The sequence below is a fragment of the Centroberyx gerrardi genome, chromosome 3 (genome assembly GCF_048128805.1).
Source record: "Centroberyx gerrardi isolate f3 chromosome 3, fCenGer3.hap1.cur.20231027, whole genome shotgun sequence".
Classification (NCBI taxonomy): domain Eukaryota; kingdom Metazoa; phylum Chordata; class Actinopteri; order Beryciformes; family Berycidae; genus Centroberyx; species Centroberyx gerrardi.
The window spans coordinates 17,131,611-17,253,689 of record NC_135999.1 but is presented as its reverse complement, the minus strand read 5'-3'; the positions used below and the strand labels follow the sequence as shown (position 1 = coordinate 17,253,689).

Genomic DNA, 122,079 nt, shown 5'->3' with positions numbered 1-122,079 from the left:
TTTCTCTTTCTGAACCTCTTTACCACTGTCTCCTCCTTTCCTAAACACCACAGGCCCGTGAGAGAGATTGAGATAGAAAGGGAGAGAAAGAGAGAGATAGGAGAGCGAAAGAAAGAATCAACTTTTCCGTTGACCTTTTCTTGGGTTCATCCATCAGCGGGCCCTGGGTGAAGCCTTGGGTTTGATTTCCTCTCTCTGTCCTAGATGAGCCATCAATAACTGGGCTGTTAATGTCAAGCAGCTACTGACTCTTGTACAGCGATGAGAGGAGGGGAGGGGAGAGGAGAGGTCTCTCTCTCCATCCCTATCTCTGTTCACACACCTGCCAACTTTCCAAAACCTTCTTCCCCGAAGTCTCCTCCCACAAACAGGTGTGTATTTCCCACCATGACTGGATTTGTCTTGATCGCCTGACCTGGGACAGTCAGAATAACTCCGCAGTACCTGAAACCTCTCTCTACATGATGCAGGTAAGCTCCACCGCTGACACAAGGCTGGTACAATAATTGTAATATTTAGCTAAACTCAAATTATTTTACTTTATTTTTTAATTTACTTTATTATTTTATAATGGCAAACACTGTAGCACTTATTTGGTTGATAAGAGACAACATTTTTGCTCATATTCATGACTTTCATAATATAATATTGTGAATATACTTGCTGTGGTTACTGCAGTCCTGGAATAATCAGGATTACCAAATCATTCACCGATGTATTGTCAACAAGAAGAGATCCACATTAGCTCAGTCTAGTTTTGGCAAAAATATTCACCAACAAAAATAACTTTTGTCAGCATAAATTAGCCTCTGCAGACAATGCACACATTGTGATATGAACACTGGACGAGCAAGGTTCACTCAATACAGGTGAGAGACTGCCATTTTGTTAGCAAACTTAATAAATTCCAAACTTGTTATGCAAAAAGCAGCTCTGCTAGCTCAGTCTAGAAGGAAGAAGGCGATAAAACAAAGTGAGATTCCATTCTAAAATATATGCCATCCTAACAAATATCCCTCAGTCCCTTCGCCTGGTGTCCAGCCCACATGAATCACAGTCTTTAGCAGTTTTGCAAATTCAAAAAGTGCTAAAGACTGCGATTCATGTGGGCTGGACACCAGGCGATCAATCCCTCGCATTTCCTGCCGTCAGTGAAGGGAACAAAATGTAACCTTCCAACATGAAGTGTATCTCACAATCCAATGCTTCATGTGACAAAAACACAAAATAATACAATTTCAGAGAAAAATCATATGGAAAAGTAATTATATTATATTATAATTAGATAGATTATATTAGATAGATGCCTTTTCTTATTTCACTTGGTTAGTTGCAGGGTGGGATGGTTGAAAAAAAGGATATAAAAACATTTTAAAAAATAGATAAATAATATATTATAAAAGGAGTAAAAATATAATTCACAGGGACATGCAGTCTGAATTCTGCTGTTGCTCAGTTGCTATAATAAGGGAAGGAGAGATTGCCAAGATGAGAGGGCCGCTCAGTTTGGAAAGGCCGTCTTCCTTTACCTCGACCACTTGCCCTTGCACAGAGGAGCAGAAGAGCATCAACAAAAGGCTCACTTAAGGGAAGAGAAGGACGGATGATGTGTAAAACTGGAACTGATTCAGCTATGGAGTACTTTAGAGTCAGGTTTTTGTTTTGCTGTTTCTCCCCAGAAATCAATAGTAAAATAATAAGGAGAAATCTTACTCTCAAATGTACCACATCTATTTTGTTGTAAGGTGATATTAAAGTTGTGGTTTCAGGCAAATATACTGCACTCTTCTCACGTCTCAATAGTTTGATATAGTATTAGTTAACCATGTTATCCACAGTACACCAGAGAGAATAATAGCTAAATCTGATGATGCCAGAAAAACCCACTGAGATTTATTCAAATGCAGACCGGGCAATTGAGGATGAAGAAATGCACCATGAGTCTAGTGGCCATAATTAAAACAGTTAGTGTGCACCAAATCATGGACAACTCTAGCTGGCTTTTCAACAAAGTGTGATAATAATCAACAGTTGCCTTTTTTACACAACGAATAAGCTAATAGAAAACCTTTTACTTTTTACTTTCTCTATTTACTTAGTGCAGCCTCTTTTGGCTCATTTCTAACCAATAATTACTGTGGAGGGCCTTGTAGGTATTATTAATCTCTCTCCCTCTCTCTCTCTCTCTCTCTCTCTCTCTCTCTCTCTTCCTCTCTCGCTCTCTCTCCCCCTCTCTCTCTCTCTCTCTCTCTCTTTCTCTCCCCCTCTCTCTCTCTCCCTCTCTCTCTCTCTCCCCCTCTCTCTCGCTCTCTCTCCCCCTCTCTCTCTCTCTCTCTCCCTCTCTCTCTCTCTCTCCCCCCTCTCTCTCTCTCTCTCTCTCTCTCCCTCTCTCTCTCTCTCTCTCTCTCTGTCTCTCCCCCTCTCCCCCCCCCCCCCCCCCTCCCCCCAGGTAATATTCTTCTTGCCTCTACTGGTTGCAGTGGCCTCGGCCCAGTCCCAGTTCTACTTGCCTATCGACTGCGATGACATCTATCGCCATGACAACACCAGTCCCAGTGGGGTGTACACCATCTTCCCCGGGGGTCCCACCACCCCCCTGCATGCCTACTGTGACATGGACACCGATGGAGGGAGGTGGACTGTCAGTACACCTCATTTACACCTTGTAAAGCTTCGTATAGCAAGACATGACAACAGATCTCTCACACTGATTATCACTGACACACTTTTATGACTGTCACACTTAACATAATAGTAAAAAAAAAAGATACCTGAGATATCTCCTAGAGAGTTTTGGTTATTTAAAGTCATCTGAATCATGCTAATTGACTTGAGTGAGATTGTAGTGTATCTTTTTTTTTTTATTATTAAACCTTTATTTAACCAGGTGAGTCCCATTGAGATTACAAGATCTCTTTTTCGAGGGAGCCCTGGCCAGTATCTAATTGTAGTAAACTTGGCACACCTCTCTCTTACACATGCTTTTTGAAAAGTATGTGTTCCTGATGTGTTCATACTTGGTACAGGAGAGAAGGAAGTGTTCTTCACTTTCTATTTCTCCTGAGTCGCAGTGCACACACACTCTTTCTTCTCTTGGCAGCCAGGTTCTTCTGTGCCTGCCCGTCTCTACAGCTAGCTGCTGGTCTCTCCTGCCTGTCTCTATAGCTAGCTGCTGGTCTCTCCTGCCCGTCTCTACAGCTAGCTGCTGGTCTCTCCTGCCCGTCTCTACAGCTAGCTGCTGGTCTCTCCTGCCCGTCTCTACAGCTAGCTGCTGGTCTCTCCTGCCCGTCTCTACAGCGAGCTGCTGGTCTCTCCTGCCTGTCTCTATAGCTAGCTGCTGGTCTCTCCTGCCTGTCTCTATAGCTAGCTGCTGGTCACTGAGTCTGTACATCGTCAGCAGCTTCCTCTGTCTGGGCTGTTTGATTCTGATCAGATACTGGGCCAAATTGTAATTTGTTTTAAGGTTTTGGAAGCATTTAGTTTTGTTTATAAGTTTGATTTCTTTTTGCCAATAGTGATAATATTCTTCTTGTGTTGTTTTTTCTATTTGTTTGAATTTTGTCAATGGTGGTTGTGTGGTTAGGTTTAGTTGGTGCTTTTTGGTCAGGTATTCCAAGGGGTCTCTCTCTGGGTGTCTCCTCCAGTGTGTCAGTGCGGTACTGTGGGGAGACTCTGGGCCGCTGTGTGCCAGGTGGCTCCAGAACTTAGCTGCTCTTTTCTCTATATGTACTAGCAGAGGGAATCTCCCCAGCTCCGCTCTACAAGCCAAGTTTGGACTTTTTCTGTGCACACCTAATATGTTTTTGCAGAATTCCAAATGCAGAATTTCAGTCGGGCTTTTGTCCCAGGCTTCATAGTTGCATTTGAAATGAGGGCCGCAGATTTCACCACCATATAGTGCTATTGGTTTAATAACTGAATCAAAAATTTTCAACCAGATTTTTATAGGAGGATTAAATCTATACAGTGATTTTCTTATTGTATAATATGCTCTGCGTGCCTTGTCTGCCAAGTTTCTTATTGCTAAATCAAACTTCCCAGATGAAGTGATTGTCAGGCCCAGATAATTGTAGCTGGTTACATGATTGAGAGTTGTTCCACCCAGTTTGAATTGGTATTTATTTTCCTGAGAATGTGATTTTTTCTGAAAGATCATGATTTTAGTTTTTTCCAGATTGATCGATAGAGCCCAGTTCCTACAGTGGTTCTCCAGAAGGGTCAGGCTGTGATGCAGTCCTTGTTGGTGTGGAGAGAGGATCAGCAGATCGTCTGCATACAGGAGACATTTAATTTCTCTGCCCTGCAGCATTACTCCAGGAGACGTTGACTGCTCTAGAGTTCTAGCTAATTCATTGATATAGATATTAAATGACTCCCCTAGTTTGTTTGAAGTGTTGTGTTCTCTTTTCATTAACTTTGACACAACATTTGTTTTCGTTATACATCTCCTTAATGATGTCGTAGACCTTTCCCCTGACTCCACTCTGAAGCAGTTTCAGGAAAAGGCCGTCATGCCACACAGAGTCAAAGGCTTTCTTAAAGTCAATGAAGCAGCCAAATATTTTGCCTTTGTTGGTTTGATGGACATGATTTTGGATTAATGTGTGGAGTGTATAAACATGATCGGTTGTTCTGTGCTTGGGGAGGAATCCAATTTGACAATTTGACAGAATTTTGTTTTCTTTTAGGTGGGTCAGTATTCTGGCATTGATAATGCTGCAGAACAACTTCCCAAGGTTGCTGCTTACTGTGATTCCTCTGTAGTTATCTGGGTTGAATTTGTCTTTTAAAGATTGGAGTTACACGTCCTTCTCTCTCTCTCTCTCTCTCTCTCTCTCTCTCTCTCTCTTTCTGTCTTCTCTCTCTCTCTGTCTTCTCTCCCTCTCTCTCTCTCTCTCTCTGTCTTCTCTCTCTCTTTATCTTCTCTCTCTCTCTCTCTCTGTCTTCTCTCTCTCTCTCTCTGTCCTCTCTCTCTCTCTCTCTGTGTGTCTTCTCTCTCTCTGTGTGTCTTCTCTCTCTCTCTCTCTCTCTCTCTGTCTCCCCCCCCCCTCTCTCTATCACTCTCTGTCTTCTCTCTCTCTCTCTCTCTCTCTCTCTCTCTCTCTCTCTCCCTCAGGTGATCCAGAGGAGGATGGATGGGACTGAAAACTTCTACAGACCCTGGGCGCACTATAAGAATGGATTTGGGAACGTGGCTGGAGAGTATTGGCTGGGTGAGTTAATTAGGGTGAAATGCATTAAAATCGTGGCGCCTGTGCTGCATTTTAGTGAAAGAAACATTCAACCTTTCCATCTTCATTTGCAAGGGGCGGGTTGAAGCAAATAGTGAGACTTTAGATCAAGGGATAGCTAATTTGAGAGACGTTAAGAGGGAGGGAGGACAAGTGAGTGCAAACAAGTAGGTTTACAGATAGTCTGGGGGAAAAATTAATAAATGTGGAGAAATAACAGAGGAAGGATAGGGCCTAGGTGCTTGAGGTAAAATGAAACAGACCTTTTGTATGTCTTCTCAGGGCTGGATAACATGTTCCTGCTGACGATGAGGAAGAAGAATGAGCTGCGGGTGGACATGCAGGACTGGGAGGGGGGGAAGGTCTACGCTCAGTACTCCTCCTTCTCAGTCGATCCTGAGAACTACGGCTACCAGCTCCGCCTGGGCAGCTACATTGACGGAGGGGCAGGTGAGCAACATGGGACTCGTGTTCGGCAGCTTAGGTTTGAGGGTCAAGGTATTAGAGTCAGTGTTCTGCAAACAATATAGAAAATAGATTCGATTTTTTTTATTTTATTTAATTTATTTTTTTTAAACTTTGGATGTAAAGGTTCCCTTATCTTTTTTCAGTTTTTTTCAAAGTCTTGAGTGGGATTCAAAGGTGGGCCTCAGGAATATCAAAACGGGTCCCCAAATTATCCAGGAAAAATGGATCTCAAATTGTTTTTGTTGAGTTAAGCCTTCTCAAAGCTAGTGGAAAACTGTGGACTATTAGGTTAGAGAACTAATGACACATTAATCTCCATTAGATAAAACACAGTAGCCTGTAAAATCAGTTTTACTGTAGGCTTTTTTTTCTTCATTGAAAATGTGGGTCCCCAGAGGCAAAGTTTTGTTTGAAACTGCTGTCAGACTAAATTAATGCACCATCAGTAACTGAACAAATGTTTTCAAAAAGAGTGAGTTCATTTCCAAAACACTATGAATGTACAGTAGCCTATTTATTTAGTTATTTATTTATTTATTTATTTATTAAGTGCATGTGTGGTGGAAACCCCTGGATTGAATTGCAAGTATTTCTGAGTTTCAAATAATTACCTGTATTTCAGTTGAGCTCAAATTATCATCCTTTGCCTTCCTAGGGGACAGTTTGTCATATCACAACAACATGAAGTTCAGCACATATGACAGAGACCAGGACCTTTCAGATGTCAGCTGTGCTCAACTTCATCTCGGTGCATTCTGGTTCAATTACTGCTACAACGCAAACCCCAACGGCATGTATGCACCTGGTGGCATCGGATTTGGCAGTGTCTGTGTAAGCTGGGGTCATTGGAAGGGGACGAACTACTCTCTCAAGAGCACAGCCATGAAGATAAGACCAGTGTCTGCCTCTGCAGCTGCTCAGGAGAAGCAGGGAGAGCAGGAGTAGCATGCATACCTCTAGCTACTGTTCCTACTGAACATCCAGTACATGACAATACAACATACAAATAAATAGAAAATATGTAGCTCATGGGCACATTACTCTTAGCACATTTCTCTTGTTCTCTCAATAAGGAGATGAGGAACAGGTGAGTAGAATAGGGGAAATTGCAGAATGCATCTGAGATAGCATGAACAAATGTCTTTTGGAAAGTCAGAAAAGACTGAACTACAGCTGTGTATTCCTGTGATATTCTTATATCAGGGTGCTTGTTGTAGTCGTGTGCGCTTAAGTTGCTACTGTGTCAAATGCCATTGATTGACTCCAGTAATTAAAGCATCCTGACAAAGAAATGTTTTCCTCTTCCTGTTCTACCTCTCTTTCACTTCCTCAGAAATTTCAGAAATAAACATACAGTAGGCCTATTGTAGTGACATTTTCAACAACTTTAAGAATATGCAGGGTGGAAAGATTACAGGAGGAACATGTCGAATACACTGTAAGATGTTAAACCTTCGCAAGAACTCTGAACGCATTTGGTAAAATCATTTCTCGAGTGAACTCTTACCTGCAGGTTACAGTAACAGTAGGCGTCACACGGGTTGAGTGTTTCTCCAAACACATGGTGTCAGCCTTGTGCTGCAGAATCTCACTGACCTGGGAGGGAGGGGCGTCCCGTCTCAACAGGTACACTGACGTCATCTTACACATGCAAATACATCAGTACAATGAGCAGGGCGGTGTTAGTTAAGGAGGAAGAGAAAGAAGAAGAATCCTAATGGGGATCACCATAATATTCCTATAGTATTCCTGTAGGGATTCACAGTGGTACTGAGCAGTGACTTTAAAGTGACCTTATCATACTTTATGGTATCATTAACCTCCTATGGTTTTACTGTAGGACTTTCTATGTTATGGCTTTCTATGATAGTAGCTGCATTCTATTTTAAAGCTTTACTGTGAGAATTGTAAAGTATTCTTCTAAATGTATTATAGGATTACTATAGTTCTTATCTGAGCATATAGCCAGGGCGTTAAATATTGAAATAAAAACTCCTTATAGACCACCTGCCTATATATATATATATGTGTGTGTGTGTGTGTGTGTGTGTGTGTGTGTATGTCTTTGACTACACTACTGCCTGCATGCAAAGTCGATCTTAAATAATATAATTAGATATTGTGGAATCTCCCTTACGAAAAAATGCCAATCCCATAATAACATTTATACGGATTACTATGCAAATCTCACAGCAAAGCTATACACCAAGTGTAATATCCTACAGGAATATTATGGTTCTACATTAAAAAAAATAATAGCCTACCATAAAGTATGATAAGGTCACTATAAACTCACTACTGAGTACAACAGACACACTATAAGTCCCTATAAGAATATTATAGGAATGTTATAGTGATTTTTCGTTAGGGCTCGGCCGATAGCTATAGGCTATATTAGATATTTGATCTCTTGCTACTCATCGTCATCTTGTTAAATATCTCCCCTCGGGTAGTCCGCCTCTTAATTGCTGGGTTTACATTAAAGATTAGACTATGTAGTCCTAACTGAATTATTTTATGGCTGGAGTCTAATGCTAGGCTACTTTCCATACAGTAGGCGCGTGGTGACAGAAAAAAAACGAATTTACCTAACCCTTTACTGAAAAGATCCTCTTTCTGAAACAATTTATGATGAAAATAAACTCAACACTGCTTCTTTAAGATAAAGCAAACACAAATGCTGTTGGAAAGCTTATTCCCACCCTCCTCCCCTCCTTCCCTCCCGCCCCCTCTCTCTCTCTCTCTCTCTCTCTCTCTCTCTCGCTCTCTCTCTGGGACCCAAACTTGTTTCAGGAAAAGCGAGTGAACATATTTTCTCTCGCTGGAAGAAACAGGAGAGCCGTGCCAAGGAGAAGGCGTAGACTTCCTCCACAACATTTCCTCCGCCATCTCCGCTTTCGAGGCTGAAGTTTTTTTTGAGAGGGGGGGGGGGGAAATCTCGTGAAAGTGTTTTTATTTTTGCTGAAGAACAGAGAGAAATCCTTTAGACATCTGAACTTGTCAGACATGGACTGGGGATCAGATCTTTGGGTAAGTTCTTGACAGCTGACACCATATAGAGACGCGGAACCCTCTGGGACATTCACTCCACTGTAGGCTGGTTTCCAAAATACCATCAACATCCCTAAAGAATAGGCCGTCCAGCTATTGTTTTCGTCGGCCGACTCGCCACAGTATGCATGGGACATTGTTTAGTTTTTTCTCTGTAGGCCTAGGTTAAGCAATCTTGACGGGGATACAGGACAACAGCAGGAGTCTATCCGTAAAGCCAGCAGCCAGAGGATTTCGCAACTCCTGCTGCATACCTTATCATAAGAAGAGTAGTTTATTGCTCTTGCTGGGCACAGAAAGCCGTTGCAGTGTTATCTACATAAGGATAAAGGTGTGTGCTGAGCTTCCTTGTCCTTCTCAGTCCAACTCTCAGCCCATGCATACATGCACTTGGCCTTTGTTTTGTGATGATATGCCCCATATAGGGGCTTTGGCGTCTGTTTGTCAGTAATTGTCTGGAGGTAAAGTGTCAGCTGTGAAAGCATGGTGGCTTGTCACTTTGTCTGTTCTGAAGCCTGATCAGGGCTTATTAAATGCAGGATCCGTGAATCACAGTGCGGCCTCTTCGGTGACACTCATCAGTTCAGACAGATGCTCCTCGCTCACACCTCCTCCAGTCAAGCTCTATGGGACAGAGTCATTGAGCATTCAGTCTGAGTAAAACGACTTATTGTTCACTGATCATGATCCGACTGACAGGAGAAGAGGTCTTCAAGGAAATGTTGGTCTTTTATTGAAGGGGAGGGTGCATGTTGTGTTCATTTTATGGCTCAAAAGATTTTGGATTATCTCTTCCAGTGGTTTTGTACCTGGCGTTGTGCACCAAATGCGCTAAATTTCCCCAAATCCCATTGTGATTGGGGTCAGAGTCTCAGCACATGCCTCTGAGATTATTCCCCTGCCCGCACGGTTTTAGACACCATGGGTGAGGCTGTTGTGCTGTTTTTTTCCCCGCTGCTTTTCTATCAGCGTCAAGTAGTTTGATGAGAAGAGCCTGTTGAGTCGAGCTGTTGTTGCACAGCTTGTATCGGCTGCTCTACGAAGCACGTCGCCCGTATACAGGAAGGTAGCAAGAAGTTCAAAATTCTGCCATTCTGCCTCTGCTGCTGGTGTTTGATGGGGCCACAGGGATCCAGTGTGTTCAGATTTAAGCGTGCCAATACCAAAACATTTCTTCCCCTGAGCCTTATGTTAGCTGAGGCTGGGGCTGGCTGTCAGAAACCAATATCTATCAGTGCTGTACTGATTTTTATATGTCACTGTTGATTTTAAGGCATCAAAATGATTCAAAATTGTGGATTTTGATGTTGGTTATGAATGTGTCTTTTCTCTTGCTCCCCTCTATGAGGAGGTCAGAGGTCAGGGTCGGCTACTAACAGCGCCCCTGGTAGGCTGGTAGGGATTCAGGGATGCTTGCTGTCACGGAGGCTTGGACTCAGGTCTTCCAGGTGAAGAACGGTCTCCCTTCTCACTACACCGACCTGCTTGTAAGGAGAACTCAAATGTTCTCCCAGTTTATTGGGGAAATCAACAAGGTGTCATCTGACTCTGTTTAAAAAACAGATGGCATGTACAAATGTTGCACAGAAAAGAATTTACTGTGGTGTATAATGAAATGTGCTTTTATTTAACAAAGAGAGGTGGTGAAAAAGTTAGTACTATCGGTACTGAAAAAAAATCCAAAGATATCTAGCCTTAGTTCAGGATCTTTGTGTTCATTTGATTGTTTAAGATGAACCTGCACTGTACCTATCACCCCTCCCACTTTGTCTATAACATTTGCTTCTTCTTGTTAAAACACACAAACACACGCTGAGAGTGGGCCAGTAGGACAAAGTAGAGTTAATGCTCTAAGGCAGTGGCTCTCCTGTGGGATCAATGTATCTCTGTCCTTTCCTGACTTTCAATATTAGGAGGTAAGCTAGAATCTGACCTCAGATCTGTGTGAATAAGGAAGCGCTTCCTGTCGCCAGTGTTTCGTCACATCGAGGGGTGGGACTTGACAGACTGGTTTCTGGGTTTGGAGAGGCCCTTGGGACCGTCAGTCACAGGGCGGGGGTTCACAGTGAGCTAATGATTATCTCATTCCTGAACTCTCTCTCTCTATCAGTATTTCCTTCTCTCTCACACAAACACACACGCACACAGACTAAGCAATGGGGTGGAGGAGCAGAGCAGAATAGGAGCAGAAGTGGCAAATGTGTGTCAGAAATATAACTTATAAGCTCTTTATCTCTCTTTCTATCAACAATAATCTCACAGTTTCTTTCTCTGCCATCTCATTTCCTTGCTCACTCTCTTTCCTGCTCACTCTCTTTTCCTGGTTCAGGTTATTCCTGCCAAAAGATATTTATTCTGCTCCATCCCCTCCGTCCTTTATGTTCTCTGCTCCTGTCCCATCTTACTTCCCTGCTTCCTTCCAGCTCCCTCTCTTATCCAGGACATGGCTAACTGTGTTAGTGTATGATCTCCATTTAGCTTTCCCTCCTCTGAGGACTGCCTATCTGTGTCTCAGGCTCCAAGAGACCCTGCAGCCTCCACACACACACACACACACACACACACACACAAATGCATGCATGCATGCATACACACACACACCCACACATACAAGCAAAAGGTGGAGTCTTTCTTTGTATTACATACCAAAGGACCGACCAGAACCACCCTTTTTACTTGTGTGTGTGTGTGTGTGTGTGTGTGTGTGTGTGTGTGTGTGTGTGTGTGTGTGTGTGTGTGCATGTGCCCAAGCGTCAGTACTGTTCATGCATGTAGTCAGTTGCATTTTGTGGTATCATTTTTCCTCAGCGAGTCCTTTGTGTTATGACATAGATATAAGCCAGTGTCAAGCACAGAGGACAGAGAGTACCTACCTGTCCAACAGGTTTGAGTGTGTATGTACATGAGTGTGTGTTTGTGTGTGTGCTGAAGGGATGGATGTGCATAAAGAGAGAGAGGAATGTGGAAAGGAGAGTATTGTCGGCATTATCTTTTATTCTCTACACCTTAATGTATTTTTTTTATTCTTGGTGTGCGTGTGAGAAAGAGAACGGGGGATCTATGTGTGTGTGCGTGTGTGTGTGTGTGTAGGCCTATTCTTTACCTTTCAGTTTCCATCTGCCTCAGATTTCTTGGTCTGCAAAATGGTGCAAATGGCAGCAACCCAGTGAGAGGTTATGCTCTATGTCTGTAGATTTCAAATATAGTGTGTAATAATACACGACTGCTGGCAATCATGCACTGTGTTAGAGGTTACTGTGGTCAGAGACTGAATGTACATGTGTATCAGGTGTTACAGGTTTGCAAACAACCTCAACCAACAGATGCTTCCAATATTTGTGCGTCCATGTGTGTGTGTGTCTGTGTGGTTCCTAATCCCATTGCTCTTCCTCTCTTAGGACCAGTATGATGTCATCGATAAGCATACCCAATCAGGTCATGACCTGGTGGAACGTTACATCAAGTTTGTGAAGGAACGCACGGAGATAGAACAAGGCTACGCCAAGCAGCTCAGGTGTGCCTTATTTTTGGGGTTTTTTTCTTTCTAAATGTTGTTTGTTTGGTTTTTACATGGATCAAGGTGGAAAGTATCAATATTTGCCTTGTGCATTTGTGAGTGTGCGTGTGTGTGAGAGAGAGAGAGAGAGAGAGAGAGAATCACACTGCATCTCTGACTCTGTCTCATAGGAATCTGACGAAGAAGTATGCCAAACGAGGGAGCAAGGAGGAGCAAGAGTGCAAGTGAGAGAGCAGCGTCCATTGTTTCTCTGTGACCTCTCCTGTTTTGCATGCTCGTATATGCTGGATTGGATGAATAAGTGAGAGAGACAGAGAGAGAGAATATCAGATTTTTGTCTCTGCACTCATGCTGATCCGCCCGCTTGTTCCTTCCCCATGCAGATTCACCAACCATGCGTCATTCCAGGAGATTCTGAATGAGCTGAACGATTACGCCGGCCAGCGGGAGCTCATCGCCGAAAACATGATGACCGGCATCTGTGTAGAACTCACTAAATATCTGCAGGACCTCAAACAAGAACGAAAAACAGTGAGAGAGCGATGGAGAACAGTAGGGAGGGAGAAAGACGGGGCGGAGTGGGGCGGGGGGGGGGGGGGGTGGGGGGGGGGGGGTGGGGCAGGAATGGGGAAGTAAGGCAGGGTGTAAATTAAGAGGTATGCTGCATCATCTGAAGCTGCCGCCCAGTTACTGACACTCCTCTTTCTTTCCCCAGCACCTGTCTGACGCCAAGAAGGCCCAGCAGAATTTAGAGAGCAGCTTTAAACACCTAGAAAGTGTGAGTGACATTATGTATATTTGGTTGTAGGGCTTTCAAATGTCTACAAGGTGTCTATAAGAAATCTGAAAATATGTTGGATCACATAATTATTATTTAACACAAGAAAACGCGTCAGAACATAACGCATGCCATTTGGTTTATTCAAAGCTCCTCGCACTACCACAAGTGTATACATTTTTAGTTTGAGTGTCTCTAGTGGGACTTGAACCCCTAACCCTAGCAATGTTTATACTATTACTATTACTACTGATGCTCTACTCATTAAGATGTGTGTGTGTGTGTCTACAGACTAAGAAGCGCTTTGCCAAGGAGTGGGCGGAGGCTGAGAAAGCCACACAGCAAGCGGACAAAACAGAGAACGACGTCAATGCCACCAAGCTCGATGTCGAGAAAGTAAACACACACACATACGCTCGCATCAACAATTGAGCGCTGATTTTTTTTTTCCTCTTTGGTTTCTGAGACATTCTTAGTCAAAAACACCCTTGTCCTTTCTACTCCCCCTCCCTCCTTGTCTCTCTCTCTCCCTCCATGACCGCTTCCACCTCCCCCTATCTTCCATCTCTCTCTCCTTTCGCTCCCTCCATCTATTCTTACATTTCTCCCACTTTGCATTTTTTTTTTTTGCATCTTTTCATTTCTCCCTCCCTGCCTACATCCTTTCATCTCTCTCTCTCTCTCTCTCTCTCTCTCTCTCTCTCTCTCTCTCTCTCTCTCTCCCTTGTTCCATTTCTCCTTCCCTCCCAAGGCCAAGCAACATGCCCATGCCCGTACACACACAGCAGAGGAGTGCAGGAATGACTATGCAGCACAACTCCAGAAATACAATAAGGAACAGAACCTCTTCTACTACACAGAGATACCGCAGATCTTCAATGTGAGACGGGCAAACACACACACATACACAAACACACACACAATGACACAATTGCTCAAAACTCCAACCAAACCTGATGTTGCACAATACATAACACAAACACACCTTTATGCTGTCTCTTCCGCTAGCGTGGTGTGTGTGCATGCGTGTACGTGCGTGTGAACACTAATATACAACATATAAACATGTAATATGAGTACATGAAATTTAAAAAAAGACAGCATTTGTGTTTGTGTGCTGACCAGAACCTGCAGGACATGGATGAGCGGAGGATCAGGCGGTTGGCAGAGGGCTACTGCCAGTTTTCAGAGACAGAGAAGAAGGTGATGCCCATCATCTCCAAGTGTCTAGAGGGAATCTCCTCAGCAGGGGGCAATACTAATGAGAAACAGGCAAGTGTGGGCATGTTTGTCTTACTGTGTGTGTGTGTGGCTTATCTCCCATATATCTCAGATACCACTGGTCTGATTTTGCAGAAACTTTGAGGGATGATGCATCTTTGCACGGTGTTCCAGCGTTTCAAAAATCTGTACTGATTGGCCTAAAAAGAGCGCTTCAATTAAAGGTCAAAATTTCAATCTCTGAAAGGCTAAGGCGATTTTGACGAAAACTGCAACTTTGCACTATGTTCCAGAGTTATAATTAAATGGGCGCTATAATTAAAGGTCAAAATTTTTTAACTCAAACGTGATATCTCAGACACCACTGGCCCCATTTTGACAAAAACTTGGAGAACTGATGCACTTTTTGGTGCTCTGTTCTGGTGTTTTTTAAAGGTCCCATATTCTACACTTTCCAGTGTTTTATTTTATGTCTTGAGGTCCATTCAAACCTGTTTGTGTAGTGTCATGTAAAAACACTCAATTTTTACAAGTTCATTCTCCAGCATCTCTCTGAGCCTTACCAAGAACAGGCTGTTTCTGTTGCTGTGGCTTTAAGGCTCATTAATATTAACGATCCCTCTGTTCTGATTGGCTAACCGTTTCGGCAGCTGCAGACAGCGAGAGGCAGGGAAAACTCTCCGGTACTAAACAATGACAACCGCTCAACCGCTTTGAAAAAAACACTTTGTTAGCCTATTATTTCTTACAAAAATAATAATGAGCGAACCTTTGTGACGCCACAAAGTTACGGAAGTCCAAACAGCTCGTTTAGAGGCTCACTTTTCTAATATGGATTGTGTGGATTTAGTTGGTGACCGTGTGTTTTGATACTTTCACAATGTTTAGATAGCACATCCAACTCGTTTATAATCAAAGAGGCAAGGAAAATCCTGTTTTACACAATATGGGACCTTTAACATTACACTGACTGGCCTGATGGAGGCGCTGTAATTTAATTTGAAAGGCCATAACTACTACACCACAGGTCCGATTTTGGTGAAACCTGAAGGGACGATGCAAGTTGTTACTGATTGTTGCAAGGGGGGACGACATGGTTACTTGTTTCAGTTTGATGAAATAGAACGTTGGAGGTTAGCAGGTTTCTCTCGTTGTGTTGCGTTGTGTTACCTGAATTTCCCCAAGGGGATCAATAAAGTGCTATCTTATCTTATCTTATCTTACAGCAATAAATATTGATTTATTGTCTGTATTACACTTTAACACAGTGTTGTGTTACAGAGGAAGGTATGTCACCATAGTGATTGGGTAACTCTGAACCTGTTAATAGAGAGCCAACATCTACTCATAATCAAATGATCATGTCTCATTCCTTGCTGTTACTGTGTGTGTGTGTGTGTGTGTGTGTGTGTGTGTGTGTCCCTGCAGGACTCTATGCTGTTCATAGAGCAGCACAAGTCTGGTTTCGAGCGACCTGGGGATGTGGAGTTTGAAGACTACACCCAGGGAATCAAACCAGCAACCTCCGACTCCAGCCTCAACCCGCCGCGAGTGCGCACCAAGCTCTGGCCTTTTAGCAAGAAGAACAAGGTGAACTAGCGCTCTACGCATTAGAACTGTCCCTCAGTGAGTCTGCATTAAAGCAAGGCGTCTCAAGGACAAGATATTCGCTGCCTCTCCCCTATCTGCTCTTCCTGCTTCTGTGTTTGACAGCCCGAATATCCTTTCTGTCCTACTCTTCTTATCTTGCTCTTATAGGCCAAAGTATAAGTGTACGAGCACGCAGAACGACGCTCACGCGGTTTCATAATAATGCTTTAAAACATGCACACACACCCACACACCCACACACACAAACACACTCACACACACATTCCACTCATGTCTAACCCCCACCCCCTCACTTCCCTGAGGGGCCAATTCCAATTCCAGTCTGCTGCACAGACTTGCCCAAAAACGCCCCATGCTCTCTTTCTGTGTGTGTGCGTGCGTGTGTGTGTGTGTGTGTGTGTGTGTGTGTGTGGGTCCACTTTCTGACAAATATCTCAATATCTCTTTGACTCATTCTCCTCTCTTCCCGTTCTCTTTTCCTCTCTCATCATCATTTTCATTTTCTCAGCCGTTTAACTCCTTTTCCTCCGCTCCCCCCACTCCTCCTCCCTCTGCCTCGTAACAAGCTGTGTCTTTTTTTTTTTCCCTCTTTAGTTTGCCCCTCCCTCTTTCTCTCCCCCCTCCCCTTTCCCACCTGGCAGCCACCCCCTCCCCCTCTCCCTGTCCCTCCCCCTCTCCAAGCTGCAGCGCTCCCCCCTCTCTCTCTGTCTGAGGGAGTTTAATCGTTCAGTCAAACCCAGGATTGCCTCCTTAAAGACGTTACACAAACTGAGCCTGGTGAGTGACGCTCCCGGTCAGGTCTGTCGGCTCCGCCCAGCTGTCGTGTCACGCTCCTCACCTGTCAACGTCTCCTCCCTCCTGTGTTTGTCTCAGTGATAGTATTCACGTATGTTGTTACGCTCGAGCAGCGCATGCTTTGTTGGGTTCGTACCAAGGTTATTCTTCGCAAACTAAAACCAAGACGAAAGCTAAAAGAGTTAAAAAACATTGTCATAAATTGCCATGAAAATAAAGACTAAATAGAAAGAATAAAGATAAAGATAAGAGACTTTGTGAGAAAACTAAAACTGAACTAAAACCATCTTGTCTACTTGTACTAAAAGAGAATGAATTTTAGGTTTTTCTAACGCTAATTGAAAAAATCATGTAAACACATTTTAAATGTATTTCTGACTTATTGTTTGTATTACACAGTACATGTGGCAAACATATATAAAATACTTGTTCTGAACGTCTATCATTATACTTGAAAAAAATCCCACTCTTACCAGAAATACTGAAACTAGAACTGAAACTAGATACAAACTAAACTAAAACTAAACATTTGTAAAAAAAAAAAAAAAAAAAAAAAAAAACTAAACTAAAACTACCAAACCCACACTAAAAACAAATTGAAATTGAAAGAAAATGGATAACTATATCAAAATAAAAGTGAAAAATAAAAGTATAGTAACCCTGGTTTGTACCCCTGCATTTGTAAAAGCAGTCATGTATTAACTTGCATGTTATTGTAAATGTGTGTGTTTCCTGTGTGATGTGTGTGTGTGTGTGTGTGTGTGTTGTGTTTATGTAACTGTATCTGTCTCATACTGAGTCTCCCTCTCTCTCTGTCTAGATGTCACATGCTGAAAAGCACATGGTAACAGTTACTATCGTTACATACAGAGTAGACTTTAAAGATGCTTAGATATTCTGGTGCTATGTCCTTTTTAAAGGAGAATACTACTCAATTTACAATTTATGTGTTTTTCTCATGGCACAGGACAATCTAATCATTATTTAGGGGGCATGATCAACTTTCTCCCAAAACTAGAAACCAGAGAACCAAGACTCTAATCTGTGATGTCATACTGGTATAGAACTTTAAGATAGTAAATAACACACTGATTTTGCGAATGCATACAATGTTGTACATTTTTACATTTACATCCACTCCATCTAATACTTCTTATTATAGTAGAGTCATGAGCTCCGAACTAGAAAATATACACCTATCTCCAGAAAACCATCTTGTTTACTGTCAAAGTCAGCTCCTCCATCTTTTTCATTTTATTCTCTATGGAGATTTACATGGGTGTGACATCACAGGGGAAAGACTCTTCTTTGTGGGTTTCTGGCTATGGGTCATCCATTTAGTATTTTCCAGTCCAACATGACTAACATTTTATTGCTGAAATTCAGTGGTATTCACCTCTTGTTATTATCAAACAGTGGGATGTTACAGGGTTTTTGGTAAATCGCACTTCTCCCTCTGTCTGTCTGTGACTATTTCTCTATTCCTGTTTTCACCACTGACATATCCTGTCTACTTCTTCTTGGCTTCCTTGACACAGAATCATTATGAGACTCTCTCTCTTGTCAGATTTCTTCGACTAAAGAGCTCCATTTACAGTATTAATCTGTCAGTCTGTGTCTAGGAATCCATGTCGGAGTGTGAAACTAAACTATAGTGTCTCACTGCGTCTGGGACAGAGATAGGAAGGAGTGACATCTGGTGGTGAACCTTGATATGGTGTAAGTGAAAGTGTACACGATGCTCAAAACACTCTCATTCTGTGTGTGTGTGTGTGTGTGTGTGTGCGCGTGTAGCCCCCCGCAGCAGAAGACTTCTCTCACCTTCCTCCGGAGCAGAGGAAGAAGAGGCTGCAGGCGAAGATTGATGACATCAGCAAGGACCTGCAGAAGGAGCAGGACCAAAGGTGACAACATCACCGACAGCACCGTCGCCGCCCCTCAGGCCTGAAACACACTTAAAGAAACCCCGAGGCAGTCGCTGCCCCTGCCAAATTTTCAGGACTATCAAAACAGCGGCTGGGAACAGTTTTAATGCATGAGTTTCACTGCGATCAACTCAATTTGTTTTGGAGAGCGTAATTGGGGCTAAATGTGGTCGTAAACCTGTTTTGACCTGATTAGCCGTAATTAGCCCAAACAGAACACATTTAGCCGATGAGGGTGAAAACCTTCCGTCGCGGTTGTTGTCAGGCTTCCTCACAGCACACTGATCTGGAAAGGTTAGCCGGCCACGGAGCTTACATAATATGACATTTCCCTCAGGCGCGTCTCAACTTCTAAAAACTTCTGTCCATCCCTCCGTCCTTGTCACCGCCGCTGTAAAGGAGAGGAGCGTGTTTAATGAGTGCTTACATTGCCAAAAAACTTGAGTGCAAATAAGGATTTACCCCTCTTCTTCCTCCCTTTCCCCCCCCCCCCCCTCTCCCTCTGATGTCAGCGAGGCGCTGGAGAAGATGAAGGGTGTGTATGAGCAGAATCCACAGATGGGAGACCCCTCCAGTCTGGAGCCCCAGATCACACAGACTGCGCAGAACATAGGCCGCCTGAGGGGGGAGCTCACCAAATACGAGGTCACACACACACTCACACACACATAATGTTTGACAGTTAAGATTAACGCATATGTGCATTTATCCGAACTGTCTCACATCTGCTGTCTGTTCATAACAGTCATGGCTGTCGGAGGCAGTGGGAGGAGAAGAATCTTCCAACACCATCAACAATAACACCCAACATGGGTAAGACCTGCTGTGTGTGTGTGTGTGTGTGTGTGTGTGTGTGTGTGTGTGTGTGTGTGTGTGTGTGTGTGTGTGTGTGTGTGTGTGTGTGTGTGTAGCAGAATACACAGCAAAGAGAGAGGGAATTATATGTGTGGTTTATGTGTTTGTGTTGGACTTGTGTGTTTGTCTCTCCAGTGTTGTAGCAGCCGATCCATCTCAGAACATCTACACAGAGTTTGATGATGAGTTCGATGACGTGGAAACCCCTATCGGCCAGTGCACCGCCCTCTACACCTTTGAAGGTAAACTTAAATATTCACACTGAAGTTCTTTATAAATGGGTCTCTTAGCTTTCCAGCGCTCACTTTCCAACGCTCTCTTTTATATGCCTCTCCACTGTGTGTGTGTATGTGTGTGTGTGTGCGTGTGCGTGTGTATGTGTGCAGGCAGCAGCGAGGGCACCATCTCCATTACGGAGGGAGAGCTGTTGAGTATAATGGAGGAGGATAAAGGAGACGGCTGGATGAGAGTCCTTAGAGCCAATGGAGACGAGGGCTATATACCTTCAGCCTATGTCAAACTCGGCCCATAACACACACACGCACACACCTACACACACACACACACACACACACACACAACTTACACAGCTTGTAATGGCAAACAAGTTTAGAGCCAAAGGTGAATACAAAGTCAACCAGGGATATCAGAGCTGTTCTTCTATATCACTTCTTTTATCTCAGCCGGTGACCTGTATGGCATTATGAAAGTGATTGATTATAAAGCTTATTATCAAGGATAATTGCATTATCATACACTCCCCATCTCTGCTCCACTCCCTCTGTCCGACAGCACAGTCGTTAGCGTGCATTCAAGAGGGTTTGCAAGAGAAGCCGTCTTTGAACACAGACTGTCGGTTCTGTCAGATCTGTGTGGATTTCAGTGCTTTAACCACCTCAGTTTTGAATGTATACCTGAGCTTATTGTCACACTGTTAAGTGACTATTCATGCAACGTATTCAGCATCGTAGAAGCGTCACACCACATTCCTTTATGTCGATGCTCTAGCTCCATATATGCATCCACCTGCCTGTGCCATGGTCATTCATAACATCTGCTAGAGATGGGGCGATCTGCTTATCTCACGATACGATTCGATACGCGATATGGGGTTCATGATTCGATACAACTACGATACGACGTAATAAATAAAAGTTCAGTGACAACAAAGTAGGACTGTGCAGAATGTTTATTTCTGAGCCACAAATCTTGGCATCGGCTTGCTAGAATGTAAACAATTTTAAAATGCTGTCATTACAAAGTGAAAATCATATGATTTGGATGGAGAGCTTGTGAGATTGTGATGGGCAAGCCGTCTGATTTGTGATTACTACAGCAGAATAAAATGCAACTAATATCACAATGCATTTTTCTGCCCCACGATACGTATTGTCACATTTTTGCATTGCAATATATTGAATTTCGATATATCGTCCCATCCCTAACATCTGCTGAACTTTTCCTTATTGTAACACCAGCCCTCTGCCTGAATGCCCTCTGCTCGGTCTCCTTACCTTACAGGAAAATGTGATTTTTGTTATCATAGATGTGAAGTTTTATGACTTATAACTGGATGAAAACCACTACTCTATAGAGAATGCACAAAATGTAATATCCCTCTGTGGATTTTCCTATTAACTCCATCTGATATGATAGTAACAGTACTGATGAGCTACTCTGCTATAGGATAGATTTACGAAGAACTTGCCTTGCAATGTTTTCATCAGAATACTTCAAACATGGAAGGTAAAACCAGAGGAAGAGCACAACGGCAAAGTAATGATCAAAGTTAAATGTTAGTAAATATACTGTTCTATTAAATATTATATAATATTAGAGTAAATATTTCTATTCATTCCTGCCATGAATACTTTGTGAACTGCCTGTGTCTGAGGTTGAAGCCTCTTCTGTGCAGCTTCAGAGATTCAAGTAGCACTGACTGGATGAAATCCTGGTAATAGATGCATCTCACAAGTGGATAATAGCCAATTCTTCAGTCCTCCTCTTCACTTTTGACTCCCACCTTAGCACAGAAGTGGCTGGACTGCATGTCGGAGCGGTCATCGGTCTAGTGATCAAATGGTTCTTTTCAGAATGATTGTTTTTATGTTTCCTTCACTTTCTGGTTTTTATGTGGTTTGACCGCCTGTTTTCGTGTTCTGAGCCTGGAGAGTTCTGAGTCTTCCTCTTGCTCCACTTCTAAAATCCTTTTAAACGATGGCTGCAGGTAATCTGTCAATAGTCTTTCCTGAAATCCCAGTGAGTTGTTCTTCCTAGTCTCAAAAGTCATCATGAGAGGACATGAGAAGTGTTTGCAGAGTGAGGAAAGGAGAGTAGCCTAACTGAGGAACCAAGTGAGCAGTTTTGACATTCAGCTTCTCTGTGCAATCTTTAGAACATGAAGAGGAAGAGTCAATAAAATTGTTAAAGCATCTTTAAAATCTGATAGGAGTGTTTACAAACCTCACACTCGCAAAAGAGCCATCTAAAGTTTACCAATCTCTTTCTCTACCACTGCTCTGTCCTGAACTAGTGGACATTTCTTATCATTTAAGGAGTATTATTATATGATTCATTTTTAAAAGAAAATGTATGTATTTACATGTATCAATTAAATATTAAATTTGTAAAAGAAAAAAAAGTATATATATGTAACATTTGCTGTCTGTGTTTTCTACTTGGTGACAATAATTCTTGATGAAAAAAACTGACAACATACATAAATTGTGTTTTTTAACAAATGTATTTATTGCATTACAAACAAACAAACAAACAAAAAAATTCCAGTGTGGTCCATTACAGCAGAGGTTTCATGGACAAAGAGGGCATTAAGAAAGACGAGTATCGGCTAAACACTGAGCTGAGTTTTAAATATATTTATGCTCATCCTTGGGGATCTCAAGTGTCAATGTCTTGAAAAGCGGTGTGGATTGTTACAACAGTGTCTGAGTATCAGAAACACATTTTTGCTAGGTGAAAAGATTTTAAAGTAAACACTTTGATGCTACTTGTCAGGTAAACAATTTCAACTTTCCTTACAAAAGAAAACAAGGTCAACCTATGGACACAGCTCTTTTCACTCTAAAGCATCGCCCAGGGCCCACTCACTCCAAATGTAATTCCATTTCCTACAAGACCCATACCATATTATGTTGTCCCTTGACCTGTGGAGTGAAGATTGTATATACCCAGCAAGTAGCCACTTACATCTGAACAAGAAAAGGAAAAAGAACAACAGCTCCACCTTCACGGCTAGTCAGAGCTGATGTCTGAGTTGGCTTCCATCACAAGTCAAAGGTCAGCTAAGAAGATTTCACTTTTCATCTTTGTTTTGTATTTTCCTCTAGTGAGGAAAAAAGCGCTGAGTGCGCCTTGAGGTGAAAGCTTAGTGAAACAGGCCCTGAGGATCAAGGTCAAAGTCGAAGCTTCAGGACTGAAAGTGTTCTGGCGTGGCCTCCACAGGTTCCAGTTTATCAGAGAGGACACAGAGAATCTTGTCAAACTTGTCGTAGCGGTCCTGCTGCTCAGTCTCCGCTCCAGACTGACCCCAGAACAGCCTCAGGGCGAACTCTGTACGGAAAGCTTCCAGCAGCTCCGGGATCGGCTCCCAGCCTCCTGGTGGAGCAGAGCGACAGGCATTTGATCACATTAGATACTACAAATCAATCTGGCTGTTTGATGGAATACCACTGTTACATTGTGCAGTGTTTACCACCATGTTTTTTACTTAATATGTACTTCCTGAGTGAGTATGTACCTCATAATATCTGTAGCTCTTTGTATGAAAAGAGAGGGCAATATGCAAAGAACACATATGTGTGTGTGTGTGTGTGTGTACCTGTGAGTAGAGTGTGCGCATGTTGCTGGTAATCTGGGGCATGTAGCGCAGCATTGCGTGCTGACTGGAGAACATCATAAAGAAGCTGACAGCCTCGCTCGCTGTTCTCAACCGGGTCCTCACCCTCCATCACCATCAGCAGGGGCACCAGGTGTGGCATGGCTACTGGACCCTGGACCACCGAATCTACAAAAAAAACACATGAACACACTGCACACATCAGACTCAAAGCCTTACACTTACTGTAAAAACCCAGGACAAATACTATTTACAGATAATTCAGGTAACTTGTTTTAACCTGCCTGGAGTACCAGTTGGGTGGGGCTCACCACATCAGGACAGTTCAGATAATGGCAGGTAAATTGTCAATCACTTTCAAATACTTTCATGTGTCTAAACTTCCTGCACTCACTATTGTTTGATGTGGCAAACCCCACCCATCTAGCACTTAAATACGCTGAACCAAACTCTAAAAGGTATTTCTAATACTTTCTGACCAAGGTCTAGACTGCAACCTGTTTCCCTCCGCTTATGGCTTTTTTTCTTACTCCTATATGTTCTTCGTTGTTTGTTTTACACTTGAGACAAACATGATGACATCGATCTTTTTCCAGCTGCTCCTCCTGTCAGTCTTTCTGTATTTCACTCGTTTCTATTCATCTCTCTCTCACACATGAACACTCACCGTCTCCCTCGTTCAGGGAGTTCATGAAGGGTTTGAGGGTCTTCTCAAATAAAACAGCACTCTCTGTGTGGTTCCTCCTCAACGCTCGCCACGTCATCTCCAACCGCATTATCTATACACACACACACACACACACGCATACACACACAGACACAATTAGAGAGCAAACTTCAACCTGCTTGTTGCATATGTATACACACACACACACTTATAGTATAGGAGATATGTTTCTTTGTCATAAATACACTACCTGAGGCATCTCCAGAGCCTTCATCACAGCTGAGAAGGAATACAGGTTGTGGGCTTGTTCTTTCAGGGCCTGAGCCAATGAGATGACTTTATGTAAAACGGCTGCCCTCTGACCCACCGTCCCTGTGCAGCCCAGGATGTCCACTGCTACTCCCAGTGCTATTAGATGATGCCTGCACAATGGAAAAGGAAATCATTAGCAGTGTGTGGGTGGGTGGATGAGTGAGTGAGCGAGCGAGCGAGTTGGTGAGAGTTTATTTTTGTTGCTGTCAATATGTTATCATTTTCCTTATTACATTTATATATTAGTCTTATTATTAAAATTATAATTTGTATGGTAATATTTTATTAACAAATTATATTTACTGTTTTTATATGAATACATATTTTGATCTCTGTATTCACTCACTGTTGTCCTGTGAATACTTCATTACTACATTTTTGGTTTTAACTTCAGTTGAAGGATTACATGCTCCTCTATGGGTTGAGACAATTTTACAACCCTTGGATTTATGAAATCTTTTCAAAACTGAGTAGATAAACACAAAAATGAATGGTCATCAAGCTAAAAACAAGGCTGTCTTTCCTGGTTCCTGAAAAGTTGACATTTTGAAGATAAATCTAAAAAAATATCTAAAATTTTGGAATTCCATGGCAAATCTTATATGTTGCCATTGAGTTACTAAGTGCATGAATGTGTCAACTGCATGTACCTCTCCAACAGGTCCTGTCGTAACTGGTGTCCGTGTGGCAGAGTGACAAGCTCCAGCCCTGATCCGACTCCCATAATCCTCCTCTGCTCATCCGTCACCCCAGCAATGCGTGCTACCTGGAGTACCATAACATGAGACAAATTCAAGACAAGTCAGGTTTTAAGTCCAGTTTTTAGTAAAGTGTTACTTCACGCTGCTTACACCTTTGGGGGAATTGGTTTGTGTACCATTTTGTGTACCAGACTGTTAAATATGTTTCATAAACCTGCATTGATCAGTGATAGATTTAATCAAATCACTCTCTAACCTGAATACCCCTCACTACCCTCACTATCTATCACATTAGAATCCAGACAACAATCTGAAGGGTCAGTTGGCTAAGTGAGAAGGCGTTGGTCTACCTGGCAGTCAACACTGAGCATGTGCAGAGCGGTGTTGGCGGCGTCTGAGCGGTTGAAGAGCTCTTTGAGTGCCAGCAGGACGCTGGGCTCCAGAGGTCGGTTGTTCTCCGGCAGGAGAAGTGACTCAAATTGATCCAACTGGAAACACGACTCTGACTCCACCTGGGAGGGCGTTAACAGGATATTACAACATTAGTACACAACTCTCCCTTTGCTGCTACAAAGGTGTGAAATATTCAACTTTATTACACGGCTTTGTTGAATACTCAAATGGCCAGCAGACTGCTGTTTCACATTTAATCATATCACTCTGCAGTTAAGAAGCCCGGTCCATTTGGTTGATGTCTAATCAAATTAACTAGTGTGCCAAAAAAGAAGCCACTCCTTGGTTACTGCAGATAAACACTTGGCTAACCCCTAACATGGAAGATTTTTCCTATTTTACTTTTAGTTTATTCAAAGAGCACAATACCTTTCATTGCTGGTTAAAAACTGAACAGCAATTTTACTGGATTTGTTTACGTTGCTACAGCTGCAGTTCTACTACAGTGCAGCCATGGATGCTAGCTCCAGATGTTTCTATGATTGCAATCCTGCTGAACTATTTTTTTTTTTTTGCAGAAGCTTGTAAATTACCAGCTTGTGAAAAAATCATTTTAGACCAATTGGTGTCAAATGATTAATGTCTTTGGTAAGTAGCCATGTAATAAGCAGTTTGCGATAATGACTGGTTCCCTGTATATTATCCCTTACATAGCTACAATATTATTATCATGTCAATTCCATATTTACTTAGAAAAAAGCGGAAAAACTACAAACTAAATTACTAAAACATCAGATATACAAACCTGTGGACGTTCAAAATGCCACTCTTCCACTTCTTCTGCCGCCTCCTTCTGCTGCTCTCCGTCAAACAGCAGCTGTGGCGATGCCTGATCCTTCTCTGCCTCCAGGAAGCTGAAGGAAGTCTCTGTGAGGCGGGCGCGGCTCTGCCACTTCTCCTCCGCACGCAGTCGGTCCACATGACCCTTCCGCCGAGCCTGTGGCACCTAGACGCAGAAACAAGAGGCTATAATCTATCTATGGAGGATTTATAGCTTGGATTTTTATCTTATGGGGACTTACCCCTCTTACAGAGAGAGAGATATCGGAAAAGCCTTGATCGATTTAGTAGAAAGCTTTCTGGAGTTACCTGGACGACCAGCTCATCGTAGAAGGAGGAGGGATCATCCCGGTGTTGTGCGGACAGAGGGACCGTGGCATTGGGGAAGACAGCAGAGACCCTGAGGGGTTTAGGAGGAGCTCTGGGGTGCAGCTGTCCATCTGAACCCCGCAAAGTCACCCCTCCACCTAGGGACGGAAGAGAGGCGAGTGGCGTTGAGTATCTTGTGTGTATCTTAGGTGGGAAGAGCATGTGTGTGTGTGTGTGTGTGTTACCTGGATGGGAGGGGCGTGAGTGTCGTGGGCGGGGGCTCAGCAGGGGTTCACTGCCAGTACGGAACACGGGGGAGATGGGGGCGGGGCCAGCATCAGCTGACTGACAGTTCAGAGGAACACCTAGACGGGGAAGAGTAAAACCAGGAAGCGAAAGGATAAACAGGAGATTCTAATTAAGTTAATTACAAACATAGGGACATAAGGATTCTACAGTTTATACGGTTATTTCAAACTACGTTCTACCAATGGGGTGTAAAGTGCTCTCATACACGCTCAACTTGCCAATGGGAATACAATATAGGCTGCCCATGCAGCAGAGGAAGCTAGTGGGACAGGCACACATATGGGGTGTGTGTTTATGTGCCTGTACCTGTTCGTAGGTTGCTGTCAGATTGTGCAGACTGTAGGGAAGGCCTCCGTCCCAAGTTCTCCAAGTTAGCAGGCTGACTTCCACTCCTGCCGCACATAAAATACAGTTTATGTACATGTTTATTTGCATTTGTTTGAGCATATCGTCACTGTTGGTTGAAAACCGTGTAACTCCAATATTAGTGATGTTTTCATCACTAATATTGGAGTTTAACCTTTTCAAAACCAGTTAGATTAACTCAAAAATGCATGTTCGTGAGGCTAGAAACAAGGCTGTTTTTCTTAGTTCCTGCAAAGTTGTCATTTTGGACATGCAAGGTTTTCACCGGGCAACAGCAATTTGTGATGTGTTTGAGCAATGTGTGTGTGTGTGTGTGTGTGTTACAGTACGTATACATCAACATACATCCTCCCACCTGAGCAGTGGATTGTTGACCTGCAGCATGTCAGTGTGTGCAGAGTTGAAGCTGAGTCTCTTGCTGCGTTCTGTGTGCGTTTCTCCTCCTGGGGCGCTACTGCTGCCTCTGCGCTCAGCATGACGCTCACTGATGACACGCAGAGGAAGTGTCCGCGTGATTGGGTGAAAGACCACAGCGCCTGAGGCCTGGGAGATGGGTCGACGCCCACCCACATAGAACCGGATCAGAGCGGGAACGTTGTCAAAGCGATCCTCCTCAAACTGGAACAGCTCCCTGGAGTAGCCCTGTCACACACACGCGTGCCCACACATACATAATTACAATCTCTCAAGCAGAGCCTTCAATAATAATAATAATAATAACAATAATGTGATGCTTTAATGATCCCCGTAAGGAGTTTTTTTTCCACTTTTCCACAAAGTGCAGGGTCAGCTACATAACAATTCCCATGGAGCTGGTAGGGATTCAGCGATATGCTCAAGGACACTGCAGCAGGGTAGATAATTATCAATGTGGGGACTGAGCCCGGGTTAGAGCTGAGTACCGCCAGCCAGAGCTTTTTGTGGCACCGCCTGAATCACATTGGCACTACCAACTACCAAAAATATGTTCAAATATGCCAAAGTAATTTAATGGCTAATCTTAGATCTTTGTTCATCCAAAGATCCATCATACCACTTCAAAAACCTAAAATGACTGCTGATTGGCTCGCTAGGTAAGTGCTTGTCACTGGCAGGAAAGACAAACTTGTCAAGGCGTCATTACACCTTCAGGTCAAAATAAATTCACTGTCGCAGCAACAATCCAAGGTCTAGCTATATTTTCACCAAAATTGACGGAACGTGCAGTGTTTGTAACAAGAAAATACTGGCAACAAAGTCTGGCAATACCTCGAACCTAATGAAGCACTTTATAGTGCACAATATTAACTTGAGCCAAGACAGCTGTACTGTGTTTGAAAGGGCAACAAAAATATGCCTTTTTAAACCATGTTAAACTGTATTTTACAGCTTCATAGTCTTGAAATAGTTCTACATATGAAGTATTGAAGTATAAGAATCTAATCTATTAAACAAATTGAATAGTTATGTGTGATTTTCTTTCAGATTGTAAAAGTGCATTTTGAACAAATACTTTGTTCATAAGGGCTCAGTTCAAATATATATATTATCAAATTTGCCATTTTGGTACCAGTAACAAATCCAATGTACTGGCTTCACTACTGGTACTGAAACTTTCCAAACGATACCCACTCCCAACTCGGATCCTAAACTAGGCCACCCTGCTGACCCAAATTCTTATTCAAATCAAATCTTATTAAAATTCTCCACAGCCTCCCACTCGCTTGCCACACACGGACACACACAGACAGAGGCACACCTTCTTGGGTCGTAACACCACCCGTATGATCTTAAAGTGCATGGGCTCGTTCCTCCAGTAGCAGCTCAAAACGTAGTCACCGGGGGCAGAGCTTGAATCACGGACCAGGAAGTCCCCGTCCCTCTCCAACAGAGACTCTACACCCTGGGGAGAAGTCAGCACGTTAAGTCTGCCATCTGTGCACTTGCTTGGTCAGCTGGCCATGCTACTACACAAGGCATCAGTGCGTGTGTGTATGTATATGTATGTTGAGATCACATATTTAGGCCCCAAAGCAAGTTGTCCATGGTGCATATGACGTTAATGTATGTGTATGAATGAATGTTTTATTTATTTAGCCCTAAATCAAGTTGTGCTTGGTAAATGTGGTGTCAGCATTTATATTTAAGTGTAAGCATGTGATGTTTAGAACGAGGCCAAGTACGGTCTGTTGAGCACCTCTCGGCTCAGCGGTCCGTGGTACCATGCATGGCTCCTCAGGTCCTCAGTGCTGAGCTTCAGCTCCTCCTCCAGCTCCTTCTTCAGGGAGTCCATCTCTCTCCGACCGCCAAACACCTACACACAGCATAGATCGTGTGTTGTTGTACATGTCTCTGGCGTTCATATTTTGTGTGTGTGAGAGGGTGTGGAGGAATAGAAGTGGAAAAAATATAGGGAGAGAGAGAGAGTGGGAGATAGAGACAGAGTGACGGAGAGACAGATTGAGAGTGAAAGAGGGAGTGAGAGAGACAATTTGCTTAACCTCTTACCTTCAGCTGGCTGAGGTATGCACTAACACTCCTCCTCTTGCTGAAAAACAAGAAGAGGTGATTGAGAACGACAAACTAAACTAAACCCAGGGGAGCCACAGGTGATGCCATGTTTTCCCTCTGAACAGGAACAGCACCAGAATGGAAGGCCACTGCCAAGGTCTGGGTCTGTCATTAACATCAGAAAAGCTGACCGACTTATAATAGCCTGCCTCCTTTTCCTCCTTCCTTCCTCTCCCTGGTTCCCCCTTCCTGCCCCCATAGGCTCACAGGCAGACATCTCAGATAGACCTAGCTACAGGATTACTGGCCATCTCATGAATTACCAGTTCTAGCAAATATACATCTGTGCCTGCCTTTGCCGCTTCTGTGTGTGTGAACCGGCTGCTGTAAACAATACACAAGGCAAATCATGTGTTCTGGGATTGCCAGAGGGATGTGTTGCAACAGTGATAGAAGTTAGCACTGCTCTGAGGTTTGTTTGTTGACCCTGCCTTGACCCGGGACAGAAGTCAGCAACCACTGAGACAAAACACACACACACACACACACATACACACACACACACACATAAATGAGGAAATTCAGAATAAGATTTGCTGTGAGATAAGCAGCAATAGAGAGAGCAACATCCTGTTTGAGGGGCGTTGGCCCAGCACTCCAGAAACACCTGTGCAACATGTTGGAGGGCCACTATTGTGAAATGCAACTTGACACCACATATTATGTTTAAAACAATCTTATTAAGCCTAGATGGTTCACTGATATAGGTCTGTGTATTTTGAGGAACTTAGACCTCACACCTCTAAATACATAATACAGTGATTTGTAATATTTGTTTGTCCCTTTTGTTGTCTAATTCAAAACTGTCCATACCTCAAGTCTGTGCAACAGGTAGAGTTAGCTAGCTAGTCTGAGAAGCAACGCCTTCTAGACCAAAGTACATTTCAACATACTGACATGTTGGATCAAGCGTGAGAAATGTGCACAAAGGCATGTACATTATACATAAAAATCACTGTCAAAAAGTTGCAACACACAGAGTACTACAAGTCTGTTAGCGAAGTTATGGCCGTTAAAAAAATAATCTAGTGGCAGACGGCAACGGTCCTACCTGTCAGTGCCCTTCAGAACCCAGTCGTCCCGGACATGTTTTACGGTTTGTGGTCCACACTAACACCGCAGAACAACAGCTGGGAAAGTTACAGTCCTTGTCTTCTCCCGTCCCAGTCCCAGCTTCCCTCTCCTCTCCTCTCCTCTCCTCTCCTCGCCCTGCGCAGTGCAGTTTCGGACGAGTTCCCACAAGTTTTCCTGAGCTCTCCCTTTCCCCGCCCCAGGCCCCGGTGCTGAAACACCGCTATCTGTAGGCATTCCTCGGATACCGACAGAAGCCGAGCCGACACGGGGAGGTGGGGGGCACCTCACCTGGCTACAGTCAGCAGTATGGTCGACTCTACCAACCAAATGGCCTGGTACGTAACGGCTAAAATTCCCTATATGGACTTTAAGCCAACAGTGCGCGACTGTCTGACTAACGTTTTATGTTACAAACTGTAGGTTATTGCCCAACACACGGTGGACGTTTTAAAGAGCAAAAGGGTATTGTGCAAAACTCAGAACCAGTTAGGCCACATACGCAGACTGTCTTAGCCACAAACTCCTGAATAATTCGGCAATTATTTACTCCACACAGTGCTTTTAGAACAGCTGTCGACGACGCGACTGACGAAAATATAAACTGATTGCTTTAATAAAACGACAGTAATACACCGTATTATTTACTGCATTATTAAGAAAGAACACAAACGTTACTACTAGAGTTCTTGAAGAGTAGCTAAACAACGTTGTTAGTACCTGTGTAAAAGTGGTGATTCGGTTAGCGCATTAATATTTAATGCGGAGTGTGTTTATCAGTTATTTTACAACGGGCTTCGAACGTGTCTGAGCCAATCAGAGCGCAGGACCGGAGCTATCTTCTTTATAAAGTAAGATCAGAGATTTATAATTTGGAATCACCACCTCTACTTCAGTTCAACAGGACCATGGGTTCAGATGGAAACCCAAATGTTAGCTTTGTAACCTCTGTGGCTTTGAGCAACATTCAGAATTTTACGACTGTTCAGGAGAGATGTGCCTGAACTTGACTTGTCTATTTTTTTTCTGCTGACACAACTTGCCAGTCGTCGCAGCTGTAACATTAGATCTGTTAAAAGAGAATACCACTTCATTTTGGAAATTATCATGTGCTATTCCCAGGATAGCCCATTCAGTTCTGAACATTTCTGTCAAAACTGGAAACACAAGACTCTAATCTGTTGTGTTATCAAGACATCAATAGCCTGGAGAGATGCTCTATTGACAATGAATGTGAGACTGGTTTGGTGATTCATAGAAGATTTATCTGAACTTAAGAGCTTTATATTATGAACCAAGTAATACCAGATCTATTATACTTTTCAACCAGAAGCCTATGTACACATCCTGAGAAAGTCTTCTTGCTGTCACAGCCTTAATGCTGAAAGTGAGTTGGACCTCAAGTTTAACACACACACACACACACACACGCCTCTCTCAGACCTGTCACTGAGGAGTCAGTGAGATGAAAGCATGCAGAAACCAAGTTGAGTTGTTTACCAATAGACTGTACATGATGTAAGTCATCAAAAGGAAACTATTGTCCTGGTCAGTAAACGTACAAAGTAAGATCATGATGTTATGAATATCCATCAAAGCAATTTCCATCCAGGCTGACAATTATCTTACTTATTGGACTACTTACCACTGAGTTCACCTGCTTTGTCTAACAAACTCTCACAGAGATTTTATGAGGCACTGGTTAATGATAAGCCACACTGAGTACTGAGAGAGAGAGAAAGAAAGTGTATCTCTCTCTCTCTCTCTCTCTCTGTCACTCAAACACACACAGTACACATGGGGTGTAGCAGTGACCTACCTGCGTTTGCTGTCCTGACAGTGGTTGGTGTCACTCACACTGTGGTCCTCCTTCAGGGGGCGGAGCTGGGAGCAGGAGGCGGAGACTGTGTTTCTGTCAGAGCGCTGGAGGCGGGGCAGGACACTCTGACGGAACAGATCCTTCCTCGGTCTCACCTGCAGGAAATGACACAGACCCAAACAGTGCGTCTTGGGGTTGATGTTTGCATTGTCTCAGGAAACAGCAGGGAGGTGCAGGTGACAGATTTTGTAGGAGACGTCTATTGTTTTGTTTGACCATAAATTTGTGCTACTGTGTTTGACTGTAGTGCCGACTGTGTGGTCTCACCAGATCCAGAGATGATCCCAGAGAGTACTTCCGGGTCACCCTGCGCTCCATTACCCCACCTGAGAGGTCAAAAGGACTCCTTTATTAGTATACAGCGACAGGTATACTGTGAGATCCATGAGTATATGGGGTGAAACACATTGTTTAATATCTGGGCTCCAAACTGCTGATTTGTACAAGTCTGAAACCTCAAAACATCATCATACTCTTGAAATCTTACTTGAAGCCTTACTTTTCAGACTTGATTTTGCATCCATCTTCTCTTTAAATTACTTCAAGCAGAACGGAGTCCATACTTGGTAAAATGAGTATTGGTAAACAAGAGTTTGAGCTGATAAACCGGCTTCTGCAAAGCTTCACTCTAGGCTTTAATGATTTCAGCAGTCGCTGCTCTCTGCTAATATCCCCAGAGTTGAAAAGGGAAACTAAAGAGAGAACCCACTGCTGAAGTTGTTGGTGTTTATCTTTAGGCCGGGTTGATAACTCAGAACCTTGTTTCCTTGAACTCATTTTTAATAATTTTACCAAGTTTACCAACTTTAATAAACTGAAATCCAAAATGACAAATTCCAGTCTCACATACTCTCACTCTGTTATATCATCAATCTGTGATGTTCAAGGCATTCCAAGAGTTATTTTGTGATCAAGTGTTGTAATTTACTTTTTTGGTGTACCCTCTTTCCCTCAAGCTGCCTCATCTACTTCTGTTTCAGTTAGTGATTTCCTGCATTTCCCAGAATGCCTTTCGACAACCCCCAGAGAACTTGCCTGGATTTGCTGCATCCAGCTGGGTTTTACATGTAGGTGGAGAGAGTAACAACAAGAGAGTGAGAGTCTCCAGTCAAAAAAAGCAAGAGTCACATTTCTTACTCGAAACAAAACATGTTTTGAGAGTGCTGCATTCTGGTCTGTTGAGGCTACTGTCGGTGGAGAAACTGGTATCTCTGCCTCTAGGATGGATTTCTCCCAGTATGATTGGTGAATGTTGGTGCAGATTGGTGACTCTAGAAAGAAGCTCTTTTTCTTCAATTCTGAGGGACTGACAGCAAAACCTGACATTTACTGTTGACGTTTTAGACAGTTTTCTCCTATTGAACTCCATTGTAGCTGCACTGTAAATATCTTGACATGACGTCATGTCATCTACATTTGGGCAGTTAAGTTAAGTTTGGCCAGGGAATAAGAATAATACACCACCAAACAACAAATGGACTCAGTACGTTGCCAATAACTGTTTTTTTTAACAGTGTTAAAGTGTTCAAAGGTGGATTTTTCCTCTAAGAGCACAATAAAGCTGACAGGCTGCATTTTAACCTCAAGGTTATTGTGCTGTTGCACAGAGAGAGTGTGTGTGTGTGTGTCCAGAGTGTGTCACCAGAGTGTGGGTCCAGTTTCTGTCTGTGTCTTAGGAGCTGATTGAGGATGGTGGCCCTGTGTGACGGATCCTCTATCCCTGCTTCCTTCAGATCTCCATCAGTCACATTCAGCAAACCCTGGAGAGAGAGAGAAAGAGGAAGAGAAACACACTAGTACTGTTATAATAAGATTCAACCACAGAAACAAAAGAAAGAGGAGATACCACCAGCTATGCAGACAGAGTAACACATGCACACACAGACACACACACACCTATACACACACGCACACACACACACACACACACACGCACGTACCTCCAGTCCATAATATTCACTCTCCAGTGTCTTGGTGTACTGGGGCAGGCCAATCTGTTTCAGCCACCAGGCGATGGAGCGATTATTCATGTCTGAACAACAAAGACAGAAGTGATACAGATTACATACCAGTACACACACACACACACACACACACACACACATGCTTGTACATGTTTGTGTGCACAGAGATCCACAAAATGCACAAATGAAACCGTAGCATATCTTCTACCAACTTCTACGAAACCCACACACAAGCAGAGAGTCCCTCTACTGTTTGACATGCAGCAGCTATGTAGCACCTACCTGCTTAGGACCAACAGAGAGCACTCTGGGATTTTACTTCTCTCTCTCTCTCCTTGTGATGTGTCTATCTCATGGTGTCTTTCTCTCCCTCTGGTTTTTCCTCTTTTCTTTTGCACCTACTGTCATCTGCTTTTTAAGTCTGTCATCAAGTCTGTCTCTCTCTTTCTCTGTGTGTTAATGCCAGAAGCCCGCTCCCCCTCAAACCTGCAGGGTCGCGTGAAAAGCCAATCAGAATGTGCAGTGGGCACGCAGTACCCCCCTTAAAACGACCAATCGCAGTGCAGGGATTAGCATGAGCTGTCAGGAGGTGGAGAGTGCGAGTTGGGGCAGATCCCCACTCATTATGAGTTATGAGGGAGACATGGAGTGCAGAGGGAAAAACAAGGAGAAGGTGTATATGGAAAGGAAAAGATGGTCGGGCAGCTGTCAACATGTCAAGTGAGAATGAAGGAGGGCGTTGCAGGCAGACGCTGTGGTGGGTTTGTGTGTCTGCCAGCCTGTGTGTGTGTGTCTGTCTAGGCAGTGTGTTATAGGGGACAGCGGCAGTTAAACAGTGTTGTGTGCAAGACTGACACCTAGTGTCGAAGTGATACAGGACAAAGCTCTTTGCTGGGTTACAACCATCGTCCACCTGCAACCTTTTCTAAAACAGCGTGGTCTAGTGGTTAGAGAGACCGTCGTTTATCTGCTGAAGTGTCTTTGAGCAAGATGTTGAAACGCTACCTGCTCCAGGGGCTGATCTGTAGCTGGACCTGTGGCGTTTCCCTGTGTGGATCAATGACATCATTATGAACTATCTATTGTCTCTCTGTCTCTGTGTATCAGTATTGTCAGCTTAGCAGTTGAGAGGCAGAAAATAAGTTTATGTCTTGGAGTGTAGAGGTTCAGTGTAATATATTTCATTCCACTTTATGAAGTTTATTTACATAGCCCTTTTATCACAAGCATGGCTCAAAGGGCTTTACATACAATATCATACACCTATATGAAGTTTATATTAAGGTTTTCTTGGAGGATGTCAACCTTAGTCCTGACGTTTTTGGTGCTTGGGGCCAATCAAGTGGCCTATGGCATCAAGTGGCACCTACAATTTTGTTATTCTTTCCCTATTATGTGATTCTCATGACATTTTAGAGATGAATTTAAAAAAATATGGATACAACAACTTTTTCATAAGAAGAAAATAACTTTCAACTGGAAATGCCTCTAAATTTTACACATTAACTCACAAATTTCAAATACGACGTATCAAAAATATGCATGCATAACTTTTGTCACGCAAGTTTATTTTCTCATACCTGATGTTGGTAGTCTGCTTGGACTATCTAGTGTTGTGGTTGATTGCTCTCATACATATCTTTTAATAGATGATTGCACATGCATGGTATGTGCACACACACACACACAGACAGACACACATGCACACTCGCTGCTTTTCTCTCTGTCCTTTACACACACACATATACCATTATTCACACATACATTCATATACAGATCACACTAATATTTTGAACTTAATGGCACTCACAGCAGCAAGCGTCTGTGTGTCGGTGTGTGTACGTGTGTGTGCATGTGTGCATCTGTGAGTGTGAGTATATGTGTGTGTGACAGAGGAAAAAGGAAGTTGCGGGATGAAGTTTAAAAGCTTCCCCACACTGCAGCTCTGCAGAACACCCACCACGGAAGAAAGACAGAGCGAGAGAGTAAGACCGACAATGAGACAATGAAAGGAAGACGGGGAGGTGAACATCAAGAGAGAAAGAAGACTTAGCAGGAGAAACACACGGTGAGCAGATTTTTTAATACTGAGCAGAAAATTGAAACTCAATTACAAAATTCCAGGCACCGTGTCGAAATAAAGTATTCAGGTACGTCTGATGGAGTCAGCAGTGGCTTTTTTTTATGGTTTCACTGGGTTTGAAGTAGGTCGACTCGGAGACAGACAGAGAGTGAGAGAGATTTCTAAATGCTATCTGTAGTCTAATAGATTTGCTGTTGTAAATGTACTGCTTTGTTCACTGACTGAATAATTGATAAATATCTCTCATAATTTCCATATCCAGCTGCCGGGTTATAAAGAAATAGAGCCAAGGTTAAACTATGTTGTTGTATTAAAAGATAAAGTTAGGCTCAGAGCCAGTAGTCAATGTGATTACTTTATAGTTATGTTAATGTTACAGTAATTAATGTGATCAGATCCGTCAGATAAGAGGCTTTGGTGCGTGTGTATTCAGAGAGTGATCGTCTCTGCTCACAACAGTGTGAACTCAGCGAGCGATCTGCAAAGGCGCCAACTTTGTTTTACTTGTAGTGCCAGTCGGCTCGTCTCTGCCAGTCAGGGGTGCTAGCTTAGAATCTGAAGTGCTGATTTACTGACAGAGCGGTGGAGCCTCAGTGATCAGGATTTGGGTTTTACTGCAGTCACTTTAATGGTTGAGAAGACTAACTGTGCTGTGATTACACATGTGCCAATCCTGTCACACATCCCACAGCTGAATTTATAATATCTATCTATCTATCTACCTATCTATCTATCTGTCTGTCTATCTATCTGTCTATCTATCTATCTATCTATCTATCTATCTATCTATCTATCAGTTGAGAAATTAAAAAAAAAAGCTGCCCCAGATGGAGTTGTGGCGTCAGTGTGCGTTGTGGTTGATCGAGTGCCGTGTCCTGCCTGAGAACCACAGGGTCACATGGGAGGGCGCACAGGTGAATGAGCAGTCCCACACACACACACACACACACACACACACACACACCTGGTGGAACACACACACGCACACATATATATACACACACACATACACAGGCACACATCCATTTGGTTTCTCAGTCTACTTGTGTGTACGCCTGTATCTATATATTTGTGTGCGTGTGTGTGTGTGTGTGTTCCACCAGGTGTGTGAGCTGGCTCATGCTCTGAGAGATGGGGTGCTGCTGTGCCAGTTGCTCAACAACCTGCTGCCTCATGCTGTCAACTTGAGGGAGATCAACCTGCGCCCTCAGATGTCCCAGGTAACACACACACTCACACACACACACACACACACACACACACATACACACATACACAAAGGTTTTCCTGCTCTATTTCCATAGGCCATTTCCATAGTGACCAGCAGACAGCACTTTCGCCCCCTGGCTCTAAGATAGGAAAATACCTTGATCCCTATCTCTCAATATCTGTGATTGTGTGTAGAGAGGGTGGAGGGGGAGATGAAAATGGGTTGTGTTCGAGAAGGGTGGAGAGAGAGGGAAAAGACGAGAGGATGAGGGTAAAAAGAAAGATGGTGAAGACAGAAAGACATGAGAAGGAGAGAGAGAGAGCGAGAGAGAGAGAGACAGAGGGAGAGACAGAGAGAGAGTTTGACAGAGGAAGAGACGAACCATAGTCAGTGACAGGCAGTCACGTGGTTGGCTGAAACTCCAAAGGGAAGTCCTTGTATCATATCTGATAGGACTCACCATGATGTCTCAAGTGTGTGTGTGTGTGTGTGGGGGAGGGGGGGGTGCATGTTCCAGCGCACGTGCATGTGCAACCCTGGGAAATCCTATGAGGTCAAGAGGTGGTTGAGAAACATCCGGTGATTAACAGGAGACACGAGTCAACTCTGACATGTACATACATGCACACACACAGAAACACACACACACACACACACACACACACACATTATTTACACAGGTAGAAGATCTGTCCTTCCCTCTTACACTTTGCCTGCAATTTCGACATGTTATAGAATTATTATTACAAGCGTGTGTATGTATGTTTGTGTGTGTGTGTGTGTGTGTTAATATTCACTCATGACAGAGTGATATGTGAGTGCAGCAGTATCAGCCAGAACTCAACATTTCCCCTTTTCTCAAATTAGAGTTCCGCATTTCCTACTGCTGAGCAAACAGAGAGAGACAGAGGGAGGGAGGGAGAGAGAGAGAGAGAGAGAGAGAGAGAGAGAGTGTCTGCCTGCAAAAGACGGGTTCAGGAAGTTATGCAAAACTGACTGCAAATGTCTGACCGCCAAGCAGTTCATGTCATTTGTAATGTGCATTGAGGCAAAGTTCTCTGTGGTTCTCTGAGTTTTATTTTGTGTCTGGCTGCCCTTCACGTCTTCATTTAGTTCTGTGCATGTCTTATTTCTGTGCATTAACATCTATTCATACAGTCAATGTGGCTGACTAGCAATTATTGAAACATTTAAACAATTTATTTTAGACTCATTCACAGATGATGAGCGCAACTGTTTGTTCTTTGTGTTTGTGTTCAGTTCCTGTGCCTGAAGAACATCCGTAAGTTTCTGGGCGTTTGTCTGGAGCGGTTTCATCTGAAGAAGAGTGAACTGTTTGAGGCCTTTGACCTGTTTGACGTACGAGACTTCGCCAAGGTACACCCCCCTCCCCCCTTCTCTCTCTTTCCCGCACTCTATCTCTCTATCTCTCTATCTATCTATCCACCCGAAGGTCTGGGCCAAATCTGGTTTGATTTGTGAGGCGTTTGGGAGGAGCACCTCTATCTTCACCTCTGTGTGTATGTGTGTGCGTTCGCATGTGACGCTTTTTACCATGTGCAGTCAGAGAGGGAAATGGGCCTACAGTGTGCGTTCGTACGTCAGGCGGTACGCTACAAGTCACAAGCATGGACAGCATCCTCGCTGCAGCCTGCGGACATCCACATACCAGGAAGTAGCTGTGGCTAAGTCAACGTGTGAATTTTGAAAGTATTTTATTCAGCGATTTTCTCTCTCTTAGTGGCAGCAACACTGTGCCAGCACAGCACTTTGGTGTTAACAGGTGGAGTTTCCAAAGTCAATGCAGTTTCACTCACTCCAATCCTGCACCCCCCCACCCCCACCCCCACCCCCCTTCCCTCCTTGTACAAAGTAAGAGGAAGCAGTGCTTGGAAGTACAAAATGAGTCACCAGGATTTGGACCTGAATCCTCTTCTGAATGGGAGGCATGTGGCGTCTTGTTTATTTAGTTTGCACTGCACTCACCGCCGCCCAGCCTCGCATTTCACTGTGCTGCTTCCAGTCAGTCATCACAGTTATCAGAAGGCAACCACACAAGAGGAGCTGAACGAAACGCTTGGTGTTGATCACAGGGTGGAATACTCAGCAAAATCATTGTGTTAATTTAACTTGGAGAGTCTAAAAACTAGATAAGATAAGATAATAAGATAAGATAAGAGAAGATAAGATTTCACTTTATTGATCCCCTGGGGGAAATTCAGGTGCCACAGCAGCAATTGGCAGAACAATGTCAAGGAAGTAAAGGAAGTCTAGGAAGTCATAAACACTATGCCAGTGTTTATACAAATCCACACCCAGCAAAGTCAACTTAACACTTTTAGACAGTTTTGAACACCCTCTTCAGAGCCAAATCAGCTCTATGGGTGGACAAAAACCTCTCCTGTTCACACTCTCAAAATCAACACGTATTAAAACTGGAAAATGTACTATCTTGACAATTAGTCATGATGACAAATCACGTCTGTAATCGGCTGAAAAGTCATTCAGCAAATTTTCCAGTATTAACAAGTGTCGATTTTTCAATGACAAATCATTTAGAGTTGATAGCTGTTGACTGGAGAGTCTTTTGTCCACTCATAGAGCTGATATGGCTCTCAAAATCATCAAAAGTGTTAAATTAACTCTGATGGGTGTGGACTTATATAAACACTGGCATGGTGCTGTTTTGTAATGCTGATGATTTTGCTGTGTAGAGAACACAGAAGTAGGTTTTACTTTCGCCTCATGCTGTCCTCGGATTAGACAGTTTTTGTTTTGTTTTTTTGAGTGAGCTGTGACAGTGAGGCGGGCCTCCCTTCCTCTCCCAATTTCAACATTTAGAGCCAATGCTCAGGACGTGTGTGAAGATTTATATAGTTTATTTTTTAATATCGTTAAACTCAGTACAGATGTGTCTTTGGAAAAACTTTGGAAAACTAGTAAATATACCTTGATTATTAGATGATGGTAGGGCTATCGACATTGGATTCAGTCTATTCAGGGGTATTTCTCTCTTAAACTTCTCTTATAGACTTTCACTTCTTGTTATTTCTCTCGTTCTCTCTCTCGCTTGAATGAAAGCTCAGACAAAAAAAAAAGTGATGTGCTGCAGTACGTGACTGAGATAAGTACTCTGACTAGAATCTGCACTTGAGCAGATGCTGAGTGTTACATGTAAAAAAAAAAAAAACTCTTGAGCACCTTGACTTTGACCACATTCTCACTGTGGCTTAAAAAGTATACAGCAGCAGATGTGGAACAATTTTAAGATAGCCTATTTTATTACCAGAAGTATCATTAAAAATTAAAAATAAAAACTGTATCTAACTCATCTCAACAAAGTCACCATATTCTGCAACTTGTGAATATGTTTTATAGATTGTGTGTTTCTTATCTCAGCACTAGAGAAACTTTCAAACAGGACAGTAGAAACACCAGGAAATCTGTTTCATCCTCTATAGGTGGACCACTGATCCATATCTTTAAAAGTTTATGTTTCAACCAGCAATAATCACATGTCACACTATATTCATAGCTGATGAAATTGTCTACTGTCAGGACGTTGGCCCGTATCAGTGGTGATACTGCAGTTCTCACTCTAGAAGTCTCTACAAAACGTGTGAAACTGGGGCAGAGAGGAACAGCTCAGTGTGAAGCAACTGTGAAAAAGCTCTTATTGTTTCTCTGCCAGCCGGTGTCTTTCTGGCAATGATATACCTCTGTGTGTGTGTGTGTGTGTGTGTGTGTGTGTGTGTGTGTGTGTGTGTGTGTGTGTGCGTGTGTGTGTGTGTGTGTGTGTGCGTGTGTGTGTGTCATAGGTCATAGATACCCTGTCCGTCCTGTCCCATTCTTCTGTTGCTGTCCAAAAGGGATTCCAGTAAGTCATTTCATTCATTCCTCTGCGTAACTGATGTGTGTATGCATTTTTTTTTTCAAATTTCAGTCCAAATCTGCTGCTTGTATTATGTATTTTATTTCTCCCAACACAATTAGTTAGTAATGTGTTTACCATTACTGTGGTGTTGTAAAATAACACAGGAGTATCTTTCTATCTCTCTTTGTTCATGTATTTGTTATGGGCTTTTCTTCCATTCACTGACAATTTTTGGATATTATAGAAATTACGCGAGATAATGTATATTATTCACTCATCACTTGACCGCAAAATTAATGTTGTTGTCATTCCCCCTACTACTTTCTTTCTTCCTTTACCTGCCCCCCCTGCCTCTAGGCCATTTCCATTGGAAGGATGTACTCTTGATGATGAAATCTACAGCGGCCTGTCTGACCAGATAGAGTAAGCACGTTTCTCTATTCTGAACAGCATTATGATGATAATTCTGTCAATCAAATGTAGATGTGATTAATACACAAAACATATTCACATAAGCAAAGAAGGGAAAAAAAATGCTTCATATAATTTTTTAGAATTTGATATGATAATTTGAACTCTATCTGCCCAAACTCAGAAGAAGAATTCAAACCCCTCCGTCTCCTCTATTTATTAACACTGATTTTTCTGGTGAAGCACAATATAGTTTATCAGCCAAGCCATGTGCAAAAAAGTGAAATTCTGGATTAAAACTGGATTAATATAGTATCACAATATTATGATGAAGATGACAACAGTGGTGATGATGACTGAGAAAAAGATGCTGATGTTAACAATGGTGATAATGATGATGATGGTGTGTGTGTGTGTGTGTGTGTGTGTGTGTGTGTGTGTGTGTGTGTGTGTGCCTCAGTGACACAGTGGATGAGGATGATGACCTATATGAGTTTGTGGAGGATGAGGAGAATGAAGGGGACGAGATCTATGAAGACTTGATGAGGACGGATGAACATCCAGAAACTGTGAGTGGTTCATTACACCATGATGCTTCAAATAGGAAGGAAGGTTTGGGCTTTTGGTTGGAAACAGACAACCTGTTAACTGCTCAGGTCTGCCTGTTGGCCTGTTAGCTACAGTCTGACATGTAGACTGTGTGGTAACTGTGGTAGCTAGCTCAGACCCCCTTTACACCTGGTGTTAACATACATCTAGGGTGATCAAACTGTAATTATATAGAGCAAAAACGCATAAAATACGGGTGTAAATGCACTTTATCCGATCACATGTATGGCTAAGTAAATGGAAATCAACTTTTGTCAGCAGATCAAACCCAGGAGTGCAATATGTAACCAGAGATGCATTTTAAAGTTATATGTGAATGTAATACAACCACATAGCATGTCTAGACACAATCTGGATACAAGACGCATGTTACTGTAATACCAGGTGCAGAGGTGGAAAGTAACAAATTATATTACTCAAGTACTGTATTTATGTACAATTTTGAGGTATCTGCGCTTTACTTGAGTATTTCCATTTTTCAGAGGGAAATATTGTACTTTTTACTCAAAAAGATTTATCTCACGGCTGAAGTTACTAGTACCTTTTCTGCTTTTTTAGGTTTTACATGCAAAACATGCGAAAACTCATAATGTATGATGCATTGTTAGAGTTTAAACAGTATATGGAGTAGTTAGACCTGGCACCACCTGGACCACCTACAATATTAAAATACTTCTTACAGGTTAATGCATCAATAATTTGACACTGAACAGAATTAGTACTTTTAGTTTTGATACTTAAGTACATTTTACTGGTAATACTTATATGCTTTTACTTTTACTGGAGTATTTTTCCATTATGGTATTGCTAAAGGATTTGAGTACTTTTTCTGGTCTTGAGTGGAGATTTAGGATCAGTCAATAATCTTCCTATTCTCTGCTTTCACTTTTCATGTTATGCTGTGCTGATCCTTATGCTGATGCTGATGATGATACAGTTTTAATATGGATTCTGATGATGGTGGTGATGTGTGTGGTGTGTGTGTGTGTGTGTGTGTGTGTGTGTGTGTGTACAGCAGCAGAAGACTGGGGTAGACAAAAGAGAGTGCTGCCTGCAGGAGATCAGACAGACAGAGGAGAAATACTCTGATACTCTGGAGTCGATATTACAGGTGCGCACACACTCACATACTGTATAATCTCACACAAGATGAATGCATTCACACACACACAAAAAACACACACATTCATACACAGAGAGAGAGAGAGAGAGAGAGAGGGGAAGAGAGAGAGTAACAACCATGCTTTCTCTTATATGCAGCACTTTATGAGGCCGCTCCAGAAGTTCCTCCAGCCACAAGACATTGAGAGCATCTTCATCAACACACAGGTATGTATGGACCAACAGAGGAGATTTTATACACACATGGTCATAATGTGCAGATTTTATTTTCGTGTTATAGCCATGTTTACATGTCCATGTATGTGTATGTGTCTGTGTGTGTGTGTGTGTGTGTGTGTGTGTGTGTGTGTGTGTGTGTAGGATTTGGCGGAGACCCATCGTACTTTCTTGGAGAAGATCAGAAGTTCCATCCTAAATTACGGAGCCGAGAACCTCTACCAGGTCTTCTTGAGCTATAAGGAGAGGTATAGACTTTTGACTTTTGACTTTTGGTGTTCTTTAATAAAACATCTCACTTAAAAAACACCTGAAAACCAGCCACAGTATCCTAAAAACCTGCGCACTCAACCAACACTCTCGATCCCTAAAACCAACCCAGTCACTCACACACACACACACCTGCACACACCCGTCACCCTACCCGCAAGAAAAACCCCAGACTTACACTGACATCCTGCCATAACATAATACACATGACATAGTATACCTCCCCACACCTTACAGCAAAACAAACATGATGCAAAAAAACAAAAAAATACCTAGCCGTACAGCAACACACACTACATGAAACAGCATACCATCCTAAACAGACCAAACAGCCCCTGTAGAAACCTGTTACAGTTAGAACGATACAGACGGCCCCCCCTCCCCAACAGTACACACCGCCCCCTCCAGACACCACACATTCTGAAAACCAGGAATGTCATTAACCAGAGAGTAATAAGCGTATTCTGCCCTAAGGCGCGCAGAGACCATCCCCCTGAACATTAAGAGCGGGTCAGTGGGCCCGCTCCCCTGCACCTTGTTTGAGGTGCAGGGGAAAGTTAAGCAACACACATTTAGCCCTCTTCCTAAAAGAATAGATCGGTCCCAAAATAAACAGCCCCACAGAGAAAACATCCCCAAACCTCCTACAGAGAACATCCAACACATTCAGAACAGGTACCACACGGTGACATTGTACAAACACATGCTGAACAGTCTCAGATGAACCACAAAAAGGACAGCCCCCCCCCCCCCCCCACATTTGAGTCCACCTTCGCCAGAAAGCTGTTTGTTTGCGAGGGCCCCATGCAGGATCCTCCACTGTAGGTCCCCCGACCTCTTAGGAAGAGAGGTATAGAATGCAAACACACACACAGACAGACAGACAAACAGACACACACACACACACACACACACACACACAACCCATCAACTCTCTCTATCTGTCCTTCTCTCATATAGTAGACATGTTCTCATATACACTATAGACATATAAGATCTCTCTCTCTACCCCTCTCTCTCTCCCTCTCAATTCAATTCAATTCAATTCAAGGTGCTTTATTGGCATGACAGTTCACAAACAAACAATATTGCCAAAGCATGTAACAAGAGATTAATCATCAATAAAATTATTAAATAACAAAAATAAATACATAAATAAATGTACCCTCTCTCTCTCTATCTCCTTCTCTCTCTCTCTCTCTCTCTCTCTCTCTCTCTCTCTCTCTCTCTGTCTCTCCCTCCAGGCTCTTACTGTACGGTCGTTACTGTAGTCAGGTGGAGACAGCGACGAAACACCTAGACAAGATTTCCACCATGAGGGAGGATGTCAGGATGAAACTGGAGGTGAGGAAGACATAGGGATGAAGGGTCTGACCCGCTCTGTGCTTACATGTTCACTTACACTCACTGTCTTTCCCTCTCTCTCCCTCTCTCTCTCTCTCTCTCTCTCTCTCTCTCTCTCTCTCAATTAAATTCTATTTGCTTTATTGTCATGAATGGTAATCAGCCGTTGTTGCCAAAGCAGAACAATCAACAGTAACATTTGTATAAGATCTAATTAACATTCATTTTTCTCTAATATCATTGTAGAGTGTTACATATTGTGAAGCTATATGTGTAAATGTAATGTCTCTCTTTCTCTCTCTCTCTTTCTCTCTCTCTCTCTCTCTGTCTCTCTCTCTCAGGAGTGTTCAAAAAGAGCCAATAGCGGGCGTTTTTCTCTCAGAGATTTGCTCATGGTCCCCATGCAGAGGGTCCTCAAATATCACCTGCTGTTACAGGTATCTGTGTGTGTGTGTGTGTGTGTGTGTGTGTGTGTGTGTGTGTGTGTGTGCGTGTGTGTGTGTGTGCATCAATCTTGTTAGTTTCATCCAGTAGCTTTAGTTTGACCTGATTTGTTTGTGTGGACAGGAGCTGATGAAGCACACCACTGACCCTACAGAGAAGGAGAACCTCCGCACAGCCCTTGATGCCATGAGAGTGAGTGTGTATGTGGATAAATACTTATACAAGCGTGTGATATGTGTGACATCTGCTTTTAATCGCTTGTTTGTGTGTGTGTGTGTGTGTGTGTGTGTGTGTCGCAGGACCTGGCCCAGTGTGTGAATGAGGTGAAGCGGGACAATGAGATCATCAGACAGATCACCACCTTCCAGTTGTCCATAGAAAACATGGTAAGGTCACACAGCCTTCGCATTCAGTCCGCTTCTGACTCAAGGGAGAGACATCACAGAATCCATCTCGTCTGCTCGTCTGCTCGTCTTCACCCTCATCCTTCAACTCTTCCTCTGTTCTCCAGACCCAGTCTCTAGCGCTGTACGGTCGCCCCAAGATCGACGGAGAGCTGAAGATCTGCAGCTCGGAGAAAAAGTCTAAACAAGACAGGTGTGTGTGTACAGTTTATGACAGTTTATTATGTATGTATTTTACGTATGTTGTGCACTGTTGTGTAACTCATATGTGTGTTTGTGTGTATATGTGTGTATCTGTGTGTGTTTGCCAGGTATGCATTCCTCTTCGATAAGGCGATGTTTGTATGTAAGAAGAAGAGTGGGGAGACTTTTGAACTAAAGGACATCATTGAGCTACAGCACTACCAGCTACGAGATGAAAGCACAGGAGAGAAGGATAACAAGAAGGTCTCCTCCTCTCCTCTCCTCTCCTTTCCTTTCCTTTCTTTTCCTTTCCTTTCCTTTCCTTTCCTCTCTCCTCTCCTATTCTCTCCTCTCCCCTCCTCTCCTCTCCTCTCCTCTCCTCTCCCCTCCTCTCCTCTCCTCTCCTATTCTCTCCTCTCCTATTCGCTCCTCTCCCCTCCTCTCCTCTCCTCTCCTCTCCTCTCTACTTTTCTCCACTACTTCTCTCCTACACTTCTCTCTTGTATTCTTTCCTTGTCTTGTCTTCTGTTTTCTTCTCATCTTTTCTCCACTTCTTTTACTCCTCAACCCCACTTGTCAAATTGCACTAGACATTACAACTATTTTGCTCATAACACTAATTGTGTATGTGTATGTGTGTGTGTGTGTGTGTGTGTGTGTGTGTGTGTACGTACAGTGGTCCCATCTGTTCCTCCTGTTGGACTGCTATGGGAGGTGTGGGTATGATTTGTTCTTCAAAACCAGAGAATTGAAGAAGAAATGGCTGGAGCAGTTTGAGATGGCTCTGTGAGTAAGAACACACCGTTCTCCAAGCATCGTTTTTGAGATGTTTATTCCTGCAGTCTTTCAAATAAAAGTTGTAGAGAACTGGGAAGTTGTGAATGGCTGTAATCAACTTCTCATCTATTTTGCCCTTACCAGGCAGAACTATTGTTCATGAAACGAAATCAAATCAGTAGGAAAACAAGGAAGCGTGCAAATCAGATTGGCTGTTGACTGCAAAAAGTTCAGCTGTGGCTACGTTTTCTCAGAAAAATTTCCCTGACAGCGGAGGTCAGCGATACTGGAAACAAATGGATGTCCAGTGATCGTGTTTCCCAGTATAGTTATTGCTACGGTTGTTCTTCTGGATTACAGGTCAAACATGTGTCCAGAGAATGCCACAGCCAACAACCACGACTTTCAGATGTACTGCTTTGAGGACACCACTTCCTGCAAGGCCTGCTGTATGCTCTTGAGGTACTTTTGTTTCTCTTTGTCTTAATCACTCTTTCAGCTCCAGTAAAAAAAAAAACTCTTTAAAAAAACATATTGACTCAAGCTGACTCCCTCCACCTGTCCTCCGCAGAGGGATATTTTTCCAGGGATATCGCTGCACTCGCTGTAAAATGGCTGCACATAAAGAATGTTTAGGCAGAGTCCCCGCCTGTGGACGGAACTCAGGTTTGTGTGTGTGTGTGTATGTGTGTGTGTGTGTGTGTGTGTGTGTGCATGTGCGTGTGTGTGTGTGTGTGTGTGTGTGTGTGTGCGTTGGAGGGTTGTAATTATCTTTCTTTCATTGATTGTCCTCTGTTACAGATCATGCTGGCACTATGAAAAAGGTAAGACTGCGTTTTGTCAGAATAATACTACAGCTCCTGATTATTGTATATTATCTGCAGTGGCCGTATGCCCATATGTTTATATGTGAGGTGTTTTTTTGGGTGGTTGGAGATATTGTTTGTGTAGGTATACAGTTGAAATTGTTCCAGTTATTATATCTTGTGTTCCTCTAGAATAAGACACAGAGGTCTTCCCAGCATACCAATCTAGGTAAGACTTTTACACTACAAATTCAAAAACTAGTTAATCTGAACCGAATGCATGAGCCTGCACATTTCATATTTTGGAAAAGCTTTGCTACAGTTTCACACAGGTCTTCAGTACATTTCAGTTGTAGCTAGGTCTGGGCGATAATTCAATATTATCGTTTATTGTCTTTCAGTGGAATCATATCATGATGATATGGTGATTTTGGGATGTCGTGACATACAATTCTGCTGTCTAAATTGATGATAAGCAAATTTTATTCGAAAACTCTGACAAAATGGGTATTAAACATTTTAAGGAATATTATTTTAAAATTTCATTTCATTACCATTCAGTTCAACAGGATGAACATTAACTTGGTTATTTAACATGATTTTGCTTACATGATGTATATCGATATCGAAAAAACGTATTCCTTTAAACCACATCGCCCAGCCCTAGTTGTAGCGCAGTTCATTCTCCCAGACAAAACAAGACAAATATAATAAACTGAACAATAGATGGAAAGAAAGTTTCCTCACTGCTTGTTGTATCTTCTGGTTAAAGCCACTGTCTCTCATTCAGGTCTTCCTAACATGGAGGTGTGCCAGGAGTATTACGGCTTGCCCCCGCCGCCCGTGGCTTTCGGCCAACCGCTTCACCTCGCCAAGGGTGACATCATTGAGCTGACTCGGGCCGAGGCTGACCTGCCGTGGTGGGAGGTAAATTGAAACACCAAACACACACGCACATGCACTATAATCTGAAAGCTGAGCACATACACATACAGTAGGCAACATTATTTCATTGTGTTTTGAAAGCATGTTTCCTGTGGTTAATGTGTAGGCGTGAGATGCTCGTCTGTTTCAGTCTTTTACTTTTGTTTTGTCATTTTCCTGTCTGCATCTCTCTCTCTCTCTCTCTCTCTCTCTCTCTCTCTCCTCTATCTTTCACTTCCTTTCTCACTCCCATCCCGCTGCACTCCTGTCTCTGCAGACGTCTGTATGCTTCAATGAATTGAAGAAAAATCTATCCTAAAATAGAATACACACGGTACTTTCATGATCTTTTACAGTTCAATCAGTATTTTTAAACACAAACAACTCTCTACCGAGGCTAAGATCCAGAGAAGTGAGGCTTTAATCTTTAATCTTTAATTTTCAAGTGACAGCCTGGATCCACTCCACTCATAATGGACGTGAGACTGAATTGGTGAACTCATTTAATGTTTGTTTAAGCTCTAACAGTCAAAGGAGCTATATTCATAATAGTGCTAACAGTTTTGAACCAAAATAATGTACCCATTACCTTGGGTACTTTTAAGAGTCCACAAAATCTCTCATTGATTTTTAATGGAACAGATCCAAAAAGCATCACTTGAGTTGGCTCTCTTCTAGCTTTGGGAAGACTGGCACACAAATCCATGTACACAAATCCAGAGTGAACTGCCTAAGATAATATAAATAGCATGTGGGATCTCTGTTTTAGCGTGGAATTTGTTTTTAAGCATGTTAATCATTGTAGATATGGGGCACAACAACACAACTGAACAGCTACTGTTCATTCATTTGTATGATGTAGTTTTTGTCGCTATGACTGCTGGGTCCACCCAGGCCAGCTGTGTGATTTGTTACTGTGTGTGCCACTCAGGGCAGGAACGTGACGGTTGGCCAAATGGGATGGTTCCCCTGCAACAAAGTTCAGCCCTACGTCTCTGTGAGTACAATCCACCCAGCACCCCGAACTTCTACCTTGCAAACACAGTCACTGAGCTGGGTACAGTTCAACTCACCCTCCAAAGAGCTGGAGATGCAATAAAACACCCCAAAATAATCCAACCATAACCTTCCACTCCATTTTGATATTTCAGCGTACTGATAGTCAGCCTGTTACATGTTTTAACATCTCACCTCTCTGTGATCTCACGCTCCCCAGAGGCCAACCCCCGACCTGTCTGGCCTCCACTGGTGAGTACCAACAACAACTAGTTTTATATCACTAGTTCACTAAACCACAGTTAAACTTATAACTTCATCTGTTGTTGTGTTGTCTCTGTAATAAATATCAACACCGCAAACTGGGATAGACAATAACATACTTCACAAAACTAGAATCAGATACTAAAAAGCATTGCTGTTTAAAGCAGTATTTTTGATATATCATCCTTACATTGATGGGATTTAGTACCTGAGACTATTATTTGGTCACCATTATATACTGATTCTTCTCCACCACACCACAATCACAGTGATGCCATGGTAACCTCACAGTGATGCCATGGTAACCTCACAGTGATGCCATGGTAACCTCTGAAGTGTAACTTTTTCTGAAGTCTGTTGCACAACTCTGCCGTAGTATGGCCATAATACTAAATAAAAACTTCCCCTTCCTCCTGTGGTAGATGTTGTATGCAGGCAGAGTGTTGCAAACCAAAACCATCTAAAATTTAAATTGTAAAGCATTGTAAAAGGATTGTTGTATGAATTCCCATCAAGGCAAAAATAGCAGATCTACATGTGAGAAACATTTGTGTTGTCCTCAAGCAAAGATTAAGGTTCTGTTTCTCATTGTGCTTCAAGGTTTGCAGGGAACATGGATCGCACTGCCGCCAAAAACCTGCTAATGTCCCGGTCTGATGGGACCTTCCTAGTCCGGCAGAAAGACGGCGGAGAGTATGCTATCAGCATCAAGTGAGCCTCCACCTACTCATCAGTCTTACTAGTATTATTAATCACAGAGCGCTTGGTAGACTTGTGTTGTTTCTCTCTGTCGTTTAAATCCCACTCTCTGCTCTCGCAGGTTTAACATGGACATCAGACACATTAAGATCACCTCTACTCAGGGTCTCTACCGCATCAATGAGAAGAAAGCATTCAAGGGTTTGGTCGTAAGTCTCACACCCCCATCCAGACAAAACCCTTTAACTCTGACTAGAAGTAATATTCTAATATATTCCACTTCATTATAGCTTTGCAAGCAACCAGTAGATGCTCCTGAGTAGGCCCTACTCCTGTTTTCCATCTTCTTCACTTCACACCACCTAGTCTGTTCTGTTCCTGTGTTTGTTTTTATTGTAGTCTGTCTGAAACCATTTGTTTTTATCTGTGCTGCTGCCGATCTCAGCCAGGTCTCCCTTGAAAATTAGGTTTTTAATCACAGTGGGACTTCCTGGTTAAATAAATAAAAAATAAACCTCCCCCAACTCTCTTTCTCTCACATGTTTCTCATGCTGTCCCGTTCTTGCTGTAACTGTCCCTCCGCCCTCGTCCTGCTCCTCTGCCTCTGTTAGGAGTTGATTGAGTTTTACCAGCGGAACTCATTGAAGGAGTACTTCAAGGATGTGGACACCACGCTGCAGACTCCTTATAAACAACCAGAGCAAAGCAGCACGCCCAACAACACGCCTTCCCCAGGTATACATCTCTCTCACCGACACGCATGCACACACACACGGACATACACACTCCTCACCCCGACCGTGCTTAGCTGCAGGGTCAGGCTCAATTCATGAATGAACTCATCAATTCCAGTTCAGCTGAGGAATTGGAATTTGGAAGAAAAAAAAACCTACAGGAAACAGAATTGGAATTGAATTCTTTTTTGTTTTTTTTCTTATCACATCTGAGAAATGTTACATATTATCAATACTGAACATCATAAAATGTTAAAGGGAGGTGGTGGTTCAGGTGATATTTGATGCATAACATGTAGCCAGTCGTAATACATACATTATGATTGAATGTATTTGATTTGTTTTAATCTTTTATTTGATTCATAATGTTTGATTAATTAGAGCTGGGTGCAATTCCAATTCCAACTCTAGCCCCATCCCTGCTCAGCTGATCCGTGTTGTAATGCGGGTTCTGTTTGACAGGGGGCAGCATGCGGACTTTTGGCGTAGCAAGGGCCAGGTATGACTTCTCAGCCAGGGACCGGACAGAGCTGTCACTGCGGGAGGGAGACACCATCAAGATCCTCACCAAGAAAGGCCACAACGGCTGGTGGAAAGGAGAGGTGTACGGCCGGGTGAGGAATCTGCACGCACACATACACACTTCCACAGAGAACCCTGACAGGTTTAGAGACTCTAAATGTCTGACACACACTGCTCCTGTGTCTCCAGGTGGGGTTCTTTCCTGCCAACTATGTGGACGAGGACTACTCTGATTACTGCTGACCTGGCTTGAGAGGAGCCGTGTATGTGCATGTGTACATGTGGTGTATATGTAACACCACGTTTCCACCATCTGCATATACTGCACCATGAGTGTGGCTGTGTGTGTGTGTGTGAGAGAGGGATGCTACTACTTGTGATCTGATGGCTGTTTAGTGCTGTGTGAATAAAGCTAATTTGTTCTAAAAGAAACTACAGGTTTCTTTTTTTTTTTAACTCAGCCCTGTGTGTCACACTCAAGTGGAGAATGTCTGGTTATTATTCTTATTCGTATTTACAGCTAACTTGACAGGCTATTTTTGAGAGATGTGTTCAGGTTCAGTTAAAAGGGGGACACCACTCAATTTAAGACTTCATGTGTTGTTTCTGTGGTCTAGGATACTCAAATCATTTTTTCCAAAGCTATTGTAGAAACCACAGAACTAAAATTCAACACAAATTAGTTACGATAATTGCAGCTGCTCCATAGATAGTGCATAGGGATACTGATTCTGTGCATACAGAATGTTAGTTTTTATTGAAATAAACTATATAGCACTGTCCTAGACTACCGGAATAACATGCAGGAAATATAATAACGTGGCGCTCCCTTTCAAGCAAACCGGTGGTAACATTAGCATTATTAACATTTATTCAAATAAATGCTGCATAACAAGAAGTACTCATTTTTTTTGTTCAAATAACTTGAAAAGATTGTAGGATGGCCAACAAAGACAGGCACTCGGACTTGTAGGTATATAAATATCCTCTTTACTTCCAAAACAATATCAAAACAAAAAACTCCAAAGAACATCAACATGTCTTAAACACCATGATCTGCCGGCTAAAAGATAACAGCCAAAACTATCTGAGACTCGGATCTATACATTTTATGTGTGAGCGTGTGTGTGTGTCTTCTGTTCTGGAGATATCATGGGAACACGATCCTTCCTGCTTACTTCTTGTGATGTCTGATCATGGCTGATTTGTGCCACAGTCTCCATTTGAGTTTGTGTGTGTGTGTGTTGAGGAGGGGGGTTGACTTGTGGTCCTCTTCTGGTCTACTGGTAGTACAGCTCAAGGTTCATGCCATCATGGATTTCATCTAGAGATTGTGGTTAAGTACAAAAGTTCAGAATGGAAAGGTTTTGTCGCACTATCGATCTTGTTAATTTATTACTGTGATGTTTTCTTCTGCAGCACTTCAAAACATATTCAGCCTCATCGTGGTACATGTAAACCAACAAGTATATTGATTACTGTCTGTGCAATAAAAAACTAAATACTTTTTTTTTTTACTAATTTTGTCAAGAAGTTGGAAGTACACTGACAGTGACTAATGCAAAGTCAGTGGCCATAATGTGTACTCTCCATGCTTTTCCCAAGCTCATTGGGAAAAGACCCAACAGATAATCATGATGTCCGCTGCCAGAGTATTTGGGCTGAGACAGAGGTAAACAAATGTGTGACATCTGAAAAATGTTGCATGTGCTTTTAGCATATATGAAACATATCAACTTCCTAAAGGTATATTCACTAATACAACAACAACAATTTCATCCTCAAGCAAAACTAGTTACTTGTAGCCAAAATTCATCCCCTGTGGACAACACACAAATTACAAAGGATCCATAGATTGTGTTAGTATGGCTTAACATTTTAGTTTTAATTTAGTGGCCTGATCAAATATGTTTCTGTTTAATATGATGCAGTATATACACTGCAGGCACCCTTCTTTCACCCTATGTACATTATTGACACCTCAAATTATCTGATGCTTACTGTTTAAGCACATAAAGTAAGCAGGCCTCTATGAGACTATAAACATTGGTGTGACAAGTACTATCAGTAAACAGTTACAAAGAATATGGGGATGATGGATCAAAAACAGTTCAGAATGTCAAATCCTGAAGATTAACTGCTTGTTTAAAGGATACAGTCACCCAGAGACACGTGGTCCTTGAATATGGTGTACCTAGGAGGACAAACAGAGCAAGAGGTTTAATGTTAAGCTGGTCACAGAAAACAGCCACACAACAACCACTGTGGTCAGGGGACAGGGCAGGATGCCAGAGGAGCAGATTACCATTTCTTCAATACGATCTTGTCCCACCGGGTTCCTGTCTGGGCAGCAATGAGTTTCTTCAGATCTCCGATTGTGTCCTCAGAGCTGAAGCATGGAGGTTAAGGAGGGACCAGTGTGATGACATGGTGTACTCACATTTAAGTTTAATATACGTTATGTTTGCAGTGCTGTGAAAGAATTGCAGTGCTGTGAAAGAATTTGAGAAAAACAGTGGAGCAGAAATGAATTACAAATGGGCAGAAATCCGCGCGTAGACGCCTGCGCACTGTTTAAAGTAGTCTGGCCTCTGGTAATACACACGTTTGGCAGGGCATCACCATCTCTACAGCTTTAATAAAGGATACTTGCACTTGACCCGGACTTTCTTGCCCAGGCGATCGTTGCAAACCACCTCAATCATCTTTACTGACTATCCAGAAACAAGAGAAGAGAGACAGCGTTAGTGTAACACACATGGTTTACTAGTGGAGTGTGGGTGCACAGTAAAATCCTTCGCCTAGGATTAATAACAGATGTTGTTAAATCACTCAAAGCCTGTCAAGTTAATTTACTGTTCCGCTTTACGGTCTCCGGTTTATTCACAATTCACCAACAGACCGCCGTAGAGCCTTTAATATCAGTTTAAATCCGCCCGGCTACCTAGCTAATATTAGCTATGGCTGACAATTGTACTAGCTAGATAGCAATGCTATAGACCCTACACAGCACACACGTCAATCAAAGGGCACATTCTGTGTACAAATCTAGAGCATCCTATTACAGCTACAATAACATTGTGCAAAATGTGACATTACTACCTGAAAATGTACAATAGTCCAACGATTTCCCTTTCGCTGGTGGTTTCTGGAATGGCCTGTGTGTCTCGCTTACCGTAAACTGTTTTAGTTTGTGTATTAGGTTCTAGACCAATGAAATTGATACATACGTGATTGACAGTACATTTCCGCCTATGATTGGATAGAAGATCCGCCAAAGGCGGGCATAATTCTGAAAACAAATCGTACCGTAAAATAATCTGTTGGTGTATCGATAGGTGTCGTAATTTGCTTAGCTGCACAGATCAGGCTATCACTCGGTAGCTGCCTTGAAATTAAATTTGGCAACAGTGTTGCAGAAAAAGAATGGCAGACGACGAGAAGTTACCGTCAGGATGGGAGAAACGAATGAGCCGCAGTTCAGGTAGCGAAAGAGAAGCTATGAGACGCGAAATATGCTAGCAAGCTAAATGGCAATAAGTAACTTAGCTTACTAGCGTTAGCTAGCAAGCCCAACATCGTGGTTTACCGTTAAAAAGACAGTTGCAACTTAATGTTTAATGAAGACTTACTGGAATTAGTGATGGGTAACCAGATGTTATAGGTGTGTTTTCCTAGATGTGGTGTTTCGTTGTAAGGTTTCTTGCCTCATGTCAGACTTGGCCCATTCAAGCTTGCTAAGACAGGGCCCATGCATGACGTCATGCTGCTCCACGGCTTTACTTTGAACCTGGGCAAGCCCCGAGTTTCTTAACGAGGTTTTACAGATTTGTTTAGGGGTCACAAAAAGCCTTGTAGATTATAATGACCTTAATAGGAATCCTTATTGTTTACTTACAGCCTTGTTTATCCTTCCATCACATTGTGTTCTCTCTGTCTCTCTTGGCTTATCTCTAAAGAACGTTTAAAATGCCTCTGCCTCCCTCTCTGTGCCCTTCCAGGCAGAGTGTATTATTTCAACCACATCACCAATGCCAGCCAGTGGGAACGTCCGGTGGGAGATGGTCGTGGAGAGCCAGATAAGGTTCCTATGTACATTTCTCTACCATGTGTAAGTACTGATTGTAGGGTGTTTGCCTATGATCAATTTGGATCTTCTTTCTTTGATTCATTCTAGGTGCGCTGCTCTCACCTCCTGGTGAAGCACAGTCAGTCACGTCGTCCATCTTCCTGGCGGGAAGAAAACATCACACGCACTAAAGATCAGGCCCTGGAACTCATTCAGAGTAAGTTGCAAGTGACTGAGTGATTGTGTGATTAAGTGTGCATTAAGTTTTAATGTGCTCTTTTCTTTTCTACTCTGTGTGTGTATGTGTAGAGTATATAGAGCAGATCAAGTCCGGAGAGGAGGAGTTTGAGGCTCTGGCTTCTCAGTTCAGCGACTGCAGCTCTGCCAGGAACGGTGGAGACCTGGGACTGTTCGGCAGAGGTGCACACTCACATTCAAAAACAATTACACACATACGTTAACAAATATGCACACACCCGGAAACATTCTTACTCAAGCATTCACAAACACACCATGGCACTGCACACAAGTCATTCAAGTTTTAGATAACGGATTGCTCAATAACCAACTAATCCAAACAGAGCACATACAGGGTTCAGAATAATATCTTTTTGGAACATCTTTGAGTAAATTAAACATTTCAGACCAAAATGTAATAAGGTTGGGACAGAGCCAAAACATACGTGTATAATCTGCTGGTTGGCCTTTACCGTGAGGACATGAAGAGTCTATATTAGGATAAAATTTGGCCAACCTTGCATTGGTTAAATGGACCTTTAAAACAATCTTAAAACAAGTTGTATTAAGCCATGTCTGGTGCATGGAGAGGAAGTATGTATTAGACAGAGTTTCCATTAGAAAAAAGTTGGTGCCGGTCCACGTGTCCTGGAAGATTTCAATGTCCCGGACAAATGGGAGAAATTCCGGTCAAATATGTGACGCGTTCTATCATTTTCAGTTGGAAGTCACAACGGCGCATTTGTGGATAAACGTGATTTTATGAGAAAAGATCGATTTTTGGCTGTTTTGGGGTTTCATCAGATTTTAATAAAATAAAGCCTTGGCTTTCATTCTGTGTATAGATTATTGTGAAATTCAAACGCTAAATATAGTTTTGAAGCTCATAAAGGTATGGTGACAGGTTCGCGGTTTTTAATGTACTTGGAAATGTTATAAATGCTGTAGGACTTAAAACGCTGTTTATAAAGTTTGTCAGGGTTGTAGTGTGGAGTTTTGTTATTGGTTTGTTACTTTGGACTAGTTTCGTTGATCATTGAGCTGTTTATGGGTTGGGTTTAATTGGCACTGGGAGGGTTTTCTCGCTAAGAACCTGGCAACACTTCTATGTGTCCCTTAAAATTATGAATGAACATCTGCATAGTAACAGGTTGACCATCGTTCACTTTATTGTCTAATCAAAATTATTGTTTAATCCACGGGAAAACGTAGTTGTCAGGCATCTCAACCTGTGTGTGTGTGTGTGTGAGAGAGAGAGAGAGAGAAAGAGAGAGAGAGAGAGAGAGTGAGAGTGAGTTGATATTATTAAAAGACATAGAAATGAATTCCCGTGAGGCAGAAATTGCTAGATTACTAAACTCAATTTCTATAAGGAGCAGCGACTGACGCGCAATGGACTGATATAATATCAGACTACTTTTTAACTCTGGTGCCGGTGGATGCGCGACCTGTCGCGAGTGACACCAGTTCGTCTTCCTCAGAGTTGGACAGTCACACACTAACAATATGAGCCCTGAGGCTACAGGCGGAAAGACTGTAGATGAGGAGGAAGATATTTCGCTTATGGCAGACCCGCGGCTGCGGCTCTCCAGTCTGTAGAAGGTGCCTATGTAAGCGAAGATTGTGGCCACGAAATCCAAAAGGCCTGCGACTATAGGTGCCACTGTAAGAGAGAGAGATCCCCGTCATTTTTTTAATAGAAGGATATGTGGAAATTTAATTTTAGCCTATTTTAATACAATTCAAATTGTGCTTAGAGGGAATTATTTTCACCGGACATTATGACCGGAGAGATTTAAATATGTCGGACTTCAACAGATTTTCCCGGTAAAAAAACAGTAATTACCAGATAACGGAAACTCTGGTATTAGATGAAATACTGCCTCCCATTGATCCATTGATCGTCAATTCTTCTCCAAAGTCAGTTTCCCACTGTTTCCTAACTCCATCCAGTGAGTAAGAAGAGATATTACATATAATGTCATACAAAACTCCCAGTGGTTTTCTATACATAGGCTTTTATCTGGGCGGCTGTCCCAAGAAGATTTTTTTTATTGGCTGTACAACTGTCATTTCGTGATGCACAGACCAGTAGACCAGCAGGATTGCACTCGAACCGAATGTGAAACTTAAAATTCCACAGTTGCGTTCGTGTGTGAAATGGTAACTTGACACTTGTTGATCTGAGATGTGTAAAACTGGCCAACACTCAGAAAGTGAAGATGAGCACAGTGCAGAGACTGGCATATTGCTCCTGTTCACCACTGGATTTAATCAGGCACACTGCTCTCATTGTAGTTAAGGACAATTAATCTAATAATACATGACCGGTCGTGATATATTGAAATTAAGTTACAATGGATTTAGACACGTACACACAGATCACAGACATGCACAGACTGATAATGTATAATGTATCCTGTTTATTTATTGTTATTTTAATGTAACAAATAAGTCATGCATATTGCAGCTTTAACACATCTGTGTGCATGTTGCAGGTCAGATGCAGAAGCCTTTTGAGGATGCCTCCTTTGCTCTCAAAGTGGGAGACATGAGTGGTCCTGTTTTCACCGACTCTGGAGTGCATATCATCCTTCGTACTGGATGAAGAGAAGAGGCCACATTCTCTCTCTCTCTCTCTCTCTGTCTCTCTTTCTCTCCCTCTCTCTCTCACACATACATACATGCACATAGTCCAACCCACCCAGTCCTATGATTTATTTTAACAATACACACCAACCAATAAACCAAGCTTGTAGGCTGCATCACATTATTTTAAGTGGGATCATTTTCTTCCAAGTACCAGTGGATATGTATGAATAATTTCATTAGACTTTGAACTTTGGAGAATATTACAGATTGTTCCTATATGACCTCAGAGTTGTTTTTTTAACCATGGCTTCGCCGTTATATAAAAAAGTGAGAGTGCCTGTGACCCTATGGAAGTGACTGCCCCCTTTTGGAAACAGTTTCACACGATGCAGGATCACAAGATGAGTGGAGTACGAGAATGTGTGTGTGCAAGTGCTTGTGTTTTTGTTTGTATGTGCATGTCTTCAAAAGGACCATTTACATTTAGCTCCCCTGACCCTTTTTCCAACGCGTCTACTGTATGTGTGCCAAAGCTTTTCCTCTATCTGTGTTATTCTTTTGAAAACAGATTCAGAACTGTATGCATATGGAGAGAACACCAATATTCCCAACATTTGTGATTTGAATGTTTTGTCCCCATAACATGCGGATGCTCAAATTGAACAGTGTGCAATTGTCGAAACACAGAATCATTGGTTTTCATTCTCCACTTGGAAAAGCACTTTGGTACACAGCACTGTTTATAGTTGCTTTGTCTTAATAATCAATTCCACAGCTTTTAAAAGCGTCAAGGTTCAAGCAAACTGTTACACAAAAATGTTCGTTGTTTGGGCTGTAACTGACAAAAACCACCATGTAAGAATTGTTCTTCTTCCATCATTAAAAAGTCTCTTGTTTTGTAAGTCTCGTCTTGTTCAATTCCTCTTTTTGTGAATCATTCTTCCTTGTTGCAACACATTGATCAAAGAATATGTTTAAGAATATTACCCCACACCTTTGTGTATGCATGTGAGAGAGATAGAGAGAGGCAAGGCTTTGTTTAGGAATGTATGTGAACTTGTGTCACATGACAATAGTAAAGACAAATGTTACATTTACTGTGCTTTTAGTGGATGAGCATTCCTGTTTAATTGTGTCTGCCAGCCCCCTCACTACATCTGAAAGATGGACTGGTCATGGAAACAAACTTGCAGATAAAAACAGAACAGTGGATGATTTGTGTCACAAAAACAACCACTGATGAATTCACCCAGCAAGCTTTGATCTATGTAATAGCACAGGGAGTGTGTGTGTGTGTGTTGTCCTCAGGCCCCCCAGTACTTGGCAGTATGTAGTTCAGGTGGACCGGAAGGATTTTGAGGGAAATAATAGTTCTAATGCAACTAATACTGCAGACCCTGAGTTTGATTTAGTTGGACTGGGATGGAGAAAGATGCTCAACTTCTTTGATGCTTCTGACATGATTATTATTATTATTATTATTTATTTTTTGTTAACATCTTTCACTTGACGCACATTTCGGTAACACTTCATTTGGATAGTTCAATGTTGATACTCAGCTATCAGGTGACAGACAGCAGATGTTCAACAAAGTGTTATTTGGTGCGTCTCTCCAGACTATGTAACCCTAGCCTAAACCCAACCTGAGTCCTGACGCCATTTTTAAACCTAACCCTAACCTGACCCTATTTCTAACATTAACCCCAACCCTAAGATTAACCCTAGCACAGACACTGAATATCTATAGACTACTTTTCACACAATTATGAGTATCACTTGAAACTCAGTAGTTTTTTTTGTGACACTTTATAGTCACTTGATAGTAAGTTAAGTATCAACATTGGACTCTCCAAACAAGTGTGACCCACATTTAACTTGTGAGTACAGAAGGAAAACCTGTTAAGCCGCGTCTCAGTGAGCAGTAGCCCGAATGTTAGAGAAGCAGGCTTGTCACAGGAATGCTGCTGGCTCGAACCCCTGAAGTACCCGGGGTGTGAGAAGGAACAATGATCTCTGCTTGTGATGTGCCCTTGAGCAAGGCACACAACTCTCAGCTGCTTCTGTTCTCAGGGAGCTCCCAGCTGTTGTGTTGCCAGTGTGTTTTGTTGTTGTAAATGTGTGTGTGTGTTAATGCAAAGTAAGGCACTGCTGAGAAAGAGCACGCTAAGCAAACTTCCCAACAACGAATATAAACAAACCTTTTCACGGTTGCAAAATAGATTTACATTTTGTGTTTGACTAGCACATAGTGCCTGGTATCTAGAACTCAGTAAATGTTAGAATGAAAAATGTCTGTATTCATGTGTCTAGGTTGTTTGTGGTGTTATTCACATCTGAAATATAGACTCAACCTTTACATTTTATTTGTTGTTCACTACCTCTCTCCCCCACTTTTTTGCGTAACACCCCACCCCCACCCCATTCCACCCCCCCCACCCCATCCCACCCCACCCCACTCGGTAACCCTTCCTTTTACAGTCCCCTAATTACTAAGTATTTACCTGGTAAATATATGGTAAATTATAGTATATTACTACTGGTAAATAAGTAGGTAAATACAGAGAAACTACAGCTGAAATACTAAGAAAAACCTCCACTATTTCCCATCAACTCAACTAAGTACCGTGTAGTTGTGACCGTTTTAGGTTGGTAATAACTCAGATATAATTGCGTACTTCCTAGGAAAGTAGGCAACCAATTCTTAGAAACACCTCCTCTATTACCCATCAATTCAAGTTACAATTGTAGTTATCCAAGGTTTATGTTGGTAACAGCCCAAGTTTAATTATGTACTATCTAGAAATTAAGATAGTACTTTCCAATAAATTACTTTTTCTTATATAGTTATTGTTCATGGCTACACCCATTTATAAAGGGTTTATTAGATATACCTTAGAAACTATGGAATTGTTTTTATTTAAGTTGAAAAATTACATCAATACTTAACAACCTCCGCAGGAACAGTTTTCCTCTAGTGTCATGGTACATCTTCTTAAATACTGGATATATTCTTGCAGATGTTTTTACAATTTACTCAGCAAGTAAGCTGAAACTGTACTGTAAAAGGAAGCCTTGTTTGTTTCCATGGTATTACCAGGCTCTTACCATATCCTTTGTAATAGATTATTCCATTGTCCATGCAGTTAACAGGAACTTGTACCATATATGTTCCACAACATTACTAAGTAAAACATGACAATTTACTCAGTAATTAAGCTGGAACTGTACTGTAAAAGGAAGCCTCGTTTGTTTCCATATGCATATATTATATGCATAGAGGCAGGGGGGACGTAAGGAGGCGGTGGCTCGGTGGGTGGGCACTGTATGCATGATGTATCAAGCACAAATGTTACTCAGTATTTTGCTTTTCCTTGTTTTCTCCCATTCACAGGTATGCTAAGCTGCACTTCTGTTCCATCTACAACAAGACCCATGTGATCAGGTCAAACTCCCCCCGCTGGAATGCTCGCTATGAACTGGGCGAGGTGAACACCTATCTTCACTTTACAGATCACTTCAAAAGTCCACAGTTGAGACAAAAAAAATTATCACTTTAATCTCATCATTTGGCTTCATTTATACAGCCAATGACATCAGCTAAATGTGGTCTCCCAAACATCAAAATTAACCCATTTTCTACTGTAAAATACTGTATTTATTGGTTACCTGTTGCATCTTTAACATATACATATATTTTTTGTAAATTACATGCTCAAGATGGGATATGCACTCATTTTCTCAATAGTTTTGACATAGAGAACTGTTTGTTTGTTTGTTTGTTTGTTTGTTTGTGTGATGAATCGAACTCAACACTATGAAGGTATATTTTCATGTTATTTTAATTGATTTGTTATGAAGGTGGACACACACCTGGGTCTGAAGATCGAGGTGTGGGATGAGGACTGGGCCAGGGACGACCACCTGGGATCGTGTGTTAAGTACCTGAAGCAGGGGACACACACATACACCTGTTCAACCAAGAGAGGGCGCTTCGAGTTCAGGACCATATGATCTGCGACCGTCACCTGACAGGAGAAAAGTGCAACCAGTACAAGCCATCTCCAAAGTGAGAAATGCATTCTGGGTGATGCCACTCAGTTATTTAGTTTAGGTTCTAATTAAAACCACTTTAACTACAATGAACCAGTCCGTCACATTGTTACATGATTGCTACATAGCTTAGCGTAGGGTATAAATCAAATGATTATGGGATTAGACATTTATTTTTCCTAATGCTATTCAACTGTCTCTTTTACATTTATTAAGCATGTTTTATCTGTGCTGGCTATTTGAAGAATTTTCTATTGTGTGATTGTCAAATCCTTTGCATGTCTTCAATAAACTAAAGAGAGAAATCATTGTGTGATCTTTAATGCAAATAAAAATTTTTAATTAAGGTGAACGGTGTCTTCAAATATATAGATCGACATTTTTAGGGTAAATGACAGCAGCTAAATTGGTTTTACCTCTAGCCTATTCAAAGCCAAATGAGCCCGCTGTCTTCGGGCGGCAGTTTCCCTGGCTGACATGGTGGGGTGTAAATGTGAAAGCACTAATGAACTGCGCACCCTTTCATGTCTCCATGTGTCCTGTGGTAAAGGTTTCCTGAATACCGTTTATGTGGTGTGTAAAAAATGAACCCCGCCGAGACTACCGGATTCCTTCGTCTCATCTTTGAAAATGCCTAGGTAAATTAAAACGACCCTACGGAACAGCCTAGAGGAGTTTAAAGCGCTGGCGCTCTCTCTCTCTCTCTCTCTCTCTCTCTCTCTCTCTCTCTCTCTCTCTCTCTCTCTCTCTCTCTCTCTCTCTCTCCTACTTTACATGACACACACGTGTATCTAATTTAGGTGACTCTGTGGCGCTGTACCCCTGACAACACTGCGATTTCCGTTAGAAGGAAATGATGGAGAAGGAAAGTTTCTGACGCCTCTCAGCTCGGGACAGTCCGGCGGACAAGCGGAGATCATTTTGTGCGCGCGCTTTGGTTGTTCTCACCATTACGCACGGATAACTCTGAAATCTGTATGGATTTGGAATTAATAGTGGCTCCGACACTGAAATGTCTCAGGATTGGAAATGCAGCTCCACGCCTATCTGTTGCTCTGCATTATCACAACAGGTAAGGAACTCTGGCTGTTCAAGTTGGGGCATTTACTTGGAATTGTTTATCTATCTCATTATCTACTTAAAAGCTTCTTTATTGTCAATATGAAATAGGTTTGGAAGTAGCCTACTACATGACATTTGTGGTATACCTCTAGCCTATTATCCACATCTAACCCTTGCAACATCTAGCAGATTTAATAAATGTAGCCAAATTGAATTTCCCTGATGCCAGGCTGAGGCTTGGTTTGTACTGCAACATCACACACAATTCAGAAGATTTTATGAAAGTAATGCTCTCTTATGTTACTTATTTCCTCAGGTAAAGTATTGGCCTTGTTGCACCACCAGTGTGGTGGGACTGTCCACCTGGACCAAGAGCCTTCTGGTCACATCAGTCTCACTTTACCAGGGCGACTCACTGACACCGACAGGCTCAGCCCCATAAACTACCAGCCTGACAAAAGCCCGCTGGTCACAGTTTGCACTTGGACGATAGATATTCCACTGGGTCAAACGGTACGTTTAGAGTTGGCATGGTTGGAAAGTGGTTCAAGCATATCGGTGCACTGTGTTTGGGACCAGGAGGAGCAGGTCCTGGAGACCAGAGGTGCTGCTCTGCTCTCCGGCTGTGACAGAAACAAAGCTGCCCTTACTTGGAGAGGAGCGGGACACTCTTCAAACACAATTCAGCTGTCCTATCATGGTGAGAAACTATTTGTGCTGTTACTTGTTTGCCAATAAAGTTACCCAATTACCCAGTTTTAGTTATTGAGTCAGTAAGGCCCACTAGCCTAGCTTTGCACCCTGATCATGAGGGTCTGATCTAATAGGTGTAATGATATTTGGGTCAGATGGACTTGGTTTACCACTGGGTCCCCAACAAGGGTTCCGGTAGTGTTTATGGCCTATGTTACGTGCAATGTTGGTGTCCATATGAATACAAAAGAGGTGTTATGGTGAGTCCGTTTTTTTGTTTACAGTAGAAGAGGAATGTTATGATACTCTTTGGTTGCACTGGGTGGAACTGGTGGCTGAACAATTGTTCCAACCTCACTGCGAGCTGTAAATCTGTCAGTAGGAAAGTTCTTATCACATTCATTGTGGTGTGTGTGTGTGAGAGAGAGAGAGGGAGAGATGTTATGTTGTTGTGGTTTCCATTCTCTCCTCACCCTGTCTCTCTCTGTCTTTGTGTTTGTTCCTGGTCATCCCAGTTCAGGAAGTTGAGAGGAATTCCTCGGAGCACCACACCAGCCTAGACTCAGACCAAGACCCCTCCACTGCCATACCTTGGTCTCAGACAGGAGCCAGCTTTACAAGCAGGGCGCCTGTTGTACCCCAGCAAGGGCAGGAGGCGTTAAGAGGGACAGAAAGGGGCATAGATCACCTCTATGTAGGGCTGGGGTGGAGTTCGGTGCCTCAGTCTGGGTCTGGTCCCTCCCTTCAGGACCAGGGGCTGCTGCACCCCCCCTCTCCCCAGGCAGGGCTCACCATGGCTGGGACAGCAGATAGGGAAACTCCCCCTCTTCCTCAGGAAGAACCAGACAATGGAGCGGATACGTCTGGGGCTGCTCACATCACTGAGGGTCACATGTCACATTTTCGCACACAACACACACTGATTACGGACACGCTGTCTCCCACATCACACACACTGAGCACAGAAACATACTCTCACATGCCACACACATTACACAGAGACACACACCCTCAAACCCAGAGGACACACGCACTGACTGATGCAGCGGTCGGTAGCTCCAACATGGTGCTTGGCACAGACACACACAGATATACAGAAATTCACACATCGAAACACACAGACACGCATACAGCCACACACACACCGCAAACTGACCCCACTGAATCCAGCTCCAGTGCCCTGCCTCTCACCCCTTCTCCCCCACAGCCGTCGTCTTTCCTGAGGTCTTGGGCGACTGGTGCCATCCTAATCCCACATGCTGGGCCTGCGGATGGGGGTCCTGGAGAGAAACAACCGCATGCCTGGAGGAGCCAGCGGAGCACAGACAGACTTCACTCCGGCCTGGCCACAGCGGTCACCTCTGACCCTTTAAAGTCACCCAGCGAACCACAGTGGAATGACTCAAGCAGCGCACACACTGATACTGGAGCCACTGCGTCATCGCCATCATCCTCTCCCAGTAGGACTAATCGATCATCTTCCACCCACAGTACAGAGCGTGACACTTCTGTTGTAACTGGAGTGGAAGTGTCATCTTATCCAGACGCTAGACGAACTGATTCATTTGTATCTGCTACATTGGACATTACCAGTCAACCTGCTGCATTTGGGTCCTTTGAAAACACAGAGATGCGTCACACTCTCGCTCCCAACCCCGGTCCGGCTGCCACACAGACCCAAACAAACTCTCCACAAAGACAACACACAGACAGTCTCACACACTCCCTTCCTTCTTACACATTCTCCCCATACACACAGACAAGCAACAAAGCGACACACACGCCAAGAAATGTCATTAATACATACACTCCCTCAAACAACTTTAGCCCTAATGAGTCCCCTACCTCCTCTGCCTCCGAAAGCAGCCGTGACACCACCAAAGACGATGGCTGGACTTCAGGTTACAGAGGCTCTCCTCCCTCACCCACAGCACCACTCATGCCGGGGGATTTAGTCCTGGACTCAACTGTCACCACAACCAGAAATTTTAATAATAACACGAGAGGGGAAGAGCCTTTGCAGGGGACGGGGCCAGGGACTGACACTGAAACTTACACACTGCGTCCCACTCCTGCACTCTCACATGAGGTCTCGCACACACACGCATCCTTACCAGCTACTTCACCGACTCATGCTCCTTCTTTGCCATCAACAGTCCCACATGGCGACGCATCCACACCCTCATCTATAGCTGTATACCCGCTCCAAACACAAAGTACCTTGCCAGATAGTTTAAACACCACTCACACACCCCTGCCTTTGACGTCTTCTTCTACCGCTGAATCCCCTACACACACACTCCTCACTCAACGCAAAACCGTACCTACACCCTCGCAAACACCAACACTAAAATCTTTATCTACACGCACACCTCAAACATATAAACCCCTGCCTTTGCCCTCTTCTACTACACATAAAAAGCTCCATGACTATATTACCACCACACACACTGCGCTGCCCTCGCACACAACTACAAACACAGAATCTGGACATGGAGCTGGAGGGGGAGGAGCAGAGGAAGAGGATGAGCACTCCATCATATCAGTAGCACCTTCGCAGTTGTCTCCGACTCCCAGTGGCCCAACCACACACTCTGTCACAGCTGGACCACCGCAGCAACCCCCGTCGTGGACTGACCCATATCCCAGCCAGGAAAGCAGTTTGGTGCACACAACGTCTGCATCACCCCCCTCACCTGCCTGGAGCTCCACAACTACTCAGACACCGAAGTTCTACATCGTGCCAGACCAGCCTGCAACCATCAGAGGTACTGTATATATGTGTGTGTGTGTGTGTGTGTGTGTGTGTGTGTGTGTGTGTGTATATGTAATTATCCAGATTGCAGGCATATAGTAACAGACTAATTTGCTTGTTCACTCCAGTGGAGTCCATTGAGCTGCTGCTGCAGATCATTGTAGAAGAGTCCAGCTCGGCTTCAACTGCTGGTCTGGAGGAAGACACTGCTGCCTGGGTGGGAGAAGATACACACACACACACACACACACACACACACACACACACACACACACACACACACACAAGCACTAATGAACACACTACTAAAGTTTCAAACTTTCATCTAGTAGCTGATTCAGTGTTGTCACTCCTCTTTTCTTTCAGGTGGAGCCGTACCTACTGAGAGCTCCAGGGTTCAGCAGGCTGCTGGGAGTCTGGAGCAGGTGAGGCGGAGTAGAGAGATGGAGAGAGGATGATATACTGTATATACTGTATAAATAGCGAGGTTATAGTAGGTTGTATGGAGAGAAAGATAAAGAGAGAGGATTGCTCTGAGAGAGGTAGAGAATGTAACAATCTACTCTTCTGCTGTTGTTGCAGTGGCCTGGCAGTCCAGAGTCTGCTGGAGTTCAGAACCAGAGAGGCTCTGGACTGGCTGGGCATCACAGGACCCGCATCACTGCTGGAACGAACGGGACTGGCTCAGGCTGTTCGCGAGGGGAGGAGCTTCAGATCGTCCAAGATCACCAACATCACAGTGGGAGGTGAGCCTGCATTCAGGGGTCTCACTGTCTGAAGAGGTCTTAATATAATGTCATTGTAGGAACAAATCAGACCAGAACCAAACAGTATTTGCAAATAATTTTTAGTGTTTGTTTTAACTTGCTCAGGGTGCCAGTTGGGTGGGGTTTAGTGCATCAGGACAATTGAGTTATAGTGCTGGGTAAATGGTCAGCCGCAGTCACGTTTACATGGAGAATTCCATTCTTAACATGGTTACTTAATTAGCTCCCACCTTAGGTTGACATATGTAAACATAATAACTCAGTTAGAATAACTTGGTTTAGATCACAATCCAATTACGAGAAACCTGGTTAAGATGGCCTGGCTTACTCCAATATTGAACGGGTTAATGAGGCATGTAATCTTGTTACTCTTTTCACTTTTGGTTTTCCCCGTCTGCACAAATTCACACTGGTGTTATGGGTACATATTGATGTCAACAAGAACACATGCAAGCACTATTGTTATTGCTATAAGGATCATTGTTTCTTTTCTCTGTAGTAACTTCAATCCAAGAGGGAAAGGATAGCTGGCAGCTGCACCTTTTTGGAGTTGTTTGCATGGCTGACTGTTTTAACTTACACATGCACACACTCACACGTCTCCCCTCCAGGTCTGCAGGGGGGTGTGTGTGACTGGTTGCTGCAGTGTCCAGCGGGCTACGAGTGTGTGTCCCAGCCTGGCACTGCAAACCACAGCTGTTCCTCTGACTGCCACTCTGACTACTGCCACCACCACGGCATCTGCACGCACCATCCAGGCCAGCTTCCAGTTTGCCGGTGAGAAAACACACACACACACACACACACACACACACACACACGTGTTTTGTTTCTCTCCATCCATCCAAGCAAAGTTTGTGTATGAGAGTGTATACTACCAGTCAAAAGTTTGGACACACCTGATTGAATGTACTATGTTTTTCATGTTCTTAAAGCCATTTTGATCTAAAGGCTTATGCTTAAATGCTTGAAATTTGTTTTTTTAGACAAATATAAATAGTGAAGTTGATGCCTATGTATGAATTTCTTTCCAAAGCCTTTGCCTTTCCATGAAGGCAAAGGGTGGCTGCTTTAAAGAATCTAAAACATAAGATAGTTTTGATTTGTTTAACACTTTTTGGTCACTGCATAATTCCATTTGTGTTATTTCATAGTTTTGATGTCTTTACTATTATTCTAAAATGTGGAAAATTGTAAAAAATAAAGAAAAATGTGTTTTTTGACTGGTAGTGTATGTTTGCGTGTGTCAGCTGCCTTGTAGGAGAGGACTTCTGGTACATGGGTCAGAGGTGTGACGTGAAGATGACGCGAGCGCGGCTGGCGGGGGCGTGTCTCGCCATCTTACTCATCATGGTGACCGTAATTGCCATTCTGGCACTTGTGGCGGTGCGACGCTACCGGGCCATGCTGATCCAGGCCAAAGTGGACCAGACTCGGAGCAGGTATACACACCCACTCACTCACATACACATATATAATCACAGCACGCACACAGCGTACAATACAAACACTGGGACATTCACATGATTAGAAGTCAAGAGGGCTGGGGTGGATCCAGTAAAAACATTATGTAGAGAGTGAATGAGAGGTTATAGGGTGTTTGTGTCAGGGCGTGTGGGTGAGGATTCCCATGGGCTACTGGGTGGGCCTTAAGTATACAATAACAGAACAAACACACACACACACACACACACACACACACACACGGACATCACTGAATCTCCGACTCATCTCACACAGCCCGTAGAAAAAGGCATTTGAATGAACGTGACACCAGAACTGGAATGATTAATTTGATTTATATGGTAATAACACTTCCAGACTGCTGAGGAGAGATCAGATGTTTTGAGAAGAGGGAGGGGAGAGAGGAGGAAATACAAAAACACTGTGACTGTAACGACTACACATGATAATTGTAGTTACAGTAATCTCCACTAGGTGTCATAGTCTGGCTGCTGAACTGCATAGATGCAAGCTATGCAGTAGACGTGAAGTAAATGGTGAGACATTAGTCTTAAAGCTGCACTAGGAAAGATTTTTATGGAAAAATACACCTTAGTCTTGTCAGTCGAAGTCACAAACTGGGGTTTGAACAGAGAAGAGCGTCCCATCCACCTTAACTGAGACGCCGTAGGTTCTAAATTGTGTTGTTTGGTATGGACACTGCTCAGCAAACTTCTCCGTCTGAATCAAAACTTCAGTGTGAAATACAAACTGTCCTCAACAGCAGCAAGCGAGCGCTCCGTCCAGAGAAAGCAGGACTCCCCGTTAGATCTTTTGCCTCTGTCCTCTTGGTATCTTTTGGTGTGAAGCATTCACAGATCGGCAGCCACTATGTGCAGTTTACTGATGTCATGTTACATGATTAGTTAATAATTAGTTAATAAATACTTGGCATTGAAGTTCAAACCGTTACCTCTCGCTCCCAACTGCCAACATGCAAAGTTTCCTAGTGCAGCTTTTAACTCTAGTAAGACATTAAAGTCTAAAAAAAATTAAACTTAGTGTATGGAAAACTTAATGAGTTTTAGCTCTGAATAAGATGGCCACCAAGCAACAACTACTCTTACTTATTATTATGATGATTGCTGGCATAAAATGAAAAAAATATATATGGTAAATTTATATTTTTAACTTAAGTCCTTGGTTGATAAAACAACACTTATACATGCTATATCCAATATATTTTATAAATAGCCTATTAAATGACTAAATCCATGTTTTCCAAAATGGATTTAATTGGAAATGAAATTAACTCATAGACATCAACAAAATCAGAGCCAACAGCATGTGTGTGTGTGTGTGTGTGTGTGTGTGTGTGTGTGTGTGTGTGTGTGTGTGTGTGTGTGCAGCTATCGCAGGTTCAACCATTTTGATGAGTTGTCAGGCCGGTTCTGGTTGCGTTCATGGGCGGGATCGGCAGACTCTCTGGATAACCCTGCCTTCACACGCTCGGACGAGTTACTACACCTGCGGGCACTCGACCGCCCCTGCTGTTACCACGACGACACGTTGTCACTGGCTTCCACTTGCCCCAGCCACGGAACACGCATCAACACAGTCTACCCCCACAGGTACACACATCCAGCATTCAACATGAGCTGAGCATGAGGTGTTAATGGGTCGGGTGATCATACAGGGGGCAAATAATGTGGGGGGGGGTTTACCAATAATTTATTTTATTATTAGCCTTAGCCATGTTGCTCTCTCTCTCTCTCTCTCTCTCTCTCTATCTATCTATCTATCTATCTATTTATCTATCTATCTATCTATCTATCTATCTATTTCACTCTAGTCATCTAGCTACCTATAGATTCAATTAGAAAAAACAAATGTCTTCATTGAGGCAATTGTTTTTGCAGCTTAAAAACGCATACATTTATAGTATATTTATAGTTATAGCACAGAAGTTATTTCATTATGTACGCAGCCTCAGAGATAAATATACTGAACAAAAATATAAACGCAACACTTTTGGTTTTGCTCCCATTTTTAATGAGTTGAAATGAAAGATCCAAGACTTTTTCTATGCACACAAAAGGCTTATTTCTCTCAAATTTTGTTCACAAATTTGTTTAAATCTATTAAAACAGCATGATTATTGTTTAATCAGCATCTTGATATGCCACACCTGTCAGGTGGATGGATTATCTTGGCAAAGGAGCTGAACTCAAAGTGCTCACTAACATCGATTTAAAAAAATTTGTGAACAAAATTTGAGAGAAATAAGCCTTTTGTGTGAATAGAAAAAGTTAGATCTTTTATTTCAACTCATGAAAAATGGGAGCAAAACCAAAAGTGTTGCGTTTATTTTTTGTTCAGTATATATATCTGTATATACATACACTCATACATACATACAAAGACATACAAAGATACCACCTCCCCACCATCTAACCCCAACAGAATCATTTGCTGCCTCTATTAGCCTGCTATTGAATTAAATAGACTTCTGTACATTCCCTGTAGCTCCCAGTATGGCTGGAGGGGCAGTGAGATGAGCGTGGGGGACTGTGTGCTGGACTCAGGCAAGGCCAGCGACCTGTCTGTCTGCAGTTGGCCAGTGGAGCCCATCCAGTGGACACCCTTCCCCCTCCTGCAACAACTGGCCTCGCACAGGACACCCACAGTGAGTGTGTGTGTGTGTGTGCGCATGTGTGTGTGTGTGTGTGTGTGTGTGTGTGTGTGTGTGTGTGTGTGTGTGTGTGTGAGAGAGAGAGAATCTGTTGTCTCTGTGTTTGTGTGTCTTGCTCTTCCTGATGTCTGTCCTACTTCTGTTCTATGGTTGATTGTTGATCAGCTAGATCTAGTTAGGCTCACTCTCTGTGAAGTCCTTTGAGAACATGTGATGAAGGGCTATATAGATAAACAAACTTGAACTTGTCTATCTGTTCTTGATTATGTGTTGTTCCCCTATGAATCCAGGTGAGGGCGTCGAGGCCACGGTCCTATTGTGAAGGCATGGAGCTGGTAGACCTGGGGAAGAGTTGGACTGCTTAAAACACACACACACACACACACAGAAATCATTTTTTGCAGCTCAATTTTATAACAAATTTTTGCATTCTGGGGGTCAAATGTCTTCGACCTTGTTTTGTAAATAAAAATTGTGAAAAAGGTTTCCATTGGTTATTTTCCATTTTGATCTCTGGAGGAAACAATCTACTTCTGATGTATACACTGATGTAAAGTTCATGGGCTCTGAATATAGATGCTGTCTAATTGAAAGTCTACTTGAAATGGTCAGGATGACAATTCCAGGCGTTGCTCTGTAGCAATGTTTCTTAATCTATGGGTCAGGGCCTTAAATGACAAGACTTTTTCTTTTGGGTTAATGACAACAGCACAAGTATACCTTAATGAACTTAAGTCTCACTCAGGGAGAGGATACATTTATTCTATTTTTGGCATCAGGGATTAAAAGGGCAACACCACACTTCTATAGTGCTTGTGCATTTAAAATACTGATATATTTTGTACACTCATAGACCATTGCTTGGAGAAATAATTATCCGCTAATATTACATTCAAAGAATCTGATCCACATTTTCTCCCTCTCTCATTCTCTCTCTCAAACACGCCACACCTCTCAATGCCGTGTATGAAACTCAGTTGGAATGTGATGCCATAAATGACTGGGAAAGACTGCTACAGAGTGAAACACACAAATAACACACTCCTATAATTGTCAGTGTCCTGGGAATACGGAAATGAATGATCGAGGAGAGAAACAGCAAATGAAAAAATGTGGGAGATAAAAGAAGAGAGAGAATGTGTGTTTAAGAGAAAGAGGGCAAGAGAGGGAGAGAGAGAGAGACAGGAGATAGAGAGAGAGGGATGAGTGAGAAGCAGGCAGAAGCTACCTGGTAGCTTCTTCCATATACGGTCTTAGTCAGAGCTGAGAGCCAGGCCTGTGAGTTTCTCTCAATGTGTGAGGGAGCAACGCAGGGAGGCAGAGTGTGTGTGTGTGTGTGTGTGTGTCTGTTTACACCGCGTGCATGTAAAATGACCAATGTTGGGTAAAAGTGTTGAGAGGAAACATTGAGAAATTAGAGTGAGTGAGTGAGTGCCAAGTTGCAAGCTTATCTGAAACTGTTACCTTTCTCTCCCCCATCTTCCTCCCTCCCTCTCTCTCTTTGAACATGAATCTTTGCCTATTGGTGGATTATATGGAAATCTATCAAGCTGAAAAGTGACATGCTAAAACGGCATGCACAGACACACACACACCCTTAAAAAGGGAGATTCATTCATTTCCTCAGACCGGTCACATGACCTGAGCAGTGCATTCTTCCCCCCATGTGACGCTCTCCAATATCTCCTTATATGGACGTCATCCAAAGGAACTCTTAAAGGGATGGTTGTCCTGCCCTGGGTCTATACTTGGTGTGTGTGTATGTGTGTGTGTGTGTGTGAGTGTGTGTGTGTGTGTGTGTGTGTGTGTGTGTGTGTGTGTGTGTGTGCCTATGCCTGTCTGGGGCAGGATAATGACAGTCTGGACAGCCAATTCCCTGATCAAGCTCATCCACCCCCCTGTATGGTGTCCTTAGCGGCTCTCTTACAACATACCTGATGACATAAGTGTGTGTAAGTATCTGTGTGGTCACTTCCTGCGTGCAGCTGCAGAAGTGAGGCTTTGTGAAACCTACATCCTGTCACTTTTGGTGAGCTGGCTCCATATATCCTTATTTGGAACACATACAGCCAGTGGGAATTCCTAGTGTAAGTTTATGGGTCTTAGTCCAGTGCCCTTATTGAGCTAAAACAGCACCCTAACACACCCACTTAATCTCTAGTCAAGTTATAATACGAGCATTGCGCAAGGAGTCTGTTGTTATGGAAAAATATGCCACACCTTCACAGGTATTTGAGGTTTGGTGGCATGTGCACATGAGCAGACATGTGAATATGCAGCATTGTGCATGGCAATGTGAGTCATAAGCAGATATATCCATAATAGGCCCATAGTTTCATTTTGACACCAAATATAGATATGTTCCGGAAAAGACACACCTGTCCATAACAGCTCTCTAATTGAGGCAGGCAAGTTTAAACTTCCCCCAGCACTCCTTCACACATAAACAGACAAGTGATGATAGATAACAGATTTACAGCCTCTGAGAGTTTGCTGTGACCATACCTCCACTGTCACACTGCTGTGTGTGTGTGTGTGTGTGTGTGTGTGTGTGTGTGTGTGTGTGTGTGTGAGACTCGCTGGTATGCGGTGCAGACGTGTCAACGTGTTAACAGGGCTATCAGTGACCCGAGGTTGTAATCGCCCCTTTCCTGGCCTTGCATATGAGCTCTACCATCTGAGATGAGAGAGAAAATAAAACTATTTGCTCACTTTTGTTGCAACGAGTGGGTTAACACAGGCTTCAGTTTAATCCAGTTCAATTCAATTCTATTGTATTCCCTTGTCTCTCAGATAAATTGGATCCATTACGTCCAACATTTGCTGGTCTATGTTCTGCACGTAGGCACTCCTTAAATGCACAAATAATAGAATAGAATACAACAGAATAGAATAGAATGCTTGTATTAATCTAATGTGGTTCTATGGTGTTTATTCTGAAGTGTAAGGAGTCAAACAGGCATTGTAGGCCCCTCTGTAATGCGGACGATGCCTGGAATTAAAACCATTACACTGTAGATTGGTTTGCATCAACATTTATTCATTACCTCAATGTCATCAACACAAAACCTTTTCAGAGGCAACATTTTATCCTGTGAACTGCCAAAGGACTCTGGAGATTGAGACCAAGATTTTCTGCTGTGTTTTGTTGCCTACTTGAATTGTCTGTCACTATTAGTTAGTTAGTTAGTTAGTTAGTTTATTATCCTTTCGGAAATTCTCTTTGTGTCTGTGGCAACTGTCAGACAAATACAACCACAACAGAAAGGACATTACAATTAAAGACAGACATTTAACAACAAAGTGCTCCACATCAACATCACCAACAATCAAGAATTAATACAACAATTATTGCCAGAGAGGGACGGAATATAAATGTTTTATTGAACTCTGAATGACATCAGATTAATAATTTTAATTTTATATAGGTTACTTTTCATGATGCTTCCCCCTGTCTTGTCAGAGCGCAGACACACAATCTGAATGCGCCACACCTAATGGATGCAGCTGGACCAATCAGACGGCGCTGTGCGGAAAGTTCGCCTTTTATGGAGAGGGGCTGCAGCACGAGCTCCGATAAAATCCTGCAATTTATTGGCTTCCATTGCAGTCGAGTCCTGACACTAAATCCTAGCGGAGTGTTGCATTCATTCACGATTCTCCCAAGCCGATAACCCTCCCACACACAGGTAAGAGAACTGCAGAGATGATTTGCGATGACATTTTATTTCAGGATCAAATGCATTGCCACAATTTACTTTTTTTAAACTTGAGCCAGCCAGCTGAAGTTAACCCACTGGCTAGTCAGGTTTCACATTTGACTCAAGTTTACGTTGGTAACTTTTGCTTGGTCACGTAGGTTAAGTGTCATTCTTGATATCCGTTTTCTGATCGATCGGTATCATCCACCCAGCAGGTGTTGTGTATGTGTTGGCATGTTGTGAACTATCCGGTTTCGGTATCGTTGTGTTTAATAGTCTGTCTGGCTTGTCAGCGGTCCTCATCGGTCAGTTTTAATGATCCAGATTAAAGCTTGACCCTTCTGCTTACATGTTAACATTTGCTTTGACGCCTTCGCCTTGTAACTGTGCCTCAGCAGAATGAATGGCAGCTGATGCCGCTCCGCTTCTCAGGTGTCACATACGCGGCATAGATTGCAGATGACACGGCTTGAGACTTGCAGGGGAAAACTTTAAATTTTAAACTGTAGTCTGTTGGTAACGTAAATTGTAGTTAATGACATGGCTTGACTCTTACGGTACATTACACGAATGCCAGTAAGAAGTTGACTTTTCTTCTATCTAACCTTGTACGGTCATCATGGCTTACCGTTACACTTGATCATTGACATGCCAGGTTGAGGGAAGTTTACACTAATTCTTCAACGGTGCCTGTAGCCATCGGCTTTGTGTGGCAGGTTAATTCTGTTATGACTGTACTAGCTAAGGGAGTGGCCGACTGTGTGACAGTCGTTTGTAGTTCAATGACACATGGGGCGGCTTCCCGGGCCGGGCTGCCATCATCTCTAAGCTGGTCTGACTATTGCCTTATATGGCCATGGCGAGACCGAGGGAGAAACTGCCTTTGTTTCTCAGCACTGGGTTTGGACTGGCACACGCGCCACTGCGACATCCAGCGTCCAGTCCCAATAATGACAAGGGTTTAACCAACTTGATGCTGGTACAATGCCATAAATTCCCCTCACACAACATTAGTTTTAAACATTTTTTTTCTTTTCCCTTCAGAAATGGAAGACGAAATCGCCGCCCTGGTTGTTGACAATGGATCTGGTATGTGCAAAGCTGGCTTTGCAGGAGATGATGCTCCACGTGCCGTCTTCCCCTCCATTGTTGGACGTCCCAGACATCAGGTACAGTTTCCCCACCACATACTGTAGATGCAGAATATCTGAAACATAACTGTTATGATTAGCTACAGTTGTGCACATTTTGAGTTTGCTTTTGTTTTGCTTCACTAATCACCTAACCACTATCCTGTTTGCCTCCCTAGGGTGTCATGGTTGGTATGGGCCAGAAAGACAGCTATGTTGGTGACGAGGCACAGAGCAAGAGGGGTATCCTGACCCTGAAATACCCCATCGAGCACGGTATTGTCACCAACTGGGATGACATGGAGAAGATTTGGCATCACACCTTCTACAATGAGCTGAGAGTTGCCCCTGAGGAGCACCCAGTCCTGCTCACAGAGGCCCCCCTCAACCCCAAGGCCAACAGGGAAAAGATGACCCAGGTAACTAGAGTTGACTCAAATTTCTGTGTATCTGGCCTTCTACTCTGCTCACCTGCAGTGCCCAGCAACAGGAAGCTGTAGCTGGTCTATCACTTCTGCTGCTCAATTTCCTCCTGCTCCTTCACTCTCCAGGTTTCCTCTGTCCCGAGCTGATCTTTCCATCTCTGTGGAAGCTTCAGGTTTCTGCCTCTCTGCACTATGATGCATCAGGACTGACTAGTTGGAGCATGATCATTGCGGTTTTCAGACTTGGCTTGTGTTAGATCAACTACTTCAATAGCTGTTGAGCAACTAACCACCAATGTTGACTGCATGATGCAACACTTTACTAGTAGAGTAGGCTGTTGGGACACTATCTTTTAGAATACAATCACATGACCAAACTATAGGCTATTATGGCTTGGTTTTGGCACAGTATGTACTCAGGACAGTGTGCTGTGAATTGGACTGTACTAACCCATACTAGCTTACTTCAGGTTATTTAATGTGTTGACTTTATTGATGTGCATCACTGATGCAGTGACTCATGTCTCATCTCCCACTCTTCTCCTCCAGATCATGTTTGAGACCTTCAACACCCCTGCCATGTATGTGGCCATCCAGGCTGTGCTGTCCCTGTACGCCTCTGGTCGTACCACTGGTATTGTCATGGACTCTGGTGATGGTGTGACCCACACAGTGCCCATCTATGAGGGCTACGCCCTGCCCCACGCCATCCTCAGGTTGGACCTGGCTGGCCGGGACCTCACAGACTACCTCATGAAGATCCTGACTGAGAGGGGCTACAGCTTCACCACCACAGGTTGGCACACACATTCTCACCACAACAAGCTCATATTGCAAGTCGGAACATGTTCGTATTGCAAATTGGAACACGCAACTTACTAACTGGTTCTCTTTTCCTGTCAACAGCCGAGCGTGAGATTGTGCGTGACATTAAGGAGAAGCTGTGTTACGTTGCACTGGACTTCGAGCAGGAGATGGGCACCGCTGCCTCTTCTTCATCCCTGGAGAAGAGCTACGAGCTGCCTGACGGACAGGTCATCACCATCGGCAATGAGAGGTTCCGTTGCCCCGAGGCTCTCTTCCAGCCCTCCTTCCTTGGTGAGTCACATTAGGGGAAATATGACTAAAACGGAGCAAAGTGTATATGCAAACAAATTAAATGTAAGCTGCATTAAACTTAACACGTCAACCTCTTCACAGGTATGGAGTCTTGCGGTATCCATGAGACAACCTTCAACAGCATCATGAAGTGTGACGTCGACATCCGTAAGGACCTGTACGCCAACACAGTGCTGTCTGGTGGCACCACCATGTACCCTGGCATCGCTGACCGCATGCAGAAGGAAATCACCTCCCTGGCACCCACCACCATGAAAATCAAGGTAAAACTCTTCCTCCTTTTTGCTCTATGACCCCCCCCCCCATGATGAGAGAAAATGTTCTGGAAATCTCTCCACACCTCTACTGCTCTATAAACTGAGTTAATGCAGGAGAACCACCGTCATTAACATTAGTGCTTCTGGCTGAATTTCATCTCCTAATGTTTTTATTGATTTATCCACTACTGTACTTGCTAGACTTAAATGCCTGTAGGATTAAGTGCATCTGTGTCTGTCAGAACGGATGTGGAATGAGTCTAGTATTGATTTTGTTGTAACAAGGCCTCGTTCATCTTCCTCCCTGCAGATCATTGCTCCCCCAGAGAGGAAGTACTCTGTATGGATCGGAGGCTCCATCCTGGCTTCCCTGTCCACCTTCCAGCAGATGTGGATCAGCAAGCAGGAGTACGATGAGTCCGGCCCCAGCATCGTCCACAGGAAGTGCTTCTAAACAGACTTGTCAAGCCCCTCCTCCCCCCTAAACACACCGCTACAAACCCAAACGACTCTGGCTCTGCATACATGCCTAGCACACCAACACACTGGTGTATGCAGAGCCCCAGCACCTCTTCCATTCCCCCTCATCACTATGGCTATGGTACCATGCCCCCTGATGGGGGAGAAACTCTGCAGGAAGTGATCTCACCAGAGCATCCCAGGCGGGGTTTATGCGTGTGAGGAACATGATGTCCATTGTCGTGTTTGTGTAGGCCATTCCAGATGTCTGTTTGTTCACCACCTTATTTGCCTCTATGAAGGTTTATTCCCTGGTGGGCCCACTGCCCAACAGACCTGTAGTATTGCTTAATATGTAAATTATGTAATCTGAGACTTTGTTTTTGTACTTTCAGCCTTAAATGATACTTGGTCCAGTTTGTTTTTGTCATTATGCAAAAGACAAAGCTTTTACCTTGAGTGGAGGTGTAAAGGTTTGTGCATGGGGCGGTCTGCCTCTGGTGTACACTGACCAATAACAATCCAATAAAGCGCACATGTCTGAGACTCCAGTTTCTGTACTTGCTCTTTATTCAGCTCATTCCTCAAATATTGTGTTAAAGGAAATATGCTTTATCATCCCAAGATTACATCATTACACTGACCACACACTGAGTAACAGTATGTTTCTTTACATCCTGAAAACTCACACGAGCTAAGACTGATTACAAACACTTGCCAACTGTACACATGTTATGTAAAGAAAATTTCAACCATATCAATACTGAGAGGGTTTTCATATTTCAACATGAACTCCCAGAACCAAGGTTCTTATCACACATGTACAAAATCCAAAATTGAACAATTGCAAAATGAGGCTGTGTGCTTCCAGCTTGGGGAGGAACTTGCTAACGACAGCACTGTCCAAGAACATGGAGTAACATGTTAATCGGGTGATTTTTTTTTTATTTTTTTTATTACCCTTGTGGTCAAATAAGTACTCTGAATTGGGCCTCTATATGAACACTCACCTCTGGATTATGGCACAAATATGATGCATTGAGAAATATTGGTGAACAGCAGCTCAAATCACAGAATGTGCCGCTGTGTTGTCTTATCTCCACTTGCTATATTCATAGTCTTGTTACATTACCACACAGCCGTCTTGGTAGCAAAACATTTGATTATAATCAAATTACAGCCACAGCCAATGAGCTATGGTAAAGCACCATACATTGGTAGGAAATGCACTTGACATATGGATACACAATAGTGACATCTCCCGGCCCTGTACTTTACACAAGAGAATACACGTGAGAGACATTGAAAATACTGCACAATAATTAGGATCTCTCAGTAACAATATATTCAGAAACCCAAATCTACCTTTCAATCTACCGCTCGGCCACCGGTGGCAGCAGCGAGCTTATTGCTCGGAGGCACAGTAGCCTATAGCAGTGATTCTCAACCTTTTTGATATCAAGGACCCTAACTTAGTCCACATTAGAGCCACGGACCCCCATTTGATGAGATTTTGTCTCTCGGACCCAAATTTGAGAATATTTTTATTGTTCGGTATGATTTTGTCCAGAATTTCATGACTGTCTGTATTGTAGGTAGAGAGATAACAGTGAAACTATGATCAAAATAGTCATTCCTTTACATTCTCTAATTGTGTTAACGTCTTGTAAATTAAATAATGGTGAAGTTGAATAATTCGTCAATTTGCTGGGGACCCCCTGGAACCCCCTCACGGACCCCTGGTGGTCCCCGGACCCCACGTTGAGAACCACTGGCCTATAGCAAGGAGGTTGGTAGCTACAGCTACCTGCGAGGAAGTCGAGGCGTCTGTCGGCCATCTTTGACTTCATTATGATGGAGACCTTGGGTGTACTTGTCTTTGACAAAGTCTGAAAATTGACAAGTGACAAGCAGACAAGTGAAGGACAATATGTACACCTGTTTGGGAAAGTGAAATACGATGTAGTTTGTTTGACCTCTCCGACGTTTGTAGGGAGGACTCCTAGCACGGGACCGTTTAGGAGAAGAGACAACAACCAATACAACAACTAAAGATTCCCAAAGAGTCCTATAGAATCAGGGCTAATGTTCTCCATGATGCGTTTGACATGATATCTTACAGCAGAAGCACGATTCCAAAACCAAAGACCAGAAGAAGAGGTGTCAGTTTTACGGTCTATGGTTAATATAAAACCTCCTTGGTCAGTATTGAAGCTGTTCAGGTCCTCCGATTCCTCCTTATCAGAGTCAGAGTGACGTGTTGCGTTCTGATTGTTGTAAAACTTTGATTGACACCTGTAGAAGGTTAGTAGCTCAGCGAGAAGCACCCAGCTGCAGCCTGCAGAACGGGGCGGGGCTACAGATCGGGGCGGGCAGGTCGACCGCTAATCAATGAAATCGTCCGCTAAAACAATGAAGTCGACCGCTAAACCAATAAAATCATCAATCAATTGTACTGTCTTTGTCATCTGAAAAAAATCGAAAAGGTAATAAATATATTTCACCATAAAAACATTTTATTTTAATTGCTGGTGTTATTGACTTTTCTTACATGCAACAGGGTAGGAAACTAAATTGAATACCGTAAATCCTCTAATATTGGCCCAGGCCTTTATTTACCTCAACTGCAGAGGGTACCAGGCCTTTATTGGAAGCAGGCTTATATTAGAGACAGGCCTTTATTTCTAATTCCCTCTGTTTGATAAGTATATTTGCTCATATTTTAGTACGAAGCCTCCTTGTTTTCTGATCTGCTTCTGTTGGGGTTCGTTAGGTAGCCGTTTTTTTTGTTACTGCAATGCATTACCGATAATTACGGTAATCGACGACGGCATGCTCCAGAGACTTCCGCCGGCCGAGCCATCTTGTGGCACTTGTACGTTACTACAAACTACAGTTACAAACAGGCACCAGGAGTTTACCGGTATTCACCGTTGTTTGCATGTAAGCTGAAGCTAACTGAAGCTAACTGAAGCTAAGAATAGAATGGAGAGGACAGCGGCGGAGAGAGGTTTTGACCTAGTCTTGTTTCCTTTGTTTTTTCCCCGGCCTGTATTTGAGGCCGGCCTTTATTTGTTCGTGTCGACCACGGCCCCGGCCATTATCGGAGACCCGGCTTTTAATTGACTACAGGCAAACTATTAGAGGATTTACGGTAACTACCACTAAGTAAACAAACCACTTCTGCCCTCGTTTCCAACCATAGTGGATTCTCAATTTAGATTACAGGCGATCTGTAGTCCCGCCCTGTTTCGACCTCTAAACCAATGAAATCATCAATGGGCGGGATTACAGGTTCGCTAAACCAGTGAAATCACCAATGCATTACAGGTTCGACCTGTAGCCCCGCCCCGTTCCGCAGGCTGCAGCTGGGTGTACTTGGCCATTCGCCGCATTAAAAAAAGAAAACAAAGAAAAACTCCTCTAGTCCGCGCCAAAAAAAAAACCCCTCAAAAAAACCACTTTCCCTTCCCGCATTGAGGTAAGATCATGTCCACAGCCTGTTGAAAGACAACAGTTTTGCAAATTGTTAGATTGCAGTTGTCATGATCAATTACCATTTTTCCAACCTAACGCAAAATCTTTTTATGATTAAATTATCTGTGCATAGTTTGCATAGGCTACTTAACAAAAAGAGCGTTCACAATTTCCCTCCTCGCAATGAGACATAAATATCTAGAGTTTAGCATCACCGCCTTGATCCTTGAAAAAGCGCCTTCCTCTGCCTGTTATATTCTATTCAGATGTTTTTGTGGGGCTGGATCTCGGCTAGTCTTATACACTCAATTACTAAATCCCCACTGCTGTAAAAAAAAAAAAATTAATCGGTAAGAGTCGAAGTTACTTGGTGTATTAGGCTATTCATGTGCATGGTGTGCTGATGGACTGAACAAGATTACTTGGCATGATAGAGCTAACTTTTTATGATTGCGTATTTGCTGCAATGTATACAAAAAATACTTTCCTAGGCAGATACACAGCTGCCATGAAGGGATGTACTTGATTTGCAATGACAGAGATGTTGTACTATTTTCTATGTGTGGTACTTCGGCCATTTTTAATGGCCTTTTTGAGGCAAATATATTTAGATTAATAATATATTAAGATTGATTGTAGATTGGTAAATTCTATTCTACTTGTACATGGCCACAAATATTCTCTAGGCGGTGAAATTATAGCTGTTATCTATTCAGTTTTCTCTGTTTAATTCCTGTCGGTGTTTTGGAGATTGCTGAAATGGGGAGCTTCCAGTTGTTCACAGAGGTCCAGCACTATCTGGAGAATGGTCGCTACCATCCTCTGACAGACTGCTGTAAAAACCGTGAACGCAGGAAGGCGGCTGTCAGGAGATCTTCCAAGTGTTACTTAGTAAAAGGTTAGATATACAATGCAGTCAGAGATCCCAATAACAGGAACACTACATTCTACTGTGCTACAAAGTTATTTCCGAATGCATTTATTTGGGATTTGTTCTATTGACTCAGTAGTTGTGATGTTGCAACATTCTCTATTTTAGTCAGCATATCCAGTTTGTATTAAATGTAACAAATGAAATGCAGATGATAAGATATTATTTCTTTTTATAGATAACCGTTTGTACTACAATTTCCGGGACAAGTTGCGTTTGGTAGTTATGAACATCGAGGAAAGAGATCAAGTGCTGAGAGAGTGCCACGATAGTGTTTCCACTGGAGGCCACCCGAGCCGGCGCAGGACAGTGGAGAGAATTATGACATCATACCACTGGGCCAGCATCAGAGCGGATGCTAACAAATGGGTGAGACATCCTGACAAAACTGTTGCATCAGTCCAAAAGAATACCAGGACGTTTTGATGGAAGTTTGTCTTTCTGTTTATTTTGCAGGTTGATGCGTGTCCTCAGTGTCAGCGCAATGACACAGTTAACATGGTGGCTCCGGGCCAGCATCCCGCCAAGGGAACCTGCGCATGGAGTGTTTTGGGGATGGATTTTATTGGCCCACTTCACACCACTTCAAAGGGCAGGAGGTATGTTGTTCTAAGCTGTTTGTGATGCACCTAGCGGTGTCCAGCCCGTTTGGACTAACAATACTCTATTTACTAGCAATATGAGCAACAGAAAAGTATGTTAAATAGTACAAAAAGCATCTCAACAAATTCCCTCATGCATGGGTAACCCTATGTTCGCAGACCAATCTCCACGTTATGTTTTAGTGCCGGGCAGCACGAGAAAGAGTTCTGCTAAAACCCATTATTGTTATGGCATAGAGGAGAAAAAGTGTATAGGATTAAGTGCTTAATTTCTAGAACTTCATGTGAGTCAAGTGTGCTATGTTATTCCTGAAAGTTCAAAAGGGCTACAATAATACATGAACTCAAATGCAACATATGTAATGTATCTTGCAGGTATATCCTCACCATGACAGATCTTTTCACTAAATGGGTTATTGCAAAGCCCATTCGCAACAAAACTGCTGCCGAAGTGGCGAGAAAGATTGTCAATGTGCTCCTAGATTTCGGACTCGTTGACCAAATAATAACAAACCAAGAACTAAAGTTTGTGGACGAGGTAAACACTTAACATGTCAAATTTCAGTGGGCCAAATATTCACACTTACTATAACACAGCAAATCTGCCATACAAACAATGGACAGTTGATAAATAGAGTACTTTAGCAGCTAATATGTGTACATATTGATGCTTCTACAGGTCAACCATGAGATATTTGAGGTGTTTGGTATTAAACACTGCATCACCTCCACTTACCACCCTCAGTCACATGGTCAGAATGAGAGGACAAAACAATCCATTAAAAAGGCTTTGGCTAAGCGCTGCGGAGGAGAGCAGAACGACTGGGATCTTCATTTGAGAGCTGCTGTATCATCCATTAACACTTCAAAGCAGGTAAAGAGTGGCACAAACAACTAAAAAATGGCATTGCAGTGCATAAAAAATGAGAAAAGTATAGTATGTAATGCTGTTGATTTTGTTAGAGAGCAATAAAGTACGCACCGTACTATGCCATGTTTGGGAGACACCCGCTAACTCCTGGAGACGTCAACGCCACCCAGATGACGGGGGACTTTGTTGTAGGTGATCCAGTGGAAAACCTGGAGGAGCGGACTGCAGAAATCCATGCCAGGGTGAGAATCTTTTTGTAATAGGAAGAGTTTGAGGTCCTTTGTGCAGCTGAAGTTCTACTGAATCTTGATTAATCTCATGCACAGATTTCTGAGAACATCCAGGCGGCCAAAGTCAGGCAAAAGAAGCACTTTGTGTCGTACAAGCGGAGGAATGTCAAATCTTTTGAAACCGCTGCGGGAGACGACGCGCTTAAGGCCAAGAAGAGGAAGGAAGGTGGCAAAGGAGAGTGTCTGGAGAGCAACGGGACAGGACCTTACATCGTAGTCTCGGTCTGATACTGGACATTTGAATCATCAGTGTAGAAAAGTAGTGATTTGAATTCAATCCTTGATAAATACAAGTGTCTTTGAATAAGGGCAACACTTCACTAAGGGCAATGAACTCTGACTTACCTGAGCGGATGCATGTGTAGTGGACTAGCATGTGCACATCAGAGGGATGTGTACACAAATTTCCTCGAGTATATTGACACAATATTTTTTCTGCTTTGTTTATTTTCTTATGAGTAGTGTGGACATTTTCTTCTTTCGTCAAGAGCATCACAGTATGACCTGGACATTACTGTGTTAATGGTCAGCTTTTATGTCTTGGCCAACTTGCCAACCACAAGCACTTAAAATGTGTTTTACTGCAGGCTGTTTAATACCTGTAGGATCCTTCTCCTTTAGGAATGGATAAAGTTTGTTGAATTGAAAAGATTTGCTTGTACTACAGTATGTGACATTTATCTCTAAGGGTTAAGTTCCATATTACACACAGTATGCTGCCTATAGGTGTAAGCTTCATAAGTGCAGGCTACATGAATAATGTGTAGATATTTCATTTGGGCAAGATCATTCTTTAAACATTGGTTATTGATATACAGCTCCTACAGGAGTTGGATTCCAGACCTAGATCACTGAAAACTCTCAAGGCATATGGAGTCTTATTTATTTATTTTTTTCATCCAAGTTGCACGATATACTTCATTTACACCATCAGTCAATGGTGCGGCCCTTCAGGCGAAAAGCCTACCTGTTATGTTTTAATATATATATATATATTTAAGAGAAACTTGGCCTGACTACAAGGCAGCTATAGGTAGCCATGTCAGGGATGCACGCAACAAATACAAAAGTAAATATTTTATTTGTTAAAATGTATTGATACACACACAGACACTTTCAGATTATTCTGACAAAACTGACTTTTACGTTGCAAATAATATTCTCTTAAAATTCCTTGTTTTGTCGCATTTATGAGTTTTGACTTGTGACCTTGCAAGATCAAGGAAAATTAAATCAATTATGAATATTTCTCCCGGATTTCACAGTTAAAATTCTGAATAAAAAGTGGAGAAGTTTAATATGGGTACTAGAGCATGTCTGTCCATGAAATTTCCTTTCAAAACAAGCAAAAATCACAACTATTCAGTGTTTCCTCTAGAATTGTCGTCTTGTCAGGGTGAAACAGCATTTAGACCATCATGGGACACTAAAACTCTCCACTGAAACCCAGACTGATGAAATTCTTTTAGTGTTAGCAGCTCTTTAAGGCAGAGTGACCCACCACACCTATTCAATGGTAGGGAAACTAATAAAGTGGCCAGCGAGGGAGCGCGAAGAGTGGAAGAAGGAGAGAGAGGAGCTGCAGAGCCGGATGAAGCTGACTGAAGAAACTGGCTTGGTGCAGCAGAAAGAGAAGGATGCTGAGCTCAACCTCCTTCGACTCAAACTCCTGTCTGCTGACAAAGAGAAGGCAGAGATGACCGCCACCATCAGCCGTCTGCAAGCCTTCTCTGCAGCGCTGCAGAAAGACCGCAGCAGTGAAAGATAGGAGACGGAGAAGAAGGCCAGAGAAGCAGAGATCAGAGGGATGATCGAGCTGAAAGAGAAAGGGAAAACCTTCAATTCCCTTCTCCTCAGTCTGGACGGGCTGAAGGAGACACAAGCCAGCAGGACCAAGGACCTGGAGGACAAAATCCTCCTGGAACAAAAGTCCTGCCAGGAGATGAAGGCTCTGCTGCAGCAAATCCAGGAGGAGCAGAAACAAACAGCAGCTGCTCAGGAGAGAAACATCCTGGACCAAGAAACCCAGACCGACCCAGCAGTGAGCAAGGTGAGTAGAGACAAGCACGAGTCTGTTTTTACAAGCTGGACTAGTGGGTTTGTTGTCCCGACTAGTCGACTAGTCGGTCTCAAGAAAGGCCGATATTTAAATGAGGCTCTACTGTGGATGGGCTTCACAATAAGTTTCTTGGCTATTTTACTAATGAAAAAGCACAAACTGTGTTTTTTGAGGCAGAATGCGTGGGATTAAGCAACTTTAGCGGCAAACAATGTAATTTTTCTTTTTATTCATTTTTTTTAAGAATGTGATTTTTCTTAGCTAAGAGTTACACAAATTGCAGCTTCATTGACATTTCTTACTAAACAAATGCTTCTTTCTTTCCGTTTCAGAAGCGCAAAGGACTGAGGCGATTTTTTGGCATTTTAGGAGGAAGAAGAAGAGCGACGATGTTTAATTCAGCAGGAAATCCAATCTGTGCTGGCACTTATCTCCCTCTGTACGGCTGCTTCAGCCCGCAATCCGTCTGAAAACCACAGGCTCCTCTACTCCAACCAGCCAGTCAGCCAACCTGCCAGCCAGCCAACCAGTTAGCAACCAACCAGGCAGACAGACAACCAGTCAGCCATGTGTTTTGGCAATTCTATCGGCTTTAATAAAATAAAATAATTAATCAATCATTGTTAATTTTAGAAATTTCTTCGATTAGTAATTAGTTTCAGAACATTTGTACAGATTCCAAGGTCAAAATGAAGCCAAACGTTTCCATGTTTGATTTAGTGTTGCTGTCTGTTCTTCTAACCTGAATTATCTGGACTGTCCTCTGCAGTTGAACCCTGTTACATTTACTACTGCTAGAATTGAGAAATGATTTTATAATCAATCTTATTGATTACCTTCAAAGAAATGCATGATTTAGCTCCTGACTACGTTGCTCATTTGGTGTGAGTGGATTAATTTGTAATGAACTTTCAATCCTATCCATTTAGTTTGTAATTATTTTCTGTTGATGTATATATGGTGGTGATAAGGACAATTATGATGATTATAAATATTAATTCTATACAAGTCAGTTTTCTCTGATATTGCATCGCTGCACTCTGGGGATTTCTCTTTTACTTTTCTCAAGCTGAAAGTCTCCATGGTTGTTTGTGTGTTGTGCTTTCATCACCCTGTTAAAGTCTCCCATTGTACTATTTCAAAACACACGCAAACAATCCCTGTTAGCGTTCAAAGGAAAATTATCAAAAACAAAAGCAAACAGCTGTGATGACGTTCACTGACACTGCTAAGCCTTTGGTCACACACACACACACACACACACACACACTATATTGGGAGGAGACTCTCATGCAGCCCCAAATTAAAACTTAGATGGCCTCCTAAGCCAGTTCGTGTTAACACTAATAAATGCTGTTGTTCATAAATTGTGTATTTGTCTGTGTCTCACTGATGTTTGGCAGAAATCCAACCCACAAACAAGAATGTATACATGGCAAAAAAGTGACTTAGTGCAATCTCATATTAAGTATTGTATCTTTCCCATATAAGATGACACTTTATTGATCCCCATGGGGAAACTGGGATGTTGCAGCAGCAACAGTTGTACTGTCAGTAGGGAAAAGACAATTACAGGAGGCCTATCAACAATATAAAACTAAGCAGTGTGCTTGCTTTCATGGTAAGTTTGTTCTCTCCTAGACACCTTGGGAAGAACTTTATCCACAATGACACAACTCTAATTTCTAATAGGCTATCCTTATAATAGGCTTTTATAAGGATATTGAACAATATATAAATAGGCCCAATAAGAATGCTGTTAAACTGATTAAAAAAAAAATGTATGTTCTAAAATTTAAAAAAACAAGCAAAACTTCCTCGCTGGTCGGAAGTGTGTCCGTCTCTGAAAGAGTTCCGATGTTCACTAAAAAGAAGAAGAGTTCCGATGTGCCTCAACGGTCAAGTTCAGTGTAAAACTGGTTCATCGTACCTGTAGCTTTGGCTAGACAGTTAAATTAATAATATTTTTAAGCATGAGTACGACTGTAACAGGACTGCCGGAGGACATGGATCGACAAATTGTACAGGTTGGGTTGAGTGAAAAACCTCGACAACATATCATTAGTTTGGTAACGTTAACGCTAACCAGCTAACGTTAATGTTAGCTGGTTGAATGGCTAGGCTTGACTTAAATTTCAGTAAACTCATTCAACCACGTTTCATTTAAACATACACACGGCACACACAATAATGCCATGTGGTCGGGCGATAGGGTGTTTTGGTCTGTTTTGTAGTTTTCTAACGTTACGTCTGACATTTGTCAAATAAAAATATTTAGCAGGTGTGGAAAGGGATTTCCCGACTAGCCGATAGACAATTTAGCCCCTTTCAGCACTTTTACTATTGGTGCTGACATCGATACGCTGTCTATATTTTTGTAAATTGCTGCGAAGTTGCTTATGTCAGCATATCAAACAACTACATGTTGCAGCATTTATGGTTTCCCCTTCTAATAAAGTAATGGATGCTTTTCTACAAGACAAAATGCAGTGATACGTCTGATTCTTAAGGCAATATTTTTGTATATTGAAATATCAGCTGAACTAACTATGACACTATCTAATTTAAAACGTTATGTTACGGTATAGTATTATTTACTTGCACTTAAATGAATATTACTGTAAGTCATTATTACAGTTAATTAGTTGCCCCAACACTTGTGGACAAAGACTGACTAGCAAAGTCAACCTCCCACCTTGCAACAAATTCAGACATCCTGAGGACATTAAGGATGTAATTAAGTCACCTGCATAAAAAAGTCTATTGTCCATATATGGTTAAAGTTGTTAATCATTTACACTTTTTCCTCTCTCACTTCTTTGTTTCATCCTGTCTGCTCCCCTAACTGATTTCTTCAAGAATGATCCAGATCATGATAGTGGAATAGAAATCAGAAATGTTCTGCCCCCTTTCCACAGCTTGATCATTAGAGGTCGTTATTGCCAAACAGATACCAGGTCTGTGTGCATGAGCAGGTTTTGGCCACACACTCATACATTGCTCATAGACAAGAAGCAAAGACATATTTTTAGATCATTGTTGCATCTTAACTAAACATTACTGTTTTGTGTGAGTTTTGGTGAGCTGTCATTTTTAGATCCTTAATAAAAGCTTACTTGTCTGTCAATCACAAATAAATAATTTGTGATTGCTAGCAGACAATAAGAAAGACTGGTGTTGTTGTTGGCAATTGTAAATTGCCAATTCTTCCTAATGCTTGACTTGAATACACAGAAGATGTAAGAGCTCGTAACCCTGAAGTTATTTGCTGCCCATCTCTGAGCATGGCAGAAAATATATACCAGCACATTTTTGTCTCTTCTTCAGGCTGTATGTGACGAGGATGCGATGGCTTGTGTCTCTGTGGGAATGTCAGGTTTGTCTGACGAGATCTTGCTGTGCATCCTCCGCCACGTTCCGGTGTGTGACCTGCTGCTAAATGTGGCACGCGTCTGCCGCAAGTTGCACACGCTTTGCCACGACAAGACCCTACTTACACGCGTCTGTCTCTCTGAGGAGTACATGGTAATACTATTAAAATAAACCTTTCACCATCATTTGAATTGATAAAGCATGTTTCAGAGACATGTCCTTTACTGAACTGTTTGTTCAGCGAAGATCTCTATCAAAATGTTCCATGAATCTGTGTTTAATTCATGGAACATTAGTCTGTGAAACTGTCAGTATGTTTTTAACACATTTGCTTAACACCACATGGGAGACCCGTTGTAATTCAACTAATGGAAACATTTAATTATGTTGGTTCTGTTTTTCCTTATTTTTGATGCTTTCCCTCCAGGCCAATGACCTTTCGGTGCGGCAGGTATTGAAGCAGCTAGCCAATCATGTGCAGTCTCTCAGCCTGAGTGGCTGCTATTGGCTACCTGCCTCTACCATGGAGCATCTAGTTCGCTGCCGGGTGGTGACGCACCTTGATCTCACCGGTTGTCGCCTCACTTCACTTCGTCTCTCCCGCCTCCTCTCCTCCCTCTCCCTCCTCACATCACTTGCTTTTGATGTGGCGCCAGGCTTCAACTCCGCTCAGCTAAATTCAGAGGCAGTTGATTCACTGAGCCGCCTGTCAGAGCTGAAACAAACACTTCTGACGCCCAGTTACGGTGTGGTACCCTGCTGTGCACAACTACGCAGGTAAGGACCTATCAGATTCACTTGATAAACACTTTGACATGTTGCACTGTTAGACAGGTAATGATGTCAGACCAGGAAGCAGGCATCTTTATGCCCTTGGTCAATTGGTAGAGTTTAGCATCACTACGTGAATGCTTTACTGTTTTACTGCTTCATTATTGAAATTGTGGGTGTGTATGTCCATGTTTCTGCTTATAGGTTGGCTCTACAGTTCGACATCTCAGATGTGACCAGAGAGGGTGTTGGTGTTTGCTGCCAGTTGATGGTGGGCCAGAGCAGTGTGCCACATTATCAACAGCTAGAGGAGTTCAGTGCTCGACTGGCCCCAGGAGAGGTGAGTTTGTGCATATGAGTGTAATCTGTTCACATACTGTATATGTGCAATATGTTCTGCAATAATATGTGTAATCTGCGTACCTTTAATTAGTGTATCTGTGTGTTGATGTTCTTAGGTAAACCAGACCTTGCTCCTTCTCTACCTAGCCGTGTTCAGCGTTCATGTTCCAGAGCGTCTTCGAGTCTTTCTAGTGTCGATTCCTGGTCCAAACCCTGCCCACTGGCCCGCTGCCACCTCATTGGCCCAGAGCTTGCGTAACCATGGCGATCTGGAGGCCTTGCAACTTCCTCGTTCTTGGTTGGATTCCCTGTCACTAGAGCGAGCCCTACAGGGCAACAGCCCCAAGCACCTCAGCTTCAGCCGCTGCCCAGCGTTATGGGCACAGGTCTTCCATTCACTGCTGGAGGGAGGGGTCAAAGATGCTACACAGTTGCTCAGCCTCAACCTCAGCGGGATAAGCCATGCCCCTTACCCAGAGTGCACCGGGATACGCGGGGGGGAAGATAAGCTGGTTGCCGGGACAATGAGACGGCTGGCAATTGGCTGTTCCAACCTCAAACACCTGAACCTAATGCACACACACTATCACCATGAAAACACACCGGGGCTAGGTGGGGAAACACACCTGTGTGCCAGTCTGGCCAAACTCGGATGCCTGCGCTCGCTCACTCTGCCTGCCTGCGCCCTGTCAGATGGCTTAAACACACGTCACATCTCTACACACACTACTTCGCCCTCTTCCCTGTTACTGGGGTTGAAGAAGGCTCCACGTGTGGGACTCCAGAATTACAAGCCAGATTCAGAGTCTCCTTCGCCTAGGGACAGCACCTTGGGGCTGGCACAGCTGTTAGCTGGCTGCCCCTTTTTGGAGATCTTGGAGCTCATCGGCCCTGGTTTTATCTCTGCACTGCCTCGGCTGGAGCCTTGCGCACGTGCGTGCGTGGAGCCTCGTGGTATGTGTGCCTGGGCTCGAGGAGTCGGCGATACACACTTGGCAGCACTAGAGGCGTTGTCACGATTACGTCGTCTGACTCTGGCTGGGCTTCCGGGGGTCCTTAAGGGGACTGGGCTGCTACAGCTGGCCAAGCGCTGTCAAGACCTACAGGTGTTGTCCCTTGCCAACTTGGGGTCCTTAAAAACCATGAACTACACCTCCGCCTTGCTGGACACACTTAAACACTGCACACAGCTGCAGGAGCTCAGGTTAGAATAAACTTCTGTATACCCTTCATTCACTATATGAATAAAATAGAAACCAATAGATTGTACAATTTTAATTTATGTAGGATTTTATGTCCCTTTGGTCAGTTGATTTTCCCTCTCTTTCAAAATTAAGGATCTTTTTTTCAGCTGGGTGTTTGGCCTGAGAGTAGACTAAGAACCAGCTGAATGTATGGCATGGCTCTCTAATAACATGCAGAACTGAGAAACCACTATCACTCTTAGTGTCTTGGGAATCTCTCATTCTTAATCTCTCTTTTAGCCCAAAGCCAAGTAGCGCTGTTGATTTTACCAAGAACTATTGTCTCCATGACTCCCAATCATTTGGCATTAGAAGATGGCAATTATTTCTGATATTCATGGGGAATGACCAAATAGATGAACCTTGCATTCTGTTTTCTCCTTGTAGTCAGATTACTCCAAACACGTACCTGTGTATCACATTGAAACTAAAAGGAATAATGTTTTACTTAAGGTGGTGCCTCAGTTCACTTGTAAAACTATGTCAATCTTTCGCCTATACACCAGCTACTCTGACAAAATTTTGTGTAACTGGTTTACAGCTTTGTTCAAATTTGCTTCTTTTCAAATTATGTTGAACATTGTGTGTGTTCGTTTGTGTGTGTGTGTGTGTAGGTTAGAGCAGCCCTACCTGAGTGCCAACGCATCATTCTTTGAGGCTCTGTCATGTTGTTCCCGTCTGCAACGCATCTGCCTCATCTCACGCAGTGGAACCTTTGACCCGTTTGCCACGGAAACCTTCATGGAGCGTTGCCGCAGTGTCGTCATGTGCCACATGTTCATGGGTGGGACCTTGGTGGCTTGTCGCACACTGCAGAAAACATTACTGGACAGGTCAGTAGTTGTGCGTGTTTGGGGCAGGGGGCGTGCATCTAACATTTGATGTTGACAGACTTGAACTCCACCTTCATCTTGTGCCCTCTCTCTCTCTCTCTCTCTCTCTCTCGCTCTCTCTCTTGCTCGCTCTCTCTCTCACTCTCTCTCTCTCGATCTCTTAGGTTTTCAGCTGAGCGGCCCGCCCTAAGTGTGGTCATCTATCCACTACAACATGAAGACTTGCCTTTGGTCATCAGAGATATCCCACTCACACTGCTGGATCGGACAACCTTGTTCCAGAGCCACGTGGCCCAAGCCCCACATTTATCACCATGGTGACACTCTCTGCCAGAGGTTTTCGATGTGACTGTGGTGCTCAACAGCTGGCGAGTCAGGCTGGTTTCCTACCAGAAAAGAAAATTCACAACCGATCTGTCAAAGATTGATTGACAGGTCGTCTGCTCAGTGAATTCTGACTGTGTGATCTGTTATGTCTCCCACTGTTACAGGCTGGTTCTACAGCAATATATTGGAAATGCATGTTACATTTTTTGTGATACTGTGATGTTGGTCTACACAGGGAAATTCTCTTTTCGGCCCCCTTCCACAGGGAGGTCAGAGGTCAGGGTCAGCTACAGATCAGCACCCTTGGAGCTGGTAGGGATTCAGTGTTTTGCTCAAGGACACTTCAGCAGGGTGGATGCTTGCTGATATGGGACTTGAACCTGGGCTTTCCAGTTAAAGGACGGTCTCCCTACTTGTTACACCACCCAGCTGCTTTGAATTGCACTGAAAATAAGTGCCAAAAAAATAGAATATGAGACGTTCTCTATGTTCTAAACCTTTGTACAGAGGATCTGAATCAGATGATGTTGTAATAAACTCCATGTGAATTATTTTTAACACCTGGCTGTCTACGATATGTCTATTCATGCCACAATATCACTTTTATTTACCACTACAGATACATAGCAATAGTGTAGTGTTGGTGGTGGTGGTTATAGTTTGGGATTCTGTGACCCAATCCTCCATTTTCTGACGGTGCCTACACAACTACTTAGTAAAGGCAGAATTTTAATTTAGCATTTTCATTTATTGTTTCAGTGTGGCTGTTTATGTTACTATTTATACAAGTAAACGTGATTTACAGATTAGTACTCTGATAAATTGCCAAGTTCAAAATTCTACTTAATTTTAAGTACCTTCTATTAAATGTACTCAAAGGTAAACGTATATAGTTCACTTTAATGTTCTTGTATACCAGTGAGAAAATTGCACCTTTTGATGGATGGTAAGAGTTATGTCAATATAAAGGAGTTTGTGATCCAGTAACGTTTGCTCTGAATGCCGCCTCTTAAAGCAGAGACTCAAAGTTTAGATTAGATTAGAAAACCATACAGCAGATCAAACCATAGCACAGAATAGTCTCAGTGAAATCCCTGTAGATTATGACCATGATGGCGTGATCCACATGGACAATGTTGAGTTTCCTGACAGTATATATATATATAGTATATCCCTTCTTCAACATGGCTTAAGAACACAGATCCTTAGAGAGTTTACTGTCATCGATGAGTCAGAAGTATTTGCTCTCCTACACAGCGTCAACCTCCTCTCCTCTGATCAAGGTGTGAGGGTCGGGTTGCCTCATCCACTGTGTGTGTGTGTATGATGTAGAGAAGAGAGAGAACAGTACTCTTTCTTTCTTCCTGTCAAGAAACTAGTAGTCCAGCCAATCAGTTACCATCCAGTTCAAAATGTTCCTGCAGTCTGTTTGCTAAAATCTGGAGGTGAATGGTGTTAAATGCCAAGAAGAAATGTTCACATCACTCCAGGACACGGGTTCCTGCCTTCTCTGGAAACATGCAGTATATCAGAGGTTCAGCAGTGAGAGGATGGTATCAGTTTTATACATTTTACTTGACATAACCCATCTGAGAAAATGTTGACAGGGACTACTGCCAAGAGGTGGGAGTCCTGTGACGGCACTTTGAAAACCATCGCTTTATCTCAATCAAAATGTCTTCTATACCCTTCAAGCATGTCTGAGGAAAATCCTTCAAATAATTTTTTTTTTCAAGTATTTGCAATTGGATCCTTTATTTTTATTTTTTTTTACAGTGGAATTGCACCACAGTTTTTTGTGATCCAATTATTCTATTTCCATCATATGTAATCTGTTAGTCCTCAACCGTGGAGGACTGTAGCTGTGGACCAACCAAACTACAGTATTACATGTTTTAATGGTGATTTAGCCAATATATGAAGCTGGGCATGCTGATCAGGAGGTTGTGTAATTTTTTAATAAACAGAAAAGTTAAGAAACAAATAATTCATTTTGCACATTGGCAAAGATGTAAAATATAAGGAAAACAAATGAATAAGTATTTTTTTAAATAAAGTACTCATCAATTATATTTTCATTTGTTTATCTGAATTAAAATACATAATACATAAATAAATACATTTTAATTTATTAATTTATTTTAATTATATAGAGTCATATAGAATTGTGACAAATCTGAAACCTACATTCAACAAAACCGATTCACTTTCAACTCCACTGATTCAAATGTAAAATGAAACTGCAACTTATTCTTTAAAGATACAGAATTTGTATTGTGATTTGACATAGTGTGTAAGAGAATATTATCTGACAGAATTAAAGTAGCATGATTTTGAGCATTAAAATTGCTAGTCTGTATCTTTGAGTCCTAAAGAAGCCGCTGACTGCTGCGAATCAAAGCCTTATTTTATCTGTAGCCCATTATGTGTGTTAACATGTTAACATTTTGTCCCATTTACCAACCCAGACTGCTGCTGAAAGCAATAATACGAATCTCCACTGTCACCCATGAATTATTGCCTTAATCAGGGTCGGGGCCATTCATGAATTGAATTGAGAATGCATGGTAAATTCCAATTAAATTCCTGGAGTTGGAATTGGAAATTCACCCAGCTCTAAGGAAACAGAATTGGAATTGAATTGGAATGACAGGAAACAGAATTGAATTCCATTAAATTCCATTAAATTCCACTTCTAAGAGAGCTTGTCCTGACTTGTTAAACATTAGAAATCAAACATTATGAATCAAATAAAAGACAGTTCAACAAATCAAATACATTCAGTCATAATGTATGTATTATGATTGCATGTTATGCATCAAATAGCACCTGAAAGGTTCCTTTAACATTTTATGATATTCAGTATTGATAATATATAACACTAAGTGTAATCTCAGATATGTGGTAAGAAAAAACATGGAATTTCACAGAATTTCATTGAATTAAATGTAACTTCCTGAAATTCCAATTCAATTCCAATTCTGTTTCCTGTAGGTGTTTGTAAATTCCAATTCCAATTCCTCAGTTGAACTGAGGTTGATGAGTTCATTCATGAATTGACCCCGACCCTGGCCTTAAGACACAGGACGGACCTCTACTCCAGTTCACACAGCTCAGCACTGTCTGCAACCCAGAGCCCGGGATAGAGCGGCTCAGTGAAGGTGGTCTGGACTGTGTGGAGCAGCGTCATCGTGTCAGAGATGCTGTAGAAGGACAGAGTGCCCGCCTTGTGGTCCAGGAACACTCCCACTCTGGAGGACTGGGGGTCCGGCACTTCAGTCTCGACGTCACCGTGTCTGAAACATTTAGCGTTTTCATTCAAGTCTAAACTCCAGGACTTGTCGTTGCACCCAAACGCACACTCGTGGTAATAGGCCGTTCTGCCGAGACCTTTATACGCGACTGCTATTTCAATAGAGCCGCTCCACTCCACCTCCCAGTAACAGCGTCCAGTCAGAGCCTGTTCACACAGCACCTGATACAGGTGAGAGAACCTCTCTGGGCTTTCCGGATACAACTGGACTATATCCATCATCTCCACCTTCCTGTTCCCCTCCGACAGACGCAGCTCTCTGTATGCTGTGTTGGAGTCCAGCGTGAGCCGGCAGGAGTCTGGGAGAGGAGAGAGCAAATTAGAGAAAGAAATGGACAGACAGAAAGATATAAAGCCTGATGAATCTCTCCCTCACTTATACAGCTAAAGCCAAATGGATGAGTTGGTTCAGACAGTCTGGGTGAACTTTTATAGGCCTACATCAACACATTACAGATAGAAATACATTACAGAAATACAATGCATACATACAGTAATACAGCAGGACTCTCAATCGAGCCAATTCTAAAACTTGCTTCTGAACAGTGAGTTTACCTGGGTTCTCCACTGTTTGCTTAAGACAAATCCTAAAAATTTAATTGCAAGCCGCAAGAATTCACATGACACTATGTCACCACTACTATTTGTTTCTGCTTCTTTTTCTGTCTAGGGATTTGTGGAGAGTATCAGCAGAGAGAGAGACTGTGTACTACTTCAAGATAAATTTATTTATTACATTTCAAGAAGTCAGCTCTGGTCTTGGGCTCTGCTGGCAGCGAAACATCTGCTAGTTTCACAACAGACAAAGAGAACAAAAAAACAAAAAAGTTGTATGAACATACAAACACAGGGTCTCGGTTTATCAAGTATGCTGTATATGTATAATCTTTAAAAGTACATGAAACTCTGGGACAGAATTTCTGCCAAACATGAAACATGCTTATATGTGAAATGTTTGTAAGGACTAAGTCTTGTGTGCTGTTGGTGGATTTCTAGTTTCTGGGTGTGTTTGCTCTGTACCAGGAGGAGGCGTGGCCACAGGACAGGAGGGTGGCACCAGCTGGTCTGGGTCAAAGCCTGGGACCTATAAAATTAGTATTGTTATATTGCATAAGTCGTGTGTAATGTGTTGCTCTGTGTGACTCACCAAATAAATATCTGCTATTAAACATAAAGAAGAGAGAAAAGTTTGCAGATGACAAGCTCCAAAAAGAATCAGCTCCAAAAGATGGGAAATGTGCCTGTGGCAATATGCAGGAGGATTTTCTGGGGATCAGGGTAGGTTTTCTGTTTTGAAACTGATAGCAGCACCACAAAATCAAGCTCACTTGGATGTAAAAGCTCAGACAGACATTATATGCAGCCACCAAGACCGTCTCCGTTTCACTGTGACTGGAGCAGCAGCTAGCAGATTAGTCTTGGTTCTCTGGTTTTCAGCTCGGCGTATCGGTCCAATTTGCCCAATCATAACTGTTGTAGCCACAGGCCATAAATAGAAAGTGGGTGACCTAAGTATTGAGAAAGTTGTGTGAAATAATTTTGTTTTGCTGTACACTCTGGAAGTTTGCACTGCTGCTCAGAAGTTGAATATAAACACCAACTGTAAACACCAACTATAAATCTGCTTATAAATTCTTATAAAAACATATTAAGAGAGATGAAAATGTGCTGTAGGTAGTTCCACTAATTGTATCTATGCATAATTACTAGGAGAACATATCTTTGAGTAAAATAAAATTATTAAAAGGTGCATTTTGTTTGCTGAAGTGAAAGACATCTGAGTTTTAACAGATAATGGGCCACGAAAGCTAAAATATACACTTATTTCCATCTACAAGTCAAATTCATCAAGAGTACTTCTGAACATTATGATATGAAACTTTAGATCATACTGTCAAATACTGGTTCAACTGGGTTAAATGGGCTGGGCACGCACGCACGGGCACGCACGCACGCACGCACACGCACGCACACACACACACACACACACACACACACACACACACACACACACACACACACACACACACACACACAATACTTTTACCAGAGAGGAAGAGGAGTCTGTGGGTCTGTAGTCTGCTCCGACTTGGTGTTCCATTGCTGTAAAGCTTTTATCCAGGAAGTATAAGTCCTATTTTACTAGGTCGAATATCACAACTTTGACTCTTTTACATCAATCAGACTCTTCTTCACTCTTCTCTCCACCTGACTGTCTCTTTACCTTGTTTCACCCCAGAAGGAAACGCAAAAATGACCTATGACCAGTTGGGGGCAGTGATTAGCGATCTGCAATCCGACAGGTGTACTAATCCATCACAGATGTAGTCAACCAGCTGCAGGCTGCCTAAATCTTACTGGATGTTGCTTTTGATAAACCGCTCATGTAAACTAAAGAGTATTCAATGAAATTTCTCAAATTATGGCCTCCTGATTTCCTCCCAACGACCAGGCTGGCTCTTTAAATATCGGCTCTGATATCGACTATTCAGGTCTTGTCACCGTAAACACACCGTGCGTACTACCTTGCTAGCTAGCTAGCTTGACAACGTGAGATTGGTTAGCCTGGTAAAGTCAGAGAAGTCAGAGAAGATGTTAACGTCTGTCGCCTGTTCGTGCGTGCGAAACGGGGGGAAAGTCTCGGCCCGTGTTGCCAGATTGTCCCTCGTTTACCCGGCGAGGAACTCATCCACCACCCGGTCATCCAGGATCCTCACACCGCCTCCCTGGTTGTTGCCTCTCACCAGACCCGTGTCCTTCTCCGCAGCTTCCCGAGGAAACGTGGAGGACATCTCGGCCTCTCCCACAGCCCCGACCGGCCCGGCAGAGAGCGACCCATCCGGGGAAGGCCTCCGCTTCGGCCCGCTGTCTGCTGATTTATCCTCCAGGAGGTTTTTCCGCAAAAGCAGCCCAGACATCCAGAATCTGCGACACCAAGAGGAGGAAGAGGAGGAGGAGGAGGAGGAGGGAGACCCGGTTAAACCCAAGTTCGGGAGGGGAAACACACCTTACTGGTACTTCTTACAGTGCAAGCAACTGATCAAGGGGAATAAGGTTGGTCTGACTGACTGTTATGTCTGTGTCACTTTGCTCCTCTTCCTCCTTGTTTTCTGTTGTTTACATTTTTCTCCTCCTCTCCCTCAGCTGCAGGAGGCTCTGGATCTGTTCCACAGAGACATGCTGAGAGGAGAGAGGCTGCAGCCACAGGAGTACAACTACACTGTGCTGATAGGAGGCTGTGGTCGTGCTGGACACCTCAAAAAGGCCTTCAAACTCTATAATGATGTATGGAAACACTCACCAGGGTTATTATAGTTGGAGATTTTTCATTATCTTTTATTTTTTATGTAGGTTTTATTTATATTTCAAATTCAGTTTAGTTTCAGTTAGTTTTCAGTGGGGGTTTAGTGGTTTTAGTTGAGTTTTTATTTAGTTTCAGTATTTTTGGTAGGCTTGGCGTTTTTTAAAAGCATAATGATAGAAGTTCAGAACAGGTATTTTGTATACACTTACAACAGGTATTGTGTGATACGAACAATAAATCATATTTTTTTAAAAATGTATTTACATTCATTTTTCAATTAGTGTTCAGTGAATGTAGCCACAAATTATTTCCCCTGAAATTCATTCTGTTTGACGCTCCATATATACAAAAAGACAAAAACTAAAAACATTTCACATATATTTTTATTTTATTTTAGTTTTATAAGTAGACAAGATAGTTTTAGCTCGGTTTTAGTTTTTTCTCAAAGTCTTGTTTTTGTTTTTATTTCACTTTATGACCTTGACAGTTACATAATTACATGTGTAAAGTTTTTGGTAGACACTTTATGCACAAACACATGAACACACCTCCTCAAGTTGTGTAGTAAGTAAGTATGTACATATGTACTGTATGTGTGTGTGTGTGTGTCTTCCAGATGAAGAAGCGAGGTCTGGTTGCCACAGACGCCACATACACTGCTCTCTTCAATGCCTGTGCTGAGTCACCATGGAAACAAGCGGGTCTTCAGCAAGCGCTGCAGTTGGAGCAAGAACTCCGTCGCAAAAACTACCGCCTGAGTAACATCACATACCACGCCCTTCTCAAGACGCACGCCGTCACCAATCACCTTCAAGCCTGTATTCACACACTCAGGGTACGACTTGTGTGTATGTGTGTGTGTGTATATGATTCGTATGAAGGACTGATGCCCTGAATTGTTTTAGATTTGTCTATACACATATGTTTGTGTTTGTGTGTAGGAGATGCTGCAGAATCGCCATGCTGTAACTCAGGAGACATTTCACTACCTGCTGATGGGATGTCTGAAGGACAAAGACACAGGGTTCAGACTGGCTCTACAGGTAGACACGTCACACGTTTACATGCATCTAACTAGTTTTGTGTGGGTTTTTGGAGATTGAGTCTAATTGTGTGTTTGTTTTAGGTTTGGCGCCAGATGCTGAGGTCAGGGATTCGTCCAGACTCTAAGAATTACACCTTGCTCTTGCGAACTGCCAGGGATTGTGGGATGGGTGATCCTAGCCTGGCCACAGACCTGCTGCTGAGACCTGATTGGACGTACCAGAAAGGGAGAGAAGACATGGCGAATGTGAAGCCAAAGTCAGGACTGAGGGATCCAATAGACATCGACCTCCTGGAGAGGCAGTTGTTTCTTCAGCCTGGTCAACACAGCGACAGACTCTGTCGCCAAGACGACAGCCTCTGTGGCCCCGGCAGCAGTGACGACAGAGACGCTGTGGTCGTCCCAGCAGCAGATATGGAGGCGTATAGCAGACAAGACTCAACCCATTTGGTACCGGTCAGGGAAATGGCAAATGTCTCGCTATCTTGTGAGTTAGTGGCCAATTCTGAGCCTCCTAGCCTACTGGACCTTTTTGAGGGGAAAAGGGGCGGTGTGGTTTCCCTTGGTGCTGTGAATGGAGCATTTGATAGGCTTGCCCTGATAGGAGGGGCCAAAGGCTTCCTGGAGAAGATGGCGGTTAATGGACTCAGTCCAGACCTCAGAACCCTAACCCTGTTGGCTGATACAATGGAACCAGGCGCCCAATCCCTGCGGATGCTTCTGACGGTTGCCAAGCAGCACAAAGTGAAGCTTGATACAGCGTTCTTCAACTCTGTGATTCGCCGAGCAGCCAGAGCTGGTGACCTGGATGGGGCAAAGGTACACAAACACTCACCCACCCTCAACCAAACCAAGATAGGGTCTTTCTTGACATCTTTTTTGCATAAGAGTGTGTGCATATTTTTGTATTCTCCTTTCTTTTTCCAGGCTGTGGTGCGTGTGATGCAACAGCGACATGTAAATGTGGACGTACAGACGTATGGCAGCCTCGCACTGGGCTGTGAGCGACAGAGGGACGGTCTGCAGCTGCTGAAAGATATGGAGGTGATGACACACACATCAGTGGCTTCAGTATTTAAGGGAGAATACCTGTTAAATTAAGAATTAACATGTTATTTTTATGGTTGAGAACAGTTCAGTTAATGAACACCTTCCACAGGTAAAAAACAGAAAACCAGGACATATTTGTAATATACCAATGTACAGCTAGATCCCTAGAAAACCATCCTGGATTCTGTCACACTTGCCTTTTCCATTAATTCCCATTCATTTTCTATTTATCTAAACACAGGTACGACATTGGGAAATAGAACACAACTGTGTAACAAACTGTTCTGTCTTGTATCTGACTATGGGAGACACTAATGGATGTGTATTTATACTGATCAAACTTCCCTATGGTATGAAGTCACCACTTAAAGTTGTTTGAACCAGTAGCCTGCTTCATAAACAGACCCAGAAATCTGGTAGTCCAAAACTGAATGGGACACACCGCTAAATGAATTGTTGAACAGCTGCATGGAGGTTTTGGTCTTCTGGTTTGACCTCTCACCTCTTGCTCCTCATGCACGTCTTCATCACCAGTGCAAAGTGTCCAAACATCAGCACTTATTCTTACTAGTAGTAGTAGTAGTAGTAGGTGAAGTCCATAAGCGTAACTGTCAGTACAGAAGGCCTCCATCTTCATCGGCCTGGCCCTTTGTGTTTTTTGCAGGAGGCGGGACTGAGGCCTAACGTCCATGTGTTCTCTACTCTAATTGGCCGAGCAGCTCGGAGGCTGGATTACGTCTACCTTAAGACACTCCTCAGAAGCATGACTGACATGGGGGTGTGGCCTAACGAGGTCATCATCAGACAGCTGGAGTTTGCTGCACAATATCCACCCAACTATGACCAGGTGAGCATGCGTATGTGCGTGTTTGTGTGTGTTGTGTGTTTCACCTTGCGTTCCAACCGAGCCGTACATGCTGTACCTGTGCAAAACTCTTAACGGTATGAAAAAAAATTCAGTTAGTAGGTTTTGATTTTGATCATTGCCAAGGGACCTGCAAACTCGGTAAGCACGGTAACTTCAGAGGAAGTGAAGGCAAAGGATTTCCCAAAGTTCCTTGTACCTGAGATCTACAGAAGCTGATGAGAGCCGAAACACTCAGCCCTTTTCTTCATTGCCAAAAATTCTGGCAGTCACTAGTTGTGGTTTCTGTGCCTCATTTTCACTCCGAACTGTTTAGATGCTTTTATTTTGTTCTGCGCTATTGATGATTCCATACTTTGTAGGGTTTTAATAAGTTGTGTTGTTAAATGTCACTGGCAAAGTCTCTACTAACAGTAATGATCTTTAAAGAAAACAGACACTGTGATTATGGTCATACTTTTACTTACTTAAAAATATTACTTACTTAAAAATATCACATCCATAGTGTGGAGCCTATTAAAGATAGACAAAGACATAACATATGCTAGCCAGCTCATGTTACCGCCAATGTTGACATTTTTGGTGCAAAGAGAGTATTGTTCATCCTAACTGGGGGGAAGAAAATCACAAGTGCAGCTTTTATTGTGCCTAAAAGTTTAGAAGAGAGGACAGACATGACCACTTTGCAGGGAAAAGTTGGTTAACTTGGCTGTCAGTGCACAGCAGAGTCCGCCGGGTATCATGTAACTAAACAGATGCCTGATCAGGAAGTAGGGTTTAGGGCTTAACTGCTTTTGAAACAGAAGATAGATTTGCTTCAGCAGCCTTAGATTCACTTCAGCTGCAGATAAACAATTTCATGATTGTGTTTCACATGCTCCACATCCCCCCTCTCCCTTTCTCCTGATACCCTGTATTTGTTTTGTCCCTTTCTCTTCCTTTCCTTTCATCCCTCTCCCTGTTATCTCTCTCCATCCCAGTACAAGACCAGAAACAACTATCTTGTTCACATCGATGGTTTCCGTGGTTACTACCAGCAGTGGCTGAGAGCCATGCCTGCCCTGGGCGCTGAGGAGGAGCAGGCAGAGCCACAGCCTGAGACGGAGCAGGCCAGGCTGGAAACTGGACCTGCTGATGGACTGACAGCCGCCCAGAGGAACCAGAGAGCCACAGCAAGGAGATATAAGTCTCACAAGAAGGACAAGCAGGGCAGCAAAGTGCCCGCACTGTAACATACAGACCACATGTTTCACCACAAACCTGTTATAATCACACCTGCTAAAATAATCTCATATTTCTCCTTGATACCTTGCTTGTCTGCTCACATTAAGCTGTGAAAGACTGGATGGACTTCTGTCTCTGAGTTGGGTCAAAGCAGTGCCTCAATTAACTTATTGTAAATGTGTTTATGACTCAAAGGATTCATGCTATTTTAATTAATATGGTAATGAAAGTAAACTCTATGCAACCTTTGACTTTGAGTGCATGACTCTGTTGAAACATTGAACTTCATCATGGCTGTCCGCTGCATTGCACATTACGTTAGAGCCACAGTGTCAAGAGTAATTTCCGGAGTGAACCACATCTTAGCCTTTGCTGTCAACTTGACATTAATACAATAATGCACAAACAAAAAGGCATGTCAAGGTGTCTTTAGGATATTTTATGAATGAATATGTTAAACAAATGTTACACAATACATAATGCCACGTGATATACGTTGGGTCAAGTGTTGCATCTGCTTAGGTTTTGAGTTGATTTATCCCTCATCATTGCAGAATTGACTTTCTTTTGACACCAGTCTCATTACACAAATTTAAATTCCACAGCCAATTGAGTAAGAAGGAATAGTATTTTATAGTATAAGAATATTGACCTACATGTGTCTCCACAGATGAGCAGTATGTGATCAAAGGAGGTAGGATGAGAAAAGAGGAGTGGATAATTGTCAGAAAGCAGCAGGTTTGACTGTTTGGAAAGATTTAGTTCAGTGGCCCCTTGTTAAAAAAGTAATAACAATAATAAGGTTTATTTATATAGCACTTGTCAAAACACAGTTAGAAAAGAACAGACACAAAAACAGTCGTAAGTTTGAAATCCAACAAGAGAAGGAAAAATATCACAATAATGAAAAGTAAAAACAGGAGCGAGATAAGGGAACAAGACTTTGAACGCGGCTGTTCAGGGAAAAGCAAAGCCAAGAGTAATCCAAATGAGGGAATAAAGGAAAACGGTTTAGGGAGCGCTCCGAGGATTAGCCAAAGAGATGTGAGGAAACTAGATCATGCCAGCAATGAGCGTGGTGGAAATAATGAAGACAAAGGATGGACTAATCCAACTTGGGGGGGGGAAGGAAAGAAAGAAAAGGAAGAGAGAGAACCAGTGGGATTCAAGAATATGAATTAAAATTACTATGATAGGATGAAGAGTGCAATAGTTGTGTTGTAATTTTACCATAATCCTTTCTTTTACTTCACCCTCAAGCTCCTTGGAAGGATCTGAGCATCATGGTTCATATCTCGGTCAATGGTTGAATTGTCCTCCAATCAGTTTAATATCTCTCAGGGTAATCCCTTACACTTCTTTCCATAGCTGTTTTCTCTATTTCTTTACTTGTACATTTAGTGATCATGGAATTTAGGCTTCTTCTAGTGTTTCATTCGTTGCAGGTCGCTCTGAATAATCATATATATTATCAATTAGAGATGAGACTGTGTGGGATGCTACCAAGGAGGTTCTACTGTATATTAATGATGATGCTACAGGTGTCATGAATATGCTCATATTGTACATTGCTGTTAAGGAGAGAATGACTTTTATATATTGATATATATTGTTGACTATCACATATTACAGTATAGCAGCCTTCTCTCTAAAAACACTGCCAGGACCTGAAGAAAACCAACATGTGGCAGTACTAGACTGCAAAATGTAAGTACGGGAAAGAACCATAAAGAGCAGACGGTGGCAGTAACGTGAAGAAGAACAAGAACGGGAAGAAGACGAAGAAGAAGAAAAAAAGACAGCGACGTCGTAACGTCATGTCCGGGGAGATTTGAGGACGCGCGGCGCGAAACAAGCTGAGCAAACATTTGGGAGAAACGTACTGTTAAAAGGTAAGGGGAATTTGTCGCACTTATAACTTACGGCATAAGTATTAAATTATCTAACATTGACCACCTTTACACAAAAGAATAAAGTATTAACATTTTGGCTGTTGACACAATCGGCGACTGTTTAATTTACGTTTTCCTGTTTGTGGAGCTACGATACGTACGAAGCTGAAGTTAGCTCCCTATTCGCGGCGGTTCACGTCGTTCGTAGAAGTTAGCGACTAACGTAATGTAACTTAGTTAGTTTGGTAACCGTTGAAAACAAAGGAAAAGCCACCATAACACCGAATACAAGTGAATCCTTTTACCAAAAATGCTAACCAGAGAGCCAAGGCTTCAGTCTTCGATGTCGCTAATAAACAAACATGGAGGGCTTTGTGAAACTGAAAGTGAATTGAAGACTCTCTGTACTTCCTAGATAAAGATTTGTACATATTCAGAAATCCAACCAAGATCACAGGGATAATAACACATATGGATTGTGTGGTTAGTGTAGATTTCCACTCCAACATCAACCCTAACGTTACTTCTGTGTTTTGATGACTTTCTTTTATCCTCTTTTTTTTTTTTGTTCTGGTCAGCTCTGATCTGTTTGACCATGGACGGGGGAGAAATCATCATCCTCAGTGAAGATGATGACTCAGACTGTGAGGTTTCATGCAGTCCGGTGTGCAGCGAGCCCTCGGTCCTCATAGTGGAGGTGGAAGAAGTGAAGAGTGGTAACAGTAGTGTTTATCTGTCTCTGCATGTGTGTGTAATTCAGTTCTAACTAGCAGAAGTGTGACCGAGTCAAACTTCGAGTCCCGAGTCGGTGTCAAGTCTTGAGGCACAAATCTCGAGTCAAGTCCCAAGTCTAAATGTAGAACACCAAGTGAACTCAGAACAAATCAAGAGTCCGGTATCAATTTAATATCTTATAGACAACTAAATATCTAGGACTTTTCAATGCAGTATCGTTTTAACAGGATACAAACTTGGTAAGTGCATCATGAGTTTGATTTCTATAATCAGTTTTTGCTTCAATAAATTCAACCTTTCCGTACAAATTCAGAAAACAGAACTTAAATTCAGTCGTCTGGTGGAATAAATCTCATAACTTTCAATCTAAGTAATTTACACAAACCTTTAGAAACCTTTTAAAGTCGTCAAAGTCAAGTCACTAGATCCCAAGTCAAGTCTCAAGTTTTATCTTCATGCATCAAGTCAAGTCTCAAGCAACTGAAATAGCGACTAGAGTCTGACTTGAGTCCAAGTCATGTGACTCAAGTCCCCACCTCTGTTAAGTAGTTATAAAACTGTACCTCTAACCTTGTGTGTGTGTGTGTGTGTGTGTGTGTGTGTGTGTGTATCTGTAGACAATGTATCATCTCCCAGTGTGTTGGATGAAGACCTAGTCGTCACGTTCTCCCGGCGCGCTGAGGTGCTGCCTCATGCGCGCTACGATTGCCCTATACATCCTTTCACGTGAGTAAACTAAATCACACTTTGTGATTTATTGACCAGTGCTCTTTGCCCCCCTGTTCATCCCGGGACGTCAGATATTTACACGTCTCTCTCCTGTCCTCCTCAGGGCTACAGTTTGTGAGACCGGTGCTCCAGCGGGCAATAACCAGCTGATCTGTGACCAGTGCTTCTGCTACGTCTGCGACAAACTGGCTTCAGCGGTAAGTGTTCATGAGTGTGTGTGTGTGTGTGTGTGTGTGAGAGAGAGAGGGAGCTGGTGTGTGGTCGTTGTACCCTGAAATCGGTATCAAGCCTAGATTACTCAAACTATCTGTGCATCAGTGACGCCAAGAACTTCAAATAGTAGAAACAGTCTCAATCAGTTGCTGTACAACTTTACCATCTCATTAGATTAACTCTAAAAAGTAATGAAATGCAACAGTCCAAAGTTTTTTTTTTTTTTTTTTTTTTTTTACAAATTTCTAAAGACAACAAAGCAGCTTGGGCAACTTTTTCAATAACTAGAAGTATTTATGTCATTGAGCACCCACAACTACTCAAAATATACTGCAAATACTTGCCCTAGGCCTCCAAAAATTATGATTTTTTTTTAGTTGATGGAAATTCTTCTTATTTCCGTAGTAAAAAAGTAGAAAAGGATTAACTCTATTTTTTATGGTCCTAGGATTGTTTATCTCATTGGCTACTGCTGTTTTCTTAATATATCTCGCATGTAACTGGTAGAATTGCATTTATCAGTTGCATTCTGTTATTCACCAAGTGAGATCGGGGGAGAGTGACCGTAAATGAAATGAGGAGAGAACTTCAGAACAGATTTGCCCTCACCAAATGGACTAATGAGGGAATTGTTTTATAGCTGAAGAAAAGTCAAAATTTTGCTTTTGCATTTTTTGTTAGGAAAATAATGAATCGCAGTTGCCTTGATGCAAACAGTTCGCTTTATGGCACTGTGTGAAAATAAAACGTTTGAGAAATGGCACCAGATGTTCAAATGCAGGAGTCCTGCTGTGTATCTGTGTGTGTGTGTGTGTGTGTGTGTGTGTGTGTGTGTGTGTGTGTGTGTGTGTGTGTGTGTGTGTGTGTGTGTGTGTGTGTGTGTGTGTGTGTGTGTGTGTGTGTGTGTGTGTGTGTGGTGTGGCGTGAGAAAGATATGTGCCACTGCAACAGCCACAAGAGGAGTGACTTCTGGAGCAGCCTCAGAAACAGTGTGGTGCTGGGATACCTGAAGACGTTCAACCTCACACTGTCCGAGATAGACGCTCACCTCCGACATGCAGGTATTCACAAACATATGTACTGCACACAAAGGGATGATGTCCGCACCTGCAAAAACACAGACTCCAGACCCGACATAAGCTACCAACCTACATTCCTTCAGTGACTCGCACATGAGATTGTATGACCAGTATGACCGATCCCACAGGCGGTTATGTCTCTTCACTGTCTTTCAATGTGTCTTTCTCTTGTCCAGAAACTATGCTTAAGATCTTCAGAACAAAACTTGCACTGGAGTTCTTCTTGTTCCTGAATGGATACACAGCAGTGAATAATGGGCGGAGCCAATCAAACCAGCAATGCCTGGTCTTTGAGTGAGTATGGGAGAACTGCCCATGATATGAAAGGGGAAAAATCCAGCCTCAGATACTCTTACACTGTTACACAAATATATTATCAATTATTATAGATATTCAGTGTATTCCAGGAGTTATTTTATGATGACGTGTTGTAATTTACTTTTTTGATGTGCCCACTTTCCCCTCAACCTGCCTCGTCTCCTTCACTTAGTGATTTCCTACAATTCCCAGAATGCCTTTCGACAACCCCCAGAGAAAGGGTGTGAACTTTTGCATTCAGCTGTTGGTTATATGTGTAGATGGAGAGGACAATAGTGATAGCATAGTAAGCGCAAGAGAGCAAGTTTTTTCAAGTTGAGGAAAAGTGAGAGTCGCGCCCCTTACTCAAACACAGCACATCTTGTGGCTGCATTGCATTCTGGTCTATTGAGGCTAATGACAGTGGAAAATTGGTATCTCTGCTGCTCCTAGCTGAAAATGATCTGCTATTTAACTCTTCTTGACGTAACGTTGTCTACGTTCGGCTAGTTATCCACAGGAATAGTAAAAATACATCACCAAACAACAAAATGGACCCAGAAAGGCAACCATCGCCAATAGTTGTTGTTTAACTGTGTTTTAGGGTCGATTTTTCCTTAATGTTGATCTGGACTGAAAGGGTCAATTTTGTTGCCTCTAGGGAAATTTGACCCGGCAACTTAGATTATGTCTCACAAACTGATGGTACATCCAAAAAGTGTTGAAATAATTACAGCCAAGAAAAAATGGCAATTCAGTTTTTACATGTTGTTGCTTGTTTGCAGTTACACGCGGGTGTACGAGTGTGTGTCGTCGTTCCTGAGCAAAGCAGATGAACAGGAAGACAGAGCTGCTGCCATCATGAGACTAGGAGCTGCCGAAGTCTTTATTGGTCACTTTCAGCCTTCAGGGTATACACACACACACACACATACACACACACAATGAAATTTCCTGTTCTAGATCAGTTGTTTTCTTTGGAGACTCAAATGTTTTCTTGTGATGTAAAGCTGACTTTGCAGAACAAGGTTGACCCTGTTATTCTGTCTACTTTACATTGCAAGGCTTTGGAAAGGCTTTGGATACCAGCTTGCCCAAAATAATTTGGACAATATTTTAATCTGTAATACCGCGACCCCCCTGTGGGTCCTGAACCAGTCCTTGCAAATCAATATTCTACATGTCCTGAGTGTTTTTCTCTGCAGGGTTGTGATGTCAGAGTCTCCCATGGCTAGTGCTACTGAGGCCAAAGCGATGCTGCTGCAAAGGTACACACACACACACACAGTGACACACACACACACACACACAGAACTCCATCTTCTCCTCTGACTGTAACCCATGTATTTGGGTATTTGTCCTCTTGTATGTGCGTCTGTGGGTCTTTCCAGAGTAATGGCATCAGTGCAGAAACAGATGGTGACGGCTGATTTTACCCCAGAGTTTATCCACAAACTGCAGGAATTTTACCAGAGACTCCATCTGCCTCTCGCTCTGAAGAGCATGAGGTACAGGTGTGTGTTTGTGTGTGCGTTTGTGTTCTTATATCCTTGTGAGAACCAAGTTTTAGACCTTCAAAAAGAGGACATTTTGACCCGTCCTTACTATTTCAGAGTGGTGAGTTTTGGGTTTGGGAATACATTTTGTAAGTGGATTGTCCTCATAAGAATCGAATTACAAGGTTGTGTGTTTTTCCTGTTGATGTGTGAATTCATATATTCCAGCCTGTTTGTGTGTTGTAACTGTGTGTTTGTGTGCCCCAGCCTGTGTGTGCGTCCGTGGGATGATGTGCTGCTGGTGTCTGTGCTGAAGGGGCAGAACGTGACGGGAGTCCGCAAGGACAAAGGCAAGAAGGACGTCCTAACTGAACAGATCTCTGTGGTCCTGCTGAGGACGGAGCTACTACAGCAGCAACACAGGTACACAGTGGATACACACTCTCTTTCACACACATACTGTATGTACACACACACACACACACACTGCCTCTTACAATGGCTAATAAAGCCAAACATGCCCATGTAACTGTTCCATGTGTCTGCAGGTACAGAGAGCTGTGTCGCTACCTACGAGTCGTCCAGACTGATGATGCCAAGCAGTGAGTCTCGGTGACAAATACTTTCAAACTGTGCTTTGATTTCTTTTTTCTTTTTTCCTTGTATTCAGTTCTGAACTGCTCTCCCAAATTAACTTTACTTGGAAATTTGCCGTCCAATATAATAACTTACACCTCACCTACAAAGTTAATATTTCCATGTATAGAATATTAATGTAAAGACTACCATGATAAGCTAGTTTGCTTGTTGCTAAGCTATGAATTGCTCACATCTTGGTCTTTCGAGGTGGTCAAATCTGGAAATATCTGGCTTTTAATAAATGGATGTTGTGTGAAACTATCAGTAAAAACTAGCAAAAGTAAACCAAACAGACCAGTGGTGCACACACTTGTTTATTTATTCAGGTGTGAGACAACGTGCTCCTTTCCCAGGAGGAGAGGCTGACATTTTAAATGCTGTGTTGTTGTTTTTTAACTCCTAAATATTCATCCAGTGATTTTTCAGGGCAGCATATGAGGGTTGAAGGCCAAATCTCACTCAAGGCTGTGTTCTATGAGCATAGCGTTGTATTTTCTGTGGAGCATGTCCTGGATTTTTGTTTTTCCTCATTGTTTTTCCTGGCCACAGAAACCACAGAAAAAATATGTTGTGTGGAAAACAACATGGGTATTAAGCATCATCGCAATACTGGTCACTGCCACATGAAACATAGACCCAGTCCCCTGTAAAGTAGAGTAGTATTTAGCCACTTTCATATTAAACTCTGGTGTATGGATCATTTAACGTGATTCGTGATGTCATGTTGTTGACTTGCTGCATCTGGTTCATGTGTCCAGGTTCCAGGAGCTACGAGACCTCATCCCTGTCTTCCTGTGCAAGGCGGGGGAGTTCTCCTCTGCTCTGTCCAGTTTCTTCCCCTCACTGAACGGCCCCGCCTCCCGCCTGTCCCCGTCCCTGTTCCTCCTCTGCCTCCACATTTTTGACACGGGAACCGCCCCCATGGTAATCACTGGTCAGCCAACACAGCTCTTCTTTCCTGATGCGACGTGGGAACCAATTCAAGGTCAGACACAGATAACTTGTGTATATGTATATCAGGGATGGAACGATATATTGAAATTCAATATATCACAATACGAAAATCTGACGTATCGTCGGGCAGAAAAATGAATTACAATATTAGCTCCATTATATTCTGCTGTAGTAATGAGACGGTTTGCCCATCACAATTTCACAAGCTCTCCATCCATATATATTATCTGCACTTTGTAATGACATTTTTATATTGTTTATATTCTAGCAAGCCAATGCCATTGCTAGAAAGACTTGTGGCTCAGAAATAAACATACAGTAATTCTGCGGAGTCATACTTTGTTGTGATTTAATTTTTATTTATCAGATCGTATCGATTTGTGAACCCCATATGACGTATCGAATTGTATCGTGAGATAAGCATATGGTCTCCCTAGGTGCCATGACACTGAAGCGTGCCGAGCTGGTGAAGTTTGCTCTCAGGGTTCAGAGATGCTGCACTGCTGTTTACACCGACGTAAGTCTACAACACTCGTCACCGTTGAGTTTTGCAGGTTCTAATGACTGACCATACTTAACGATGTCTTCCTGATCCAGTCTCAGTGTTGGACGCACTTACTCACCATGGTCAACACACCTCAGGGTGCATCCACCGCTGTACCAGAACCCACCGCTGCCTTTCTACAGGTTTGTATTTCTTACAAACAAAAGCCCTTTCCTTTGATAGTTTTCCATCTTATGTTATTTCTTAGTAAACTGTTTTCTGTCTCTGTCCGGTATCTCTGGTTTTTAGGAAGCAAAGAGTGTTGTGAGGTCGATACTGCAAGAGGCCAACATACACATCCCGCGATTCTTTCACAGCGTACGTATACGTAGAATAGATATACACAGAAACGCACAAATTAATGGATTTCATGTGTCGATAAGGTAACGGTTCAAGTGTGTGTGTGTGTGTGTGTGTTTGTTTACAGATGTACCCAGACCAGGCCTTGTTGCTATTGGTAACAGAGGCTCTAGCCTTGCGTATCCTTGACACCACCCTAAACCCAGTGCTCCCTGTGCTCGACACCTTTAAGGTAGCCTCTCCTTCCTTCTCCCTCTCAGGTGTCACGTCCTGTCTGTGAAAATGGGGCTCAGTCCAAATGACTGACACTGTGGCTGAATGTAAATAATCCTCTTGTCTTTCATGCCTTTTCCACATGCCGCCTCTGCTCTCACTTACTAATTAAACAAATTGGATGAGATCCGAGGAACCTCTGATTGTTGATCTGTATGAAAAAAGAGGAGAGCACGTACAGTATAGAGCGAGAGTAGCTGAAGAAAACCTGTAAGCCATTGATAGTTTACAGGATTTATCAGTTTTTCAATGTAACTGAATAGAAATTCCTTGATATACGCAGCCAGACTGAGCTGAAACTCAGGTTATTAACAAAACTTCTGTCCAGATTTTAGTAAGCTAATAGAAGGGCTAATAGAGTTGACCTTGTTGCCAAGAACTAGAGCCACTGTGATCAGTTCATAAGGGCTGTAGTGTTTTGAAATAATATGAAGTTTGTTTATTTGTAAAGCCCTTATCACAAGCATGTCTCAAAGGACTGTACAGAGAATGAGCCTAAGTAGATCTAACTGATCAACTATATAATAGAATCATACGGGACAAACATCAGGAAGAGCAAGACACATAAAAACAGATCATAGCAAGACATAACAGCCTAACCTACTTGGCACCACCAGCCTTAGACTCTCTATGTAGTACTCTCAATATACTGGAAAAAATTAAATATTTCCAACATTGCAGTGACAAACGACAATCTGCCTTTGAATGCTTTGGCGGTCCCAAACATATTGCCAATTTAAAGAGTTGTTGGGCTTTAAAAAAATACACAAATTGTTGATTGGTTCAATATTGAATACATAGTGAAGATTTGAGGTTTCTAAGTATAATAATTGTACTCCTGTTGGAGCTACATTGTGACAGATGGAGAAACTCCCTGCAGAGAACCTGCTGTAGCTATTTTCTGCACCACTCCTCCTCTCACATATTTCTGTTACGCAGCAGCATTTAATCATAGTCCTACGGGTTGCCTAATCATAGTCCTTAGAGCTAGTGTTTTCATAATAAGCAACTACTGAATAGGTTGTAAGTACACTCATTTTCTCCACATCAAGTACTAGCTGCACCAAAGGCTGTGACAGATGGAGAAACTGACTGCAGAGAACCTGCAGCAACATTTGCTCATAAACATACTTTTATATCAACTATCAAACCGCGTCACCTCTGCTTTCTAGGGACACTTTAATGCTGAAATATCTTGAATTACCTATGAATAAAACTTTGAAATTAGCAAGGCAACGTTGTTCATAAAATTAACTCCAAAATTGGCCAGACAGGAGCCGTAAGGCGTTTTGTGAATATGCTTGGAGGAACCAAAATGCTAAAATTAGGAGCTAAAATTTGTACCTGCTAAACTTTCTGTCTTGCAGAGGAATGTGTGGGCACTTGAGTCGCTGTGGGGCAGTCTCTCCCCCTCTTCAGACTGCTTCTGCTCCTTCTTGCAGCAAGTCACACAGGAGCTAGAAAACACAACAGGTGTGTGGGTGTCTTCTTTCATTTATGTGTTCTTGGATTAAAATTCTCTGTAGATGAAGTTTGTGATCTACTTAGTAAAATCAGAACATTACTTCCTTCATATCTATTGATTGCATTAGTAATATATTAAATTTGCCTGAAAATGAGTACCAGTTGTTGAGTGCTGTTGTAACTTCTTTGTGTTTATGTCCGCTCACCTAGAGGCCATGATTGGCAAGAGTGCATTTCGTTTACTTTGGTTCTCATGGCACAGCTAAACGTTAAGCTTGTATTTGTAGACAATGGTACAACACTATGAAGAGTTATTTCAAATAACTTGTCTGGTTTGACGTTTTGAAAATGCTCACTTGCCGTATTCATGTTCAGACTGACTAGTTGTATGTGTTTGAAACTGAAAACGGTGATCTTGGTTTGACAAAGATGTAAATTTAAATTTGTTGCATTTCATATAATCTCCACACTATATGAAGTTATTGAGAGGAGAGGCCATTCTTAAGGGCTTTGATTAATACTGTGTGTTTCAAGTCATGTCAGATTACTAATGTTTCTGTATAAAAGAGGGTGAATCTTAAGTGAAAATTAAAAAACTGTTGTGGGCAGAAACTGCCTTGAGGTACAACACAGCAGACACTTTGCATAACTCTGCATCCACTAGAGGGAAGCATTGCTCGACCTGTGGTGCCTCGTTTTGCCTGTCGGGTCGCAGTCGTTTTCAAAGGTCACAGATATGGGAGGATGAATGCAGGAATGTTTTATCTTAGGTATTCTCTCTCTCTTTCTCTCAGATCGGGAAAATACCTTTCCCTGTCCTCTCTCCATCTCCCCCTCTCCGCCCAACCCCTCCTCTTCACCAGAGAGGTGGGACCAGTGAGTCATATTTAATTTGTAACTTGCAGCAGTATAAGATAAGATAGGCCAGGAATGCAGCACAACCTTTTGGGCTTAGAGGAAGTCAGCCAAGAACGGATTCATGGCCGTGAGCCGGCTGATGTAGCCGGTGGATCGGCCGGACGCTGTTAGCTTGTTGGTTGTTTAATAGGCAAGCCTCTTTTATGTGAGCTGACATGTGAGTCATGGATACAGCTATGCCTTTTCACAACAAATATTTCTAAGTTGTTCTTCCTTGAAGCGAAAGTATTAAGTACATCATGTTTCTAGACTGCAGCCTTAGAGGAAGCCTACAAAGAAGGAGAAGAGAGCGTTTCAATGCTTTTGTTTATCCAGCCATCAGCCTATCATCATCCCAGCTCCCTGTTATCCTGTTGGAACATGTTGTAAGAAGTCATTTATCCATTGATTTAATATTACTTAAAGGCATGAGTTCAACCATGCAGCTCCGATTCCCTTGGGAAGTAGGGGGAGATGTATGTTGGAGCAAGCTGAGATGAGATGTAATTTATATTCTAGCCGGGATTGGCCTTTGGGGTTTTCTCTTTTCCTTTTTCATTGGATTTGAAAAAGGCATTAGGAGGTCGTGGAACTGATTTCTGTTGCCTTGTTTTCCATGTCCTTTCCTGATGTGGCGGTGATCAGCACCTACTGTAAGTTCCTCTGCCACATGTGGTGTGTTGTGATGTTTGTGTCTACGTGCTGTGGTGTCGCTCTGTCTACGCTGTGTGTGTGTCATTGTGACTTTTCCTCTCCTAGGCAGTCCAGTGGCTGTTAAACACTGTTCCTCCAAGGTGATGGTCCCACCCCAGTAGCACCTGTAAGTCCCTCAGCTGCCATCAGTTGTTTATTCATCATTTAACCTTCCAGGCAGAGTACACATAGAACTGGGGAAAAACAACTAACGCTTACTAGACATGACAAGATCAGATTTTGCTTTTTAAAGAAAAAACCCAAACTCAGATCCTCTTTCTCTGTTCTGTACCATCAGTCAGCGATGATCAATGCATGCCATGGGTTATTTTGTGATGAAGTGTATCTTTGGATTGAACTTTGGATGAACTTTTTTTGGTATACCCACTTTCACTGCCTTGTCTACATCTACTTCTGATTTCCTATATTTCCCAGAATGCCTTTCGACAAACCCCAGAGAACAGCATCAACTTCTTGCATTCAGCTGTGGGGCTTAAGTGTAGGTGGAGAGAGTAATAGCGATAGCATAGTAAGAGTTAGGTTAAGCAAGTTGATGATTTAGTAGGCAAGAATTTTTTCTGCTATTAAATATCTCGACGTGACGTTGTCTGTGTTTGGCCAGTTATCCACAGGAATAAGAAAAATACACCACCAACCAACAGAATAGACCCTGAAATGCAAAGTACATCGCAGCGTTAGTGTTTTAGGGTAGATTTTTTAAAGATTAAACATTGTCCCGGCGTGTTCCTGATGAGCCTCTGTGTTATGTTTAGACTTCTGAGATGTTCTTAGACCAGAAGTAATAAGAGTGGTGAGTGAGTGGATGTTAGTAGTAATACCATGTTATTTTTTCCTCAGGCCTGGTCCTTTGTCGCAGTACTACAACTCTTGAGCTGCACCGCAATTAAAATTGGCAGAATCGTAAGTGCATAATTTCTCTGGTGTGTTCGCAGATGTGCGACCTGGGGGGTTCGAATTAACTTTGCAAAGAACTGCTACAATGTTGCTCACAGTGGATGTGTGTTGAAATAGTTTGTCTGTACTTTTTGTCCTTGGTGTTCATAGCTGGGCCTGATTCCATATCTGTCTTCCTGGCAGGCCTCTGGAAGTCCTGAAACACTCGGGTCACATCAAAATGGAGCCGCAAGCCTGTTCTGTTGGCTGTCACAGTAAGAACTGCAGGACGTCCTGTTGACAACTGGACTGGCCCCTTCTCCCTCTCTCCCTCCCCCCTCTTCTGGAATATAGGGCACTGCTGGACAGGTGCCAGGGTTTAGTTCAGTGGAGAAATGTTTCTGCACAGATGAATGTGTATTGGACCAACACATGAGGAGCTTTAAGGCAGACAGGAGTTGCTGCTGCCTACATAGATATGCCCTCATCAATATGCATTACATAACATGATGCAGACAATTTTTTTTGCCTTATATTGTATTATGTCTTCATGACTTAAAGAGTTGGTTTCTTCAATGTGAGATAGTCTAAACCAAATGTTAGTTTGAATGTTTGAACTCGGTATGAAACAATGTTTTATTTTGTCATTTAACTTGAATGGTGGTTTTCATCTTGCTCTCTGGAAACACTGTTTTGCATTTTTACTGTAAAGGTCCATAAAGGGTAATTCTGTAAAGTACTCTGTAAGTAAATAAATGGTAAAATAAACCGTATTTAACTGCTTTTAGCCAAAAAAAAAAAACGAAAATACTTGCTGTTCTGGTATTCTCATATTTTTTTAATCACTAATTTAGTGAGAATAGTTGGATTCATTCCTTGAATTTTCCTTTAATATACACACATTAAAATCACCTCATATCTGCATCAGTAAAATAACAAAATATTGAAATATTTATAGTGTCGAACACGGCACTAGGCTAGCTGCTATCCATTCTTATTTTTAGGGAAGTCAACCCTTTCCAGTCCACATGGTTGTGGACTAGTGAGGAAATCCAGACTGCGTCCTCCTCATGGACGAGCCATGAAACCACACTGACTTACAGTAACTTCAGATCTATACATTTCTTTCCCTGCTTAAATTACACTTTCACATGTGGCCCAATTACCCATTCTTAAAGCGTACTCTCATTCCAATTGAAACGATCTATAAATAGCTCAGCTGTATAGGGGGCGTCCCATCTTGCACCAATCTAACATGTCCCTAAAATTATTATTCAACAGCCTAAAAACTCTTCATTTGGGTCCGATAAATAATCCAGTCGGCTGCCTGGAAGTAAAAATCAATTTCTATGGTGCCAGGGAGGCGCTGGTGCTTTGCTTGACTAGCATCCAGAAATATTCCAAATAATGGAGATAAATGACCTTCCCATAGCACCACAGGCTGGAAATCATGCATGTCCAGAACATGAAACACTGCAGATAAAAACGCACAGGACAACAATTCCCTTTCTTGTATTAACCTGGTCTTGATAAGACATTTCTGTAGACATACAGTCCAGATAATCTGCAGCAAACCAAGTGGTTTGACATGGTGGCAAATGACCAAGGCAGTACTCAGACACACAAATAATTCATCAGTAAAACCTGTATAGTGATGAAATTAGGAGGTGGATCGGTATTAGAACACACTATCTGCATGACAGGCCGATGGTTTTGCCTATTTAATGTCCTTACACTAGACTCTACGTTGTGGATGTATTTCTATGGAGTTGCCCTGAGCTGTAAGAGAAGCTTAAAACTGGTGGGCCACATCCTGCGTGGCGCTGTTTGATGAGGTCAGACAGGAAATGCATCACTCTCAAATCATTCTCACTGCTGCAGAATCCCCGTCTGAACAGAAAGTCCTTTCTCTGTGCAGCACCGGGACGGTCGGATGTGTTGGGAAGGTGGAGAGCGGGATTGAATGCGTAGAGTAGAGCCTGATTGGTCAGCGCAGTCAGGTAGCTCTCCAGATGCAGCAGGTAGGTGCTTCCCCTGCAGATGACGGTGTGCGGATCAGCCAGTCTGCTGATGAGCGAGCCTGAGTAGGGCGGGCAGCGCAGCGTCCTCTGGTCCAGGTCCAGCAGGGCCAAGTAGCGACTGTATCGAGCCAGAGAGTGAAGCACGCTGGATGAAGCGCTGGAGGGTGATCTAGGCCGACAGAAAAAGAAAAGGTGAGACTCTTTCCTTCATTTCTATAATTTTCTCAAAACATAATAGAGAATTTCCAGTATTTCTCTCCGTTAAAAAATAGTCACCAAAAGGAAAAAACAGGTTGAAGTTGCTTAAAGACACTGATTTGTGGTCATATTTGCAATTTCTCCACTAATGGTTAGGAGTAGGAAAGGAGACAAGGAAGATGATGCCTACTTAGTGGGCAACTTCACCTCAGAGGTGTGAAAATGCAACACTTCTGCATCAAAAACATGAATTACTTCAGGGCTGTCCACAATGTATGGGTAATAATATAATAAACGCAATATGTACACCACTTTAACAATTTGATTGATTTCATAAACCAAGTAAAAGCAACAACTAACAAGATAAAAAGATAAAAAATGGAGTGTAGAAGTAATAGTAAAAATAGATAAAAGACATCAAATAAAGGCAAGTCTATAAAGTAAGCAAAAATGTATTGAGTGAGTATATAGATTGGCAGGTGATGGGCAGTTGACTGTTGGTTAACGAGTACCTGTGTATGCCTATCAGCCGCCAGGTGAGCAGGTCGGTCAGTTGAAGGGGCGTGGTCAAATATGACAACACAGCATTCCCATCAGGCCCGGGGGCGGGCAGGAAGAGCGCCAGAGCGTCCACCAGTTTCCTGACTGAACTCTCGTCTCCTCCGATGACGACCAGCGGTCGGCCGCTCAGTAGACAAAACACGGCATGCTGGGAAAACGAGTTCTGTTGCAGGAACCTGAGGGCTCTCAGCCCGGCCTTCCTTCGCCTCCTCTTGTCTAAGCGGGGGTTGCCGTGGAGACCGTAGGTCGGGGTAGGGGGCTCCGAGGA

The 122,079-nt window shown here is 42.7% G+C and overlaps 13 protein-coding genes across 23 annotated transcripts in view; 9 read left to right on the top strand and 4 right to left on the bottom strand.

The window, feature by feature from the left end:
- Positions 1 to 464: 464 nt before the first annotated feature.
- On the top strand, positions 465 to 6,644 carry LOC139919593 (microfibril-associated glycoprotein 4-like). The gene is made up of 5 exons (XM_071909381.1): positions 465 to 470; positions 2,450 to 2,641; positions 5,117 to 5,213; positions 5,514 to 5,681; positions 6,355 to 6,644. The coding sequence occupies exons 1-5, from the start codon at positions 465 to 467 to the stop codon at positions 6,642 to 6,644; spliced, it is 753 nt and encodes a 250-aa protein (XP_071765482.1).
- A 1,868-nt stretch (positions 6,645 to 8,512) lies between these two features.
- Positions 8,513 to 22,107, top strand: trip10b (thyroid hormone receptor interactor 10b). Of its 2 annotated transcripts, XM_071909374.2 has the most exons (15): positions 8,513 to 8,729; positions 12,149 to 12,264; positions 12,438 to 12,491; positions 12,651 to 12,798; positions 12,983 to 13,045; positions 13,337 to 13,441; positions 13,797 to 13,925; positions 14,171 to 14,317; positions 15,695 to 15,856; positions 17,493 to 17,516; positions 18,467 to 18,576; positions 19,110 to 19,242; positions 19,343 to 19,410; positions 19,588 to 19,694; positions 19,839 to 22,107. In XM_071909374.2, the coding sequence occupies exons 1-15, from the start codon at positions 8,706 to 8,708 to the stop codon at positions 19,982 to 19,984; spliced, it is 1,536 nt and encodes a 511-aa protein (XP_071765475.1). In that variant the 5' UTR covers positions 8,513 to 8,705; the 3' UTR covers positions 19,985 to 22,107. The 2 variants fall into 2 exon arrangements, with proteins under 2 accessions (XP_071765475.1, XP_078138915.1); XM_078282789.1 differs by lacking the exon at positions 17,493 to 17,516.
- Positions 22,108 to 22,182: 75 nt separating this feature from the next.
- sh2d3a (SH2 domain containing 3A) lies at positions 22,183 to 35,125 on the bottom strand. 3 transcript variants are annotated; one of them, XM_071909343.2, is made up of 19 exons: positions 34,952 to 35,125; positions 34,646 to 34,737; positions 34,348 to 34,465; positions 32,973 to 33,031; positions 32,646 to 32,800; positions 29,693 to 29,732; positions 29,382 to 29,498; positions 28,944 to 29,087; positions 27,561 to 27,847; positions 27,146 to 27,231; positions 26,776 to 26,895; positions 26,531 to 26,688; positions 26,187 to 26,387; positions 25,339 to 25,500; positions 24,938 to 25,053; positions 24,226 to 24,397; positions 23,976 to 24,087; positions 23,291 to 23,476; positions 22,183 to 23,067 (listed from the first exon to the last, which is right to left on the bottom strand). In XM_071909343.2, the coding sequence occupies exons 2-19, from the start codon at positions 34,733 to 34,735 to the stop codon at positions 22,880 to 22,882; spliced, it is 2,511 nt and encodes an 836-aa protein (XP_071765444.2). In that variant the 5' UTR covers positions 34,736 to 34,737; positions 34,952 to 35,125; the 3' UTR covers positions 22,183 to 22,879. The 3 variants fall into 3 exon arrangements, with proteins under 3 accessions (XP_071765444.2, XP_078138914.1, XP_071765445.2); XM_078282788.1 differs by lacking the exons at positions 34,348 to 34,465; positions 34,646 to 34,737; positions 34,952 to 35,125 and adding an exon at positions 33,843 to 33,921; XM_071909344.2 differs by lacking the exons at positions 32,646 to 32,800; positions 32,973 to 33,031; positions 34,348 to 34,465; positions 34,646 to 34,737; positions 34,952 to 35,125 and adding an exon at positions 30,807 to 31,145.
- Positions 35,126 to 36,459: 1,334 nt separating this feature from the next.
- vav1 (vav guanine nucleotide exchange factor 1) lies at positions 36,460 to 52,993 on the top strand. Of its 5 annotated transcripts, none has more exons than XM_071909387.2 (29): positions 36,460 to 36,737; positions 37,550 to 37,666; positions 37,856 to 37,972; positions 39,223 to 39,339; positions 41,781 to 41,839; positions 42,194 to 42,259; positions 42,708 to 42,816; positions 43,875 to 43,967; positions 44,117 to 44,185; positions 44,339 to 44,442; positions 45,709 to 45,808; positions 46,150 to 46,245; positions 46,376 to 46,444; positions 46,552 to 46,638; positions 46,764 to 46,849; positions 46,968 to 47,103; positions 47,516 to 47,625; positions 47,977 to 48,078; positions 48,188 to 48,282; positions 48,418 to 48,440; positions 48,615 to 48,651; positions 49,195 to 49,349; positions 50,278 to 50,343; positions 50,563 to 50,594; positions 51,207 to 51,317; positions 51,427 to 51,514; positions 51,917 to 52,040; positions 52,502 to 52,653; positions 52,751 to 52,993. In XM_071909387.2, exons 2-29 carry the CDS (start codon positions 37,580 to 37,582, stop codon positions 52,802 to 52,804), a joined length of 2,544 nt encoding a protein of 847 aa, XP_071765488.1. In that variant the 5' UTR covers positions 36,460 to 36,737; positions 37,550 to 37,579; the 3' UTR covers positions 52,805 to 52,993. The 5 variants fall into 5 exon arrangements, with proteins under 5 accessions (XP_071765488.1, XP_078138911.1, XP_071765490.1 ...); XM_078282785.1 differs by having other exon boundaries at positions 36,461 to 36,737; positions 43,872 to 43,967; XM_071909389.2 differs by having other exon boundaries at positions 36,462 to 36,737; positions 49,213 to 49,349.
- A 535-nt stretch (positions 52,994 to 53,528) lies between these two features.
- ubl5 (ubiquitin like protein 5) lies at positions 53,529 to 55,748 on the bottom strand. The gene is made up of 5 exons (XM_071909369.2): positions 55,664 to 55,748; positions 55,211 to 55,275; positions 54,867 to 54,950; positions 54,718 to 54,755; positions 53,529 to 53,885 (listed from the first exon to the last, which is right to left on the bottom strand). The coding sequence occupies exons 2-5, from the start codon at positions 55,264 to 55,266 to the stop codon at positions 53,842 to 53,844; spliced, it is 222 nt and encodes a 73-aa protein (XP_071765470.1). The 5' UTR covers positions 55,267 to 55,275; positions 55,664 to 55,748; the 3' UTR covers positions 53,529 to 53,841.
- A 146-nt stretch (positions 55,749 to 55,894) lies between these two features.
- On the top strand, positions 55,895 to 60,361 carry pin1 (peptidylprolyl cis/trans isomerase, NIMA-interacting 1). Its single transcript, XM_071909365.2, has 5 exons — positions 55,895 to 56,045; positions 56,563 to 56,645; positions 56,739 to 56,847; positions 56,940 to 57,050; positions 59,366 to 60,361. The coding sequence occupies exons 1-5, from the start codon at positions 55,988 to 55,990 to the stop codon at positions 59,473 to 59,475; spliced, it is 471 nt and encodes a 156-aa protein (XP_071765466.1). The 5' UTR covers positions 55,895 to 55,987; the 3' UTR covers positions 59,476 to 60,361.
- Positions 60,362 to 64,449: 4,088 nt separating this feature from the next.
- vap (vascular associated protein) lies at positions 64,450 to 73,398 on the top strand. Its single transcript, XM_078282285.1, has 12 exons — positions 64,450 to 64,581; positions 64,888 to 65,271; positions 65,780 to 66,151; positions 67,868 to 68,032; positions 68,174 to 68,236; positions 68,386 to 68,444; positions 68,618 to 68,765; positions 69,398 to 69,563; positions 70,037 to 70,228; positions 71,639 to 71,860; positions 72,756 to 72,915; positions 73,212 to 73,398. Exons 1-12 carry the CDS (start codon positions 64,539 to 64,541, stop codon positions 73,284 to 73,286), a joined length of 2,049 nt encoding a protein of 682 aa, XP_078138411.1. The 5' UTR covers positions 64,450 to 64,538; the 3' UTR covers positions 73,287 to 73,398.
- Positions 73,399 to 76,481: 3,083 nt separating this feature from the next.
- Positions 76,482 to 80,563, top strand: actb1 (actin, beta 1). Its single transcript, XM_071909375.2, has 7 exons — positions 76,482 to 76,610; positions 77,667 to 77,791; positions 77,932 to 78,171; positions 78,727 to 78,973; positions 79,084 to 79,275; positions 79,378 to 79,559; positions 79,864 to 80,563. Exons 2-7 carry the CDS (start codon positions 77,669 to 77,671, stop codon positions 80,005 to 80,007), a joined length of 1,128 nt encoding a protein of 375 aa, XP_071765476.1. The 5' UTR covers positions 76,482 to 76,610; positions 77,667 to 77,668; the 3' UTR covers positions 80,008 to 80,563.
- A 9,587-nt stretch (positions 80,564 to 90,150) lies between these two features.
- fbxl18 (F-box and leucine-rich repeat protein 18) lies at positions 90,151 to 95,689 on the top strand. The gene is made up of 7 exons (XM_071909366.2): positions 90,151 to 90,269; positions 91,570 to 91,767; positions 92,042 to 92,391; positions 92,590 to 92,725; positions 92,844 to 93,931; positions 94,586 to 94,804; positions 94,969 to 95,689. Exons 1-7 carry the CDS (start codon positions 90,216 to 90,218, stop codon positions 95,123 to 95,125), a joined length of 2,202 nt encoding a protein of 733 aa, XP_071765467.1. The 5' UTR covers positions 90,151 to 90,215; the 3' UTR covers positions 95,126 to 95,689.
- A 1,378-nt stretch (positions 95,690 to 97,067) lies between these two features.
- On the bottom strand, positions 97,068 to 100,677 carry LOC139919587 (stonustoxin subunit beta-like). Of its 3 annotated transcripts, none has more exons than XM_078282791.1 (4): positions 100,492 to 100,677; positions 99,465 to 99,528; positions 99,181 to 99,231; positions 97,068 to 98,743 (listed from the first exon to the last, which is right to left on the bottom strand). In XM_078282791.1, the coding sequence occupies exons 1-4, from the start codon at positions 100,543 to 100,545 to the stop codon at positions 98,226 to 98,228; spliced, it is 687 nt and encodes a 228-aa protein (XP_078138917.1). In that variant the 5' UTR covers positions 100,546 to 100,677; the 3' UTR covers positions 97,068 to 98,225. The 3 variants fall into 3 exon arrangements, with proteins under 3 accessions (XP_078138917.1, XP_078138918.1, XP_071765477.1); XM_078282792.1 differs by having other exon boundaries at positions 99,181 to 99,228; XM_071909376.2 differs by lacking the exon at positions 99,181 to 99,231.
- ptcd1 (pentatricopeptide repeat domain 1) lies at positions 99,592 to 106,529 on the top strand. Of its 2 annotated transcripts, XM_071909372.2 has the most exons (9): positions 99,592 to 99,722; positions 101,212 to 101,498; positions 101,589 to 101,729; positions 102,365 to 102,583; positions 102,690 to 102,791; positions 102,875 to 103,612; positions 103,721 to 103,837; positions 104,508 to 104,690; positions 105,689 to 106,529. In XM_071909372.2, exons 1-9 carry the CDS (start codon positions 99,680 to 99,682, stop codon positions 105,938 to 105,940), a joined length of 2,082 nt encoding a protein of 693 aa, XP_071765473.2. In that variant the 5' UTR covers positions 99,592 to 99,679; the 3' UTR covers positions 105,941 to 106,529. The 2 variants fall into 2 exon arrangements, with proteins under 2 accessions (XP_071765473.2, XP_071765472.2); XM_071909371.2 differs by lacking the exon at positions 99,592 to 99,722 and having other exon boundaries at positions 101,005 to 101,498.
- Positions 106,530 to 107,801: 1,272 nt separating this feature from the next.
- On the top strand, positions 107,802 to 119,749 carry LOC139919591 (uncharacterized). Its single transcript, XM_078289869.1, has 21 exons — positions 107,802 to 107,824; positions 108,403 to 108,540; positions 109,177 to 109,285; positions 109,392 to 109,485; positions 110,415 to 110,562; positions 110,757 to 110,874; positions 111,663 to 111,788; positions 112,083 to 112,145; positions 112,269 to 112,391; positions 112,641 to 112,796; positions 112,922 to 112,975; positions 113,771 to 113,997; positions 114,404 to 114,483; positions 114,564 to 114,653; positions 114,760 to 114,828; positions 114,938 to 115,042; positions 116,451 to 116,556; positions 117,342 to 117,414; positions 118,090 to 118,264; positions 118,996 to 119,058; positions 119,236 to 119,749. Exons 2-19 carry the CDS (start codon positions 108,420 to 108,422, stop codon positions 118,220 to 118,222), a joined length of 1,995 nt encoding a protein of 664 aa, XP_078145995.1. The 5' UTR covers positions 107,802 to 107,824; positions 108,403 to 108,419; the 3' UTR covers positions 118,223 to 118,264; positions 118,996 to 119,058; positions 119,236 to 119,749.
- Positions 119,750 to 119,900: 151 nt separating this feature from the next.
- The window catches only part of smcr8b (Smith-Magenis syndrome chromosome region, candidate 8b), a 6,518-nt gene continuing 4,339 nt past the window's right edge, over positions 119,901 to 122,079 (bottom strand). The window contains exons 5-6 of the mRNA XM_071909370.2: positions 121,763 to 122,079; positions 119,901 to 121,221 (exon numbers count right to left, since the gene is read on the bottom strand). The exon at positions 121,763 to 122,079 is cut by the window's right edge and continues 200 nt beyond it. Of these exons, the coding sequence (XP_071765471.2) occupies positions 120,774 to 121,221; positions 121,763 to 122,079 (765 nt within the window). The 3' untranslated portion in view covers positions 119,901 to 120,773. The remainder of the gene's footprint in view (positions 121,222 to 121,762) is intronic.

Excerpts from the sequence above, each read along its gene's own strand:
- pin1 (XM_071909365.2), top strand. The coding sequence starts at position 55,988 with ATGGCAGACGACGAGAAGTTACCGTCAGGATGGGAGAAACGAATGAGC. Across the intron at positions 56,046-56,562 it reads ACGAATGAGCCGCAGTTCAG|GCAGAGTGTATTATTTCAAC; the intron begins GTAGCGAAAGAG and ends GTGCCCTTCCAG. Across the intron at positions 57,051-59,365 it reads CCTGGGACTGTTCGGCAGAG|GTCAGATGCAGAAGCCTTTT; the intron begins GTGCACACTCAC and ends TGCATGTTGCAG.
- LOC139919593 (XM_071909381.1), top strand. Across the intron at positions 5,214-5,513 it reads GGCTGGAGAGTATTGGCTGG|GGCTGGATAACATGTTCCTG; the intron begins GTGAGTTAATTA and ends ATGTCTTCTCAG. Across the intron at positions 5,682-6,354 it reads CTACATTGACGGAGGGGCAG|GGGACAGTTTGTCATATCAC; the intron begins GTGAGCAACATG and ends TTGCCTTCCTAG.
- actb1 (XM_071909375.2), top strand. The coding sequence starts at position 77,669 with ATGGAAGACGAAATCGCCGCCCTGGTTGTTGACAATGGATCTGGTATG. Across the intron at positions 79,276-79,377 it reads CTTCCAGCCCTCCTTCCTTG|GTATGGAGTCTTGCGGTATC; the intron begins GTGAGTCACATT and ends ACCTCTTCACAG. Across the intron at positions 79,560-79,863 it reads CCACCACCATGAAAATCAAG|ATCATTGCTCCCCCAGAGAG; the intron begins GTAAAACTCTTC and ends TCCTCCCTGCAG.
- ptcd1 (XM_071909371.2), top strand. The coding sequence starts at position 101,037 with ATGTTAACGTCTGTCGCCTGTTCGTGCGTGCGAAACGGGGGGAAAGTC. Across the intron at positions 101,499-101,588 it reads AACTGATCAAGGGGAATAAG|CTGCAGGAGGCTCTGGATCT; the intron begins GTTGGTCTGACT and ends CCTCTCCCTCAG. Across the intron at positions 104,691-105,688 it reads ATCCACCCAACTATGACCAG|TACAAGACCAGAAACAACTA; the intron begins GTGAGCATGCGT and ends TCTCCATCCCAG.
- fbxl18 (XM_071909366.2), top strand. The coding sequence starts at position 90,216 with ATGAGTACGACTGTAACAGGACTGCCGGAGGACATGGATCGACAAATT. Across the intron at positions 92,392-92,589 it reads TGCTGTGCACAACTACGCAG|GTTGGCTCTACAGTTCGACA; the intron begins GTAAGGACCTAT and ends TTCTGCTTATAG. Across the intron at positions 93,932-94,585 it reads ACACAGCTGCAGGAGCTCAG|GTTAGAGCAGCCCTACCTGA; the intron begins GTTAGAATAAAC and ends GTGTGTGTGTAG.
- LOC139919591 (XM_078289869.1), top strand. The coding sequence starts at position 108,420 with ATGGACGGGGGAGAAATCATCATCCTCAGTGAAGATGATGACTCAGAC. Across the intron at positions 110,875-111,662 it reads CAGCAATGCCTGGTCTTTGA|TTACACGCGGGTGTACGAGT; the intron begins GTGAGTATGGGA and ends GCTTGTTTGCAG. Across the intron at positions 116,557-117,341 it reads GGAGCTAGAAAACACAACAG|ATCGGGAAAATACCTTTCCC; the intron begins GTGTGTGGGTGT and ends TCTTTCTCTCAG.
- ubl5 (XM_071909369.2), bottom strand. The coding sequence starts at position 55,266 with ATGATTGAGGTGGTTTGCAACGATCGCCTGGGCAAGAAAGTCCGGGTC. Across the intron at positions 54,951-55,210 it reads AAAGTCCGGGTCAAGTGCAA|CTCTGAGGACACAATCGGAG; the intron begins GTATCCTTTATT and ends TCCATGCTTCAG. Across the intron at positions 54,756-54,866 it reads AAGATCGTATTGAAGAAATG|GTACACCATATTCAAGGACC; the intron begins GTAATCTGCTCC and ends TTGTCCTCCTAG.
- vav1 (XM_078282785.1), top strand. The coding sequence starts at position 37,580 with ATGGAGTTGTGGCGTCAGTGTGCGTTGTGGTTGATCGAGTGCCGTGTC. Across the intron at positions 48,079-48,187 it reads GCCTGCTGTATGCTCTTGAG|AGGGATATTTTTCCAGGGAT; the intron begins GTACTTTTGTTT and ends TGTCCTCCGCAG. Across the intron at positions 48,283-48,417 it reads CGCCTGTGGACGGAACTCAG|ATCATGCTGGCACTATGAAA; the intron begins GTTTGTGTGTGT and ends CCTCTGTTACAG.
- vap (XM_078282285.1), top strand. The coding sequence starts at position 64,539 with ATGCAGCTCCACGCCTATCTGTTGCTCTGCATTATCACAACAG. Across the intron at positions 71,861-72,755 it reads AACACAGTCTACCCCCACAG|CTCCCAGTATGGCTGGAGGG; the intron begins GTACACACATCC and ends CATTCCCTGTAG. Across the intron at positions 72,916-73,211 it reads CCTCGCACAGGACACCCACA|GTGAGGGCGTCGAGGCCACG; the intron begins GTGAGTGTGTGT and ends CTATGAATCCAG.
- trip10b (XM_071909374.2), top strand. The coding sequence starts at position 8,706 with ATGGACTGGGGATCAGATCTTTGG. Across the intron at positions 13,442-13,796 it reads CCAAGCTCGATGTCGAGAAA|GCCAAGCAACATGCCCATGC; the intron begins GTAAACACACAC and ends TTCCCTCCCAAG. Across the intron at positions 17,517-18,466 it reads CACATGCTGAAAAGCACATG|CCCCCCGCAGCAGAAGACTT; the intron begins GTAACAGTTACT and ends GTGCGCGTGTAG.
- sh2d3a (XM_071909343.2), bottom strand. The coding sequence starts at position 34,735 with ATGAATAATCGCTCCATCGCCTGGTGGCTGAAACAGATTGGCCTGCCC. Across the intron at positions 26,689-26,775 it reads CTCACGCCCCTCCCATCCAG|GTGGAGGGGTGACTTTGCGG; the intron begins GTAACACACACA and ends TTCCGTCCCTAG. Across the intron at positions 26,388-26,530 it reads ACGATGAGCTGGTCGTCCAG|GTGCCACAGGCTCGGCGGAA; the intron begins GTAACTCCAGAA and ends TTCTGCGTCTAG.
- LOC139919587 (XM_078282791.1), bottom strand. The coding sequence starts at position 100,545 with ATGGAACACCAAGTCGGAGCAGACTACAGACCCACAGACTCCTCTTCC. Across the intron at positions 99,232-99,464 it reads TGTGGCCACGCCTCCTCCTG|CAGATGTTTCGCTGCCAGCA; the intron begins GTACAGAGCAAA and ends TTGTGAAACTAG. Across the intron at positions 98,744-99,180 it reads CAGAGCTGACTTCTTGAAAT|ACTCCTGCCGGCTCACGCTG; the intron begins GTAATAAATAAA and ends CTCCTCTCCCAG.